Consider the following 138,911-nt stretch of genomic DNA (forward strand, 5'->3'; position numbering starts at 1 on the left):
GGGTCTCTTGTAGACACATATATATGGGTCTTGTTTTGGTATCCATTCAGCAAGGCTGTCTTTTGGTTGGAGCATTTAATCCATTCATGTTTAAGGTAATTATTGATATGTATGTTCCTATGACCATTTTCTTATTTGTTTTGTGTTTGTTTTTGTAGGTCCTTTTCTTCTCTGTGTTTCCCACTTAGAAAAGTTCCTTTAGCATTTGCTGTACAGCTGGTTTGGTGGTGCTGAATTCTCTTTGCTTTTGCTTGTCTGTAAAGCTTTTGATTTCTCCATCAAATCTGAATGAGATCCTTGCCAGGTAGAGTAATCTTGGTTGTAGGTTCTTCCTTTCATCACTTTAAGTATATCATGCCACTCCCTTCTGGCTTGTAGAGTTTCTGCTGAGAAATCAACTGTTGACCTTAAGGGAGTTCCCTTGTATGTTATTTGTCATTTTTCCCTTGCTGCTTTCAATAATTTTTCTTTGTCTTTAATTTTTGCCAACTTGATTACTATGTGTCTTGGCGTGTTTCTCCTTAGGTTTATCCTGTATGGGACTCTCTGCACTTCCTGGACTTGGGTGGCTATTTCCTTTCCCATGTTAGGGAAGTTTTTGACTATAATCTCTTCAAATATTTTCTTGGTTCCTTTCTCTCTCTCTTCTCTTTCTGCGACCCCTATAATGTTTTTGCGAATGTTTTTGCGTTTAATGTTGGCCCAGAGGTCTCTTAGGTTGTCTTCATTTCTTTTCATTCTTTTTTCTTTATTCTATTCCTCAGCCGTGAATTCCACCATTCTGTCTTCCAGGTCACGTATCCGTTCTTCTGCCTCAGTTATTCTGCTATTGATTCCTTCTAGTGTAGTTTTCATTTCAGTTATTGTATTGTTCATCTCTGTTTGTTTGTTCTTTAATTCTTCTAGGTCTTTGTTAAACATTTCTTGCATCTTCTCGATCTTTGCCTCCATTCTTTTTCCAAGGTCCTGGATCATCTTCATTATCATTATTCTGAATTCTTTTTCTGGAAGGTTGCCTATCTCCACTTCATTTAGTTGTTTTTCTGGGGTTTTATCTTGTTCCTTCATCTGGTACATAGCCCTCTGCTTTTTCATCTTGTTTATCTTTCTGTGAATGTGGTTTTTGTTCCACAGGCTGCAGGATTGTAGTTCTTCTTGCTTCTGCTGTCTGCTCTCTGGTGGATGAGTCTCTCTAAGGGGCTTGTCCACGTTTCCTAATGGGAGGGACTGGTGGTGGGTAATGCTGACTGTTGCTCTGGTGGGCAGAGCTCAGTAAAGCTTTAATCCACTTGACTGCTGATGGGTGGGGCTGGTTTCCCTCCCTGTTGGTTGTTTGGCCTGAGGCAACCCAACACTGGAGCCTAGCTGGGCTCTCTGGAGGAGCTAATGGCGGGCTCTGGGAGGGCTCACACCAAGGAGTACTTCCCAGAACTTCTGTTGCCAGTATCCTTGTCCCCATGGTGAGCCACAGCCACCCCCTGCCTCTGCAGCAGACCCTCCAACACTAGCAAGTAGGTCTGGTTCAGTCTCCCCTGGGGTCACTGCTCCTTCCCCAGGGTCCCGATGCGCACACTAATTTGTATGTGCCCTCCAAGAGTGGAGTCTCTTGTTTCTCCTAGTCCTGTCAAAGTCCTGCAGTCAAATCCCACTAGCCTTCTAAGTCTGATTCTCTAGGAATTCCTTCTCCCGTTGTCGGACCCCCAGGTTGGGAAGCCTGACATGTGGCTCAGCACCTTCACTCCAGTGGGTGAACTTCTGTGGTATAAGGGTCCTCCAGTCTGTGAGTCACCCACCCAACAGTTATAGGATTTGATATTACTGTGATTGCGCCCCTCCTTCCATTTCATTGTGGCTTCTCCTTTGTCTTTGGATATGGGGTATCTTCTTTGGTGAGTTCCAGTGTCCTCCTGTCGATCATTGTCCAGCAGCTAGCTGTGATTCTGGTGCTCTCGCAAGAGGGAGTGAGAGCACGTCCTTCTACTCCGCCATCTTGGTTCAGGGCCCTCACTCCCACTGCTTTTAAGACGCATTTTCTCTCTTAAAGAGAAGATGAGGTAAGCATCACTTCTCTCTCCCCTCTGCCTGACTGGCTGTTGGCTGCAGTCTATGCAAATTTAGGAAGGCATTCTTGGAAGGGAGGAGGGGCACAGGCTCTTGCAGAGTCAACAGCCCACCCTGTTGTGAGCCAGCCTCCTCCTTTTAGCCTCAGGACATCGCTCTGGTTACTCCAGGGTACTTTTAACCCCTGCTGTGCCTATACGTGAATCCAGCTGCCTAGCACAGAGTGGACACTGTTGAGTCAACAAATAAATGATGAATGAAGTATAAACACTAAGATCTCAACTTAATGAAATAAGTGTTCTCTCTCTCCCCCTCCCTTGCTATAGGCCTTGCTACTTAAAGGGCCGTCCCTGGATCAGAAACATTGGCAATCACCTGGGAGCAAGTTTTCCGGGATCCCAGGTGATCTAGACCCAGATTCAACTCTGAAAAGTGCTGCTCTGTGGTCCTAAGTGGCGGCAGGATAGTAGACAAGATGACCTCTTAAAGACCCTCATGGCCTTACTTGTGTCTCAAATCAACATGGCCTATATTACATTGCTATGATCATGGAAGGCTTAGCTCTGGGTCATTACAGCTAGAGCACTAGCCTAGGAGGGGGAAGGTGAAATTTCAGCTCTTCCTTTCTGTCTAGCCCGTCCTGCTGTTCTGCTTCTTTGGGGGTCCCAGCTGACAGACCCGAAGCACAGAATGGCTTTGCTCTCACTAATTGCCAACAGTTGGCTCTAGCTACATTGGTTATTCAAAGAGGCTCATTAATCTCCTAATGCCAGTGCAGCTGCGGCTGCTAATGGTGCCTCTCACCTCCCAGCACCCAGTTCCCGGGGGGCATCCTGTCTCCTTCTGGCAGCAGAGCAGTAGGAAACAGCATCCTTCTCAGAAGCCTCAGCTAGTGCTTGGGGACGGGGAGCCAGGCTGATTTGGAACCTGGCTAAGCCCTGCCTCTGGCTAGAGTCGTCCTAGGAGGCCTGACCTAATTCTAGGTCATACATGGGTCACAGAGCCTTGGAATGATTCAGGTGGGCCTAAGAATGGATTATAGCAATACTAGGGGGAGGGGTATCTGCAAACTCTTGGATGAGTTCAGATGCCCTCTCACTGCCATATTAAGGAATCTGTCCCTTTTTCCTTTGGATATAGGGATGAGCTCTACCTTGGAAGACCTCGCAGGATGTTTGGAGGTATGGAGGAGGTGCATTCTCGAAAGCTCATGATGAAGAAGTCCTGAAGATGTTCAGAGCCTCTTTCCAAGGTCTGAGTCCAAGGCTCAAACTTGTGTTTTTCCTGTGGCTCAGAGAACATAATTTAAATGTTCTCCTGCCTTTCTCCTCGAAGTTCTGCTTCTGTGGGTTTGTCTTGCCAAGACTGTAAACTCTTAAGGGAAGGGATCTCTTGTGTCTTTCACATCTACCCCCTTGGTCCCAGTACCTGGCCTTGCTAACTCATCAGCCATCCACCTAGACTCACACCTGGGGTAAAGGAGAGAGTGTGAGGGAGAAAGGAGAGGAAGAGGAAGAAAAGACAGGGAAAGAAAGAGAGCAAGGGAGCTCTTGGGGGCAGGTCTCTGAGCAGCCAGAATATGATGAATATTAAGAATAAGATGCTTAATAAAGATTGATACCAACGCACACATCCAGTGGCTATGGGACTGGTCCAGATGGGTGAGCTACTCACTAGCCCTAGGACTGAGGTGGCACAGCTTAGAGCTTTATCCTCTTTCTTATTCTAACATTTTAATACGAAAATTTTCAGAAAACTTGAATTATATAGGAAATGCTAATCGTCTAATAATATGGTGGGTATATCGGTGTCCTTTTTTTTTTTTTTTTTTTTTTGCTGTTTTTGTTCTTTAAGTGGACCAGACCCTCTGCCCTCTGTCAATTCCATCAGTACTGCCAACCAAAGGATCCTGCTCCCCACAAAGTGGTTGTTGAAACAATACTGCCCTCTGCTGACCACAGGCTCTCACTTCTCTGGGACAGCTCTTCTGCAAAGGGCTCAGAAAGGGCTGGATCAGATTGTCCCTCTTGTGCGTGCCCTTTGCCGAGATGCCTCCTTAGTGCTGTTGGGACCCACCCAGGCACTGGGATGAGTACCAGGACTGAGATGCAGCTGAGCTCAGACAATTAAGCAATGTATTATGCCAGCTAATGTCCTTATACCTTCATTATTCTACAATCATTTGCTGAGTACCTGCTTGCGTGAGGCCAAGCACCAGGTCTGTAGTGCAAAGCTATGGCTCTGTGCCATGGATAAATAACTTGACCACTCGGAGCCTCATTTTCCTCCTAGGTGAAATGGGGACCATCAGACTGTCTTCCCTGGGAAAAAGAGGGGCTATAGAGCAGAGAGTGAGAAAGAGAGCAATAAACCCCTGTGGTTTCAGACACACCTAAAAGAATTAGAAAGCATTCACCTTCTTAAGGCAACCATGAACCCATTTCCAAGTGATTTTTTGACTTCAAGTAAAAACCCTGGGGCTAGATCTGTTCGATGTTAACTATTCTAAGACAGCTGATGCTTAAATATCTCAACCAATGGGAAGGGGTAAAGCAGGATAGATCATCCCAAACTGTGGACACCTGTGGGGTCAAAGTCTCTGGGTAACTGGGAGCTGAGAGAGAAGGATCTCTCCCTGGCCTTTGTCACCTGTTTTATTCAAGATAAGTTAGAGCAGTGGTTCTCAAACTTGACCTGTGTCATATTCACCTGAGGCAGTTATTAAAACCCAGCCTGCTGGTCCCATCCTCAGTCTCTGATTCAGTATGTGTGGGGTGGAACCTGAGAATTTGCATTTCTAACATGGTCCCAGATAAGCAGACCGGACAGAACTCCTGGGCCAGTCTGTGCTGCGGTAATAACTCCTGAATCTCAGTGGCTTCACACCATGAAAGTTTACTTCTTGTTCATGCTGCATATAGAATAAGAATAGTGCATCTCTGTTACATGAGGTCACTGGAGCACCCAGGTCAACAGACGGCCCATCATCTTTCAGCTGCAGTTTCTAGAACATCTGACCTTCTTAAGCTGCTGTGACAAAGGAAAAGATAGTGAAGAATCACGTTTGGGTTTTTAACTGTCTCAGCCCAGAAGTGATGACACTAATCATATCCATTCACATTTCAACTACTCGCACGGCCCTGCCCACGTTCCAGGTAGAAGCCTTCCATGTCCCTAGGAGGGAGAGATGAGCTAGATGTTGAAGCACTTGTACTGTAACCCTGCCACCCAAGCATATCTCTTCTCACTCACAGGAACAGGTGCAACCAAGTCAAAACGGAATGGTGGTTATGGGGGACACACTTTCAGCCTCTTACCTGTTGGTCATAGAGCAGTGATGGTGGTGATGATGATGGTGATGACGATGATGATAGGCAATAACCACTGAGTGCTTACTATGTGCCAGGAACTGTTCTAAGTGTTTTCTGTATATTAACTCATTTATCTCTCATGACAACCCTAATGGTAAGTACCATTTACATTCCCATTTTACAAATGAGGGAACTGAAGCAATGTGTGGTTATGCAGTTTTCCCAGGTCACACAGGTAGTGAGAGACACGGCTGGGACTATAATCCAGCCAGTCCAACACTAGAGTCCATGTTTTCAACCACTGCTCTGCTCCATCATTGTGCAATTAATTTTATTTTTGAAGAGAGAGTAGAGGAGACTGTAGTGGGAAGGCCTGGTTTCTGGATAAGCTGGTAGTTCAGACCTAGTTATCCTAAATATAAACAGTTCTACAGAGAGCAACCCCACACCAGTAACTCTACTGATTTATGAAGGAATTAGCTCAAGCCAGATATTTAAAATGGGATCCAGTTCCAACAGAGAGTCCTTAAGGCCCCTCACTGATGCCCCGCAATGTCCAGAAGGTCACACAGGTAGTGTCCATGCCTCTAAGAGAACACAATCTTCATAGTAGTTGATCAGCAATTGGGAGGATGGGACAAGACATTTCTTGACTTTTCTTATAGAATTGCTTCCCAGATCTTACGGGTCCTCCTTAAATGGGGACCCAGGAATCTCCTTGAGCTCACTCCCTCCATCTGCCCCCCCCAGCCCCTCCCCTTGACCCTACTCCATATGGAGGAACACGTCCAGCTGCAGTGCCTCCACCTGATATCTCGGCACCTCCTCTCACTACTGGTGAGCTACTGCCAGGTTCTTATCTGACAATGTCATAGGAATAGGTTTTAACTCTTAGCGTTACTGAGGGCCCACCCCAGTGAGTAGTGACTAAAACACCTCTTGAGGTTAGGGCACCTACATGAAAAATAAACCTTTCTCCCACTGATAGTAATAGGCTCTCAAAACGTCCGTGGGTGATGGTAATGAAAACTGTTCCTTTACTGTGTCTTATCAAAGATCCACACTCTACAAGAAATTAGGAAAGGAGGAGCTAGAAAAAAATACAGTTGGGAGACGGAAATCCAGCGAGTTTGTTTTTTCCGTCGTCAGCAGGTACGGGCAGGACTTAGCTACAGAAAGGGCCTCTGGCTGATCCAAAATGGCCAGCAGAGGGCGCTAGTCTAGTGCCTTAGAGAGCTTCAAAACATGAGCTTTGGTGTGTATCTCTCTGGTCACTCCGTGATATTTCTGGAGGAATGTTACATCATCAAGAGGGATTTATTTAACCCGAAACACAGGATATTCAATGATCCTTGTTAGCGCATCAAAGGGAGTCAGTCTTTGGCCTCAAAATTTCAGATTTCTTCCCTGGGGTTTTCAATTCTCTCTTTTCCTGTTTTTCTTGATAAAAGTTCAAAATCTCCCTGGCAATGATTTTGAAACACTACAGTTTTCAAGGCAATCTAAAAATGCTGGTTATTTTGTTTAGATAGCTATCAAAGATCCAAGGTCAGTTATTCCATCCATTACTCTCTCTCTCTCTCTCTCTCTCTCTCTCTCTCTCTCTCTCTCTCTCACACACACACACACACACACACAGAGGCAGAGACAGAGAGAAAGATATACACATCCACATATTCACTCAACAGTCACAATTTCTGCTGACAATTCAAACTTTTGTCTGCAACCTGGGGTCTGACGGAGAAGACAAATGACTGGGAATTAACTAAGTGCTCAGATCTGTTATTCTGTATTGAAGGTCTGTATTGTGAAGGGTCTCAGCCTGCCCAGGGGTGTACTTGGCATTCACAAGGCACAGTGCTGTCGAGCAGTGACTAAAGCAATTCTTTCTGACCAAGTCTACAGGTGGACATAGACATGGAAACATGTCTTTCCTTTCTTGCAGGAGTCAGACAGACCAGCAGTGGGAATTGTGCTGTGAAAAACAAGCAATAACCACTCACTTGTCAGCTAATTTTGACCTGTAAAGCATGTTGCATACACAGCTCCTAAAGGACACCCCCTGGGCTCTGACTCCAAACTGAGAATGAAAAAGTTGGAGTTGAGGATTTCACATTTTGACAGAGCAACAAAGGCAGACTTGGGATCTTCCATAGCTCACATTCCAGCCTGTGTGTGTGAGAGGCAAGCTTATCCCAGCACTTCCTTACTGCAGCACTGCCCAGCTGCACAAGGTTCCTATCCACAGTTCAGTCCTATCCATCTCTGTGAAGGTGTATTAATTTGCTAGGGCTGCTGTAACAAACTACCACAAACTGGGGGACTTAAACAACAGGAGTGTACTGTCTCACAGTTCTGGAGGCTATATGTTCAAAATCATGGTGTCGGTAGGGTTGATCCCTTCTGGGAGCCATGAGGGAGAGTCTGTTCCATGCCTTTCTCCTAGTTTCTGCTGGTTTGCCAGCAATCTTTAGTGTTCCTTGTCTTACAAAGGCATCCTCCCAATCTCTGTCTTCATCTTCACTTTCTGTGTGCATATCTGTACCCAAATTTCCCCTTTTTATAAAGGCACCAGTCGTATTGGATTAGTGTCCATCCTAATGACTTCATCTTGACTAGTTACTTGGCAATGACTCTATTTCTGAATAAGATCACATTCTGAGTTACTGGGGGGTTAGGACTTCAACATATGAATTTGAGGGAAATGCAATTCAACCTATAACAGGAGGGTATACCCTCTCACAACCACCAACCCTTCTGACAGGCCAGATGCAGATGCCAATGTCCAGGGTATAAAGAGAAAAAGAAATAATTCATTAATTAGATTCTAGAGTTAATTTCTTCAGCTTTCTAGTCTATCAGTGTAGATTGAAAATCTCAATGAGTAATAACCCTATCTCTTCCACCCCACCCCTTGAATTCACATCAAACCTAGAGCCTTCTGCAAAGTTGCCCCAAGTGTTATTGTAAATCCTCAGGGGCTGGTTCATGTCTTCCCTTGAGCAAGTCTCTCTGCTGCTACTCTGAGATCCCTCGGGATTCTCCACCTGCCACTCTGGTCTCACTTGCTTTTCCCTGGAGCCGTGCAGTTCTTCCCCGATGACCGTCACTGATCCATCATACGCTACCACCAATGTCCTGACCTTCTCACTACCTATACTGTTGCACATGGCCAGTTTGAGAATGAAGTAGAGCCAGGTGGAAATGGCTCTTTCCCCTTCGTGGAACACTGTTAAGAGGCTATTTGTGCCCTCATGCTTTACAGGGTTTCCTGAAGCAACACTTTCTGGTTTTAGTTAGAATCACTTTTTCTTCTGGAGAGGACATATTAGCACTGAGACAAAGGTGATTTCAAGTAACTGCCACCAGGCTATACCCCTCCCATCGGACAAGTAGTGTCTTCCCCAGGAACAGGCTCATCTTGCCTCAGAATGACTTCTCCCACAATGTTCCTTGGCTCTCCTGCACACTGGGTTCTGTAGAACACTCCTGGTTTCCTAAGACTTGGCCTCTTGTATCTAAACCCCATCAGCAGACATATATTGAGGTTCTTTTCCAGAGTCTACTCAACATCCATGCAAATAGACTTCTGGCAGGTCCACCTCCTCAGTTTCCTAGATGAACCCAGAAGAATCATTCTCCCACTCAGCATTTCTTAAGAATCTATTAAGTTCTAATCATGAACTAAGTAAGAATTAAGGCTACAAAGATGGATATGACATGGTCGCTGTTCTCAAAGTGTTTGCAGTCCAACTGGGGAGACAGTCATTAAGAAAATATTTTCAACACAAAATCATGTACTGAGTAATAAAGACACATAAATAGAGTGATAGGGTGTCACAGGACTTCTTTTTTTGCCCAATCCAAAGAAGGCTTCTCAAGCAGTTGAAGTCTGAGATGGCTTTTAAAGGTGAAGAAATACAGGATGGGTATCCTAAGCAAAAGGAGAGCACCAGCACAAAAAAGTCCGTGAAGCATGAAACAACGAGGTGTATGCAGGGAGTTTAGCCAGATCTGTACTGTGCCATGTAACTTGGATTTGATCCTGCAAGCAATGGGGAGCCCTGGGCAGATTTTAAATGAGTGATATGTTCAGATTTGCATTACAGATCAATCATTTTAGCCAGGCTAGTGAAGAATGGGGATGGGAGAGAGACAAAACTAGAGGAAATAAGACCAATTTAGAGCTCTTATTATAATCCAGGCAAGAGATGATGAAGTCAAACCATGAAGGAATGAAGAAGAAGGGGCAAATTCAAGAAATCTTTAGGAAATTAAATCAGCAAGACTAGGAGATTTACTGGATGTGGAAGGGTGAGGGAGGTTGAGGGGTCATGAGGGACTCTGGCTTCCAGGTTGGATGACTGAGAGGATAACACAGGATACAGGTGGAGGATCCAGTATGGGGAGAACATGTCATGTTCAGTTTTCTGGCTCCACCTCCCCCCTGACCCTTCCTACTCCAGACTTCACGTTAGACATGCTGAACTTGAGGGGACTGTAGGATCCCTGGAGGAGGTCTTCATTCCTGTCCTCAAAGAATTCATATTCTAATAGAGAAAATAGACATGCATGATCTACATACGGCTAGACTCGACTACCTACAATTCCACAACCCTTTATCTACAATTCCAAAATCCAAAAAGCCCAGAAAATCCAAAAGAAAAAAATTTTTAATAAACTTGAAATAAGTTCATTTGACAACAAAACGAAACAGAGCTCACCTTTGACCCATCAACTGTGGCCAAGGGTAGGTTCTACATGGACATGATGGCTCCCATTGGAGCCATGTGACAAGAAAATGAGCATTTCCCAGCAGAAAAGGGGTGGAAGGATGTACCCAGAAAGGGGAAAGAGGGCTGTGTAGACCCCACAGGAGTTATCCACTATGCTTTTAAGAACCCAAAGTCAAGATTACTTACTTACAAGATTACTTACAATAATTGCAAAATTATTCCTCCGTCATAGAATTAAAAAAAAACAAAAAACCTGAGCCTCAGATTTATCTGAAGCCACCCCACAAGGACTCAAATCTAGAACGAAAACCTCTTCTATGAGATGAGAATTTGCAAAGGGCTGCTAGGACCTGAACTGTCATTATTCTAAGACCTAAGATTACCTGACTTTTCCACTTCACTTTCTGGTTGTTTTCATGATGATTAAACACCCCCCATAGACGTGTTTATCATACCTGAGCTGTAACCCACCCTTCTCCAATCCATGGGTTAGAAAAAGGATCTCTCCCAGGAGGCTTTTCTGGAGCGAGAAACCATGTGATGCTCCCCAAGGGAAGAGAAAAGCCACAGAACTGTTCTTGAATTTTAAAACTAGAAGTAGGCTCTGTGGAAAACATGGACGGGTAGTACGTGCATGGATGGTGTATCTGCATCTCTGCAAGTTTCATTTCCACATTTTGCACAGAGCATGTCTAATATCTAATGGTGGCATGGGGCTGATTCTCTGGAGATCCCATCAGGTGTGCTATGCTGCCTGCTCTGCCCTTTGTGGAGAAGAGAGGACAAAGCAATGGTCCAGGTCTCTGGCTTGTTGACTTGTTGATACATGGCATCATCAGTCCTCCAACTACAACAGACCCCTTCAACCCAGTGCCCCGAGCTGCAGACTCAGCCCCATTCCAGCATGGACATCAGGACTGCCTTCCATTAAGGAGCCTAGAAGACCCTTTTGTTCAATGCTCCTGAGACTTGGCCAGCATCCAGCCTTTCTCAGGGTGAATATACAGTTCTGTGACTCAGTCCCCACCTTATTCCTGCAATGAATTCTCCTCCCTGAATCCCATTTCCAACCTGGATTCCTCTGCTGGGATCCCTGCATTAAAACTCCACCCAGTCCCCAATTCCTCTGGGACAAGGACACTTCCTAGCCTTTGTTTCTACGCTAACCTTGAGTTTGGGGTTTCACCCTGACATCCCCCCCACCAAATCTCATCCCTCATGCTACCCACCAGCCTGCCTCCCTGAATCTTAATTTATATTTGTTGAATTAATAAATGACTAGCTGCTATATGCGAGGCACTTAAAGACCAAGTATCTACTCTAAGAGCTCAGTATTTCGCAAAATACATTAATTTAATAATTTAAAATTTTGAAAATGATGGCAAAATGAATAAGATGTTGCCAGACACTGTGGAGAGAGTGAATCACCTTGTCATGGAGGATTTCGTAGAGGGGTAAGATGTGAGCTATTTTTAAAGCACAGTGAGTAATCTCATCAGAAAAGGAGAGGACACTCCAGGCAGGGGAGGCAGCCCACGCGAAGGTATATGGCAGGACAGTCTCAGAATACTGCCTTCTCCCGGACCGCCCACTGCGGTTTCCTGCACGGTTGTTGCGATGACCCCATTACTTCTTGCGGGATATGATGTACCAGCTATTACCCATCAGCCCCCTCTCCGGATACTGAGCTCCATCTGGCCCTTAATCCTTCCATTCTCAGCCAGTTACAGGCTCCCATAGAGTCAACCTTAGCTTACAGAGAAATGTCCAGAATGACTGACCTGATACTTCCAAAGCTTCCTAAGGTTGGAAAAGGAACAGGGTCTGCCTTTGGGGCTGCTCTTTCCTTCTGTCCCTGGTATCTGCTATGCCCTCGTCCAGGAGGAGAATAGAAGAAATACCTCCTCCCCCTCGCTCTCCCTTAAACACACCATCTTACAGGTCTGAGCTCCAAACATGACCCTTTCAGTAGTCTCATCTAGGAGCTCTGCACCCCAAGGTCAGTCAATAATTTTCTAGTGCTACCGAGTACACTGGCCTTGCCACCACTGCAAGAAGATAATCTCTGGTTCTCTTGGTAATCTTTTAGCTTGGTTGCTTTCCCCAGGGTTCTGAAAAGCCTCGACAGACCATTTTCTCTCTGCTTCCTCCCACCTGTTGGGGGAGGTAGCAATGCTGAAAGTTGAGATCAAAACAATGCATAACCTGAAGTGTCAATGCCAGCTTGTTTCCCACCCCAGTGCTGCAGACTCGCCTCCAATACAAGGTACAGGAAGTAGCCTTGGACGTGGAGTGTATTGTGTCTGTTCCCAATGCAGGCCATTGTTCTCAGCCCACAGACCTGGCCCTGGAGGCCTCGTGCCTGCCTTCTCTCCCTCCACAAGGTTCTTTCAATGCATCTCCCAAGGTCAAATTTGGACCACAGCACTGCGAACTGTCAGACAGGAGATCTGGTAATTAAATCAAGCAGCTGTTTTCTTTCTCAGGAGTAAATGATTTCTGCTGATTTCTACTTATCATCAGTTCTATTATTTAAATGTTCTATCTCAGGGACAATTGGAGATGAGACCATTTTGGTGGTGATGCTGCCAGCAGCCTCAGGAGCCCTCCTCGCCCTGAAACCTTGGATGGGGGGGAGGGTTTCACCTACCTTCAGCAGGGGTGGAGGGAGGGCCACTGGAAGGAGGGGTGGTGGGAGGGTCACTGTGGCTACTTTCCCCAGGGGCACCAGGGGTGGATATGTCCCCAGAATACTGTCTAGCTCTTAGCTCCTAACATTTCAGTTGTTCAAGAGTCCTGGTTGTCACTCTCCCTAACCCATGATTAAGGAAAGGTTGGGTCTTTTCACTGCCCTCCCCCTACTTGTGACTAAGTCCATAACCAGGGCTTGCGCTGGACTTGCCTGGGTACTGGAGTGCTCTGGAGCTCCGCACTGTTCCTCTTCCTGGAAAGGACAGTTATCCCAAGAGAGGAGAGGACCTGTCACTGCTACACCTTAGGATCTTAAGCTGAGACCTCACTGTACATGGAAATCCTCTATCCCAGACATCACTTGCAGGCGTGCACACACGTACCCACACTCCCTATCCATGTGGGCACTGCCCCTTCCCCGGCCGAATCTGCTGCCTCCACCCCTCCATCCAGCCCTCTGGAGCTGCCTTACTCTCTGTATCGTTCCCTGCCGTGTCTCAAACTGAGTCACACCCCCAAAGGGTCCACTTCCTGAGTGCAGATCGTTTCCCAAGCACTTCACATACATTATCTCATTTAATTCTTAGGACCCTCTTGTTGAGGAAGGTGCTCCCTTAGGCCCATTTTACGTGTGAGGAACAGACTCAGAAATGTTAAGAATCTTGCCTAGGATCACACCGCTAGTAATAGAACACCCAAATTCAATCCTAAGTCTGCTCTCCTGTCTGATTCCTAACCTCTTCACTGTGACTCTCAAAGAGACGTATACATATTACAGAATTTCAGCATCTATCAGGAGAGGCACTTCTGAAGGTCAACTATGCATTCAGTAGACAAATTCTTCAATAGGTGGATCCTTCCAGAATGCCTTTCTGAGCTGGGCACCGTGGGGACAGAGATAATTAGCAGGCTGCCTCTGTGGTCCTGTTGGGTCCTTTCAGTGTTGGGGGGCGAGGGGACAGCGTGGGAGGCTCAGTTATCATCCTTGGAAAGTTTCCAGAAGGTTGACATCCTGCGGACGACTGGTGTGAGATCTTCTCCTCCTGAGACAGATGAGACAGCGGGAGTGGGGAGGAGGGTCACCTCCATGCCTGGCGCACTTCCCACCCACCATAGTAGACCCCTGACAAATATTTGTTAGTTCTTAGAATAGTATAAAAAAGAGTAGCACTCACCACCTATAGCACGAATATGGAGAATTTCGAAGAGAGGCTTTTTCGAGGAAGGGTTAGTTGGTCAGAAACAGTCCTGCCAGAAAGAAGGTCTGTTCTCCCCATCAGCCAGAGGGGTGGACGCAGGCACCAGGTCTGGGCAGAAGGCTGTCACAAGAGGGCAGTGGCAGCTCCCTCTTGGGACTGAGGAAGCCCTGCTAGCCTATCTTCTCTCTGGATAAGCTAAGAACAGCCTTCAGCCTTGTAACTCTGCCCAAGTGGGGGCAGGACCGGGCACCAGACACATGATTTCAACCAGAAATAAATGCAACATTACCGTTCATGTTTCATACACAACCTTTCATGTCATTTGACCCCAATAGACTTGTGGGGTACACTGACATTGTTAGCCCAATTTGACAGAGCAGAACAGGAAGATTCTTGAGGTTTCGACTCAACCCAGTTTGTTTAGATAGAAAAAATGTTATGGGGACAAATGCTAGGGCACCTAAACCCCTGTCTGGGGAGAATATGTTTGTAAACATGGTGATGTGGGCTAAATTCTTTAGTGAAACTCTCACCATCATAATTTTTCCTTTATAGGCCAGTCTCTTTATCTGTTCATTTCCTGGAGGATTAGGATTTCTTCCTAATCCTGGATTAGGATTTCTTCCTAATTTCTTCCTAATCCTGGATTTCTTCCTGGAACATGGCATATACCAAGACGGGGCTCATTTGGGAATGTGACTCAAGGCAACGAAGGTGACAGATTCTTCTAGCCATAGACACACAGCAAACACAAGAGGAGGGGATCAGGTGAAAATCTACTCACCTCGTCGGGCATCCAACCTGCAGGGTCCAGTGCCACCCCCGGTCCCACCCAGAGTAGAGCTGGATATAGCTGAATGCTTGCTGAACCTTGGCAGAGGCTGAGCAGGATAGGAAGATGTGCAGGAAGCACATAGGATGAATCATGGGAAAGAAGAGAAGAAAGAGAAAGTTCGGGTGTCATGGGCTGCGACCTTCCTCCCTAGGTGGAGGGGCCATGGGGAAGCAGCCAGAGATGCTGACTGAATGGCCCACCCAACACCCAACTCTGCAGACTCTAAAGAAGTTGGAAGATGCAGTGCAAACCAGAAGAAGTGAACTCTTTTATATATTCTTCTGGATTCTGTGGGGGAGAGGGGTAGCCCATGGTAGCCTGTTACTAATGGACTGAATTCCTGCTCCTACCGTTAACGGTGTCAAACTCAGGACACACCAGAAAACTCTCCTTTTAGGTTTTATTCAGCATCTTGATTTTGCAAACCTTTGTGGAACATGCTCTCTGCCAGGCAATATGGTGGTTATAGAGGTAATTGAGACATGGTTTGTACCCTTAGAGAACTTGTCACTTCTGGGCAACCTTGACATGCATCAGACCAATTTCCATCTCAGTGGAGCAGGGTGGACGCCATTGTAGAGACGGGCTTTGGGAGAACAGAGAGGGTGGTCCATTTTGCCTGTGGGCCCAGGGAAGGGTGCTTAGGAGAGGAGACATTTTACAGGTTCACTTCAAATAAAAAGATGAGCACATCACAGGCTGCAGGAACAATGCACATCATGCGTATTCCTGGAAGCACTAGAAATCTGCTGCCTGATTTTTAAAACAAATACTAAAGTAACAAGTATTACATTGTGCTAGCCTGTCTCTGCTATCCTGTCATTTCCATTCTCTGCCCCCATCCTCACTCCCTGTGCCCATTCCATTCTCTATTAACCAACTTCAGTGGGAAATGTGTTATGACATCAATGGGATTTGTTCCTTGGTGGCCCCTCCCCCTCTCATTATCTTTCCCATCATACTTTGAAGGCCTTGCGTGATTTTCTCCTTTTCCTGCTTCACCAGCAGCAATTGGGGATCCTCTCTCTCCAGCTTCCACTGCCCAGCCACAATGCACTTCTCTGTCTTTCCAATAGGTATGGCTCCTTTCCACCCCAGGACCTTTACACTTGCTGTTCTTTGGTGTCTCCAACTGTTCTTGTAGCTAATTCTCCTTTCTTCTGATTCCAGTTTGAAAGTCACTTCCTTGGGGCTAGTAAGATCCCCTTATCATATGCTTTCTTAATGCCCTAAACTGTTCATAGTATTTATCACAACTGTAATGATCTGTATTTGTTTAAAATCTGACAATACTGCTAGAGCACAAGGCCCATCAGGACAGAGACTGTGCCTATTGCGTTTACTACTGTATGCTCAGAGCCCAGCTTACTGCCCAGGACAGAGTAGGTGCTCACAAATATTTGTTGCATGAATGAACGAATGGATATAGTTTTCCCTTCCCTTTTCCACCCTGGCACCTCATTATGTCTTGTCATTTCCTATCCAGAAAGCTCAATCTGAGATCTAATTAAATGTAAAAGACAGGGCTTCCAGGCTTCCCTGGTGGCGCAGTGGTTGAGAGTCCGCCTGCCAATGCAGGGGACGCAGGTTCGTGTCCCGGTCCGGGAAGATCCCACATGCCACGGAGCGGCTGGGCCCGTGAGCCATGGCCGCTGAGCCTGCGCGTCTGGAGCCTGTGCTCCGCAACGGGAGAGGCTGCAACAGTGAGAGACCCGAGTACCGCCAAAAAATAAAATAAAATAAAATAAAAGCACAGACCAAGGGGAGGCAAGAATGTGCTCTTCGACAGACAAAGGATTGCTCTGTCCTCATGAGTGCACCTCCCTTTTCTCTCCTTACCCCAACCACAGGAAGACCCCCTTATTTTGTTTATTTGGGGGATAAGTGTGACCACACGGGAGCAGCAGAGGTGAGGACCTGGTGAGTACACTTAGCCACTTCTCCTTTTGCCAGCATCACCTGTGAACTAAATAATAGCTTGATAAGCTCAGACCCACATCAATCATTTTGGGGTGAAAGGAGGAAGCTGATGGGCAATGGCACCCCCTTCAGGCTGCTCCCTTCTTCTCTCTACCCCTGCTCCCTCTTGGTTCCAGCCAGCCCTCACCCCCTCAGGTCTCAGTGACTGCAAGGCTAGTCTGCTGATTTTCCAGTTTCTGATTTTCCCAGCGTCAGGCACATCACCACTGGGTTCCCATCAACATCCTTGCTTAAGAACTTGCAATGACACTCTACTGCCTTGGAGGGTAAGTCCAAAGCCCTCGCTGCTTCAATACTAGACAGTCTAATCTCTCACTGCATTGCAGGTCATCATATCCAGCACACACCTTGTATGTTCCAAGCTCTGTGTTTTTCCTAATCCCATCCCACCCACCACACCTCCCATATCTGGTCCTACTCATCCTTAAGGCTCAGGCTGACTCCCATGAAACTTTTCCATGAAACCTTTCCTGACATCTCCAGCCCACAGCCGGCTCTGCATAGCCTCATCTCTGGTGACAACATGAGTTAACAGCATCCTATTTAGCTATTAATTGATCTCCGATTGTTCTCTGTGTTTTAGTTTCTGTGTAATAAATATTTGGTTGAATTGTTGATTGGAGAAAACATAACGAAACGGCCATTACAAGAATCTGAACCAAGCCAAAATGCAAGCACAGGGGTGTACGTGCGCATGCATGTGTGTGCACGAGTGTGCATGTGTTAACAAGACAAAAGCTCTCTTCCACCTCCTTGGGAAACATTTTCTAGTCACCTGTATCAATACCGGAGCAGCGGATGTGCCCCACTCCGGCCTCTGCTGTCTGGCGTATGACCCAGTCAGTACCTGCAAAAACATCCACCTTCTGAATTCAGCATAAAGAGGCAACACTTTCTCCCATGCCACCCAACATCTGCTGAACCTACTTCTGTGTCCACAGCCGAGAATTCATTCCCGGCACTGTGGCTCGCCAAGACCAGCAGTGTGCCGATGGATGGGAGGGAAGGGGGAGGAGGGAAGAGGATGCTGGTGGGTTGGAGCTCACAGACAGTTCCTTGCCCAATTCAAACTTGTAACAGAATACAAAGTACTCTGCATCACAAAGTAACACATTCTGAGTTACAGAGTACAGAACTGATTTTTTCCTTGCACTTGGACAATAGAAGTTCTCTGAGTGTTGAGTCTGAGCCAGGCTTCTATCCTCAACCCCTAGTACATAGTCAGTGCTTGATAAATATTTAAGGAATGAGTGTACATACACATGTGTTGGGGGCGACTTCAGAGAGGTGGAATTCAACTCCCTATGGAGATAAACTCTCTAACATTTGTTGACGTCCATGGGCCTTACTTGACCTTTTCAGGCTGTGATAAACTCCCCAGTTCCTGCATCTAAACAGGAAGAGAACAGCTGCTTGTCAGGTCAGGGATGCGATACCTAGAGAATCTAAGCAATAAACAAGATGTTAGACCCATAACAATAATATGTTATTATTCTTGTTATCAATACTAATGAGTTAGCATTTATTGAGTACTTACTATGTATACCAGCCATGAGCAAATCATTTCTTATTTATTGGACTCTAAGAGTCCCTTCCACTTCTGGTGGAACCTATCTGGTTCATCACTAAACATTGGCTGAGTGCCTACCTTGTGCTGGACACAGGAGGAAGATTAGGGAAAGGGAGACAAGAGGGCAGGAATAGAGGCGAAAATCATTGCCTTAAGCACTCTCAATTCAAAAAGGGAGACAGCAGTGGAAACACAAACTAGAATTCAAGGCAGAAAAAGATTAAGAACTAAGGAGAGTTGTAGACAGAGAGTTTTGAGAACAGCACAGAGGAAGGAGTGATTATTTCTAACAGAGTGAAGAAATCATGGAAGGCTTCATGGATGAGATGGTATTTGATGTGAACTTTTAAAATCTATAGCATTTCCATAGGCAGAGAATGAGGAAAGGGCATTCTACACTGATAGATCAGCCTAAGCAAAGGTCAGGAGCTTTGGAAATAAGTGGCATGTTGGCAATCAGTGTCTCCTGTGATATGGCTGGAATATCAGCTGGGTGGATGGAGGGACTCAGGGGACGGAGGATACTTTTGTACCAGATCCTGTAATGTCTTCAATGATGGGATGAAGTGTTTGGGTTTTATTCTGTAGGGAATGGATATTTTTGAGGTGGAGGCAATTTTCTTATTGTGATGACTCTAGCAAAAAATGAAAGTTGGAGAGAGAATAATAGTAACTCACATTTACTGACTACCTACCAAGTGCCAGTCATTGTTCTAGGCAATTTGCCTTCCGTCTCGCTCCACCCCACTAGTGTGTGAAATAAATTCAGTGATTATCCCATTGGACAGATTGAGAAAACTGAGGCACAAAGAGGTTAAGCCACTTATCCAAGGCCAGACACCCAGTTAAAAGACAGCCCAGGAGTCCAGCCTAGAAGTCTTCTCCAAAGCCTCACTTAACTATCCCAGGGGACTACCTCACCCAGGAACCAATTAGAGTCTAGTCTAGTCTATTACAATAGTACCCAAGAGAAGAGAAGAGGGGCCTGAATTAAGGTTGTAGAGATGAAAATATAAAAGCGGCAGCATTTACTTACTGTCTTTTGTGTAAGAAAGGGGGCCAGGGAATATATATATTATTTTGTTTGTTTCTGCATGTAATACTGGATACACAAGAAAGTAATAAAAGTGGCCACCTGTAGAGGGCAGGGTAGGGGGAAGGGGTGGGTGGGGAGTGGATGGAGTGAGACACCTCTATGTATGACTTTCAATAGAGTTCTGATTTCTGACCCACATGAATGTGTTGTTTATTCAAAAAAACACAAACGATGAAAAATGGAAAGGCAGGGGCTTCCCTGGTGGCGCAGTTGTTGAGAATCTGCCTGCCAATGCAGGGGACATGGGTTCGAGCCCTGGTCTGGGAAGATCCCACATGCCGCGGAACAACGAGGCCCGTGAGCCACAACTACTGAGCCTGCGCGTCCAGAGCCTGTGCTCCACAACAAGAGAGGCCACAACAGTGAGAGGCCCGCGCACCGCAATGAAGAGTGGCCCCCGCTTGCCACAGCTAGGGAAAACCCTCGCACAGAAAAGAAGACCCAACACAGCCAAAACTAAATAAATAAATAAATAAAATTAAAAAAAAAAAATGGAAAGGCACAATTTAAAAGCTAAGAGCTTCCAGAAGGAGGGGAATGGTCTCCTGGGGTCCAATGGGTTAGAACTGAGAAGAGGATGGTAGATTTGGGGATCAGAATGCTTTGCTTCTAGAAACAGGTGAGAGGGGTGAAACCATGCAGCATTGGGCCCCCCGAGGGATATCCAAGTGCTTCTCCCGTTTTATAAGACACTGAGGGTTCTGTAGTCTCTGCTTTCAGCCAGTATAGTTATCCTATTGCTCAGGAAGGTATTTTAAACAACATACACCAGCAACTGAGTGGTTAAGAGGGAAACGGAGGCAGGCAGTCTCTGATTTTCTATTATCACCCCATTCAGGCCAATGGAAACCTTCAATTTGATGTTTTGTTTTTGCCTTTTATGTTTTCCCTCTCTCCATCACACACCTCCATGCAAATACAATCACACACACACACACACACACACACACACACACACACACACACACACAGCATAAAAGGGCCCCTTTGCAAAAGGATTTTTCTGGATCTGCTCAGAGGGAAGGAAAGGCAGAGGAAAGGAAGGAGAGATGCAAGCCGCCCTAGCTACTTTTCCTCCCCTTTAAGGCTGCCTGGTTACAGTCCTAGGAAAGAAAACCCCTGCATTCCTCCCCTTTAATTCGGTTTATTGTTGAAGCGCTGGAGCAAGCTAATCCTCACAGACCTGTAGGAGCTGGAGTGGGAGGGCCACGGGCACCGTTCTCTCGGATTCCCTGGGTAAGATGAACCTGCTTCTTTATTTGGTTTGAGGAGGTTTCTTTGTTTAGCGGGAGGCTCGTGGCACCAAGAGAGTGGGTTTGAAGAGCCACTCTTGCAAGCAACTTGGGTGTTTATTTCAGCCCCAGTTCCTGTCTTGCCTGACTCTCGAGGTATCAAGGGGAAGTTGTAGCTGCCTTGGAAGATAAGTCTGAATGGGTGTCCGGGTAGGACCTCTGCGGAGATTATCTGGCCATCACTTCAGGGTTGGCTTGAGTGGGAACCTTTCGCACTCCTGGGCAAAGAAAAGGGAGCAAAATATCTGTATGTGACCCTCCTGCCATGCCTGCTTGCATTTAGGGACAGCCCTCTGGGCTCTGTTCCTGGGAGGGGCTGTCCATCTGCAGGGTGTCAGGACCTCCAGCGCCCTTGCACACCTCCCTCCTGCTCAGCCTTCATTTCTTAACCTATCAGACCCCATCTGTCAAATGGGGCAATGCCCTGTTTTGGTTCTCCCTACCTGTCTAGGTTGTTGTGAAGATTAGGAGAGTCAGTGGGCAAAAAGGAGGTTTGTAAGCAGTCAGTGGCTCTGCAGACCCAAGGCAGGCAGACCAGCCTCAGTGCCTCCTGGCAGGGTCTGTGGCCCAGAGCCCGCTCCTGTCCCCCGCTGCGTTAGGATGCAGAACTCAGCAGGGACACCGCTGTCAGTCACCTTCCTCAGGGGCAAGTCTCTCTCCCTTCTGTCTTTAAACTTCCCTAGTTCAGTTCTCAGGTAAAAATGGTAAAAGGAGGTCTGGACTCACCACCACCCCCATCCGCACTGTGGCCCCTTCTTTCCACGTAACTTTGACGCACAAACATTAACCCTGAGGCTCCCGGGGACGGCTGCCGGGGCTCTCGCTGCTGTTCTAGCAGCAGTGCGTGGCTGGCCAGCTGCTTGTTCTGGAGCCAGATCAGTTGTTGAGGAGGAAAATCTCTGAGAAGGGTCAAGAGAGTCAAGCAGGTTCCATCTTGGGTGGGGAGGTGATCTTTCCCAGATCAGAGGCTGGAGACAGCCCGGCCCCTGGCAGTCCTACTGACTTAAGCTTAACTAGGGCCAAAGACAAGACCCAATAGGCCATAATACAAAGTGCTTAGTAATACCTGATATGGGAACCACACTCTACAGTGAGTAATGTGCTTTTAATTAATCATCTTTAAGACAAGCCCATTGGGCTGGTGGGGCAAAGAGTGGTTCCACTGAGACTCTACAAGGCAAAGCTGGGTACTGGTGAAATCCATTTGATGACAATAGCATTTGAACCCAGATCTTCTGACCTAGTCGGTGACCTTTCCATGATATTACAGATAGCTACGGTGCAGGTGTGAGTGTGGGTGTTTTTCTGTGTATTAAGAGCACTCTTCAGAAAGATAGGGCAAAACTTTGGGAAAGAAGCTCAAGGTTAGAGTGAGAAAAGGTTTGAGCTGGAGCCAGAAGCCACTTAGGCAAGAGACAGATGGCCAGCCCCAGAGTCAGTGTTGAGAAATCTGAGTGTTCCCGGGATCCAACCTTCCCCAGATCATCCGAGCCAGCCATGCGTTCCAGGGGGAATCAGTTGGTTGGTGGGATTACAGGAGAGCATCCTAAGGATGAGGGCGGAGGTAAGTGAAATTCCAACAACCACCCGCAGGAAAGAGGCGACAGGTTACGTGGTGGGGGACAGGGAGACTGCTTTTGGGATCTGATGGACTGGGGCTCATGCCCGGCTCTGTCACTTGCTATCTGTTTGATTTGGGGCATTTTTCTTAATATTTCTACCCATCAGTACCTCAACTATAAAATGGGGTTAACGATACCCGATACCTACCTTGAAAGACATTAAATGAGACAATGGCAGGTAAAGCGCCCAGCACGGGGATCACCCAGGTGATCAGTCTGGGGCAGCGAATACCTTAGGGCCTGGGAGCAATTCTGCAATTCTGGCCGCGAGTACAAAGAATCTCCTTCCGAGAGACCAGCGCCTCCCTGACCCCCTGTGCCCCAGTCACGCACGTACACGCGGCCAGGACTAAACTGATATCCCTGAGTGACGGGGCCCAGCCACAGCCTGCCAGAGGCAGCAGAGTGAATGGGCTGCAGCATGAATGGGGGTGGGGGGGGCAGCTCTCTCCAAGCGGGCTGCGTGCCAGCCCTACAAGTGCTGGTGCATGGCCACGGTCGAGGGCGAGGGGACTGGGGGTGAGCAGCTACCCCCGTGGAAAGCAAGCTGGTGATGGTGCCAGGGAGCTGCACGGGTTGTGGATGACCGTCACACCCGTGTCCTGGAGCGGGGGAGGGGGAGGGGGAGGCTGGGAACTCAGAGCTTCTTGTGGCTCTTGCCACAGCCATTCTGAGCTCAGCCCGTCCTTCCTCCTGTTCCGTCCCCCCGGGTGGAGGTCTCTCCTCTCACCTTCCAGGGGGCGCAGTACAGTGAGCCTCTTGCGTGCGAGTGGGTCTTAAAGGCAGCGTGTGGCAGACACACAGTTACACCTATGACTCTCGAACCCTGCTTAGAAAGGTACCCCAGTGGAGACCAGCCCATGGAGAAACCCAACCCAGGCAGTGTTAACTCTGTGCTCCAACAGATCTCTGCCTTCTTGGTTGATAAAGTAGTTGGTTTGCATTTCAGGGCTACATGTATGAAAAATGATACGTCTTCAAACACTTTAGAATCAGAGTGAGATGTGGGTCACACTTGAGAGGCATGTGGGAGCCGAGACCAGCTGAGGAAACAGCAGATTCACGTCTCCTGCTGTGTGCTCACCCCTATTTAAACTGTTTGTTTCCCCTCTCTCTGCTCAGTGTTTAATCCACGTGCCTATAAAGTGGGCTCACTGCACAGCACTTTAGAGGTTACAGAATGCTTTCATGCCTGTTGATGCAGGAATCCTGGGAAATAAACAGAGCAGGGATCATTAGTCCCATTCAGCAGATGAGGAAAATGAGCGCATTAAGAATAAGTAACACACCCAGCTCTCTCCAGTGACTCTTATATGTCAACCCCTCAGCCACCAAACAAAGCAGCACAGAATTCTGGCTTGTCACTGCAGCAGGGTTTGATTAAACTTAAATGTGGGTTTGAGCCTGAAATAAACTGCAGGAGGCAATTGAAAAATGACCTTCCTCAGTGATTTTGGGAACAGAAACTGGCATGCACAGTTGGCCTTGGAGATGTCAGACTAGGGGGAGGGCCGGAGATGGAGCCGGTGTTCCTGGGAGGGTCTGTCCAGCCAGAAGTCTTCAGGAGCTTTTCAGGTCCAGAGCCCGAGCTCTGGCAAGCTGACCAGCCACTTCAGCTGCAGCCTATGAATTGGAAGTAGGTTCTGATGGCACACACAGGCCCAGCCACGTGCCTGTGCACCAGGAGGAGAGCAGGGCTGTGAGTGATGACAGCAGGCTGCTGGAAATTTCATCTATTGCTCATTTATACAATCACAGAACATCAGAGCTGGCCCGGTCCCCACTTTCCCCAGTAGGCTCTGAGCAACCATAGATTCTCTGGATGCTAGTAAGTGTTGCAAAAGGAAAGAATTTACAGTTACAGTCTAGTAAAGTTGAGGGACACTCTAGGTTAAGGAGCATGAAGCAGGTGTCTTTAACAGCCCCCAGAGCCTTTAATAAGCTAACATGGAACATGAATCTCCAAGAAGGGGCAGTTAGCAAATCTGCTTTGCTTACAGAGAGTCTCCTAGGACTAATATTCTAAAAAACAAATGTCAAGGAACCCTAATCTAGTCCATTCTCCTCTTTTTACTAAGGAGAAAGGTGGAAGCCCAGAGATGTACAGTGATCTGCCTGGGGCCGCACACGTCTTGGTGCCGAGCCAAGACTGGAGGCAGAATTTGACCTCTTTCCAGTGTGCCTCTCAACCCAGAGGATGATGAGAAGTCCAATATAGGCCAGAGTCCAGGAAACTGTGTCAGGCCAGACCCAGGAAAGAGAATGTCCCAGCTTTAGTCTTCAGGCCCCTTTATAACCAAACAATTTATATATTGCCATGATTCTGTGTGTCCCAACCTGGAGACAGGGAGCACCTTCTTATGTGCTTATAAGACAACTGATAACCTCCCTCCCAAGACACACAGTCCTTTCGGAGTCATGCTCTCAAGGAATGGAGAACCCCAGAAGTGGTCTTAGGGTAGGCAAATTCCTCTGGGGTCAGTAAAGGAGCCACACTTGGTCCCGCAGGAAGGCTCTGAGGCTTGCCCACCATGCCTCCAAGTCGTTCATGCCTCCTTGCTCAGAAGCCTCAAGTGAGAGCACTGGAGAAGGCTCTTCCCATAGGCAGAGTTGAGAGCCATTATCCGGAGTTGTAGGCTGCAGGGATGCTACTCGAAGATTCTCCGCTTCCATGTGTCCATCTCCTCTAGTTTACTCGTATCCAGCTTAGGAATCTACTGTGGGTTTGGGAAACATACATTGGATCGGACTGAACTGAATGCCTCTGGATTCAAACATGGTGCCCCCGAGACTCTGGGACGTCTCATCAGGTGGGGTGACACTCTGAAGCAATTAGCCCTGTTGATTAATTTTTTAAAAGCACCTCAGAGCAGAGTCTTAAGTGGCTACGACTCAAGATAGTAACCTTTGGCTAAAGAGGCCATGTGGACCAGGGCAGGCAGGAGTGAGTGTCCAGAGAGAGGGTCCTGGGCAGGGTGGGGTCATAACATGACTTGGTACCTACGTAATATGGTGATGGCAACAAGGAGGCCCCTGAAGATAAATGTCACGTGCCTTCGGGATCTGTCTGGGGCTAGTCGCTGCCCCTGTGACCAGCCGGAGCCTGGGAAGGAGAGAAGGACAGCAACGCTCCGTGAAAGAAGCATGTGAAGCGTGCCTGCCTCCTGGGCTCACAGCCTGAGCATCTCTCCGCAGCAACTCATAAATAGGCAGGCTGGATGCCACCCGCCTATTCCCAGAAGCTCAGAAAGCGCCACACTCAGGGGTAGCGTCCACCTCAGGACTGTGCCGCCTGCCCTTTAGGAATAACTTTTCCCTCCGTAGTCTCCTCCCCAGCTATGGAATTTTTTCCCAAGAGATCAGGAAGGTCATCTGTCATATGGAAAACCATACAACAGAGCAGGAACTAGGAGCCTGGTGTTGCCCTGTGGGGGTTACGTTAGAACCAAGTGAGAGCAATATTGGAGTTTCAACCTTCTCGGAATTTTTCTTTTTCTCTGAAAGGGCCTCAATTACAGAAGTCGAGAGAGGAGATGGAGGATTTTCAGGGAAAGAAGCAGGATGCAGCAATAGAACACCCCTGCCCCCCATCTCAGAGCCCACAGTTAGACCCCCAGCACACAGGACACCGGGGCCCTGAGGTTTCTCCAAGGTCAAGGAGGGGTGGGAATGAAGTGGAGTTTCAGATCAGGGTCCCTGAGCTTTCCATGCGTCTCTGAAGATGGAACTAAATTGTTAGGGCTGAGTGTATGGGAGGAGGGGTGGGCGGGAAAGATGTTTTCTTATAGCCAAGCTTAGGCTAAGAATACTATGTTTTTAAGCTATTTAAGAGCAATGGGAAAGAAGGAACAGTGAGTACAGATCTGCTAATGTGGTGGTGATGCTTCCTGGAAAGTGGACCCATCAATCCACGGAGGCTTCAGAAGGGGGAGTGACGCACGCCCCACTGATGGGCCTGTGCTGGAAAGAAGGCCCCTGATTGGCTCTTTCCCGGGAAAAGGGGCATCTACAGCCCAGTTGTTCTGTGGAGAGGGGAGACAGAGAGGGAGTCACACAAACTAATCCTGTTGATAGGCTCCTTTTAAGGTCCAGCCCCTGGCCCTCATCCCCTACATCCTTCAAGACTTCTCAGCTGCCCTGTGTCTATACAGTAAGAAGCAATTGGTCCAAGCACAGCTCTGATAAGTGGAAGCTGCTAGATTTGGGACTAAGAATCTGCAGAATAGTATCTGACTAAAGATAGCTCTCTGTTCCAATATTTCATCTTCCCCAAAGCAATCTCTGCCAGTCAGGGTTCATTTGTCTCCACCTCGTAGACCGTGCCCTCGAAGTTTAAGATCAGCCCGCCATTGTATGCCCGGCGAGTCCTCCTCTGGCCCCTGCCTGTGCCCTGAACTGCTGTGGTCCCTGTGGGCTGCCATCCTGCCAAGAGGAAAAAATCAACAAATGGGCCTGGAGATACAAGGGTACACCAGGTCTACGTTCAGCTGTATCGAATGCTAAAGAATGCTTAACATTTCCCACGTGTGCTTTTCATAATAACAGCCACCAATTATTATATAGCCAGGTTGCACATTTACACCCTAGACTAAAATGTACAAAGAAGATGTAGCTTCTTTATTTCCTATAAAATCTTCCCCATGAATACCCACCCTACCAGGCAGCAAAAACGGTACAAAGGGCAACTTTACATTTGAACTTGTCCATTACAGCATCTCAGGTTTCATAAAGAGTCTCATTTGGTTGATCCAGTATCTTTCAGGAAAACACAGCCTTGAGATGGTCTTTTCTCCTCCTGTTCATTTTCAAGGTAGCCTTTTGTGTTATAAGGTACTTACCTGACCTGTTTGTGGCAGGGGAGAAGAGGGCCCCCTACTTATCAGGGACCTCAGATCCCTGAGAACTCACAGAGGCTGACTAGCCACCTCTGAGGTGTGCCTGGTCCCATCTGGCCCCTGGGGCATCAGGCCGACATCCTCCACTAAAGGCCTGATTCCAGACATTTGCTTCCACGTGAGAAGCCCTGATTGTAGCCGTCTCTTCTTCTGGACCCTGGTTGACAGGAGCCCTAGCAACTCTATATCCCCTCACCAGGGCCATGGGCAGAGGTGAGCCAGTAAACGTTTAACGTCTGATTCTTGGGGGATGGGGCGGGGAGTGAAGGAGAAGCCCTGATGGTAGCGTTTGCCTGTTCCCATGGTGTAAATACTCCCACTGTGGTCAATTCCAAGCTAACAACATGAGGCCACTGAGCATGGAGTTTGGTCAGCCGTGGGTCCAGCCCCGACAGGCCCTGAGGAACTTCTGACCCTGCAGGTCATGTGACACTGACTCACTCACCTCCCCCATCTGGGCCTGTCCCATGATGACTGTTAAATGTGTTGAAGTCAGAGTTCCTCCAAGGCTTAGGGTCTCCCCCCAGCAGAGTCCTGGGGAGCCCCTCCACCCATGTCACCCATCTCCCCCATTCCTAGATGGATGTTTACTACAAGAGGGTGAAAACAAGATGTGTGTTTCTGACAACTACACCGTCTGTCTCCCCATCTCCTTCTCAGGATCCACTTGGGCCAAAATCGTCAGTCTTTCCACACCTCTTCCTCCTAGCGAGGACCATCCTTGTGTCACATTCTTCTTATTCCAGGGTCTTAAGCCTCACAGTTGTCACTTAAAGGCAGAAAAGGTTTCCCCCTGTATCACAGAACCTATTTTATGGCGTGAGTCCTCCCCTGACCTTCATCTAAATAAGACCCTTCCTGATTATCCCTCTAACAAGCTCGGGGTTTGTTCTTTTATGATCTACCCACACTTTGTCACTGTATACATGTTAGCTGACTTGTTCGCTTCCTGACCCCTCCAGCCTCCCGGCCCTAGGAAGGCAGAGCCCTCACCCGTGTTCTTCACCTGACCACCGGGTTATACACTAAGTACCATAAGTAATTTTACCTTGCAATGAAATGTAACAGGAACTCATTTGTCTAAAAACGTATTGAAAAACATTAATTAAGACACTAGAGCTAGGTGTCAGGGGGCTAGAATGCAGTGTGATACAGTGAGGGATGCATAGCTTCTGTTCCTAGTCTTGCCTAAGAAATCTAGACTGTAAACAATTAGCTCTATAACCTTGGCTAGATTATCTGATCTTCAGATAATCATTCTGAATCATCCTTATAAAAGATTTGAGATCTGCTCTATCTACCTCACGAGAAGCTAAGACCACTTCTCTGGTTCTCCATTTCTCATTACATCAGTCAGGGTCCCAACAGGAAACAGATGACGTATATTGATCGACAAGGAGAGTTTACCGAAGGTATTATTTAGAGGGATACAGTCAGGGTACATATACGTACAGCCCCTGGCACATTATAGGTGTTGACTGTTGAATAAATATGGTATTGAGAGAACTCATGTAAGCTCAGGACACAATTCAACTCAGATTTTAATGAATAACTGTTTTTCCAGCACTGTGCTAAATGTGGTGGGAATTGCAGAGGAAACACAATGCTCATTCATCTAATATTCATTCATTTAACCCATAAGTTAAGAACACTAATGACTGGAGGTGGCATCAGAGCTGTGATAATAGAAAGAAGGGCGGCTGACCCGGTAGTCTGAATAAATACTTGGGCGATTACTTGGTATCTTAAGAAACAGCCCAGATGCCTTCAAGGTGGATAGTCCCATGTTAATCATTCGTGTATGTCTTATCACGCTTACGTATGTTTGTACAAAGTGGATTTTCCACTACTAGACTCTAAACTCCATGAGGATGGAGCAAGCACAATGGGCATGCAGTAGACGGTCAATAAAATTTGTCTTGGTAGTTTAAAAAGCAAATGGAGGGCTTCCCTGGTAGCACAGTGGTTGAGAGTCCGCCTGCCGATGCAGGGGACACAGGTTTGTGCCCCGGTCCGGGAAGATCCCACATGCCACAGGAGCGGCTGGGCCCGTGAGCCATGGCCGCTGAGCCTGCGCATCCGGAGTCTGTGCTCCGCAACCGGAGAGGCCACAACAGTGAGAGGCCCGCGTACCGCAAAAAAAAAAAAAATTAAAAAAAAAAGCAAGCGGAGAGAATAAGTCTTATTTTTGCCAATTACCCAGGTTTTGCTTCCAGTCCTTCCTTCCAGTTGTTACATGCAGGATGTATTTTAGATTCTTTTTACAACTTGTTCTCATCCGATTGGAGGAATTATCTGATCAGACCCTTTCTTCCCTTCCTCAAACCAAGCATCCGCAGAAGCTTCAACTCTGGAGGCAATGGGTCGGAAGGAAGAAGATGACTGCAGTTCCTGGAAGAAACAGACCACCAACATCCGGAAAACGTTCATCTTCATGGAAGTGCTGGGATCGTGAGTCCTGGGGCTGAGGATAGGGTGGCCGGGCTGCCTGCTGTGGGGAGTCGGAAAAGAGTCATCCTGGGCCAGCAGAGAATGATAAACTGGGCTGAGGCTGCTGTAACACTATCTCAGTAGCTCTCAGGGAATAGAGTAGGGGCTTCGGGGGGTAGATGAGGGAAAGGCACCTTGGGGAAATACAGAGGACAATCCAGCCCTTTCCCCAGGGTTCTGCCTCCTTCATCCCAGAGGCCCCCGCCCTGCTTCCAGATCTGTGACAACTTGTGAGTCCTGCCCTGGTTGCAGGAAAGAGGAGTTCTGGAGCATCTCTGGAGACTCAGTGACTCTAGAACCTTCCTGGGCCTCCTCACCCAGCTTTCCCATTTCCCCCCTGCAGTGAAGGTCAAACCCACTGTCTGCTATAGACAGAAAAAGGAGCTTGGAGAGGCTTGGAGAGTGGATGGGTTACACACACCTGAATCGGCTCCCACCACCACCATCCTTTCTGCTCCATATTTAAGTACCATGTTGGAAAAATAAAGTCACACTGTAGCCAAACTCCTACCAGCCTCTGGGGTGTCTGTTCCTTCCCCCTTGACAATGATTACATGGCTGGTGGAGCAGAGACAGCCTGTCTGGAACTGACTCTCCACTTAGTCCCACCCCTCCTCCGAGAGGTCACAGCCTCTGACACAGGCTGGCACCCACTCCAGGCCACCGGCTCCCAAGGCCTCAGAACCCAAGCTGGTCAGCCAGTTAGTCTGGGCTAATTGGGCTGGGGACATGAGGGGCCCTTAGTGGGCTGTCCACTCAAGCCAGCTTTCCCTTTAGCCAAATTGGCTAAGTTTAGTCCCCTCCGCCTGGCTAGGAGGCAGTGACCTCAGGCAGCGACAGCTGCCTACACTCTCTCTGCAGCCGTAAAGGAGTCAGCTCGGCCCTGAGAGAAGGCCTCTGAGCCCTCCCATCCCAGGCAAGGGTGACACTCCGCACACAGGAGGATCTCAGCGGCCGCCATGGTCATCAGAGCCTCCACCCTCCATGGAGGGCCATTGTAAAGTTGCGGGTGGCTAGAGAGGGGATTTGGGGCAGGAGAGAGAGACAACGCTCATGAGTGAATCTGAAATGATTTGCTAAGCAGCCCAAAAATCCAGAGAAGGAGAGAGAAATAAGCCCAGGTTGACAAGAGCGTACTCACCAAGTGCTCAGATTTGTGCTATAGGATTCTGAGAGGCAGCACATGCCACCCTTACAGAGTTCAGTGAGGGCTGCCAAGCAGCTTCTAAACCCAGGAGGACATTGGAGCCACCTGGGGAGCTTATGCCTCTAACTTTTAACTGTGAAAATGTTTAAGTAAAGAAAAGGTGAGGGCTTCCCTGGGGGCGCAGTGGTTGAGAGTCCGCCTGCCGATGCAGGGGACATGGGTTTGTGCCCTGGTCCGGGAAGTTCCCACATGCCGCGGAGCGGCTGGGCCCGTGAGCCATGGCCGCTGAGCCTGCGCATCCGGAGCCTGTGCTCGGCAACGGGGAGAGGCCACAGCAGTGAGAGGCCTGCGTACCACAAAAAAAAAAGGAAAGGTGAAATAATAGTACAGTGAACTCCGATATACCCACCACCTAAATTCAATAGTGGTTAACATTTTACTAATTTGTTTTACATACACACAAACACACACTCACACACACTGCATTGAACTATTTGTAAACGGCTTGCAAACATCATGACACATCACCTCTGAGTCCTCTGTCGGCCCTGCCTAAGAATGAGGGCATTTTCTTCTATGTTCACAAATATCATTGTCACACTAAAGAAAATGAATAATTCCCTAAAATCATTTTAGTCTAGGGAATTTTTGAAAAATACAACTTCCTGGTCCCAGACTACTAAGCTGAGATTTAAGGGGCTAGGACCCAGTGGCCAGGCATCTATAAATATATATATATTTATTTATTTATTTATTTATTTATTTATGGCTGTGTTGTGTCTTCATTACTGCATGCAGGCTTTCTCTAGTTGCGGTGAGCAGGGGCTACTCTTGGTTGCAGTGCGCATGCTTCTTATTACAGTGGCTTCTCTTATTGCGGAGCACGGGCTCTAGGCGTGTGGGCTTCAGTAGTTGTGGCACGTGGGTTCAGTAGTTGTGGCTTGTGGGCTCTAGAGCACAGGTTCAGTAGTTGTGGCGCACGGGTTTAGTTGCTCCGCAGCATGTGGGATCTTCCTGGACCAGGGATCGAATCTGTATCCCCTGCATTGGCAGGCGGATTCTTAACCACTGCGCCACCAGGGAAGTCCCAGGCATCTGTATTTTAAGTGTTGCTGGTGGCTCTAATGTACCCAGCCCAGCACTAATTTGAGGGAAGCAGTTGGACAAGACAGGGCAAGTCACAGCTGTTGCAGCAGCTAAGGCTGAACAAAAGCTAAGAAGAAGTCACCTCTGTGGTGCTCAGGGTGGGGACAGGCAGCCCCAGGCTGCAGACCCCACAAAGTTACCCAGGTGAGGTGCTCTCCACAGAGGGGGCAGCTAGACAGAGCTGATTCCCCTGTTCAGGAAGCGCCAGAATCCCATGACAAAGGCCCCTTTCCTCTAGTCCTCAGCTCCTCTGGAACAACCTACCAGGGAAAACAGGCTTTTGTGAAATCTGCCCAGATACCACCCACAATTCCGGGGCCCTGGTTAGCTGTAGGGACACTGGGCAAAACTTGTCCATTACAGAAGGTACATCACCCAAGTCCCAGGCCTCCTCCTTTCACTGCCAAGGAAGAGATTTTTCTTCTTGGTTCCTCCCTTCCTCTCCATCACCCAGGCTCCCAGCAAGAGCAGAGAGCTATTCGGAGCAGGAAACGCAAATCAAGATCTATTGCAGCAAGCGTTTGCTCCTGGCTCTGAAGCCTCTGCCCATCTCTCCTTCTGACCCAAGCAAACTTGGCCACTCAAAACTAGCTCTCTGCTCCCCAGTCTGACAAATGGCACAATTAAGTCTTCTAATCCCTCTCCCCTGCCCCCGCCACACACACACACACACACACACACACACGCACACACACCACACCTCCCACCCCCGCACACACGCACAATGCAAGGCTGCCTGAGCCCAAAGGGCAGTAATTACCACAACATTGCACAACCCTAGGAGATACCACAAACTGCAGGATCTCCCAGGAAGGTTTGATCTCATTTTACAAGTGGACCCAGAGTGGGTATCAGCTTTGAAATCAGGGGACCATCCATGTGTGGTTCTAAAGATACAGGTGAAAGGGGAGAAATCTGAAGGTGGACCCAAGAACATCACAGGTGGAAGGAATCTTTAAGGCCATGTGGTTCAACTCTCCTTTTACAATAAGGAAAGTGGGGTCTCAAGATGAGTAGAACACACAGATAATCCCAGTCCAAACTTCCTACCCACCCATCCACCCATCCACCCATCCATCCATCTGTCCATCACACAAACACTGACTATCTTCCATATGCTGCCAGGCACAGGACCAGGTGCCTATCCACATTTGTCTCCCCTCATTCCCCGCCTCACACTCTAGCAAAAGAGGCTGGATTACCCGAGGCAGCCCTGCCTCTCCCTGCTGTTTTGCACCTCTAGGCTTTTTCTCATGCTTCTTCCCCACCCCCACCTGAAACATCACTTCCAACTTGTTTTTTCCCTAGGCTAACTCTCACTGATCCCTTAAAACTGAGCTCAGTGTGTTCTTAAGTCAGAGGGCCACAAATGATGTGCTTCTCCGCCATCCCAAGTGGTCAGTTTGGGCACATTAGGGAAAAGCGCCCTTTTCTCTAGCTTGCTGTCCAGAGCGAAAATGTTCTTCTAATTATAGTATGAAAAGGTACAGTGGCTCCAAGGTGATGGCATCTGCTGGAATTATACAGTGTGTAACCGCCCAACCATAGCAGAGGACCTGTCTTAAGTGTGCATTTTCTGTGGTCTCATAATACTTCCCGCTGATCTGTGTCTCTCACGCTAGATTCTAAGCTAGACCAATACGAATCCCAGTGCCTAACACGGAGAGGTTCTGTCAGCTCAACAAGTATTCATGTAATGCCTAATAACATTTTTCAAAGTGAATGTTAATTGCTCATTTGTCTGTGCTCTTCACTAATTTACAGGCTCCTTGAGAGCAGAAACACTTCCCTTTTTGTCTCTAGTGTCTAAGATTCAGTAGGTGCTCAATAAATCTTGATTAGAGGGATGAGTGAATGAATGAATGAATGAATAGAGCAAGCTCTGAAGGCTCTAATTAACTCAGTTCCAAGTGCAGCTGGGGGAAACAGGAAACACCAAGTATTTTCTAATGCAGATTGTGAATGTCCTTACACAAGCCTGATTGCTATCGGGGCTTCATGCTAGAATCCCCAGATGGCAGGGGAGAGGATGGCTCAGCTATTTCCTCACCTAAACTCTATCGCCTCTTGTGACAATCAGGTGTTCTCCCTACTGGTATTCAAATAATAATCGTACTAATAAGAATAATAGTATCTAGCACAGGTAGTTTACTAGATCTCAGGAAAACTTTTATGCACTTATGTCTATAACTCAGGTACTCTTCTAAACAACCGTATGAATCAGATACTATTGACATTCTCAGTTTTCAGATGAAGAAACTGTGCATACGCAAGTTAAGTGACTTGTTACCCAAAAAGCTGAGGTTCTAACGTGGGCCATCAGGCTCCAGCATCCACTATTTGCTAACTGCTGTTATGGCCTTGTCTCCAGAGGACCCCCTTGAACCAAGAAGCCTGCAATTTGGAATCCTACCCTGTGTTTCCATTGGGTTCCATCGTTTCTGTCTTCAGACAGCCTGCCCAGAGCTGCTGAGTTCCATTTTGTCCTCACAGATCCTACTGAGCGAGAGGATGCTCACCTCCCTTGCCGCTAATCATTGGTTCAGGGCAATCATCGGTATCCAAAACAGATACAAGAGTCTTTTTTCTCTCACTGTCAGAGCCCTGTCTCCCAGTGCTACTTCCAACTGCCACACAGTGACCACACAGCACACCACATTGGGAGAAGCCAAGTAAATTGACTCTGCAGTGGCCTCTCTTTTCTTTTGAATTAATAAAATTTTATTTTTCAAAGTGTACACTTGGTGGGACCTGTTCATGCATCTTCACCAGCAGCTGGGGCATCTCAACCCTTGGTGTTTCTAGTGTAAATTACTTGAGCTCTATGTTTGAAAGCAGCTTAAAAATCCTTTACTAAGGAGCTCCTGAAGGGCTACCCTGGCCAGGGAACCAGGAAGCTTCAGTCTCTCAGAGACTGCAGCTGGGGTTTATAAGCTTCCAGTTGGGAACTTCTTTATGGAGTTTCTCATATGTCGCTTTGTCAAACAAGACTAGTTATCGAGCTTGTCCCGAACTTTGCCTTTGGACCACTTCTTCTTTTTGGACTTGTCCCCAGATTTGTTCACTGGGCCTCTGTCTTTCTTGGCCGACTTTCCAGCATCTTTCTTCTTCTTGCCGTCCTTGGGCAGCATAGTGAAGCCGGGAGAGCAAGAGCTATCACTGCCGCCTCGCTAAGATCAGCAGTGACCTCTCTTTAATGGGTTTGCCAAGTGGAGGGGAACCATTATCAAATTATGGAACTAGGCAAGGGTAGCCGCCTAGTCCCTGAGTCTGTAATAGAATCTTTTCTTTCCCACGTGACAGGTGAAAGAAAGAACACAAGGCCATGTCAGATGGGGTCTGCCATGGATATGGCTCCTCGGGGTGCCCACGATGACAATGAAATGACTTACCAGTCCCACCTTCTTTCATCTACCCATTTTGCCTCCAGCAATGCTCTCTACCGGCCAGTAATAATTTTTATCTCTTGGTGTCTTCTACTCAGAGGAGCTTTTTCAGAAGTTTTCCTGGTGAAGCAAAGGGTAACTGGGAAGCTCTTTGCCCTGAAGTGCATCAAAAAGTCGCCTGCCTTCCGGGACAGCAGCCTGGAGAATGAGATCGCTGTGTTGAAAAAGTGAGTGGGTCCTAGGGTTGGTCGAGTGCAACCGTGGGATCACAACATTTCCTTCACAAATTACCTTCGAGAAGGACTGGGGCTGAATTTCCACACCCAAAGGTATTACTCCCTTCGATTGAGCTAATGGGTCAGTTTGATCCATCAGCTATATTAGCCAGACAGCTGATTTTCTTTTTTTTTTTTTTTCAGCAAATTAACTAGTGATCAACTGATAGCAGAGTTGGTTTGTGTACATAAACCCCAGGGTAGTTAGCTCAAATGACCAAAAATCAGTTGAAGGCCAACACCAGGAAGAATCAATAATTAAGGAAGCAGCACAAGATTTGGAAATGAGCCTCAGTTTCTTCCAAAGCAAATGCAGGTTCAGCACCCCGACTATCATGAGGGAGCTGACACTAACATATCGTCAACTGTTTAGAGTGGGACTCATGAAATAAGCCCTTGTGGAACCCCTATGGTGAACCAAAAGTTTACTCGGCATCAAGACCACAAGGATGAAACCAACAACATTCCTTACCCTCAGGAGCTCGCATTTTGTGAACAGAGTCAAAGGTGCCCATGAGTAGCACCAGTCCCGTTGGATGTGAGCCACACAGCAAAAGGCATAGTTCAGAGGAGACAGAGATGCAGGTTGCCTATATGTGTGTTTTCACGAGTATGTGTTTCAGGTACATTTTCAAAGAAGACAGACCTTGATGGATGAGTAGAATTTTGTGGAGGCAGGAGGGGCAGTACAGAAAGGGAAGTCTGGCCAAGAGTAGTGTCAACTTTAACACAGAATCATGGACGGGCAAGGGATGTTAGGGGAGAGTTAGAACTGGAAGCCCCTGAACTGAGAGTGAGTACCGTCAAGGGACAGGAGATGAAACTAAAGTGGTCAAGTGGAATCTGATAATAAAGGGTCTTAGATGCCGTGATAAAGAATGTTGACTTTATTCTGTGGGCAAAGAAAAGTCATCAAAGGATTTTAAGTCAAAAGTCCCATGATCGGATTTATATTTTAGAGCCATCCCTCTTAAGCATGGTGGTGGAGGATGGATTGGAGGATGCCAGTCTAGAGGACAGGAGACCAATTGCCAGACTTTCTCAATAATCAAGGCAAGGGATGAGGACGCAAGCAAAGGTAGTGGCAAGATCACGTGGTGGCAAGAAGACTGGGTTCAAGAAATTTTTCAGAGAGAGAGGTGATTAGGTTTGGGGGTTGGCTGGTAGGAGTGTAAAAAAGAAAAGCATTAAAAAGGCCCTGAGAAAGTAGGATCTCAAAGAGATATTTGTACACCCACGTTCATAGCAGCATTATTCTTAATAACTAAACCATGGAAGCAACTCAAGTGTCCATCAGTGGATGGACGGATAAGCAAAATGTGGATATACATGCAATGGAATATTGTTCAGTCTTAAAAAGGAAGGAGATTCTGCAGATTGTTTGCAACATGGATGAACTTTGGGGACATTATGTTAAATGAAATTAGCCAGTCAGAAAAAGATACATACTGTATGATCCCACTTATATGAGGTACTTAGAATAATCAAAATCATAAAGACAGAAAGTAGACAGGTGGTTACCAGGGGCTGGGGGCAAGGAATAACAGGGAGTTATTGTTTAATGGGCATAGAGCTTCAGTTTCACAAGACGATAACAGTTATGGGGATGGACAGAGGTAATTTTTGCACAACGATGTGAACGTATTTGATACCGCTGAACTGTACACTTAAAAAATGGTTAAGACGGAAAAAAAATTGTTTATCATGAAACATATTAAAGTGTAAATAAAATATATATGTATAATTTAAGAAAAAAAAAGACCCTGAGATTGAGCTGTTATGTGGACAGTCATATCATTACTTGGGATAGCAAATGAAAAGGATGTGTAGGCTGAGAGGAAATAGAAATTGGTTGCAATATATTGAATAGAAATAAATATCCACCTATCTCTACATAGAGGTAGGTGTCTGGTAGGATGTTAGAGATGTAAGTCTGGGCTTCAGGGAGATTAGGGTAGAGACTGTAAACTCATTGAGAGCAAGGACTAAGGTGGTCTTTCTTATCATTGCATTGTATCACCAGTCCCTAATGGCACAGGTGCTCAATAAATATTTGTTCAGTGAGTGAATCATCGATAAATTACTGTTAGCATCGTCAGATTATAAATGTAGTTGAATCCATCATGTAGCCACTGCATGGGGTCTGTATTTTTTTTAATATCTTAAAGATGCTAGCTACTATTGATTATGTGTTTTCTATTTCCCCAGGCACTGTACTAAGCATATTACACGTCTTATCTCTTTTCATCCTGATATAATTCTATGGGAAAGATGTACTTTACAGACAAGGAAAGTGAGGCTTAGAAGATCTGAGTAAACCAGCCAAGGTTACCCAGCTAGTAAGTGCCTGAGTCAGACCTGAACTCAGGTCCAGCTGACTCCGAGTCTAAGTTAACCCTTGTGCTGCACAGCCTTGAGTAAAACTTCTTAGAGACTTTCCTCCTGGATGGGCATGCACAGAGATGCTGCCTAGAAACCAGCCCCGCAGCTAATATGATAATTCTGCTTGCCTCAGCCTCTGAGTAATCCCAGACAAAGGTAATCTAGGGCAAGGTTTCTTGACCTCAGTGCTATTGACATTTTATTTTTTTTTAATATCTTTATTGGGGTATAACTGTTTTTCAATGTTGGTTAGTTTCCTCTGTACAACAAAGTGAATTAGCTATACGTATACATGTATCCCCATATCTCCTCCCTCTTGTGTCTCCCTCCCACCCTCCCTATCCCACCCCTCTAGGTGGTCACAAAGCACCGAGCTGATCTCCCTGTGCTATGCGGCTCCTTTCCACTAGCTATCTATTTTACATTCGGTAGATATGTCAGTGCTACTCTCTTACTTTGCTCTTGACATGTTAAACCAGCTAATTCTTTGTTGTGTTGAGGGCTCTCCTGAGCATTGTAGGATGTTTAGCAACATTCCTGTCTCTACCCACTAAATGCCAGGAGCACTTCCCCCCTCCCCAATCGTGACAGTCAAAAATGTCACTAGATATTGTCAAAGATCCCCTCAGGGACAAAAGAGCCCCTGCTTAAGAATCACTGATCTAAGGCATCCCACCGAACTGACCCTCAAAATGAGCATCTGTCTTACTTCTCACAATATCCTGGAACAATAATTTTGCAGCACGTCCTCCGTGGTTACCCATGAGGAGGCTTAGCTAACCAAAATCCCACCTGTTGAGGGATCACACTTCATGCGATGTTTCTGAAGGAGACCTGGATACCCATTTTGTAGAATAACCTAGTGATCGATGCTCCCCTAGCCTCCCTCAGTTCTTTTAACTTTCTCTTTTGGTAAAGTTTAAAGAGATTCCTGGAGTAACAATGAAGTATTTGTTCCCTGAAGGCACGAGGATCAATTACCCATTCAAAAATATGAACTGAACACCATTCTGGGAATCTTTTCTCTGGAATTTCTTTGTGACTGCCTACTTATTAGGAAGGCTTCACAAGGACCCTATCTTCCTAAACATTGTCAACAATAGTCTCTGAAAGAAATTAAAGTCCAGCTGGGCTAGATCTGCGTTCTTTGTCTGGACAACCTGAACCATATGTCTTTCTCCATTACCCTTACTCTTCCTTAGGATCAAGCATGAAAACATCGTGACCTTGGAGGACATCTATGAGAGCACCACTCACTACTACCTGGTCATGCAGCTGTAAGTAGAAGGTGACCTGCTTCTCCACACATGTCTTGCGGGGCCTTAGAGGACTAGAAGAGGTTGGTCGGTGATGAGGGAAAGATGGTGATTAAAAGACAAATCAAGAATTAGTGCAAGAGACCCTGAAATGCCAAGAGTTCCTTCTGGTCATGTATTTGTCCTGAGTGGACCGAGGGGTAAAACTAGGGCTGATGATGGAGCTGGTATGTACCAGTGTAACCTTACCACTTGTTAAAATATTTCCTACCGGTCAGCAAATAGCTGTGGCCCTAACCTGTCCATCCTCCTCTGCTTCCCTATACCCCCAACTTTCTGGACCTCCCCACAACCCTACAATTGAAGGGGTAATGCCTGACATAGCAGGAGGCCTCCAGAACCCTTCTCTGGCACCATAGCTTGAGTCCATTTTGACCAGTCAGTCCATGTCCTCTTAACCGGGCATTAAATATTTTAACATCCTCCAGGGTGAAATTACCGTGAGAGTAGAAGCCACAGGTAGAGAGATATCAATTCAATAGAAAGAATGACTTTCTCAAAAGAGAGGCACCCAGTGTTAACAATAAGCTGGTATTGTGCGTGTGCCCATGGATAGGACAGAAATGGTACCTCATCAGAAAGGTGTCCATGTCACTGTCATATCCAAATAAGAGCTATGCCTGAGCGTGACTGCTATAGGGCGGGTCAGTGCTCCTGAAGGCTCAGGCTTAGGCTCAGAGATGCTTCTGTGTATAAAGTACACACTCACACTCACACACACATCACCCGACAATCTCAGCACAGCTGGATGCCATGTTTTTGACTGATAGGTTAATTCCTCAGAAATTTTAATGAGCTGACTCAGGCTGTTCACTCCTGGGCTCACCTGAGGCCCAGTGAACAGTGGTAGCAAGCAGTCAAGGGAGTGAGCTTGGAGGGGCCCAGAGCAGCACTCACAGGTAAGCAGGGACCATGTGGCACCTTCATGAGGCCAAGTCAACAGAATCAGCACACAGTCATCCAGGTAGGAAGGTGGGCAGGTTTAGATGTCACCAAAGTACGTCAAGCCTCCTAGAGCACAAGCTCCAGGACCCAGACCAGTCTGAGTCAGGAATTCATACCTGTGTACAAAGAGTATCTTTCTCATGGGCCCCTAGCTCCCATAGCAGAGCCCAGAGCTTCAGGACAGAAACAAAAGGAGTAGGATGGTGTGCCTTTTGATTAGAGAAATTCTACTTCCTTATTGCTGCATGGTGCTGTCACGTGTGTATATTCACAACCAGTGTCACTTGCAGCAATTACAGGGAATCAGGTTGCATCATAATATATAGAAATAGTAAGAAAGTGACAAAAAATAAAACAGTCTGTCTTAGGAGGGAGTGAGTTCTCTGCCACTGATGTGTTCCAGTACTGTCTAGAAAACTTGGCAAAAATAGTGGACAGAACGTTCAAGACATGGGGGTTGGACCTGACCTTAAAGCTCCTCTGAATCCTCAGATACCATACCATGTGAGCCTAAAAACACTATTACTATTAGAGTCACTATATGACTCTACCTCATAATTTCAACTTTAGGTAGCTCAACTTTCCAAAATGAAGAAAGAAATCCTGGCATAAGCCCAGTTAGCCTCATCTGCACTTCTCTTTTCTACTTAGTCTGATTTCAGCTTCATCTCTCCCTTGCATCATGGCTTCCTGTGTCCTAGGCCAGGAAAGAAGGCAGCTAAGAAACGTGTCCACAGGAAGCAATTATTGGCTTCCTTTTTTTTTTTTTTTTTTTGACGTATAGTTGATTTACAATGTTGTGTTAGTTGATTATTGGTTTCTTGCAAAACCCTAACCAGAGGCATTTTGCACTTAAAAAACAACTTTCCAGGGAGAGGTCAATGGTTGACCCAAATAAATGACTCCCTAGTGATATCATTCCAGGTACCCAAAGAATGTGTTCTGAGGTTGGAGTAGTTCTCCCTGCACCCCTCAAATCATAGTCTGTGGGTACTTGCCTGTTCCACCACAGCTGTGTCACCAGGGCTACAGAACAAATGAATTCATGTCCCTTTGACCTGAAATAAGTACTGGATTCCTGCACTTGCCCCTGTGCCCACAGTGTTTCTGGTGGGGAGCTCTTTGACCGGATTCTGGAACGGGGTGTCTACACAGAGAAGGATGCCAGCCTGGTGATCCAGCAGGTGTTGTCAGCAGTGAAATACCTCCACGAGAATGGCATCGTCCACAGAGACTTAAAGGTGCCAAGGCGGGGCCCTCAATGGGAAACAGGGAATGACCCTTTAGGAAGCTACATGAGTCATGGGAAGTCTAAGCTCTGTAAAATGAGAGGGCTAGACTAGCTCATCCCTCAGATTCTAAAACAAATCTTGAGTGACAGCAATCATTGTCCATTTGCACCTCAGCCTTTTCCTGAACTTTTCACTAGGCCTCACCCTACTAGGTTACCAAAATAATCCATACATTTCTTGAATTTAATAAATACTTATTGAAAGTCAACATTGCAACAGACACCTACCAGACTTTAGAGAGATCAGAGAAAATAAACTAAGGGTTGGTTTCCTCAACAAGCAAAACAGTCTTAGGGTAGTTAGAGATGAGAAGAGGGAAGAGTTAGTACATTAATAGTTATAAAGCTAAGCAAAGTCAGGGCCCAAACCAAAACTCAAGGTGCTGGGTTGGAGGGGTTGAAGGTCCGGTAGGAAGAAGGAAGGAAGAATGGAGGGAGATTAGTCTGGCTTTGAAGTCAGAAGCACAGGATGCAGCTCCCTAAGAAATTTCCTTCCCTCAGGGGAAGGAAGGTGATGCTTGTTTCATGTGATTATATCCTGCATTACATGATATTTCTCTTCTCCCATAGCCTGAAAACCTGCTGTACCTCACCCCTGAGGAGAATTCTAAGATCATGATCACAGACTTTGGCCTCTCCAAGATGGAGCAGAATGGTGTCATGTCCACTGCCTGTGGGACCCCAGGCTACGTGGGTGAGTCTAGGAACAGAAGGGAGGTTGACCAGTTGGCTACACTCCACCACATGGATGTTATTCATGAAGAAGGATTGTTGTAAGGAGACAGGGTTCAATTTCAGGGGTGATCCTGGTAGTACAGTCACTTATGAGGTTTAGGGCCAGCCAATCCATCTGGACCCTCCTGCTCACAAATCCTACATCTTCAAAGGCATCCTACCCCTGAGCCTTCCCACTCCTTCTGTCTATACTTTTGCTCTCACTTTTGCAGACAGACTCCCTGCCTTTATCTAGACCAGGGACAGAGAAAAGATCACAAACACAGAGATCAGTAAATTGCTGAGAGGTTGGCCACTAGACCTCCTTCTACTTTCTCCCAGTCTGGAGAAGACCTCAACCCCCCAACTGGTGGTATCCTGGAGGCACAGTGTTGTGTTTGAATCTGAGGAACTCAAATATGGGTCCCCAAATATACACCCAAGAAAATACCCTAGGAATCTGGCAGAAGTGGGGCCTCCTGCCTAACAGCCCTGTAGGCTTCCAGGGCCCCCCAAAAGGTGAGAGCAGGCAGGGTACCAGGAGATAGCATTCATGGGATCTAGGAGGGAGAAAGCCAAAACTCAGAGCATCCACTACTGCCCCTTCCCTCTTAACCACTCATCACCTGATTGGGGCTGGGAGTGGGAAGAAGAACCCTGACTCAACAGAGGGAAGCTTCTCTCTCCCTAAAAGAGAGGTTGGTCACTTACCAGCACATATTGAGTCCATTGGATACAAATCCCTGGTATCTGGGATAAATGCAGACAGCAGCTCACTACTGCCTTAGAGCTCCCAATCAGGGGAAGACATGGCCCATTCCCTCATGGAGCTCTTGATCTGATGGGGTAGACTAAGCCCTGCCCTCAGAAGGTAACAGAGACTGATGGAAGAGTTACTACTCAATGGAAGTCCTCAATTAATGGAACTTCTGCTTTCAGGGAGATCCCAATCTAGTGGGAGAGACAGCCTTTACCTTGCAGATTTCCCTGTCTGCAAGGAGACACAAGGTCCCTGTACTGGGGGGTCCCCCATCTGAGTGGGGAGATATAAGCCCTGCCTCCAGCGAGTACTCAGTCTAATGGGGAAAACATAGCCCTGGAGATCCCCAGTCTGATGGGGGAGTCATAGGCCCTGTCATGGGAACTTTCAGTCTGACGGAGGAAGATTTAGTCTGCTGGGAAAGACACAATCCCTGCCCTAGGGGAATTTTCAGTCTTAAAAAACAACACTATCCCAGGCGCTACCCTAGTCCTCTTCGCTAAGCTGCGTCCTGACACTTGTCCCTCACCCCTCAGCCTTCTCTCTTGCCCCTGCTCAGCTTTGACTCTGCCTTTGGTTTGCTGCAGCTCCGGAAGTGTTGGCCCAGAAACCCTACAGCAAGGCTGTGGATTGCTGGTCCATTGGAGTCATCACTTACATATTGTGAGTAGAAGCTGGCATTGGCTCAGTTCCTGAGGAATCTCAGAGCCTGCTCACCCTTTCTTCTCTCCTCTCCATCTCAGCTCCTTGAGTAGCATCCACCTCCAAAGCACGTGCATGTACACACGCACGCACACATGCGCACACACACACACACACTTACGCACACAGCTCCAAAGGCTCTTGTCCTGATCTCCACCAGGTTATAAAAACAGAGCTCAGTGTGAACCCACCGTTCAGCCACATGGCACTCCCTCTTTAAGCACCCCACCCCCATTTACTGTATATAAATGCATTGAGTCCCACTCTGTGGAATGAGCAATAAAAGAGGGAGAAGCCAAGCTAAGCTTAGAAGCCAAGTGGGCAAAATGTTCACATCTCAGATTTGTCTCCTGGCAACGTCAGCCCAAGGCAAAATGATGGCCTGGATGAACCCGAACCCGGTCACTGCTCCTCTCCACACGTTCTCAGGCTCTCCCTTCCAGACCTGCTCACCACCTCTTCCCCAGCATCCCTTCTCACCTATAGCAAACTCTGCTCTTAGGAAAATAACCTGTGATTAGTCATTTACTCCTTAGTGTGGATGCATTTCTCTATTTCCTCAGCTTATGTTGAATAATGCTTCTCGTCATTCATTTACTCAACAAATATTCACTGACTGTCTGCTCTGTGCCAATCAGTGGTTTAATTACTGAAGAATGGCGAACAAAGGAGCCTAAAAAATCCCTCATGAAACTTACATTCAAGTGGACATTTCTACCATCCTTCTTAAAAATAGTTTATATATCATCTGAGAGTCAGGGGAAGTATGTGGAGAGGTGGTGAGGGTTTGGGGGATACAATGTTCAAAGAGGCCTTCCAGGGTGGCCTGTTCCAAGCTTTGACTCCTGCATAAACACTTGACAGAACCTGCATCATTCCTGAATCAGAGGCAGACCCATGTCCTGGTCACACTGCTGGTGGGGACCTTTATGTTGCCTGCCTGTGTATATAGTGGGAGGATGGACAGAGGGGAGAGGTTGGCCCAGGGAGGATGGGGTCGTTCAGCAGCATGTACCCTCCTATTCCACTGCAGGCTGTGTGGGTATCCCCCCTTCTATGAAGACACTGAGTCTAAGCTTTTTGAGAAAATCAAGGAGGGCTACTATGAGTTTGAGTCTCCGTTCTGGGATGACATTTCTGAGTCAGGTAAGACCAGCCAGTGTGAAGGACAAAATAACAGGCTCAAGGCAGAGGCTGCCAAGAGACAAGAGCTGAACAAAGGATGCCAGTCCTGGCTCTTGACGGTCCCTGGGGAATCTAACAGAACAGCCTCCAAGGAAAGTGGAGAAATCTTCATCTGGGTCAAAGGCCAAGTAAGTGATTCGCATCTCAGGTTAATGCTTTTGTTTTCCTGGAGGCAGAACCGCAGTATGTCTGGTAACCGTGGAGGAGGTGGTTCAGATGAGGGGCCAGGAGGGCAGAGCCAGGCACAAGGGAGTGTTCCAGGCAGGAGTGGCAAAAGCAATGCCAAGTTTTGCCTTTCACGTATCAAGATCAGGCGTCTGCAATGTCTGTGTGTGGGAAGGTTATCAGTGTTTGTTGTTGGGTCCGTTAAGTGGGGATCAGAGCTGGGATAAGCTAGCATTCACACGTGTACCCATGTGCGGTGCTGGCCCCTGACTGGTGCAAACGTGCACCCGCATGGCATCAGGCACGTTGGTGCCTCGTGCCCAGAGATGTACCTCCAGTGTTGGGTGGGTGACACGGCTGCATAGAGCCTTTCTGGGGGTTTGTGGTGGGTTGTTGTTAGGTGGTTTGGTTTTTTCTCTCTTTCAAGACTCTTAAAATTGCCTCTTTGGAAGATGAGCTAAAGCTTTCAGTGCCACCCACCAGCCTGGAAGTGAATTTCCATCAGTCATGAAATCTGGTCCTTATCTGTTGTATCTTTGATTGCTCCCCCAGCCAAGGATTTTATTTGCCACTTGCTGGAGAAGGACCCGAATGAGCGGTACACCTGTGAGAAGGCCTTGAGGCACCCCTGGTGAGTGAGGAACGGGGGATGGGCTCTAGACCCTCACCTGTCCTTCCACAAATGCTGACTCGTTCACAGCGTGTTTCCCTGGAGTCCGCTTGCCTTAGCTGTTTACTGTTTGACATCCAAAGGGCACATACCAGGTCCAGCTAGAGAAGAAAATAGCATTTAAGTAAGTGGATTCTGACCCAATGGTGGCAGCTGGGTCGTCTAGTCAAGTTCAGGAGGCAGATACAGCTAGACAGGTAACTTTGCCCTGTCCTTAAGAGCATCATTTTACTCTGGGATCAAAGTCTGTTCCATGCAAGGTGCGCTGAGAACAATCACAAAACAACCAATTGGTAAAGCAGGTAAATAAAGTCTTGAAACACTTCTTTTTTCATGCTACACCCCTGCTGGAAAATTTACAAGCTCCCCAACTGCCACCACAGCAAGCCTAGGTTTTCCCTAATCTGGCCTGACCCGTTACCTCCAACTTCATTTCTCAGGATTCCCAGCCTACCTTCTGTATTCCAGAAAGGCCTAATAGCTATATTGCTCTCCCTGCCCTCCCCCGCCTTCCAAACCAAGTTTTCCCAAATTACACCTTGGATCATACCATTCTCACCACATCGAATGCCCTGCAATCGATGTAGCATTCTTCAGGCTCCAGAGCAGTTTTTGTCCTTCTCTAAAGCCCTGTCTCCTGCAATCTGGACAGACCTCCCGTCTTTCCTTATCCATTACACAGCTCACCATGAATTACTCTAGTTCGTGGCATGAAACAAGGCTTCAAACCTACACTGTAAGCCCCTAGCGATCAGGGCCACGTCTGTTACTTCTCTGGGTCCCTAAGTACCTAGAAAGTATTATGTACGTGGCAAGTGTCTGAGGGACACTTAGAGATGGATGAATAACAGGCTGAGGGGACAAGAAAAGGGCAGCCTGTATTGGGTGGCTTTACTGAGGAACGTTTGCAGGAGAAGGTGGTTTCTGAGCAAAGTTTTGAGCCAAAGGATGGTGACAGCCCAAACGCCCTCTGACATGGGGTGGGGGGATGGGGTCAGTAAACTCTTTTTCTATAAAGTGCCAGATAGGAAATATTTTAGGCTTTGCTGGCCGTATCATCTCCATGGCAACCACTCAATCTGCCTGTTGCAGCTCGGAAGCAGCATAGCCCACAGCTGAATGAACGGGCGCGTCTGTGTCCCAGCAAGATCTTATTTACAAAAGCAGGCAATGAGTAGATTTGGCCCACAGGCTATAGGTTGCCCACCCAGCTCTAAAGCAAGTTTCTAAAGCATAGGCCCCCTATGGCCCGCCCGGCAGAGAGAGGAGCCCTGCCTCCAGCCCCTTCGTAGCTCCGGCTGCCCTTGTCCTGAGGCAGTCCACTCAGTTTACCCTGGACCTGCATGCCCAGCCCCCTGCCCAACCCCTGGCTGAGTCCCTGTAACCACCACTAGCCAGGGGTCCCCTCCACGTCCACAGGATTAACGGAAACACAGCTCTCCACCGGGACATCTACCCGTCAGTCAGCCTCCAGATCCAGAAGAACTTTGCCAAGAGCAAGTGGAGGGTGAGTGGTCCTCTCCAGGAGGCGGGCAGGCCGTCTAGGCCCTGGAGGCTGGGCTGGGGCAGCTGGGGGAGGGGCTTTCCTTGGGGTCTCCCGGCAGACCCTGGAGTTCCCTGAGCCCTCTCTGAAATGAGAAGTGCACACATCGGTTTCAAGAGGTCCCAGGGCAAAGGGAAAGCTTAAGCCTCACGGTCCTCTGAGGATGGAGATGGCCAGAGACTGGTCTCGTATCTCCTCAGCAAGCCTTCAACGCAGCAGCCGTGGTCCACCACATGAGGAAGCTGCACATGAACCTGCACAGCCCAGGTGTCCGCCCGGAGGTGGAGCACGGGCCACCCATCGCTCAAGCGTCTGAAGCCTCAAGACCCAGCTCCCCTGAGTTCACCATCACCGAGGCACCCGCCCTGGACCAGAGTGTGGCCCTCCCTGCCCTGACCCGGCTGCCCTGCCAACATGGCCCCCAGCCCACCGCCCCTGGGGGCAAGTCCCTCAACTGCCTGATCCACGGCTCCCTCCGCATCAGCAGCAGCCTTGTGCCCATGCAGCAGGGGCCCCTGGCCGTCGGGCCCTGCGGTTGCTGCTCCAGCTGCCTGAGCGTCGGGACCAAAGGGAAGTCCTCCTACTGCTCTGAGCCCACGCTCCTCAAAAAGGCCAACAGAAAACAGTACGTATTTTCAGCCAAAGCCCAAGGCCTAGCCCTGCTCAGCCTGGGTCTGAAAGAACTCAGGCAATGGAGCTGAAAGAAATTGACCAAAGAGCCTCTCCCATTTGGGGGCAGCTCTGTAGGGTGGAAGAGCTCTGGATGGGGAGGGAGGAGGGGGTCAAGGGAAATGCCTCCAGTCCTGTCCGCACCCCTCACCAGCTGTGTGGCCACTGTCTTTTCAATCCATATCTCTGTTTCTAGTTTGCTCATCTGTAAAATGGGTTGATTGGATCATACCTGCTCAGCCTGCCCCACAGAGGTACTGTCAAAGTTTAGTGAGGCAACAGGGATTATAAATGCCTGCAGAAAGCTGGGTAGATGTGAGTGGTGGGCGTTAGATTCCTTGAGTTTCCAGGGCCTCTGTGTTTTGGGGGGGACATTGGGGGCTTGGTTATCTCATTCATCTTTTCTATAAAGGCTCGTACTTTCTGAACCTCATAAAGGGAGGGCTGAGTGGCAGCCACAGGCACAGAGAGTTATCCCGGCTCTCCTTCCTCCTCAAATGCTCCATCATAGCCGGCCGCTCCATTTCCTTTCCAGGAACTTCAAATCAGAGGTCATGGTGCCAGTTAAAGCCAGCGGCAGCTCCCACTGCCGGGTGGGGCAGACTGGAGTCTGTCTCATTATGTGATCCCAGGGGCCTGTGTCTATGTCACTACAATTTTCAGGTGAGGGAACTAGAGGGAGGAGGGCCAGGGCCGTGGGCTCAGGGGGAAATCGCAGTCACAGAGTCTCAGTGATGGGGTCCAAGGGGTACCAGAGGCGACAGCACCCCCCCCACCCTGAACCCCCTTCTTCTGCAGGAGAGATAGCTATTCACCTCTTCTCTGCCTTTCCAAACCTGGAGTCTACGCTGCAGTGGGAAGAAGGGAGAGCAAGCCGAGCAAGGCCTGATCAGAAGCAGCAGACAGCTGCCACCTGGGACAGACCCTCACAGAAGGCCCAGGAGTGAGTCCCCAAGCGTGGAGGCCTCACCGAAGCTGTGGGCGGGCGGAGCGGCACCCGAGGCTTCCAGGTCCCCCTGGCCTGCCTGCTCCGTGCCCCCAACCCTACGTGCCGTGGCTCTGCAGAGTGTCCGTAGATAGCTCTCACCCAGGTCTGTGTCGTTTGTCCTGAAAAGCTTAATGGGCTGGCCAAGCTGTGTCACCATCTCCGAGCAAAGCCATATGGAGCATCGACCCAGACTCCCCGCTCAGCACACCCTGGATCTTGCCTCTCCAGCCTCCGTCCTCGTAGCCAGAATGGGCTCGTTAATGGAGTGGCCTGCGCATCTGCATGAATGACAGGCAGCTTCGTGGTCTGCTTGTGAGCTCTCCAGGTTCAAATCCTAACTCCAGGATTAGCTCCAAACCTGGCCAGCCTACGCCCAGCACTCTTCTGATCCACCTCTCTCCCTGCCCCCATCCAAAAGCAGGACCACACCCTCCAAGATGAAAAAGAAAGAAACCCAAGGCAAGGTACCGTCAGGAATTATTATCCTGGCCAGATGCCCTCTACACACACACTCAATGAAGTGAAAACTGGAAGTTGACTGTTTTTTCAGCGAGTAATTCAAATCCTGGCTCTGCTCCCCTCTCTCTCCCTGAAAATCAGACACATTGTTCTTGTCCCTTCCCAGTTTTCTGGTCTCCCGCTCCCTCCAGCTTCAGGCTCTGTGTTGTGCTGAATAAAATGAACATATTTTTTTCTATGAGGCTTCTTTTGGTTCCTCTCTAAGTCAGAAGCAGCTCGGGGGCTTCTGGGCCTCCTGGAGTGGAAAATGCACAGAGAGCTTGAGGTCAGGTAGGATCTAGCGACGGTAGGAGTGGTCGGGGGACACACGGTGGGCCAGGCACCTAGTGACATGAGCTACACGCATCAACTCATTTCCTTCTCAGAACAACCCCTTGGCGGAGGTGCCACCGGAACCCAGACTGTCCAGCCCGAGCAGCCATCCTCCTAATGCCTGTAATAGATGAACTTGGGTTTGAGGCCTAGCTCTGCCCTGCCTGCCACATCTGTGACCTTGGGGGAGTCACTGAACCTTTTGTGCCTTGGTTTCCTCACTTGGGGACAACAGTGCCACCTACATCATGAGATAGTGCAGATGATGTATCTAGCATAGAGCTCAATAAGTAATTACTCTGATCAATAAAGACCAAGAAGTTCATGTAGATAAAATGCTAGCACAGCGTCCGGGCCACAGTTAGCACACAAACGTTCGTGCCATTTCCATATTTTCAGCACACACACACACACACACACACACACATCCATTTACAGCTTCTTTCTGAGATCTCTAGAGACACAGGGTCTGGTCTTAGTTCTGCCTCTAGGAGCTGTGTGATTCTGAACAGCTTGCTTCCCGTCTCTGGATTTCTACATTTTCTTCTGTAAACGAGAAACTGTATAGTTGTTCAGAGGTGAAAACACCTCCTCTGGTCTCTCAAGTATAGAATCCATCAGTTGCTGGAGCAAAGGGGCCCCGTCTCCCTAAGTCTGGGTGATGAGTCGCTAGACTGAGCAGAGTGGGGGCAGCCTATTCTTCACCCACCACCAGGCCTCGGGCTTGAACAGAGGAGTACCCAGGAACCCCAGATGGGAGACAGAAACAAATGAGAAGTGTTTACTTCACAGGGAGACAGACTACTTCCCCTCTTTGAAACTCCAGGCTCCTTTCTATAGATTTTTATTGGGCTTTTCACTTGTACATCATTTTTAGTTATGTTTCTGTGTTGGTCCAGGATTCAGCCTCAACGGAGAATGAAGGGCAAGGACACTGCCCAGCCAAGCGCCCTCCACTTGAGAGCTCCTGGTTACAATGATGTGGCCCGCCTCCACCATGTCTGTCCCTCAGCGGTAGTTGTCCCATCAGCCCAGGCTCAGCTGCAGCCCAGAGTAATCCTAACAACTGCACACCAGGGTGGTCCAGGCTGTGCTTTAGGTTGCATAAAATCTTCCTGCAGCTGGACAGTATTCCAAGCCAGCCTGGCCCCCAGAAGCAAAGAGGGCAGATGAGCAGGGCCACAGGCTGGACGCTGGCGCATCACTTGCAGGTGGCGTAGTAGAGCACGCGCCCATTGATGTGGTTCCGGATCTGCTCCACGTGCTTCTCCAGCCCCGTCAGGTCCGCCGAGCGAAGCGTGATGGCCTGGCTCCCCCGAAGCAGCTCCGACTCCATGTCTGAGGGCAGATGGAACACCAGGGGGAGGAAGACGAGCTGGTGAGACACCTGAAGACTCCCAACCCTTCCTTCTCCTCCCACCCACTGGGCGCAGCATCTGCGGGAGAAATCACCTCCACCTTGAGGGAGTCTGGCCCCTAAGGCAGCTCTCTCCAGCCTCAGGCCTCTCCAGCCCCCATCCCACTCTTAGAGAAACATGGCGGGGGCCAGACCCAGGAAGCCCTTACCCCAAGGATCCTCTGCCCCTACTCTTCTCCTCTGCTCTAGGCAGAGTTGTCCCAGGCTGATGAGGGAGGCCACTGGCACCAAGATAAGAAACCCGCTATGTTGGACCCAGACGGCTGCCATCCCACCCATGATTCCTCAGGTGGGCACCAGGGCAAAAGAGCTGGGTGACCAGAATTCCTCCCCATTGTCTCTCCCCAAAAATGCCACTTCAGATAAATGTAGTCCTCCCCCTTCAGTCCATTCCACATACCACCACCAGATTATGTGTGGAGGAGATGAAGGACTCCAAATTGATCGAGTCCAGCCTGTCCCCCCTGTCATCCTAGGCAGGAGCCCCCTGTACCACATTCATGAGAGCTGGTACCCAGCCTCAGCCTGAACTTTCCAGGAACAGGGCCAGGGGGCACTGTCTCACAAGGCTCCAACCTTAGGCAGTTCTGCTTGTTAAAAAGTCTTCTCGTTAAGCCAGAATCTGAGCACATCGTGCTGCCACCCAATTGTCCCAGGTCTGTCTCCTGGGGTGTAGGAATCTATTCTTTCTGTTTCCTACATGGCAGTCCTCCACATGTCTGAGGCCCCATCTTCCCCAGATTAAACCTCCCTAGCTCCTTCATCCACTCCCCATCTGATATAATCACCAGGCCTTCCCTACATCCCAACCCTGGCCACCCTTCCTCTCAAGTGTGTGGGTTCGTCAATATCCCTTTGGAAGCTGTAGTAGCCTCCATTGAACTCGATCTCACCTGGGAGATCAGCAGAGTGTAACAGGGTTATCAACAGACTGACATTCAGCCAGTGGGTACCCACATGGACCTATGGGTTAATAAAACACTGAAATTTTTACAGTTGCTGTTCTGTTCCCCGACCCCCATCCCCAAAGGCTCCTTAAGCATGGTCCTCCCCATAACCCTGCAATTAAAGGTAAATTCCTGCAAGCAGGTAAATGCTTGCTCCAGTGCTACAACCTGAGCCTTTCTGGCTGGTAAGTGCAGGACACACCAGTTACTAAATATTCTTAATATCATCCTTGAGCCATTACTCCCTTTGTCTTGGCTGCTTTGAATTTATTAGCTCTTTTGGCAGGAGCAAAGGCACTTCTGACTTATATCAAGCTTACAGTTACTCAAAACTCTTGGGTCTTTTTCGGGTGAGTAACAATTCATACGTGTTTATCACTAACCAGTTATAAAGTGTTTAGCTACATTATCCACTGAGAAGCCAGACCTCACCTGAGCTATACTTGTGAGTTTAGGTCCAAACAAGGCCAGAGTGAGAGGGAATTTTTCTCCTTACTTAATTTTATCCTGTTAGTTTCAGCCCATTCTTTTAGACTTCTGAGACTGCCTTAGAATGCTGGTTCTGTTATCTAGTGCATTAACTACCTGTCATCCTCAGATCTGATTAGCAAATTCTTTATCTTCATACAAGACACTGAGGGACAGGGCCAGGGCGTGCACTGACCCAGCCCTGGACTCCTCCATCTAGGTCAGCTCCTCTCGCCTCCCCCTTCAGTTTTGACCGGCCACAGCCACTGTCAACTTGCCAGCCTGCCTTTCTCCATAGTGTCCATCTAGCTAGCCAAACAGATTTTTGTCCAAAGCTTTCTCTAAAATTCAAAGAGGCTCTGGTTTTGTCATTCACAGGGCAGTGACCCCATCATCACATCTCAGAGACTGAGCCTGAAAATCTCTGTTCTCCTTTCCGAGGAACCTCAGAACCCTTTCGAAAGCTTCTTTCATTATGGTTTGCCGTATTCAAAACCCTTGGATGGTTTCCTACTGCCTCCAGGGCTGAGTCTACCCACCTCCTCCTGGCATCGGGGCTGGCCACGTGGACCAGCCACACTGGCTCCATGCTACTTCTCTCCCACCTGTTCTCTCCTCATCAACCCTCCTCTCCAGTTGGGTGATCCCGCCTCCATCCTCAGAACATGTCTTGATGTCCCTTCTCCTCCTCACAGCCTCTTCCAGGCTTATACATCCTCCCAGGCCCACCTCAAATCTTATCTTTTTTGAACATTACCTTCCCTGAACATTTCTCTCTGACGTTATTTATCCTCTGAGCCCCTAGAGCTTCTATTATTCGGGCTTTTATCACAGTCCTCTTTGTGCTATTAAATAGTTTCATGAAGCTGGTGGCCAATAGGAAAAAATGGAGCCTCTTGAGGGCAGGCCTAGTCTTTGTGAACATGTCCACACGCCTCAAAGCCACATTATATGCCTTGTACTTACTAGGTGCTCAGGAAATCCCTATTGATCTCACTGCCTTAGCACTGCTAGTTCCAAACATTAGGCCTCAGAAACCCTGGGTTGGGAGCAGCCTTCAGGGATGCCCTGAAGTCAAAGCCCCTGGACCACTCCCTCACCTTTCATCTTGTCCATCATCTCCATGGTTTCCCCAAACAGTTCCTCCGCCTCCATCTTGATGCTTAAGATCCGGCTGCCCTGCTCTCCCAGCGTGGGGCTCCGACCCAGCCGGTCCTTCAACTCAGCATACTTTTGCTTTATTCTCTCAAATCCCTGAAAAAGGAAGAACAGTCTCCACATCATCATCATCCCAAGTCCTAAAGACCTTTGGCTAAAGGACCTGATGTAACCCAAATCAGCACACAGAGATGAGGTGCCTCCTAATATCCCCAATGGGTTGATTCTGCCCATAAAAGCCCCTGGGCCACAAGCCATACCTTAACTTCTGTATTTCCCCTCCCTTCATCTACAGTGCCAGCACAGGGCCAGGTACACAGTCGTCACTTAATAGTATGCTTGGCAGCTTGGCCATTGTACCGGGACCACCGGTACCCTGGAGACACTGAAACTGGCTCTTCGACTTTCTCTCTGACCTAATTCTGACAGTGATGGGGCTCAGGTTGGGCTAAGTCAAGAGTTTCTGTCTGGGCTGGATAACCATGACAGGGGACAAGCTCTGGATCAGGTGTCAAGAGACCTCCTTTGTAGATGAGCTTTAGGTCTGGACAGAGTCACCACTTCATCTGTGAGAGGAGAGGGATCGGACTGGCTGTTTCCAGCATCCCTGAACCAGCTCCACCAAAGGCATCCAGAGGGAGAATTCAGGTGCCTGGCCAGGTGCCCCTTAATCCTGAAGCCCCTGCTGGATATTTCAGAATAACTGGTACTCGAAGTGCTTTGGAGCCCATGGTCTTATGAAGTGTACAGAGTCCTGTCCTGCTCCCGCCGGCCATGCTTGCTTGGGCTAACTCTGCCTCTAGGTACCTCCTGGGCACTCAGTGCCTGCTTGCTGGCCTCCTCTGCCAGCTGCTGGGCCTGGGCGGCCTGTGCCCGCTGCTGCCTGGCCTGGCGGCCGAGCTCCTCCATCCGTGCTCGGAAGCCACCCAGCTGCTCCATCAGGCTGGTCACCAGTCTTTCCGCTGGCCCCAGCACCTGCTGAACCTTTGTGGAAAAAGAGACCCAGAGTTTGGGGTGGATCTCATAGGCAGTGACCTTCATTCTTCTCTCCTCCAACTCATCAGGCCACAAAAACTCTCTAAAAGCAGGACATCACTATCGCCACCATCCCAATCCTCTATGTGCCCCCGGCATCCAGGTCTCCCAGTTCTCCAGCTCAGCTGACCAACCCCACCCACTCCTGCAGCAGCCACGAGAGCAGAAAACCAAAGGCTCGAAGCCAGGCTCAAGGCTCATAGGCTCCCTTCTTCAGGGCCCCAGCTCAGTTTCCACCCGGGTCACTTCCTGGCATCGTCTATGCCTTGCACCGGAGTCTGAATGTTCATTCCCACAATTGGGGGGAGGAAGCCATAATGCCTACCTCAGCAACCCTGTCTTGGATAAGCTGAAGGGAGCGGCGGGTGCCTTGCATGGTGTCCTGGGCCTCCTGCAGTGCCAGCGTGCCCTGTCGCAGGTTCCCCAGCACATCCTCCACCTGGCCCTCCACTGTGTGGGCTCGGCTCCTGGGGCCGGGGGAATGGAAAAGGGGGGAGGGTGGAATGGGTGCACAGTGAATGAAGAGACGTGGGATCCAACTCACTCCCCAGTCCAGAGAATATCATTTCCAGCCATGATAAGAAGCCAAGTATTAACTCAGTAGCTTTTCCACCCCAGGACCCCACCAAGCAGGTTGTCTGAGGCAGCCTCTGGGGACGGTTTCCAATAAGGAAGACGGGGCTGTGCCGAATGAAGTTTCGGCTGGATGCTGTATATCACGTCACCATCCCCTACTACAGGAAGCACCTTCTCCCGTCTCCCAGCCCTCGGCACCCCTCTGGCTTGCAGACGTTCCTCTCTTGCTTCCAGCAACAGAGTTGAGGGGCAAAGCCCCAGCCCGATCCTGGGAGAAGTTCAGGGCCCAGGGCCACACCTGGCCTGCTCAGCCTCCGCCTGGAGCCTGCGAGCCCGAGCGATGTCCTGCTTGGTCTGAGAAAGCACCAGGTCCACGTTGGGGAGCCTGGCTGCGATGGCCTGGATCTCATTCATCTTCCGCAGGACTGTGGCGGAGTCTGTGGGCAGCCACAGGGCCAGCACGGCCTCACTGACCTCCTGGATGGTGGCTATGTCAGTGTCAGGGTCTGGAAGACAAACCATCCATTGGAATGGGGGAGCTCAGCCACCTCCCCAAAGATCAGAGGCCTCTCCAGGCTGACAACACCCGTGGGCAGCACCTCCATGCCATCTCTGCCTGGGCTGCCCAAGGAGCTGCGGCTCCCTCCCAGGCACACTCAGGCGCCCTGCTCTGAGGATTTCCGGGCTCGCTGCCGCGGGAGGATGGCTGTCGGCACAGCTGTGGCAACTGAGTGGCACCACAAGAAGCTGCAGGCTGGGGAGAAGGAGGTGGTACCAGGCAGCTGGTACTGAACAATGCCTGGAGCACAGATATAATCAGCCCTGAAGTGGGGAGACCAGCCAGGCACTGGAACTGCTTCCTTGGCAATAAGAACCCTTCCACGTGCCCCTCCTCTGGGGCAGAGTGCTCGCTTTTGCAAAGGCAGATCAAGATTACCTGGGCTTTGCTCACATGTCACCTTCTGAGAGGGGCCAGCCCAGGCCATCCAATCTAGGATCGCAACCTCTACCCTCTGCCAACACTCCTTACCCTCCTTCTCAGCTTTATCTTCCTCCCTAACATTTATCGCCACCCACGTGCTGGACGCTTAACTCATTTATTAGGTTTTCTGTCATTTCCCCACTAGAATGTAAATGACGTGAGGACGGGGACTGGCTTTCACCCACAGCTATAGCCCAGCCCCTAGCACAGTGCATGGCACTTGGAGGCACTCTGTTTGTACATTGAACGAATGATTGAAGGGGCTCTAGTCTCAGGCCTCCTCTTTACTATTCAAGCAAACCGGGACAAGTCAACTGGCTTCATTGAGCTCAGTTTCCTGATCTGTGAAATGGGAATCACGATGCCCAACCTCAAGGGATGATATGAAAAAATCAATTTAGCAGGAATTTCACAATCCAACTCTGGGTCAGAGAGTAAGGTCAGAAGTACAGAGATGGCATCTCCTCCCCATGGTCATTTTTACAGATTCCACTGGTACTGACACGGTAGGGAAGGGGGCACCCGCCCACGCAGATAGTTTGCCCTAGGACTTAACTCCTCTGGGGCCCACCCAGCCTTACTCTGCAATCAAAGGTTTCCTCACCAGCTGGCTACAGAGGTCCTAGACCCAGTCCCCTCCTCATGCCAGGTGGAAGGACATTCCTGGAAGGTGGAAACCATGCCTCTTTATTGCTATGTCCTTTTGGGGCCAGGGCAGCACACCGCAGGAGCTCAAGGCATAATTGTGGCTGAGTTTAATGAAGTGGGCTTTTCCCCAATTATGAGCTTTCACAGGGACCTCCCCATAGAGACCACCAACCTCTCACCTAACCCAGAGTCCTACCCTCAACGCGGCTTATATGTGCCTTCCCTAGAAAGCCTCTTACGGCAAGCACACCCTCACCTAGCGCCTGCCCTTCCTTTGTTCTGCCTCACTTCAGCTGCACCCGTGGGCTTGGTCTGAGTTACATTCAGTTTCATGGGTTTCTGAGTCTCAGGGTGGGCTCAGCAAACACTCACTGCTCCGAGCTGCAGGATGTGGGGAGCTGAGACTGCAGGTCAGATTGGCCTTGGGCCTTGCCCTCATGGAGCTTGAAATCTAGTGGGGCAAGGAAGCACAACCCTGAGTGACGGGGGTAAGCTCAGGGTGCTAGGACGGCTGTTACAGGGACTCCTGACCCAGTCTGACAGGTCCAGGAAAGCTTCCTGGAGAATGAGATACCCAGGGGATCCTTAGAGGGTGTGTAGGAATTAGCCAGGTCGGGAGGGGTGGGGCAGGGCAGGGGAGACAATGCAGGGAGAGGACAAACATTAGAGAAGGCAAAGAAGCAAGGTGGGTGGTGGGGCGCTGGGAGGTGGTCCATCTCATAACGCAATAATCTAGAGTGTGGACTCCGGAGTGAGGTGAACCCTACCCGTACTCCCTCTAAGCTGGATGCTTCTAGGCAGGTTTCTTAACCTCCCTGTATCTGGAGTCCTCACATGCAAAGTGGTAGGCAGTCGGGATTAAATAATGTGAAGCACTTAGAACAGTGCCCAGCACTTAGTGAGAACTCAGTAAACCTGACCTATTATCTTTGTCACTTCCTTTGATGACCTGAGAAAGATGATGTCCCCTCCCTCCTCCACTGGCCTTCCAGTCTCCCGCCCTCGCTGTGACCCTGTGCGCCCACAGCAGCTGGTACCCATGCTTCCTGCAGCGGGACTCTGGACCTTAGAATACACAGCCATGGAGACTGTAAGAATTGTCCCAGGTCCCTCCCAGGGACCAGGCCTCTCTCAGGCCCTGCTCCTTCTCTCTGCCCCTCATCCTGTCCAAGGACTCAACCTGAGATACAAGACACAAACTGAGGGGACAGCAGGGACCCCGCAGCCCGGCCACTCCCTGCCCATTCATTGGAGCCCAGACTGCACCCCAAGGACAGGCTTCCCATCCCACCACCCCCTAGCTGGGGTTAATGCAGGATGGGGGGCCACCTAGGCTGCCTTACGCAGCTTCACTCAGGGAAGGTCTTCCTTATTTGTGAGTCCCATCCCCAAACTCTGGCCTGTCCCTGCTTCTCTCCAACCCGCCACCTGCACCCCAGAGGGGGCTCTGGCCTCTTGAACCAGAAGCACTGCAATAGTAGCAGGAAGAACGACTGTCATTACACCAGGCCGTCAGCTCCTGTTAACTGGGCTCCCAGCCAAGCACATTCCCTGGCAGGGACCAGAAATTTAATAATATCAGTTCATACTCCTAGGGCATCTTTAATTTGTCAAAACACATTTTATGTCGTTGCTTGACACCCGGAATAAACTTGTAAAATACTATCATCCCCGTTGGCAGAAGCGAAAAGATGAGGCAAAGAGGAAAACAACTTGCCCAAAGTCCCACAGATTCCCTGAGTCCTGTCCAGGGACCTTCCCACTCCCCAGGTGGCAAGGGAGGAGATCGGGTTCACTTATTCAATCAATCAACATTGGGTGCTTTTCTGGGCCTGGACTTATGCTAAGTGCCAGGGACACAGTGAATAAGACAGACAGCCATCCCTGCCCTCTCGGAGTTTAGAGTCCAGTTGGGAGACAAACATTACACTTGTAGACAGGTGAGCTCAACAACCACAGGCTCGGAGTACAGCAGTGAAGGTCAGACTCCAGAGGGGAATATGGGGGAGGGGGATGACCAGAGGGGGTGGTCAGAAAAGGCCCCCCGAGGGAGATATTTAAACTCAGACCTCGAGGGCAAGAATCAGCAGCCTTAGAGAGAGCATCCCAGGCAGAGGAACAGCAAGAGCCTCCGAGGCTGGCAAGAGCCTGGCCTGTTCAAAGACGGTTAGTGAGCAAAGCGGAGAGGATACAGGCCATACCCAGGAGGTAACAGAGGCCATGGTAAGGAGCTGAGAGTTTATCCCAAGAACAAGGGAAAGCCAGCGAAGGATTTTAGACATGAGTGGGATGTGACCCCGCTTACACAGGCTGTTCTGCTGAGAACGGGCTATGAGGGAGCAGGAAGGAGGTGGGGGGTCACCTAGGGGCCCTGCAGCCATCCAGGTGAGTGATGGGGGCTGGTCCAGGGGCATGGAGACCAGGGAAGGAAGTAGCTGACTGACAAATGAGATGAGGGACAGGGAATGGGGCACTGAGGACAGGCGGAAGTCGAAACATCAGCCTGGGGAAAGGTGAAGACCAGCTCACCTGAGAGGAAGTCCCGGACCTGCTGAATGAGGAGCCGCGTGCGTGTGACGTCTTCCTCCATCTGGGAGCGGCTGGTGCTCACCTGCATCTCCAGGCTCTGAGCATCTGACTGCACCTGCAAGGTGGCTTCCTCGGCTGCCCTGATCTGCTGACACACGCTATGGGTCAGCAGTGGTTAAAGCCCCAAGAGGGCCTCTGGGCAGCCCCCGAGGATTCTGGCGGCACCTGCTACCCAAGATCTCCCTAGGAAACTTTTGTAACTAGCTCAGTTTGGCCCCAGAAGAGATGATGTAAAAACACTGGCCTCAAATTCTCTCTCTCACTTGCTGTAGGGCCACGGGAAAGTCACCCGACATCTCTGGGCTTTCGACTCCTGGCTGCAGAATGGGAGCTCTGACTCGCTTAGGGGCTCTGTCCCCTCTGCCTCCTCCACCACGGGCCCACCCCACCTCAGCCACACCTACCATCTGCCTGGTCTGCTGGAGCTGGGCGTTGAAGCCCCGCAGCTGCTCGGCCACCTGCCCTGCCGTCCGGAAGGCCCCACCTGCCCTGGGGAGAGCACCCCTGCAGTGGGAGCCACAGGCCGTGCCGTTGTCTCGGGGACACAGCTCCCCAGGGCATGCTCCCGGGGTGCAAGTCATCTCCCTGGGGCCCCCACAGAGCTGTGGAGAGATGGGGGGGCATCAGAGGGGGTCCCCAAGCCTCCTCAGTGATCACTCCCCTCCCACACCTGGGAAACAAGCAGCCAGACATCTCCACGGCAACTTGGGCACCAGAAACGTGTTTCCTTGGTAACTGCTGAACACACTATGCGGGGTCAAGGGTCGGGATGGGGGGGTGTGGGAGGTCCACGTGGCCCCAGGGGGGAATGCGGAGCAACAGTCGGTGAGTGACAAGCTGGGGCGGGGGGCCTCTGGAAGTGGGGCTCCATGACAGGAGTCACCTTGTTGGCGGCGGGTGTCAGATCAGGCAAGGAAGCCATCTGCAGCCTCAGGGCCGCGAGCTGGGGGCCGCCGGCCCCTCCTGCTCCTCCCAGCTGCTGCTCCAGCCTCTCCGCCTCTCTCCGGCTGTCCCTGAGCTGCAGCAGCCAGCGGGAGCTATCCGCGACCTGCTGAGCAGCCTGGGATGACCGCTGGTGGGCCGCGGTCAGCATCCGGAAGGCTCCTGTGGGAAGAAGAGAGGGGACCAAGCTGGCCCTGGACCCGGAGGCCTGGAGACGGGGATGAAGCCTGGCCCGGTGTGGCGTCTGTGTGCCCCTCCTCACCTGAAGGATCGGCACTGCTTATTTTTTCAAACTGCTCCCTCTTGCTCTGATACATAACGAGGAGGCGATTGAAGCTTCTGTCCAGATTCTCCAGGTCTCCCGAGAGGGACAAGGTCTCCTCCTCTAGGGGCAGATCCACCTGCAGGCCCTGGAGAGTCTGCCTGAAGTGGGAGAGAAGCTTCCACTAAAATACAGGAAGGGGGCTTCCTCCCTAGAGCCAGCCATCCCCTCGGAGAAATCGCTACTGAGTCAGGAAAAAGAGACGCCGTCGGTAAAAGCCACAGAAGGGAGGCTCCGCAGGCTGGAGAGGATCCTGCTGGGCAAAAGCTAGCACAACCTCCCTCCACCCCTGTGCGGGCAGATCCCTCCTTGGCGTGTGTGACCCTAACAGTCCCCGCTTTCCTCCGCCTCCCAACGTCGGCTTCCACGAGGAGCACCCCCCGAGCCCCTCCCCCTCCTCTGCTGCCTACAGGCCGACATCAGCCACCACCTGTACCCCAGGCTCCCGAGTCTCTCTTCTGCAGCCCACACCTCCCCACAGAGCTCCCGTAGCTGCAGCCCACTGGTGGTCTCCACCTGAAGGGGGTCACCTGCCCTGACCCACCATGGCTGAGCTTCCAGACGTTCCTCCCTCCCAGGGCCTCTGCAGCTCCACCCACCACCATTCCCTCCACCAGCCTCGCGTACTCCATGGCCGGGCTTTGCTCAGCACGGACCGTCCTTCTGGAAAGCCCCACCAGGCCTGCACACCCAGCCCACCAACCGCCTGCGGACTCCCTACTCAGTGCTGAGACCAAGGTCGATGGAACACCTAGATGGCTCAGGCCCTCACAGTCAGCAAGTGCTCAGGCAAAGCAAACTCATGAAAACTTCAGAAGGAAACCTCACTGAGAAGGCACCTCGGCTGGTGGGAGGAGACCGTGGGTGGGACTGCTCCCATTCCAAAGGCAAACGCAAGTTATTTTTAGAGCCCTGCCTCTCAGATGCCCTCCACAAGGCTGACTAATGCAGAGCTGACTCTCCCACGGGCGGCACCGGGCACTTGAAAGAACTCAGGACTTGGGCTCGTGCCTGTGCTCCCGGTGCCCCGCTCTGCCCCTCGGTGGCCACGTGACTCTATCATGTCACCTATCTGTGCCTGTTTCCTCATCTGCAAAATGCAAGGAATAACACCCACCACGCCAACCTCCCAGGACTGTCGTGACAGTGAAAAGAGAGGCGCCTGTGAGAAGACTCGGTAGACGGTAAAGGGCTGTAACCGATGTAAGGAAGGACCAGTGTGCCCCTATGTGGACCCACGTGGCTCGGCAGGGAGAGGGAATGACCTGATGGAGACGATGGCATTGGCCACCTGGGCCACCTCCTGCTCCGTGACCGAGGCGCCGCCGAGGATGGCTTGGATCTGCTCCAGCTTGTTCTTCGTGTCCAGCATCCGGGACGCCAGGCCGCGGTCCTCCAGGCCCGGCCCAGGCCACAGGCTGGTGGTGGCATTACGGAGGCTGCTGAGGCGGAGGGCCCGCTCCCGGAGGCCGGCGTCGTAGGTCTGGAAGCAGGGGTGGCAGGCCACACACACCGGGTAGCGGTCACAGTAGCCTCGCTGGCACTGGTCGCAGCGTGGCCCGGTCGAGCCAGGGCGGCAGAGACAGCGGCCCGAGGCCTTATCGCAGCCTGGTCCCTCCGTTCCCCGGAAGTCACAGTCACAGGCTAAGGGGGGAGAAATGATGGTCAGAGGCCTGGGGGTCAGGAAGATCAGGTGTTTGTGGGGAAAGCCCGAAGAGGAGGTCTGACCTCAGGGTCTTTCACACTTAGAATGAGACAGTCAAGGCCAGAATGAAATCATGGTAATGACAGCAAGCCCTTATGTAGCACCTCCGACGTGGCAGGCCCTGTTCTGAGCCTCACCAGGCACACGCTAACGCTTCTGACCCTCACCACACACTCTGTGGCAGAGTTAACACGCTCATTTTCCCATTCGCACAGATGAAGCATCTGAGGCAGTGTGCCCCTTGCCCAGATGAGGAAACTGAGGCCTGAAGAGGGGGAGCAACTCCTCCCGAGGTCACAGAGCCGAGAACAGACTCGGGTCTGCGTGCCCTTGTCACTACTTGTCAAACTGACTCCCCCTCAGGACTCACTTTCTCCATCTATGAAGAGGGAGAGGAGGACGTTTCCTGCAGATGGCTTCTGGGAAATGGTTTCTCAGGGAAGCGGGAAGCAAAGCAGCCCTCCTGTCATGCGCACATAGGGACATGGGGACGGCCTGGTGTCAGCCCCGGGGCAGCGGTGGGGAGCGAGCGCTCCTATGGGTTGCCAGGGCCCACCCCGCGTGGACCAGTACGGGATGCCCTCCCCCACCACAGACCCACGTGTCCCCACCACGAGCCCACCCGAGCACACCCCCCCATGTCCTCCGCGTCCCCACTCAGTGAGCACACCTCGGCATCCCATAGCTGCATCTCCGTAGGTCTTGTCAGGACACTGGCGGATGGCTGCAGCGTTGCAGGTCAGGCCACCAAAACCTTCCTGACAGGGGCACTGCCCTGTGAACTGTGCGGGGAGAGACCGGTCAGGGGGCAGAACTCCCCAGCGCACCCCAAAGCAAGGGCTCCCACGAGGACACAAGCTCTGAAGTCAAAGCCCAGGAAGGCCCTGCAGAAGGTGTGCGAATGTGGCATTGCCAAAGGCTGAGAGCCACGGACGGAGGGACATTTGGTGGCCTCCCCAGGGGAAGGCGGACAGAAGCAGCCCAGTCTGACTTTGGAAAGACCCAGAAGGGCAGTGCGGAGGGGAGACAGAGGCTGGTGGGCGGGAGCCCTCCCTTGCTGAGGGGCCCATGCTCTACCCCGCCATGTACCTGGTTACACTGGGGGCTGAGGGAGTTGTGCGGGTCGCAGGCACATGGCTCGCAGCCCCGGCCGCTGGCCAGCTTCCAGTGGTAGCGAGCGCACTGGTCACATTTGGGGCCCACCACGTGGGGCAGACACAGGCAGCGTCCACTCTCCTCATCACACGGCATGTCCTGCCGGGCACCCAGGACGCTGCAGTCACAGCCTGCACGGGAGGGAGGGCTGCTGAGCTCGGGGGCCAGGCCACCAAAATCTTACCCCCAGAGGACGTGCACCAGGGAGGGGCACAGCCTGGGAAAAGAACGAGGTAGGGCCGTTCCCTCCAGATAACCTGGCTGACTCATAAGGCCCCCTCACTTTCCCACCAGTCCCCACACCTGGCTGCTTGGCCACCTGCCTGCCCTCCCTCGGGAGGACTCTGTCCCACCTTCCACCTCAGGCCTGTGCTGTCACCTGCTGGAAGCCAGTGGCAAAGCACCCGGCACGCAGCTCAGTGAGTAGGACCGGTCACAGATCTGGTGGCCCCAGGCGCCTGCCCCACGCCGCGGCAGGCTGGGCCCCCTACTCACGGTGGCAGCCCTGCGGGTTGGCATAGGTGAGTCCTGTAAATCCCGGCTTGCACAGGTCACAGCGTTCCCCCTGCACTTGCTCCTTGCACACACACTGCCCGGTCACTGGGTCACAGGGCGCTCCTGGCACTGCCCCATCCGGATCACACTCGCAGGCTGAGAGACAAAGGCAGCCACGGCAGGAGGGACAAAGAAGAAGAGCAGAGAGCACATTCGAGAAGCCAGGCTTCCTGGTTCAAATCCTTGTTCCACCACTTCCTGACTTACAACCTTACCACCTTAGTTGAGTTATTGAATCCCTCTGTGCCTCAGCTTTCTCACCTATAAAATGGGGGTAATTATACAACACTCATAGGCTTCTTATGAGGAATCAATGAGTAAGTGTAAAGCAGACGGAACAGTGCTTGGCACATGTTAAGCACTATAAAAGTTGTGGTTGGCATTATTGACTGAATGGCTACTCTGTGGCCAGCATGGAGCTGGGCACTCTTGCCTGTCACCTTATGTCATCCTCACGATAATCCTGAGAGGTGAGGATGCTCATCCCCATTGCACAGATGAGGAGACTGAGGCTCAGAGATGTTCAAAGAACATACGCAAGGTCACACAGCAAGCATGTGCTGGAAACAGAAGTCAAACTCAAGACTTTCTCACTCTTTCCATAAATAGATAAATATCAACAGGAAGTGAACCAACTTTCTCCCACCCCAAAACCCAAGCCCCTTTCATGGCTTTCAAAACGAAGACTCTTCCTTCACCTAGGAAGTCTTACCTGATGAACCCCACCCGGATCGGAGTGCTTCTATCTCTTTGCTCTCTCCCATATGAACTCACTGGCCCTTGTGATGTGTTAAGTCACTCCTGGGTGACTTACATGTTCATTGAATAAACATTCCTGGAGCATCAGTTATTTGTCTGTCCTTGTGCTAGGGCCCAAGGATATAAGAATAACCCCTGCCATGGAGGGGTCCTTAATGTTGGAGGAAGCAGAAAAATAAGGAGCAAACCACACTGACTTGCTTAGAAGGGCACAGCTAAGTTAAAAACAATTACCCACAAGTCCTGACACACAACCAAGTCTTCACGCTTCCTGAGGGCCTGTATGTCCTTAGGAACGTGTGCTCTGTTGAGCCCAGAACAGATGGGGATTAACTGACCTATGCTGCCTTGGGTCCCTGGAGCCCCTACTCACGGATGCAGGTCTCCTGAATGGGAGCACCAGGACGCCGGTTCCGGAAATAGTGCAGCTGACACCGCTCACAGTTCTTGCCCTCAGTGTGGTGTTGGCAGTTGTCACACACACCTCCATGTGTCCCCTGGCTGGCGGCAAACACGGCTGGGTCGAAGTGACATGTCTCTGAGTGTCCGTTGCAGTCACACCCTGCAAAAGGGATTACTAGGGCTGACATTTGAGCAGCATCGTTGCCGTGTACAAAGCACGTTCCACACTGACTCACTGGCATCCCCAGCAACTCTGCAAGATGCTCAGGTCTGGGAAACAGGGGAGGCCCAGGGAGGCTTTTGTAGTTTATTTCAGGTTATATAGCCAGTAAGAAAGGAAAACAGAGAACTCAGGCCTCTTGACTCCCATTGTGGGGACTGACCCAAGAATAATACCCATGTTGAGCCAAAGAGAGAGCCCTTTGAATGGTCCCATGTCAACCCTCCCCCACTGCCACCTGCTGGGTCTCCTCCTGGGTCACTGCCCTTCTCTGGACTGGGAATCTTTGTTGCCCTCATTTATGCAGGGAAGGGCTGGCCTCCAGGAATCTAATTCCATGGATTTCAACTCTGGAGGCACATCTGAAGTAGAAAGAATGACAACAGGGAACCACGTATGTCCTACACTGGATAGGCCAGAAGTAGGAAGACCTGTGGTTAGCACGAAAGGCACGTGGCATCAGAAGCATGGACCAAATCGTGGTCCCTCCAGGCCTGGCTGAGGAGGAGGGCCAGGAGCGGCGGGAAGATGCAACTCAAACACTTTCTCAAATACCCTCTCTTTCCCCAAAGAGCAAGGAGAGCGTAAATTTCAGAATGCAATTAGGTTTAGATTTAAATAATAAAGACTAGATTCTCCTTGTGTCCCCGATGGGCCAGCACCCCAACCAGCTGCTGCAGGGGAGGTGGGTGATCCCAGGCTCATACTTTGGCATTCATGGGGGTCCTGGTCATCTGCGGGTTTCCAGGGCTTGTCGTTGTAGAAGGGTGCACAGTGTTCACAGTTGGGGCCGGCGGTGTTGTGCTGGCAGACGCAGACCCCATGGACCTAGGAAAGGGGCCATAGGTTACCATGAATAATTATCACAGGAGCGTCCCAGCGATGGACTTGCCCTCTCCGCTCTGTCCCCAGGGCCCAGCTCAGACCCCAGCTCCTCCAGCCTTCACTCAGCTCCTATGACACTCCCAGATGCCGGCTTGTGTGGTCTGTGTGTGTGTGTGTGTGTGTGTGTGTGTGTGTGTGTGTGTGTGTGCGCATGCATGCACACCCGCACTGCTCCTCCATTTAGGTTTTTAAAAGCTCAGCCCTTGCATTTGGCCATCCCCATGCTGCCCAGTCCAAGGCAGCACCTGTAAAGTGCTTAGACAGCCTTGTTGGTAAACTGTGATTCTAGAAGCTTGTGGGCCCTCTGGAGATGTACATTCCAACAATCTATGACTGCAGTTGTTTGGCTAATAAGACTGCAATGATGAATTGTTCCTAGACTCAATAAGGTATAAAAATAGAGTAGCAATTGCGTGCTAATTGTCTTCCATATTAAGCTCACCACCGGCAGGCTGGCATCTAGGACTTATATTGTGTTTGCTCCATCCTCATCCCCTACTCACTCCTAACAGCACAGCTGAGCTGAACTAGCGGCTCCCAGGACAAGCCCTACTTTTCTCCACCTTTTGGCCTGTACTGACGTTTTTCTTCCGGACTAGAAGTCCCCTCACTCTCTATTCACCAGCAAAATCCTGCCAGCTAGAACGGCATGTCCTTCACCTGGCTTGCCTTGTCTCTCTAATTCCACGGATTTCAACTCTGAATGCACTTCAGAATTATCTGGGGAGCTTTTTAAAACACACCAATGCCCAGGCCCAATTCAATCCAATCTCAGGGACGAGGCCCAGCCATCGGTACTTTATAAAGCGGTGATTCCATTGTGCAGCCAGATTTGAGAACCACCGGGGCTGGGCAGGCCGTTGCCCTCCTCTACATCCTCATAGGCCAGCGATCCTGCTCAGCCTGTGTTCTGGTCTTTTGTTTATGGACCCTAATGGATGACACATCTCTGGCACTGGTCTCCCTCTGCCTTCCTCTGTAGCCTAGGGCAAGCGCTGGCCCAGAAGTGGAAAGGATAAAGCTGCCCGACGCTCATGTCACCTGTATTTCCCTCAAGGGTCGCTTTACGTGATTTCATCGTGCGCCTCTATCACTGGGGCAAATATCATAGTCCCATCTGTTAACAGAAGAACCGAAACCCCAGAAAAGTGAAATGACAGCTCCCTCTGCTTCTTGGTCCTCGACTCTCTCTCCTCTACTGATGGTTCTCAAGTTTGGTTTCACAGAAAAATCCCCTGGGTTGCTTCTTAAGCTGGAGTTTCTCTCTTCCGTGCCTGATGCATCTGACTCAACAGCTCTGGGGTGGACTTAGCATCTGTGTTAGACTCTGTCCTCTCACCCTGCCCCATATCTCACCCCTACATGGGACTTTACAGTCCCCAAACCAGTGGCTCTATGGCAGGATGTCAGAACCACCCTGGCAGGATGCTAGAATCACCCGGGGCTTTAAATAACAATAATAAAATCAGAGTGTATGAAGGTGTGGGTCTGGGTGATGTTTTTTAGCTCCCCGGGAAATTACAATGTGCAGCCAGTGCTGAAAATCAATGCCTTAAGCTCCCCCACGAACACCCATGCTTATACTTCTACTTATATGTATGCTTATACTTACATATACTTCTATGTTACTGAATAAAAATAACTTCAAACCATAAAGCAGGTCCAAAGAAGTGCTGCAAAATCTGACCTTTGAAATGATAATCATTTAGAATCATTTTCACCATTGCTAAAATATTAAGTACTCGAGTCTTAAATTTAGTGCCCTCCCTCCTTTATAGAAGCCAAAGACGTCAGTCTGCCCGGGTCTTGCCCCTCCCCTCTCCTTTCCCCCTCCCTGGGCTGTCACCTGCACAGTGGTGGAGGGGCTGGCAGGGGCTCTGGAATTGGGGGCACAGCGGTCAGCATGGCCGTGACAGAAACAGCTCCCCTGCAGACGCAGCTGGGAAACGGCATAGTAGGCACTGGGAGGGTGATAGCCCCTCTGGGGCACAGGGGCCAGCCTGGTGAAGTTGACTCTCAAGTTTGTGATCGCCCCCAGCTCTGAGGGGCACAAACAACAAGGAGGGAGGGGGTAGAGATGGGAAAATAAAGAACAGGAAGTTAGAGGCAAATAGAGACTCCTAGGGCAGGATGAGAAGGAAAGGAATTCTGGTCGCACCATTCCATCTTCCTCAACCTTCCCACGACAGAAAAGACCCAGTCCACCCTGGTTCAGGCCTTTTGAGCCTCTGGGGCCACCACAATACCCCTATGGGCTGAGCAGGGCAAGTGTTCAATCCAACCATGTTGACAGAGGTAGGAAAGACAAGGAAATGTCCATGATCTGGGTTGCAACCATGTTTTGTTCCCCATCCACAGTCCCACAGGCTAGAGGAGTAGCCACACTGACCTTGAATTTTTTGACTTTGAGTTGCTGGGATCCCAGAGGCTAAATCCATAAGGTTAAGTTGGACCTGCAGAGAGAGGGGAAATGGAAGACCTGAGGAAGAGGTGAACTGTGGCCCAAGCCCAGAGGTCCTCCTTTCCATTCAATGCCCTGACCGTCTCATACTAAGGTCTTTCTTACCTGGAGCCTGAGATGACCATGGATGTGAGGTCTGCCAATCACTCTGGGGGAGGGAGATGATCACTGGGCCTTAGATGAGTGTGTGTGTGTGTGTGTGTGTGTGTGTGTGTGTGTGTGTGTACAACCTCTCCTCTCCAGTTGAAAATAGAGCTATCCCAAGAATTTCCTGATTTCCTTGGGTCAGAAGTTACAGTAAGATATATAATAGACATTATGAGGGTTTAGGGGATACTAATTTTCCAAAGACCCAGGATGAGTGAGAGGGTCCAGAGCCAAGGATGCATGGACGTGCTGACCGCCACACTCTAGACAACCCCAATCTCAACTATGCCGTTCTTACTTGATTAAAAAAAAACACTCATTGGATGTGACTTCAGCTGCATATCCCAGGAAGAGTTTTCACATCAACCTCCCACAAATCAGGGAAAAGTCCTGTGTTCTGACGTGTGGTCTGGGGCATGTGGTTACGTGGATCTAGATACGGCAATAACCAAGGAGGAGTTGTTGCAGGGAAGGAAAGAGACGCACTGCCTACAGGAAAGGCAGCGCTCTGAGCAGCTCTGAGGGCTCCCCTGAGCCTCAGCCAGAGAAAGGAGACAAAATACAGCCCCTGAGGGTGGGAGCGAGGGAGCAGTGATGAAAGAAATGAAAGGATTTGACCCCAGGTGGGAGGATTCAAGGAGAGAGCTGGGTTGGGTTATGCAATACACTCAGTGTGTTTCTGAAATATCCTTCCTGGGCAGCAAAGCAGATGTGCAGCAAAGATGTGCCCAGAGGGATCATTATTGGGGAGCTCAGGAAAGACAGCAAGGCTCACTGCCTGGGGAAGGGGGTGGTTCTCATAGATTCTCCAAAGCCTGGTGACCATGTAGCGATGGGATGGGAGAGACCTCTCCCCGTGCCTACATTTTCAGGGTCCCTCTGCCTACCTTGGCCCCATCCAGGCGCCTGTTAGGCCTCTGGGGCAGAGGCTGGCACCGAGCATCCTGCCAGCTCTGAGGCTGGCCCTGGCGGACCTGGGGGAAGGCAGACGTGCAGTCGGCAGCTAGGTATTGGTACACCTGCCAGGTCTTGCCGAAGTCCGAGGAGCGCTCGATCAGCATGCCAGCAGGCATGGGCCCCTGCAGAGACACACACAGGGTTGGGGCCTGAGTGACACCGCAGTGGGGACGCGATAACAGAAAGAGGCTCTTAAAGAGGTGCTGGTGGCCCCTGAGAACCACAGTGAGGAGGCAGAAAGGGGGCTGCATGGGACAAGTGGGCTCAGGGGTACTCGGGTCCAATTCTCCTAACAAACCACAGGCCCCAGCGGGTTTTCCCCAGGGGAGCCGTGGAAAGTGATAGAAGGCAGATCTGCATTCCAGGAGGCATGATCCCTAGCTCAGCCCACCACCCAGGTGGCCAGGCCAGAAAATTCTCCCACTGCACTTCCCACAGCCAACCATTTTTTATCACCTCTAGCTCCCAATTCTGTCCCTCCTCTTTTTCCTCGCGTGGCCGTGGCCATAGTTCAGGTCCCAGTTGCACTGAGCCTGGGTTCCTACAACAGCCTGGAACTCAAGCCCAGCTTTCGTCCAGGCTCTCCAAGCCACGCTCCCCACTTCACCCACAGGGTTATCTGATCACTTCACTCCCTGCATGAGACCCTTCCACGGGTCTGCGCTGGCCTAAAGATAAAATGCAAGCCCCTTAGCATGACATACTGTCATGTCCCTACTTCCTCTCTCAGTGATTTCATCCATTTCTCATGGCTTTAAATGTTGTTTTCATGCTGACAGGTCCCAGCCTGGAACACTTCCTTGGGTTCATAAGCCAACCTCCACACAGAGAGAACTTTCTTTCTAAAATGTAAAGTGAGCCATGACTCCCCTCCCTCCACTAAAAACCTTCCAGTGGCTTTCCACTATTTTTTTTCCCCCAGCTTTACTGAGATATTATGAACATATCACATATGTAAGTTTAAGGGGTATCAAATGTGATGACTTGATACACATATATATTACAAAATGATTACTGCAATAAGGTTAGCTAACACTTCTATCCGCTTACATAATGACCTTTCTGTGTGTCATTTAACAGCTTTCAGGTGTCTAGTACAGTATTATTAATTATAGTCACCACGCCATACATTAGATCTGTAGAACTTATTCATCTTATAAACCTGGAAGTTTATATCCTTTGATCAACATCCGCCCATTTCCCCCTCCCTCCAGCCCCTGGCAACCACCATCCTTTTCTCTATGTTGATGAGTTCAGCTTTTTAAGATTGTGTATATAAGTGAAGACATGCAGTATTTGTCTTTCTGTCTCATTTCACTTAGCAGAATGCCCTCAAAGTCCATTCATGTTGTCCCAAGAGGCAGGATTTCCTTCTTTTTTCATGACTGAATATTCCTCTGTGTGTGTGTGTGTGTGTGTGTGTGTGACATCTTCTTTATCCATTCATCCACTGACTGACACTTACATTGTTTTCATGTCTTGGCTATTGTGAATAACATTGCAATGAACACGGGAGTTACAGATATCTCTTTGAAAAAGTGATTCCATTTCCTTCCAATATATACCCAGAAGTAGGATTGCTGGATCATATGGTAGATTTATTTTTTTAACTTTCTGAGGAAACTTCATACTGGTTTCCATAGTGGCTGCACCAATTTACATTCCCTCTAATGGTGCACAAGTATTCTCTTTTCTCCACACCTTCACCAACACTTATCTCATCTTTTTTTCTTTGGCCGCACCATGGGACTTGCAGGATGTTCCCCAACCAGGGACTGAAACCAGGCCACAGCAGTGAAAGCCCAGAAGCCTAACCACTAGGCTACCAGGGAATTCCTTATCTTTTTGATGATGGCTATTCTGACAGGTGTGAAATGACATCTCATTGTGGTTTTGACTTGCATTTCCCTGATGGTTAATGATGTTGAGCATCTGTCCATGTACCTGTTGGCCCTTTGTATGTCTTCTTTAGAGAATTACCTATTCAAGTCCTCTGCCCACTATTTTTTTTTTAATAGATCTTTACTGGAGTATAATTGCTTCACAATACTGTGTTAGTTTCTATTGTACACCAAGGTGAATCAGCCATATATATACATATGTCCCCATATCCCCTCCCTCTTGAACCTCCCTCCCATCCTCCCTAACCTACCCCTCTAGGTCACCACAAAGCACCAAGCTGATCTCCCTGTGCTATGCTGCTGCATCCCACGAGCTGTTTTACATTCGATAGTGTATATATGTCGATGCTACTCTCACTTCACCCCAGCTTCCTTCCCCCTCCCACCCTGGGTCCTCAAGTCCATTCTCTATGTCTACATCATTATTTCTGCCCTGCAACTAGGTTCATCAGTACTGTTTTATTAGATTCCATATATATGCATTAGCATACAGTATTTTTTTTTTCTCTTTCTGACTTACTTCACTCTGTATGACACTCTCCAGGTCCATCCATCTCACTACAAATAACTCAGTTTCATTTCTTTTTATGGCAGAGTAATATTCCATTGTATATATGCGCTACATCTTCTTTATCCATTCATCTGTCGATGGACACTTAGGTTGCTTCCATGTCCTGGCAATTGTAAATAATGCTGCTATGAACATTGTGGTACATGTCTCTTTTGGAATTATGGTTTTCTCAGAGTATATGCCCAGTAGTGGGATTGCTGGGTCATATGGTAGTTTTATTTTTAGTTTTCTAAGGAACCTCCATACTGTTTTTCCATAGTGGCTGTATCAATTTACATTCTCACCAACAGTGCAGGAGGTTTCCCTTTTCACTACACCCTTTGCAGCATTTATTGTTTCTAGATTTTTTGCTAATGGCCTTTCTGAGCAGCGTGAGGTGATACCTCATTGTACTTTTGATTTGCATTTCTCTAATGATTAGTGATGTTGAGCATCCTTTCATGTGTTTGTTGGCAATCTGTATATCTTCTTTGGAAAAATGTCTTTTTAGGCCTTCCACCAATTTTTTAATTAGATTGTTTATTTTTTGATATTGAGCACCATGAGCTGTTTATATATTTTGGAGATTAATCCTTTGCCTGTTGTTTCATTTGCAAATATTTTCTCCCATTCTGAGGGTTGTCTTTTTGTCCTATTTATGGTCTCCTTTGCTGTGCAAAAGCTTTTAAGTTTAATTAAGTCCTATTTATTTATTTTTGTTTTTATTTCCATTACTCTAGGAGGTGGGTCAAAAAGGATCTTGCTGTAGTTTATGTCAGAGTGTTTTTCCTATGTTTTCCTCTAAGAGTTATATAGTGTCTGGTCTTACATTTAGGTCTTTAATCCATTTGGAGTTTGTTTTTGTGTATGGTGTTAGGTAGTGTTCTAATTCCATTCTTTTACATGTAGCTGTCCAGTTTTCCCAGCACCACTTATTGAAGAGGCTGTCTTTTCTCTATTGTATGTTCTTGCCTCCTTTGTCGTAAATTAGGTGACTATATGTACGTGGGTTTATCTCTGGGCATTCCATCCTGTACCATTGATCTATATTTCTGTTTTTGTACCATACTGTCTTGATTACTGTAGCTTTGTGGTATAGTTTGAAGTTGGGGAGCCTGATTCTTCCAACTCCGTTTTTCTTTCTCAAGATTGTTTTGGCTATTAGGGGTCTTTTGTGTTTCCATACGAACTGTAAGACTTTTTGTTCTAATTCTGTGAAAAATGCCATTGGTAGTTTGATAGGGATTGCACTGAATCTGTAGATTGCTTTGGGTAGTACAGTCATTTTCACAATACTGATTCTTCCAATCCAAGAACATGGTTTATTTCTCCATCTGTTTGTGTCATCTTTGATTTCTTTCATCAGTGTTTTATAGGTTTCTGAGCACAAGTCTTTCACCTCCTTAGGCAGGTTTATTCCTAGGTATTTTATTCTTTTTGTTGCAATGGTAAATGGGAGTATTTCCTCAATAGATGTAGAAAAAGCTTTTGACAAAATTCAACACCCATTTATGATAAACACTCTAAAGAAAATAGGCACAGAGGGAACCTGCCTCAACATAATAAAGGCCATATATGACAAACCCACTGCAAGCATCATACTCAATGGTGACAAGCTGAAAGCATTTCCTCTAAGATCAGGAACAAGACAAGGATGTCAACTCACACAACTCTTATTCAACATAGTTTTGGAAGTCTTAGCCACAACAATCAGAGAAGAAAAAGAAATAAAGGAATGCAAATTGGAAAAGAAGAAGTAAAACTGTCATTGTTTGCAGATGACATGATACTATATGTAGATAAGCTTAAAGATGCCACCAGAAAACTACTAGAACTAATCAATGAATTTGGTAAGGTTGAAGGATACAAAATTTCTGCCCACTGTTCTTGAATAAATCTGAATTCCTGACCATGGCTGAAGAGGGCCCTGCTCCCTCACCCCGTCTCATGCCACTGTGCACCTCCATCTCCTCAAGCCCTCAGTCACATTCCCTCTTCAGAGCCTTTGTTCATATTGTTTCTTCTGCTTGGAATACTCCTCCCCCTCATGGGTTCCTCCACATCTTTTCTTCTCAGCTTAAATGTCACTTCCTCACAGAGATCATTTTATACCTATCTAACGTGCATTCTTCTGCCCACACTCTGCCCACCCCACCCCATCATTTCCTATTCCAGGATCTCATTTGTTTCCTTCGTAAATGTCACACAATTTCCAATTATTTATTTGTTGGTTTCCTGCTTTTTATTTTCCTCCTACCAGACCAGGGTTTCCCAAACTTGACACTGTTAATATTTGAAGGTGAATAATTCCTTGCCATGGGGTCAGTGCTTGTCATTTTAGGATGTTACGCGGCATCCCTGACCTCTTCTCACTAAATGTCAATAGCATACTGACAGCTGTGACAACCAAAATTTTTTCTATAAACTGCGAAATATCCCCTGCTTGAGAACCACTACAGTAAACCATAGACCCCCTTGTCTATCTGTTTTTTTTTTTCTTGGCCACACTGCACGGCTTGCGGGATCTTAGTTCCCCAACCAGAGATTGAACAGGTGCCCTCTGCAGTGGTGCAGCGGAAGCACAGAGTCCTAACCACTGGACCACCAGGGAATTCCCCCACCTTGTCTATCTTGTTCACAGTGTACCTCCAGCATCTAGCACATAGTAGGCAGTAGTACATCTGTTGAATGAATAGATGAATCTTTCACCTACTTTCCTCCCTCCCCATTTACATCTGTAAACTCATCTCTCCTCAGTTTGTAGCCTTCCACATCCCTACCTCTCACTACTGTATACATATTTGCCCCACCAGACCCTACATGTGTTCCTTTGTCCCCTTCCCCCAATTATATACCTTCTTGCCTCTTGCCTCCTGGCCCTTGCACTTTGCTGTTCTCTTTGCCTGGAATGAACTTACCCTTCACCTGGATATTACTGGCCTAGGAAGTTTCATCTTCCCCTGGGTGTATTCTCTGATCCACTCCCCCAAAGACAGATCAAGCTGGAGGTCCCCCTCCTGGGCTCTCTAGCACCTCTTCTTACCAACATCAGAGCACACATCCCACTGTCTTGCTACTGGTTCTTTATCTTCCCTACATAAACCAAAGTAACTAGAGGATCGTGATCTAGTTTTAGTCATCTTTTATAACAGCATATAATCAGTGTTCAATATGTGTGTAGCAAGAATGGACAAATAAATGAATGGGTGAGTGATGACAAAGCAATGAGACTACCAGTATCCATCCAAATGAATATTTCCCTTAGAAGTTGTCACTGTTAGAGATTGAGCATTTGTTCAAATGGCACTAGAATGTCTCAAAATACTTTTGACCTATTCTTGAGGCAATGTTCTTAGAGCAACTTCCTCAGTCACATAGGATATTAGGAAAAGGAAAAGGAAAAAAAAAAAAAGTCCTGTCGGTAATGAATGAAAATGTTCCCTCCAAAAGGCACATCTCCAAAGGCTAGTCTAAAAGCAGAGTCTGAAAAGTGATAGCACTGAATGAGCAGATTGCTCCAAAAGCACATCTTACATGAGGATGGGCCAGTTCTTGGCTGTCTGTTAAACTCAATCTCATCAGCAAAGTTATTAAAACAGAGTATACCAAGAAAACACAACTGTATAATACGTGGCCAGGCTTTGTACAATTGGTCTTGGCAGAGCTGAATACATTAGATGGGCTAAGGGTGGGGGATGCAAAGAGGGAGAGGATATATAAGCACTACACAGCCAAGACAGGGAAGGTGGAGGCGTCACTGTTCTCCCAGAAGGGGTACCTCTGCTGTCACCATGACACAGGCTCAGGGTAAGTGTCACCTCAGCCTGGGGAAGGGAGGCCCACCCAGCATGTGGTACCATCACCTCCCACCTGAGGAGACAAGGACCCTGTGCTCCCCATGAGTCCACGCCCACACAGCCCAGAGTCCCCCTCTCCTAACCACTGCCATGCCCAGGAAGCACACCTTAAAATCCATCATGATGTCTTGAAGCTGGAATTTCCTGTCTAGGTCCAGCTGCAGAGAGACAGGGCTCACATCTGGAAAGACAAAATGTAGAAACTTTAGAGCAGAGGATTTCTACCTTCCCAGGCTCTAGGAAATCAGAAACTCTCTAACCTTGATTTTCCAATTTCCCTCTCAGAGAAGAGGGGTACCAGTATGTTTCTACTTACTATCACCTATTCAAGATCCTATCTCTTCTTGGCCAAATTTCCTTCCCACCATCACTTGATGCCCTTAAAACCTTGAGGAGTTTCAACTCCTCTGTTCGACACAAATCTGTTCGCAAAGCTCAGTTCCATCAGCAAGCCCACTGTGACTAAGTAGAATGAAATTAAGGCATTTCTCTCTCTTCTGACCCTTTCATTAACCTCCAATAAATTATTCTACCTACAGCATCTGAAAGACCTCAAATACAAAGAGAGAAGGTTCTACTTGTCAACCACCCACGTCCCACTACAATAAGAAAGCCCTGGGAACCCCAAAGGGCTCCCGGGCACCCTCCCCATCCTGTGGGAGCCTCCACATGTTTGGGCCCCTGGAGGCTGTGGCAGGTCCTTACCATTCTGTGACTGCCACCAGCGCATGGGGCCCGAGGACGAGACCACATTCTCCACTCGGTGACTGTTGTAATTGTGAGGCAACCTGGAGTCACACTTGCAGCATTTCATCTGCCACTGTGGGACAAAGAGATGCCAGAGACTAAGAGGTAGGGCCAGTGAGAATTCCTCACTTGTATCCTGAGAGCCCAGAACATTCTCTCCATGGAAATACTACCCTTGGGGATCCATTGATTTCATTAATACACTTGGAAGGATCAACCTCTCAAAACAAGGCTACTGTTCACCTTTTCATTTACGTCCTTTGGGTCCCCCCCAACACATAGCTAAGTAAATAGTAAATAGAGGTTGTAATTGGGAAAGTGGTATGAGGTGGTAGAGAAAAAATAATTTTCGTATGTGACATTGCCCCAAAGAGAAATTTGAAAAGGGTGCTAAGAGCAAAAAGAAGAAAGAAAGAAAAGCTCACATTAATTTAACATCTGCTATGTGCTATGTGTAGGCTAGAGAGTTTTATAGCTCATCTCACTTAATTCTGGCAGCCTGGGGAAAGTCAAGTTTCTAAGGATTAGGAAGAGGGGACAGGAAAAAAGAACAAGGGAAAAAACTGAACCCCACGGGCTCCAGAGCAGGGCAGAGATGACCAAGAAGAAGAATACAGCCAGAGAACATGGCCCTTGTTCTTTCAGTTTGTACATACGTGCACAAATGTGTGTGCACGTGCACACCTCACAGAGACACCATGACCTTACCCCAGGTCCCTCATGCAACATACATCAAACCTATTTTCCCTGAGTAACCATGGTCCCAAACCTTGTGCCCAGGAGAAAGAATACTGTTCAGAGGGCTCCCAATTGACCCACATGTAAAAGCAAGGCTTGGACGAAAACCTCCCTGACCTGTGAGTTCCTTTGGGTAAGGACCAGTGTACCTCCCCACACTTCCTGCCTCTGCGTTCCCCTAAGCCTCCACCCACCAGAACCAGGGGAAAGCTCAGGCAGCCTTCTCTGAGGCCTTCTAGCCCCTGAACCTCTGCGCTGTCCAGGGAAGGCACTAAGCTAAGGAAGCCGACGTTCAGAACGAGTGATGTCTGCCGAACTGGTGAAGCTGACAGCTCAGTCCCAGAGGGATTGAGTTAACAGGCTGAGTCTGTGCCTTGAGTTATAGAAACTCCTCACCCGACACCACTCTTCCCCCTGCGCTGTTGACAAACCCTGGAACAGTGGAGGATGCAGGAGGGGAGGCAGGAGTCCTGGCTCTGTGAGCCTCTGCTTCCCACCCCACTTTCCAGCTCCCACCTCCAATCTGCAAAACAAGTACCCTTCCTGGTACTTGGAGGTGTCCTCGTCATGTCCCAAAGTGCTTTATTAAACAGTAATTTTTGGTATGATACAAATGAACTTACTTACGAAACAGAAACAGACTCAGACATAGAAAACAGATTTATGGTTACCAGAGGGGAAGGAGGGGAAGGGATAAATTAGGAGTTTGGGATTAGCAGATACAAACTACTCTATATAAACTAGATAAACAACAAGGTCCTGCTGTACAGCACAGGGAACTATAGTCAATCTCTTGTAATAAACTATAATGGAAAATAATGTGAAATAGAATTAAAAATGATTACGAAATATAAAAAAACAATATTGGGGGAATGTTCAATGTTCTTATAATGGCTGGCACATATGCCTTATATAAAACAGCACCCACTGTCCATCCCTTGCCCTGCTACATTTTTCTCCATAGTACTATCCCCACTTGACGTATTGTTCTTTTACTGTCAATTTATTTGCCCACAGTGTTTGTTTACTGTCTGCCTCCCCCTGTTAGAATGTAGACTCCATGAGGGCAGAACTTACTTTCCTTTATGCTGTATCCCAGTGCTTAGCAAAGTGCCCAGCACTTAGTAGGCCCTCTACAAATACTTTTTGAATGAATAGTAAATGCTCAGTAAAAGCTGGCATTTTCATTTACATTATTGCTAGACTCTCCCTTCCTGGGAGTTTAAAAGGAGGGGCAAGGGAGTGAGGAGGTGACAAATATCAGTATTAAGTGATTGGCGCACTTACCATGTGCCAGGTACTGTATCAGGAGTTTCAGTGCAATAACCTATTTAAGCCTCACAACCACCCTACGTGGTAATATTATTCCCATTTCACATGTGAGAAAGCTGAGGTTCCAAGAGGCTATGTGACTTTCCTGTTGATTGATAGCCAGCGCCAGCACCAGACAGGATCCCTCCTTACATCTTTCTCTTCTTCTCCTCCTCCCTTCCCATCCCCACCCCTTCCTTGCTCTTCTCTTTCTCTCTCCCTCCCTCCTTCTCTGTCATCCTCTCATTTCCACTAGGAAACCACCTGGATGCACAGACATTGTGGGAAACACGGTAAAGGGTGACAATTTCTGTCTCACCCAAAGGGCTTGGTCTGACCCTGAGGCTGACCATGGCAGAGCCTCAGACAGAGAAAGCACTCTGGGAAGAAAGCTGGCCTGTCAGGCTAACCTAGTTCAGTTAACTCGGAGACTGCAGATGTGTCAGTGGCTAAAATAAATACCTGAGCACTTAAAATAATCCTGTCTGGGCAAAAGACACCTCTTGCTGGAATCTGAGTCTCCTCTAGCATCCTATTTTGGTCCCTGGCAGCAAGCATGCCCTTCTCCCCATTCTGGCCAGCCTCTCAGAGGCAAACTTTTCCACTGCCCATCCTCCATCTGCACTCAGCACGTCCTGCAGAGAGACGAGGGCCAGCTGCCTTCCGGCGACCTGTCACCAGAGACCCCCCTGCTCTGTTGGGAACTGATCCCAGCCTGTTCCCTGGCCAAAAGAATGCCAGAAACGAGGCCCAGTTTCTTCCCTTGGGCCATGGGACACAGGAGCTAGAACAGCTCAACATGGGACTGGGGAAATGCCGTTGATATTCCCAAATGGTGCAATATTACGTACCATTAAAAAGACTGTTGAGAGAAAGGTTTTCATTGCATGGGGGAAATGTTTACATTATAATGTTTTATGAAAAAAAAATATCATGTTCTCTGAAAAAAATTTGGGCATAAGCTTGTATACATGTCATGATCACAAATATATATTCTTGAAGGAATAGAAAATATGTGGAAGGAAATACACCAATATATTAGGTTGAACCAAATGAAATGGCTGACATTCAGCCATCTTGACCAACAAAAATGGCAACTGCATACAGTTTTAACCTAATATCTCTGGGAAATGGCATTATGGGTAACTTTTTTTCTTTGTTCTTTTTTTAATAATTTTAAACTTTGATGCCTTGGATATATATTAACTTTTATATTCAGGCATTATTGTAAAGCAAAACAAACTAAAAAGGCCCAGGGTACTCAGCGTGGGCTTGTTACCCTGCCTGCACCTTGTCTTCACAGCCAGTCTGGGGTATCCCACGCCTTCTCCACCTGCCTTCCACGTGCTCAGACAATGATGGAGGGATCAGATGGCCTCATGAGCTTAACATCTACGTGCCGCTTATCACAGTAACATAGCTAAAGAAGGGATTATCTCAACCCTCAGAAACAGGCTAAGCCATAAGGCTTGGGACAGGTATTTTAAGGAGCTCTGCGTGTCAACCAGCTAGAGGGATGGAGGCCTGAAATAGGGTGGCTTATGGGAGAAGCCCACATGAAGGCAAGCTGCCAATTTCTTCCCTCTCTTCTCTGGGCCTCAGTTTCCCTTCCTTTTTATTCTTGTATGTCTATAGGTAGTATGTGTATAAGAGTGTGTGTGTGTGTGTGTGTGTGTGTGTGGTTCTCAACATGAGGCTCCTCCTTTCATATGTGTTACATTCCTCTGTCTCTCCCAGCTGCAGCTGCTTCTCTCTCTGGGGTCACTTGGCCAGCATCCCCCTGGCTGTGCTACTTCAGAGACACAGCACTGTTATCAATTCAGCCTGTCAGGCTTCCAGCCAGTTTGGCTCCTGTTCCCCTCAGTCTGGAAAGACTGGGTCTTTTCCCTTATCCTGGAGCTTTCTAGAAGCTCAGCCGTCTGGCCGGAAGACAAACCCTCCCAGAGAGCTATGGCGGGGGCAAAGGAGAGAGCAAGAGCCAGTGGGAGCCCGAATCACAATGGAGAGGGTGGAAAAGGGAAAGCAATGCAAATCAAAGCTCTGTGCTTTTGCAGAACATGGAGCTAATTCCGGGGGAAGATAGGAAAACAGGCTCTGGTTATACGTGGTCCAACTCCCTCCCACAAGCAAGTCAGAGACTGCCTGTGTCTATCTAAGGAGCTGTAGTCAGGGTCATGGCTGCCAGCCAGGGCCAAAAGAAAGCCAGCGCCAAAAAAAAAAAAAAAATGCAGCTGCCTACAAGAAGGGCATTCCCTCCGCTTCACCTTCCTCATTGGTAAAATGCAGGGGGGGGATGAGATAACGAAGCTCCTTCTTGTTTTAACATGCTATTACAATTCTCCCCCACTCCAGCTTATCTGCTCCGAGGTTAAACACACTCCAAACAAGAATGCAAAAGAAGCAAGAGAAAAATAAGACATTGGCCCAACACTGTACTAGAGAAACACTCTTCCCAGCAAAGTGGGCAGGGGAAGAGGGGACCCTCAGACCTTGGTCAGCAAGGCCTCCATTAGACCCCACTATGATCCACAGGCCTTACCATTCCTATGTCAGTGGATATTGCCAGGGAATTTTAAAAATCGAGACCTGTTATGGTGCCAGGTGGGAGGAGGCACTGTCCTGAAGTAACATCTTGACCAAAGCCTTAACTCAACAGAGCCCTCATCTCCATCTGAACTAAATTTAGATAGCTCAATTCTAAAGTTGATGACAGAGATGATGAATGCCACACACCCCAAAATTACACTGCACCAGGCTCTGTCCTGAGCACTATACATACATTATCTCATTTTATGCTTCTAAAACCTCTGAGGTTCGTATATTACATTAAATGGTGGGTAACCTCATCTGACAGATTAGGAAAGCAAGTCTTAGAGAAGCTGAGAAATGTGTCCAAATCCACAGGGCTAGGAAGAGAAGAAGGAGGGATTCCTCTCCCAGGCTCTCTGCCTCCAAACCTTCTCATCGTATTCCGCTTCAAGAGACACAGAGGTCACGTGGCAACCATGGGAAATTGCAGGGACTAGAGTTTGTTTTCAGGATGTTCCCTCTCTTCTCCCCTAGTAAGGGCAGCCTCAACCTCAGCCCAGACTTCTACAGAAACAGAATTATCCCCCTAGACCTGATTGCAGAGAGATGGTTTGCATTCCTGGACCTCTGAAAGCTCTACCAGTGACAATGATTCCTATAGCCCCTGAGAGCAAAGAAGCAAGGTAGGTCTGCAAGACACTACCCAGAGAGCTTCTAGGAAATTGACCCAAGGAGCAAGGGGGTGAGAAGCCAGGCCAGCAAAGTCATGAGACCATTCACATTTGTGTGCAGGTTTCCATCTCACTTTTCCACTCTCTTCCCTCTTTTAACCCCACAAGCCACAATCTCCAACCCATAACAACCAGGACCCAAAAATCTCACATTTCACAGCCCAAGTTTTGCTTCCCTCTGATCCAACTCTTTCTCTAAGTGTCCCTTTTCTTCTATCCCCTCAAAACTTACTCATTCTGGGTCTTATTCTCTTAGGGCCCTTTGCAAAAGCCACAGCTAATTTTCTGATCAGCAAACCCTTCCTGAAATATAAATGATGATAGATTAACAAGATGCCTTCCCCAAGGGTGTCTGCATTTTAAACAAAGAGCTCAACGATGCTTCATCCAAAAGAATAAATCCCCAATGGTAGGAGCTTTGAAAGTTTCATACATGCTAAGAACTTCCGGGAAATAGGAGGGCAGATATTCTGGTCAGAGACAGGCTCAAAGTCCTCTGTGAGCGGAGGACAAGGACCTCAGGATGGATATAAACACATCCTCACATCGTCACATCCTCTGCCTACACATTAGCCATGCTAAACGTCAAGAAAACAGATGACTTTCAAACACAGAAAGGCAGTGGTTGTCGGGGTGTGTGCCTGTGGGTGTGAGTGTGCTTCTGTGCATGTCTGTGTGTGTGTGTGTGCATGTGCGTGTGTGTGTGTGTGTGTGCATGTGCGTGTGTGTGTGTGTGTGGAGGAGGGGACGTCAACTGGCTACTGCTCCTTAGCTTGTTTCCAAGAGATAAAAATGACAGCTGTTTGGTTTACACAGCTAATTAACCTGAGGAATGCACTGTGTAAGACTGTTATGAAGGCAGCTGGGTAATTAAGTTTTTCCCCAGAAAGGGAGGGAGTGGGAGATAAATAAAGCATTTAAGGGAACAGACACAACATTGGAGAAGACATTGTCAGGAGCAGAAATCAGGGCTGGAAAACTTCCTGGCGAAACCCACTGGTTCCCAGGGAGCGTGCACCAGCCCAGAGATGACTGAAGGTCATGGCTCAGCCTCTGCCAGCACCCACCTGACAGAGACAATGGCCAACCCTCAGGGTCACATACAGCCCAGCCAGAAGTTGGCAGAGATGTTAGAGCTGAACAAACAAAGGCTGACTAACCCAACTCCTTCATTTCATGAATGGGGAAATGGTGGTCTAGACAGAAACCATGACCTTCTTGAGGTCACGTTCCTATTTTAAGTGTCAGAGCCAGGACCAGACCTAGAGAGTCTTTACCCCCAGTCGGGTGACTTCATTAACCACGACCACTTCCAGATTTCCCAGCAGCCCACCGCAAATCAGATGGGCAGCGGTCACCTTGGAAGCAGAAAGTGGGCTGGCCCAAGGGCAGTTTGATTTCAATAAGTATGCGAGGGCTTCCCTGGTGGCACAGTGGTTGAGAGTCCGCCTGCCGATGCAGAGGACACGGGTTCGTGCCCCAGTCCGGGAAGATCCCACATGCCGCGGAGTGGCTGGGCCGGTGAGCCATGGCCGCTGAGCCTGCGCGTCAGAGCCTGTGCTCCGCAACAGGAGAGGCCACAGCAGTGAGAGGCCCGCGTACCACAAAAAACAAAAACAAAAAATCAATAAGTATGCGAGTGTGTGTCCTGATCCAGGAAGAAGATCCAGGAAGAAGAGCTCAGGAGCATGATTCACAGATGCGGAGGCCCCTGCAGGCGGACACAGGTCCCCGGGAGGTGGGGAGAGGGGGATGGGACATTTAGCATCTTCCAGACACCAGCCCAGTGGTCACTTGGCTTCTTCCTTTATACAGTCCTCACAACAACTGTTTGAGGTGGGTGCTGTCATTATTCCTATTTTTCAAATGAAGAACTAAGGCTCAGAGGAAGCACAGACGAGAATGAGGGTAGGGAGACATCACAGACATTTTCATTCATGCCTTGGGTTTTAGGGAAAAACGGTGCAGTGAGTTTACTCAGAGGTTACCTAGGAGCTGGAAGAGAGAGAGCCAGGGGACAGGGTGGGACTGCAGCCTCGGGCCATTTTGATAAAGTCCAGCCTGGGTTCAAGCCTGGACAGTTAACGGGTAGTCAAGGCAGGTAGGCCCAGAAGGGCAAAGCTGGGTTGGGGTGGGCACACAAGGCAAAGCTGGCCGCGTCGTATGTCCATTGTCAAGGCTGCAATATGGACCCAAAACCCATAGAAGCCGGCCCTCAAGGCCAATAGGATTGAGCCAGTGAGACAAAATTAGGCAGAAGAGGTGACATACTAACAGGCTAAGATTGACCCACGAGAAAGGAGCCACACTCTGAGATCAGGAGCTGGGAGAGACAATTTTGGAACAGGAAGGAGTCCCCACTGCTCCTGAGTTTCTTCAGGGTTGGCAGGGGGCAGCGAGCAAGGCTAAAATGTCCAAGAGTCATAAATCCCTAATGCACTTACATTCATGCCATACCAGTAGGCAGGCAGGCAACAGGTGCTGGGTGATTTTTACTGGGCTCAGGGCTCACCATGTCACCCCTGCATGAAAATAGAACAGAGGCAGTAACCAGAGGCTATGACTTAAGGAAGGTATGTATGTGGAGGTGGGAGCTGGTAGACAGGGATGCAGGGGGACTGAAGGGGCAGGCCCTAGGAATGCAGCTCTGCACCATGCCACCTTCCCTTCCAGCTGAGGCTGGCCACTGCACCCCCATCTCTAACTACTGAGAAAACTCAATACCTATGTGTTTCCATCAGAAGTTTGGGGGTCCCAGCACACACCCAAACTTTCCCAATAGCTCACAGGGATAATAAGAGCCACCTGATGGAGTATTGTGAAAATTAATTGAGATAATTTATATAAAACTCTTAGTATAGTGCCTGAGACATATAATATGTGCTTAATAAGTTATAGTTACTATAATATCATTTAATAATAAAATAAACTTAAAAACTGAAATTGGAACTCATCAGAGTTAAATCTGGATTCCTAATTTTCATCACACAGCTGCCCCTGCACCAAGTGAGGGTTCAGGGTACACCTGTACAGAGGGGTATCTGTGCCTTTAGCGTGTGTCTTCACTGTTGGCAACCAGTGGCCTCTAGGTGGTTAGGTGGGGAAGGGAGAAGGAAAGAGAAATCAGAAAAGGCAGAGAGGAGACAGGTGGGGGAGAGAAGTTGGGTCTCAGCAGGCAGCTCATTCCCAAAGAAAATTGGAGCAAAGAGCGACCCTAAAGACCATTTCTCTAACACTCATTCATGGAAGAGGAAAGCAAGACTTAGAGAGGGGTAATATTTTGCCCAAGATCGCACCACAAGTTAGTGGTAGACCTGGGGCTACACACTGCACTCAAGATGCCCTATCCTCCACTCTTCCAAGAGGTTACATGGATTTATTCCCCCTCATAGAAAAAGGAAGAAAAGAACCAATGCTTCTCAACTTTCACAGCACCAAAATAGCTGAGATTTATCCATCCCCATGGTTTCAAAAGTCTAGACTTCTCTTTTGCAAGCACCCAGTTTTTCTCTCAAGGGGCTGCTTAAGAGCAAGGGAAGCAGTTGGCTCCCTGGGGCATTTGAGAGAGGCAGAGGGCAGGTCAGGATGAAGCCAAAAGCCCAGCCTAGAGGGAAAGAGGCTGTCCAGACAGGGCTGTGGCCGAGGAACATCCCAACACAGGGGATGTGTATGATCTCTCCTTGCTTCCCATCCCAGAAGACGGATCAGCCCAAGGAAGGGAATCAGCAGAGGACTCCCTGAAAATTTTAGACATGGCTCAGTGGCACAAGATTGGAGAATGTGTGGGAAGGCAGCAACTAAAACCATTCTGTTGCCTAGAAATTCAATACTGCCAGGTCTCCTGATGCTTGTGGAGTAATCTGGGCTCACAGGGAGGACTCGCCTGATGCTGGCCATCTTACCCAACACTGTCAAATGGGCTTTCCCACATCCAAGTGGGTGAGATGCAGAAACCACAGCCATCTCTGCTCAGCACCTCCAAAGCCACTATGCAGTACCACCTATGATTAAAAAGTGACCAAAAGAACACTGGGGACTGGAAGGACAGTGAGGCCAGAGATGGGATCAGATACCATCTCCATGGTCCTGAGGACAAGGACCCAGAAGGAAGAAACCACAGACAACCCAAGCCTCCTTCATGGCCATTAATCTCTCTCACTCCCTTTCTCTCTCTGTCTTTTTACCCCAAGAGAAGCAGAGGCTCAAGGGAAAACCACTCCCTCACTCTTCCCTTTGTCCAAACCTGTGTTTTGAGGGCAGAAAAATGGCCAAATGAGACAGGCAGCTGGGAAACAAGAAAACACTGAGTGATTTCCACCTTGGTAAACACAAGGAGCAAGGAAAGACCCCAACCTTGTTGAAGGGAAAAGAAAAGAAAATCAAAGTTCCTACCAGAAAGGTCCAGAGGCAAAGTAGAAGAAGAATCACAATGGATCTTTGAAAAAAATCAGTTGCCTAAACGGGTGATAATAATTGACGTAGGTCAAAGAGTTCCAGTGCCTGGATTTGCTCAACTCGTTTCCTATCAGCTGAGCCACTGAACCTCCTTGCTAGCCTCAAGTCACTTCCTTGTTTGTCTCACTGATCTGTGCCCTTTAATTTGAATATTTCCCCAGCGCAGGGCGGGGAGGGATAAATTAGGAGGTTGGGATTAACAGATACACACTGCTATATATAAAACAGATAACCAACAAGGACCTACTGTATAACACAGGGAACTATGTTCAATGTCTTATAATAACCTATAATGGAAAAGAATGTAACTCAATCACTTTGCTATACACATGAAACTAATACAACATTGTAAGTCAACTATACTTCAAAAAACATTTTTTTAATTAAAAAAAATTCTACAAAAAAAAGTCTCCCATTTCTCCCGGAGTGGTGAAACATGTGGACCAAACATGCAGAGGCTGAGAGGTAAGTCATACGTGATGACTGCAAAACATAGAAGGATAAACTCCAGCCTATAATCATTCGGTAGCTCCAGCCACACCCTTTCCCCAACACTAGCCAAAGAGATGGCAGCAAGGGAGGGGCCATGGCACAGCTCGGTTCCCCCTTCAGCAAGAACACAAGCCTTGCACACATCCCAGCCTCTGTGCTCCAGCCTTGACGCTGTCCACCAAAGATGGCGCCTTACACTCCACACACCTAAAGGATCCCCATCTATCTGATTGCTTATTCCCGAGACTTGGAAAACTGTCCTGCCCAGGCCCAAGGGCTGAGAAAAACTCCAGCTTTATCAAGCAAAAGAGAGAAAGGAGCTATTCCGCTAGTTCTGAGTACATTTTCTCTTGCCCAACAAAGGTGAAAATTCCTTAGAGGCAGAGATCCGGTCTTAATGCTTTTCTTGCACTCCCCACAGCGCGTGGATCTAAGCTGATAGCAAGTCCACTCTAAGTATTCAGTGAACAGATGGCAGGCTTCCCCACCCCCGCCCCAGCTCACCTTCTTCCAGCCCCCGGAAGCCATGGAGGAAGAGCCTACCTCTCCATACTGGGTGCAGTAGGTCTCAGGCTTGGCCAGACCACAGGTAGATGAAGCTCGGAGAAACCGGGTCCTCCCAATGAGCAGGTCCCCAACGGGTGGATAGCAGGCCCCACGGGAGCAGGCTTGCTGGGCACACAGGACGCTGGGCAAGACTGAAATCACAGGGGGTACAGGGGTGCAGCCTAGAGAGAAGAGGGTCTAGCCGGCCACCCCAGTGTGCCTCCGGGAAGCCGACGTCGATCGGCAAGAATAGACCCTCTTCTCCACCTTCTTCATGCTCCCACCTGCTGGTTGTGGGAATAATCGCAATCCTGATGCTGTTTGCTAAAAAAGGTGATTTTATAGCCTGTAGCCCCCAATCTAAATAGAAAGGAGAAACACTGACAACTAAAAAGCCCAGATCATCCTGAAATGTAGCATCCACATGTGGCTTTCTAGAACAGAGCTGCAGTCACACGCTCAGCCACCAGGATATGGCCCACAACTCTTCTCACCTGCAGCGTGGCCTCTGTCAACAGCCCAGAGTAGCGCTGGCTGCTGGCTGTTTGTGGAGCACTGGGAGATACCTGCGTTCTGTCTGCTCCTTTATCTGTAAAGGTGACCCTGCCATGCTTTGGGAGTACCCAGCTGCAATTCACTGAGCATCAAGAACTCAAGCCATGATGGCTCTGGGACCAGCTTGAGAGTGACAGGATGGGAAATAAACCATGCAGGGCACTGGGGGAGCCACAAACCACCCTCAGGTAGCAAGAAGACATTTGGGAGCCTCTCAAATCATCTTCTTCAAAGGCCCCCAGGACAGAGAAACCTCATGGACATCCCGGTAGACAAGTGTCCCAAACCCAAAGGCCCCAGGGTGACCGGTGATGCTCACACTGTGGTAGACCGTCCTCCTACCCATGGCTGTCCCCTCCCTGGTATATGAAAGCACCTGGAAGGATGGGAAGGGATACTTACCAAAATACAGGAGAAGGAGCGGCCTCATCTTCAGTCAATGGGATGATCCCCACCCAGGACCTCACCTGGAACAGAGCAAAGGAGCCTGGGTGAAACCATGCACATCCCTAGGGTGCACCAGCCCTTTTCTGTTTCTGGACTCATGTTTTCTCAGAAGCCTTTACCTAGGGTCTTGACCTAGGACACTTCTGAGCAGCAGGTGCATCTGTAGCCAAAAACTTGGAAAATGCCAGAGACCTGGCCCCCGTCCCAGCTGGCATGTGACTCCCAGGGTGCCCTGGGATAACGCCACCCCCTCCCTGACTCCAGCTTCCCCCTCTGAAATAGAGAGGAGGAGGATTGACACTGCCCTACCCCACATGGTCAGAAGGACAACGTGGGGAGCAGGAAAGAGCTGGACCCTTTGCAGGAGAAGTCCGGGGCCTTGATGCCTCCCCAGGAAAGAGAAGTGTCCTTTCTCAGGGCCTGGCCCACCTACAGGCACAACGATGAGTGGGTCAAAGAGGCTGAGGACCTGGAGCTGAGCCCTCTCCTGCTATTGGCATGGTCTTTGGTACCACACAGAGCCACCCCAAGAGTGAGGCCGTGGTGGCCACATCTCTGGGCTGAGCATGATGGAAATGATGGAAAGGCAGGCCTAGCAGTCTTTAAAATTGAGTAAGCAGAGGAATGGATAAAGAAGATGTGGCACATATACACAATGGAATATTACTCAGCCACAAAAAGGAACAAAATTGGGTCATTTGTAGAGACGTGGCTGGACCTAGAGACTGTCATACAGAGTGAAGTAAGTCAGAAAGAGAAAAACAAATATCACGTATTAACGCATATATGTGCAATCTGAAAACACTGGTATAGACGATTTATTTACAAAGCAGAAATAGAGACACAGATGTAGAGAACAAACGTATGGATACCAAGGGGAAAGGGGTGCGGTGGGATGAACTGGGAGATTGGGATTGACATATATACACATATATACACTATTGAGACTATGTATAAAATAGATAACTAATAGCACAGGGAACTCTACTCAGTGCTCTGTGGTGACCTAAATGGGAAGGAAATCCAAAAATGAGGTGATATATGTATACGGATAGCTGATTCACTTTGCTCTACAGTAGAAACTAACACAACATTATAAAGCAACTATACTCTAATAAAAACTTTAAAAAAGAAAATTAAAAAAAAAAAGTGAGTGAGGATTTCATCTGAACTGGAAGCAACCCAAAATGTCTCCAGTGATGGGCTGGGGTTGTACAGGAGACATGGGGGTTGGGAGGCCACAGAACAAGGATTCTGAAGGAGGCTAGGGGTGGATACTCAAAGGGTCCTAGAGGCAAATGCCCCACCCTGTTCATGCAGCGCCCACCTCTACCTTGCATCAGATGCTCACTCTGCTCCAATGACGCCCCAAAACTCCTCTGGCTGGGATGGAAGGATGGGGGGTTGGAAAGGCAGGGGCAAGGGGGGACCAGGGACACTCCTACATCTTTAAATCCTATATCCTAACACTTCAAAATCTTTCCTTCCAATCCCCTACCAGAGGAGTCAGGGGCCCAGGAAAGAGACAGGTGGCCTGAGGTCACACAGCCAATTGGGGCCTAAGAGGGAGACCCATCTTCTGGCTTCCTCCAGCGCTATCTCTGCTCTCCCATCCAGGGGCTGGAACCACACCCACACCCAGAACTAGGCATTCTGGGCAGACCTTAGAAGAGCTCTAGTGGGGCCAGCCCACCCTCTCCTTGTCTCTTTGTGTTCAGCCCCAGCTCTGAACCTGCTTTCTTCTAAGTCACTGAGATGCTTATCAGTTGTGAAAAAGAAATCCAAACAGTGGCAGACATTAAACCTAGCCTTTGGGTCTTAGCTGGCTCAGCTGAGTTCCCAGGAAGAGGAATGAATCAGGCCCTGCAACCAGGCCCCAGACACCCAGATACACAACGCTTGTCCCGCATCCGGCCCCCACCAGGCAGGTGAAGGCAGGTAACGTACCTCACTCCGTGCTGCCGTGGTTCTTTCTCCAGATCGCCTCTCTGAGAGCGCGCCTTGAATGTGGGAGTCCCCTCTCCTGGCTCCTAGGTTTTAAACAACTGGCCTCACCTCTGGAGACGTCCTGGCTGGGCGTCACCAACTGCAGGGCGGGACTCAGGAATCCGGCAGCTGGCACGCCCATCTGTAGTCATGCACCCTCACCCTCACCCCCAGACAGGACTGGGCAGGTGGGTCGGTCCCAGAGGCCTAACAGCAAGCTCGGCAGCACCCGCCTGCCTGTGGGTGCCTTGTGGGGGGAATGTTAGTGATCTTTGGAGACCAGGATTCCTGGCAGAGGGGTGGGGGGTGGGGGAAGGACACTGGCATTTGTGACAGGCACTGCACTTGGTACTTTCCCAAGGCCCGTAGAGGTCAGCCTCCTCTGGTGTCCTGGACCACCCTGGACAGAAGACCAAGCAGAGAACACAACAATCAGGGCTTCTATATAAGGTGTTATAGCCCCAGACCGGTCACTGAGCTGGAAGGGAAGAAGATGCAAACATCCAGGACCCTGGAAAGCACCAGACCCCTCCCAAGGGAAAACAAAAAAATGGAAAATCCCTGCTTCTTGGGGGATTAAAACGCTATGGTTCATCAGGAAGGGGTCAAAGCCCAACTCACCCAAGAAAAGCTTAAGAGGAATAAACAGGAATGAACTCTAAATATCTCCCTTCAGGCTCCCTCGCAGCCTTGGCAGGGAGCCCAAGGACAGGTAACTACCTGTGAGTCATGGCTCTCAGCTCAGGAAGGGCTGCTCTCCTAGCCCCTCCCACCCTGGGCAAGAATGCCTGCCTGGAGGGCCAGAAAACAGACCTGACCCTCCTAAGGGATGGAAAGGAAGGCTGAGGTATAATTGGACCAACTTCCCCTGACCTCCTGCCAGGCCTGAGAACACAGCTTCCTTTGTAGGACCCTGGGCGTGCTCCTGGCTTACGGCTTTGGGCTGAGAGCTTCTGTAAATGGCCCATATCAAGGGGTTGGTCTTGGAGGACAGTCTTCCCCCCAGGTTAGGGTCAGAGGGCTTTTAGAGACATCTGGAAGGTCACCCAGTTCAGATCTTGGCCCCAGAGAGCCTACACTGGCCTTGTTTGGACATTATTGCCTCAAAGTTTCCATTTAAAGGAGACTCTTAACGAGCCAGTCCAGCCTGTCAGTGTCTCCTCAGCAGGAAATTCTCTACAATTGAAGGGTTAAGTCCAAGAAACTGGTTTGAGAACGCTTAAGGGGGGAACGTAGGATTTTGTGGATTAAACGGTAACCTGGGCATTTCTAACCCTCAGATTCTAATGTAGCCCAAGAAGTTTAGATGGGCAGGAAAAATACTATAATTAGCAAATGGGCAATAAGTTGTTTGGATGCAAACGGACATTCCATTAAATGTTCGTGTCTTGACCCTTGTAAACATTCCAGTGAAATGTGGCTTAATGAGCCAGGATCAGTAGCTGGCCCTCCTGGGCCCTGCTTCTGCAGTAAGAACACAGACACACACCCCTCCAGTCCCCCACAGGGAAAGGTTACTGCTCACACCCTCGAGCTTTGAGCCCACCCATCTATTCTCTTTCTCTCCAACTCTCCAACTCCCTGAACGCAAGGCTTCCAGGAAGCTTGCCCCTCATGGGGCTGTCCATCCTCTGCCCACCACCAGGAAGAGGATGTGACAAAGAACTCATGAATAGTTAACTCAGTAGAAGCAAAAGCCGTTGCGATGCCATATCCTCAGACAGGTGGGGCAGGAGTGCGATGGGAGGCTGGGCCCTTTAAACCCCCCTCCTCCTCTCCCATTATGAGGCCAGGAGCCCAGGTAAATAGCTATCTCAGACTTCACAGGCTGGGGCAGGTCCCAGAGCAGTTTGGCTTCGCAGAGGGAAAGGCAATTGCTCTGTGTGGGCTCGTCACCCCACCCCCGCGTTCCCGGCCAAGTCCAGGACTTTGTTTCTGCAGACCTCAGGGAGGGCCCAGCCAGCCCACTCCTCAGGACACTTAGCACTCCCCAGTGGGAATCTAGTCCCCCCAGGACTGCAGGGCCCCAGGCACAGGGTTTGAACTTCAGAGACAAGAAGCCTAATCTAGAGACAGAGCTAGAGTAGGACCTGGCCAGGGCTAAAGGCAAGATGGGAGCATTGCTCCAACACCATCCCCTGCGTGCCCCCTTCCTCTCCCACTGCCCGCCATCCTGCTCCAGAGCTCTGCACTCTCATTTCTCTCCGAGCCTTGGCTTGTTAGAACAAGGAAAGTGGTGCTCAGGAATGTGGCCCTCCTTGACCCTCGTTCCTCTCGTACCTACATCAATCCATCTGGCAATTCTGTTAGCTCCCCTTTCCAAAGGCAACCTGAATCCACTTCCATCCTCCTGGCCTGAGCCCGTCTACCCCAGGCTTCTGCAACAGCCCCCTAACTCCTAACTGTCTAGTCACACAACCAGGTCTTGTCACTCCCCTGCTCAGAACCCTGCACCAGCTCCCATTTCAGTCAGAGTCTTGAGGCCCCATGTGATCTGACACTGCCCGTTTCTTCACCTCTACCACTACTCTCCCCCCCAAATCCTCTCCCTCCAGCCACATGGCCTCCTTGTTCTGCCTCCAAATTACCAGGTTGCTTCTGAGTTAAGCCTTTTGCCCCAGCTGCTCTCTCTGCCTGGAACGCTCTTCCCCCACATTGGCAAGCCTACTTCTCTTACCTCTTTGAACTCTTTTTTCAAATGCTACCCTCTCAAGGAGGCCCACTCTGACCACCCTATTTAAAATGACAACAAACTTCCCTGCCCCTCCCTGTCCCCCACCCCTAGCATTCCCAACCCCACCTACCCTACATTATGGATGAGTTGTTTTGTTTTGCAATACTTACCAATTTCTAACCAACTATACAATCTATCTATTTATCATGTTTATTTTCTCTCCCCCCACTGGAATGTAATGCCCAAGAAGGCAGAGATTTTTGTCCATTTTGTTCACTACTATTTTCCGAGTACCTAGAAATAGTGTCCGGCTCATAGGAGGTGCTCAATACTTGTGGAATGAATGGATTCACACACTGTGGAAATCATTGATATAATTTAAAGAGTTCCTCATGCTGTGTAGGTACAGTTGCATTCTCAAAGGGGACAGTCTGGGCTTTTGCTCACCAGAATGGATGACTAATAGTGGAAATTCCTGCATCAGTCAACTGCAGAGGGCGGGGTGGGGAAGGTCTCTTTGGAGACACCTACCCCCAGATTACAGAAATGTACCATGTCAGTGCAGGCAGTCTCCCTCTCTGCCTGCTTGTCCGTTGTCCCTCACAATATCTCTGACGGGGGCGGGGGGGGGGGGGGGGCCTGAGAAGCTACCATCTCCATTTCCCATCTCTCAGGCTCAAACCATCCATGTTGCCAGGGAAATCAGCCAAGATCTGATCAACGAGAGATCAAGAGATAGGGAGAAAAGAAAGGAGGGAAGGAGGGTGGAAAGGAGGAGAGAGGTTGAGAAGTTAGGATAAGAGAACCTGGTCCAGGCTGCGGATGCCAAATCCCAGGTGTTGGAGGAAGGGGCGCCGGGTGACTAAGGCTTGGGCATCACCCGGATCCAGTGAGTCATGGCTGAGTCCTTGTCTGTGGGACTGGGTGGGCTCCAGGAAGGGTTCTGGGGATTTGTCACGTGACTAAAGCTGGCGTGTCTCCCCTTCTGCACAACCGCTCGGCTGCCCAGACAAGCGGTCACTCTTTGTGCACCTCTCCGAGCACCAGAGAGAGAAGGTGGGGCTTTATGAGCTCAGGCGGGAGCCCAGCCTCGGGTGGGGGCCAGGAGAAAGACAACGGGAGCCTGGGCTGCCATCATGGGATGACTCTATTCCATAGAGTCTGTCTCCCCCGACCCTCCCCTTCCCATCCTGAATGTCCATCCAACTGACAGCGGTGCACATCAGGCTGGGTCTGAGGTCTGGGAGAAAATCAGGCAGTCAGCCTAAACTAAGCACAGCTAACATTCTCTGGAGAGCTCGCAGTGTGCCAGGCACTGTTCTAAGACCTTTATACGTATTACCTCATTTAATACTCACTACATCTCTGTGCAGTAGACGCTTAGTTATCCTTCCTTTGCAGATTAGGAAAATGAGGCACACTTTCAAGAACTTGGTCCCAGCTAATACGTGGTCATTTGAACCCAGACCAGTTTGCTTGGCACTTATGTTCTTAACCATTACTTTGGGCCTAAGATGGCCTAAACTCCCTGCCTCCACCCTTGGTAATCCTTGACCAGAGTCCACTAGACTCTGAATTTTATGTTTCCCAAACCTAATCAAGACCCAGTAACTGTAAAAGGGTGTTTTTGGAGCACGAATGTCGACTGGAGACTCCTGGGGAGACACTGATGCTATAGAAACATGCAGAACAGACACCATTCGGTGCCTTCCTGTTTGTTTTCCATGTAGACAACCTCTTTTGTGTTGGAGATGGAGATGGATGGAGACGGTGCTGGCCTCCAGATGCCCCTTCTCAGAGACTCCAGCACATACATACCAGCAGGGTTTCCCCCTCATACCAACAGGAAGCTGCTCTGAGTGAGGACGTGAGCAACCTACAAGGGGTGGGAAGACAGGGGAGGTGACCAGAAAAACATCACGGAGAGCTGACAAGATTAAACAAAAAAGATTGAACATGATGACAGGATGACACAACTTCCCCTTCACCGAAGGAAGGGGATCCCCTCCCCAGAGGTCAGGCTTCTGGGTCAGGGGCCCCAGTTTCTTCTATCTCTTAGGTCCTAGGGTGCACCTCCAAATGTCACCTCCCTCCTGAGGGGAACTAACGCTGGCTCATGGCTCCCCAGAAAAGAGGGAGGAATATGTTGACTATTCTGCCACTTTCACTGCCCTCCCAAATCCCCGACCTTCCTGGGGGGACAGGCTGGCTCAGACCACACCCCCTCTCTACCATTGCCTCTGGGAACTAGCTTCTTGGGACCCAAGTCCAACCTCTGTAACCTTTGGCCACAGATTTGCCATGTGGAGCTGGCCATGTGGCCTGAGAGGAGAGAGACACACACCTGAAGGGGGCAACTTGTGGCCACAGGTGAGGTCAGGAGCATCTGGGAATGCCTGAGAGGGACCTGGCAGCAGAGGTCGGGGGGTGGGTGGTCTGCTCCCCGTGCTAGCAGAGGGCTGCCTCACAGGACTTTAAACTTCCAAATATCATCCCTAAAAGGGCCACTCAATTTCCTAATGTTCAAATTGGCATTTGAGGGCTGAGTATGGAGAAATGAGCCTCCTGTGGTTTGAGGGAGAAGCATGGGTGAGTCTGGCTTCTTGCCTGGAATCAACCCCACCTAACAGCTTTGAAGCAGCACCTCCCTGCAATGTGTGTGGCCACATCGGGTCTCTATGGACTTGAACAGCTCTGAAATCCAAGACCTAGCTCCAGCTCTGTTTCTCAATAGAAGCATAAACTTGGGAGAACCCCCCACTGAGCCGCAGTTACATCATTTGTAAATAAAGGTGCTGGATTTTACTGGTTCTCAACCCAAGCTGCCCTCAGAATTACTTGCAGAACTTACAATATCTTAGGCCAGGCCCCAGCCAGAGATTTAATTGGATGGCAGAGGGACAGGGATGTTGAAAATGCTTTTAAACCTCCCCTGAAGCCCCCTCCAGCTTTAAGATGCTCTGCTCTCAGGGGTGGTAGTTTAGGACAGCAGTTAAAAGCCTAGACTTTAGAGTGAGGGAGATGAAGGTGCAAGTCTTGGCTCTGTACTCACCAGCCACATGACTTAGCACAGCCAAAGCTGCTTGCGTTGCTACTACTCCAATGGGAGTAATAACAGTCTACCTCATGGATCTGTGTAAATATCAAAGGGGACAATGCATAGGTAACTCTCAGCCAGGTACCTGGATAGAAACGTGCTCTATAAAATGTCCGTCACCACGTGTGCATCACACACACAGGCGTTGGGGCGTGAGCAGCAGTCTTTGCAGCTGTGCTTAACAGAAAGCAAATACCGTTCCATCCAGATGTCTCACAACTCACTTACCAGGCAGTGGGCCAACCTGGGCTGCCCCCCTCCATCTCCCCCAGGGAGGCCCCAGGTCCCACATTCCAATCAGCTCCTTAGGGCTGTAAATTCCTGAAGAGCAGTGATCTGGACGAGAAGGGAAGAGGGGGCACTCGGCGGGCCAGACGAGCTAAGCTCCTTGAGAGCAGCGTGGTGCTTCCGGCCTACCTAGACAGGGAAAGACAGGATGTGGGGTGTTTACGGAGGACAGAGGGCAGAGGAGCAAGCTGAAGCATGACAGACGTATTGTTTTATGGCCTCCAAGAGTTAACAAAACCAAGAGTCCAACCCCTGATAAAGAGAGGAGTCAAAGCTGGTCTGGACAGCAGTTTGTTACTTACCTCGGGGCAATTGCCCAGCAAGTCTGATGGCTATAGAGAAAAGGCGCTTTCTTTCCCAGGGGCTTCTCCTTACACGGATTAAATTCTGGTCTATGTTCTATCAGACAAGGGTGATGAGACCTTATCTAATCTAATTCCTTCCCTTTAAAACGTCATTCAAAATTGACCCTTTTCTGATCTAAAATACTGATAAAGAGGTTTTAATAGCCTGGGCAAATGTTTACGAGATATGGTTTTCTGGGGGAAAAAAATAAGAAAACAAACGTGCATAAAATCTACTTAACTCTAAAGACAAAATAATACTCGTGTCCATCAACAAATGAATGGATAAAGAAGATGTCATATGTATATACAATGGAATATTACTCAGCCATAAAAAATAATGAAATATTGCCATTTGCAGCAACGTGGATGGACTCGGAGATTATCATACAAAGTGAAGTAAGTCAGACAGAGAAAGACAAATATTATATGATGTCACTCATATGTGGAATCTAAAAAATAGTACAAATGAATTTATTTACCAAACAGAAACAGACTCACAGACATAGAAAACAAACTTATGGTTACCAAAGGGGAAGGAAGGGGGAGTGATAATTTGAGAGTATGGGATTAACAGATGCACACTACTATATATAAAATAGAAAAACAACAAGAATTTACTTAATAGCACAGGGAACTATATTTGATATCTTGTAATAAACTATAGTGGAAAAGAGTCAAAAACAGAATATAAATATATATGTATATATATAGGTATGTATATATGTGTATATACACTTTGCTGTACGCCAGAAACTTAACACAATATTGTAAATCAATTATACTTCAATTTAAAGAAAAAGAAAAAATAATAGAGAGAGGACAGGGAGAGAATATCCAAAATGCTACATTTCCCATCTCTTTATATTCCTCTGTGTGCTCTCATCTTCCACAATGAGGATATTTTGCTAGAATAATCAGTACAAATAAAGCAAAAAGTTTCAGGAGGAGGAGAGTGATTTTTGTCCACCTACAAATGATTAATCTTTCTTCTCTTTGCTCCCTCCTTTGTCCTGAACCTGTCCACTAAACCCACAGACTGCCCCAGAGTTCTACAAGTTTTCTACATCATTGTAGATTTTGTAAGGTGTGGTTTCCCCTCTTAAGAAGTATTGCTTATTGGGGCTGTTAGGTTTATGTCAAGAAAGCACTTAACACAGTTCCTCTGTAAACGTGTAAGAAAGTAAGGCATCACTCTAAACACCACATCTACAATATCTCATTTAAGCATCACAGCAGCCCTTTAAGGTGGCTCTTTGAAAGGACTTATTATTATAACTTTTTTGCAGCCTCAGCGTTATTTGATAACTTGTTCAAGGTTTCCTGAGTGTTATTGACTGAATATGGACCCTCAGAAATTCATATGCTGAAACTCTAACACCTAATGTGATGGTCTTAGGAGGTGGGGGCCTTGGGAGGTAATCAGGTTTAGATGAGGTCATGTAGGTAGAACCCTCATAATGGAATTAGTGCCCTTATAAGAAGAGGAAGAGACACCAGGACTCTGTCTCCACCATGTTGAGAACGCAGTCAGAAGGCAGTGATCTGCAAGTCAAGAAGCCAGTTCTCACCAGGAACCCAAACTACTGGAACCTTGATCTTGGAATTCTAGCCTTCAGAGCTGTGAAAATGAATGTCTTGTTGCTTAAGCCACCCAACCATGGTATTTTGTTAGAGCAGCCTGAAGTGATGAAGACACAGAACTAGCGTTTTAGTCAAGTTAGGCTAGGCTATGCTGCAGTAATAAACTAACCGCAAAATCTCAGCAGCTTAACACAACTGACAAATGATTATTTGTTGCTTGCACAGAGTATGATGCAGAACAATGGTGAGGGAAGAGGTCCTCTGTTCCACACAGTCACTCAGGGACTTCCGCCATCCTGCATCTGCAGGACACATGGTCTTAGTGGCCTCTGCAGCAAGGTTATAGGGGCACGGAGGAACTCTCCCCAGTTACTCCAGGGTTCACAGTCATGCTGCTTACAACCTACTGGGCAGATCTACTCAGAGGGCTCCTGAGTGACCTTCCGACATGCCCAAAAGAGGAAAATGAAGTAGGACTTTGTGAACACAGAGCATTGTCCACCACAACTAGTATATGGTGAAACCAGAATTCAACAGCAGATCTTTAAGCTTCCAAAATCCATGCTCTTTCCACTACAACATTTGGCCTCCCAAAATTGAGAGAATTTGTTTTTCATTTAAAAAAAAATTTCATGATAGGATAATGTGTAGAATATGACTGCTCAAGGATACTCGTAGGAAAAATGCCCATAGTGAATGTTTTAGATTTGCAAAGCCTAAAGCATCCCAAGATTGCCTCATGGAAAACCTTAAACACAGTGAGATCTCTGTAGGTTGTACCCAGACGGTAAATATCTATGAGACATATACACCACTCCAGTCTTTAAGAGAAAAACCACTGGTGGTGAGAGCAAATCTTCAATGAGAAGATTCTGGTATGTTGTAAGGTGACAAACCAGCCTAGTTCACTAGGGCTCTTCCCGCTTTAGCCCTGAAAGTTCCACTTCCCAGGACACTCTTCAGTCCCAGACAAATACTTGGTCACCTGGTTGTACATCGATACTTTTTCACCCTGACAACTTTTGAAGGTGTCATCTCAAGTGGCTCAGTAAACTTTGAGCGCAGATGCACAGTGATCTGAGAAAGTGAAGTTGGCCCTGAGCCCAAGAAAAACCTGGGTGGAAATAGCACATGAGAATAAAACTCTCTCACAGGAAAGAGCTCAGGAAGCTCCTGTGTGGATATTGGCTCACCTCAGCACAGTAGTCCTCTTCGAGGACTTGGGGGAAGAAAAGAGTATGACTCTGCTCCTACTGCTGCAGCCTGATGTGCAGGAGGCTTTTGCCAGCCAGATCACATCAAGGACTCATACTGAGTTTATAGATACATTAATACCTCTATCTTTTTCAAGTCAAATGCCATTAAAATAGGTCGGTGGCGTCCTGAATTTGTGCTATTCTTGACATGCGTGTACTCACAAATGCACACACACAGGACACACAAGCCTTTGCACTTTTTCCTATTGCGTTTCGTCTTGTAAATTTTGGCTAAGCACTCCATTTACAAAGTTGGATTTGGCAAGTACTTTGACCTATACACTCTCCGTCATCTCTGGGTTAAAGTCCAGAGTCCACAGCCAGGCTCTTGGAGTTCTGCTGAAAAAAAAGCTGTCTTTTTGGCCCTAATTCACCCAGCCCCGCTTCGCACAAGTGCTCTGATCCTGCCGTTTCATTCCCTTGACCACACTTAGGCTTCATTCATCTGGCTCTGACTGTCTACACCGCCCTTTCCACCCTTGCGTACTTGGCCAAATGCTAAATCCAAGACTCAGATCAGGTTACTGGATAGGTGATGGCTTCTCTGTTATTTTCTGTAAATTCTTCCCAAACTCCATCAGCAGACCTCACCGATACAATTCAAGTAGCAACCAGTTCTGTTCTGTCTTGTAGATCCCTTCTACCTCAAATTTACATACTTACAGCTATTCAACATTTAGTTATTTTGTGATTTGCTCCCAAACCTGGATTGCAAACTCCTTGAGGACAGGGGCAACCCTTGGCCACTCTTTTTATCTGCTAATGAGTGCATCACCCACTGTCTGCACATCGTTAAGTGCTCAATGAACACATATTGATTTATTAGTATGAATCCTTGGGGCAAGGAGAAATCTACCAAAAAGTGTTCAAAGTATATGACGCCGTGAGTTGACACTGCACAACCATGAGTTGATACCTATAACTCCCTCTCAAGACAACATAGACAGAAAATCATCCAGAAAAAGAAATACCTTTTTTTCCCTTAAGAATTAGAACCTGAGAAAATTCATGAGGAGTTGATCCACTGATGAGCAGACTTCCAAGGCTGTGCTCCCAGTCGCATCCACAATGGCTGGTACTTGGGGACAGAAAGGCCAGGAATCAAACTGTCTGTACTTCTGGTGTTTGGAACTGAAATACTTCTGGGATCAGTCACGGATCCAGGTCCTCAAGATGTTCAAGCCCCAGCTTTTAGAAGCCTGAGAGGTGAGGAAAGGTGTAAATGTGGGTCCAGGGGAGAGGAGGGCACAAATGGAGAGAGAGTCTTGGGAAGCAAGAATTCCTAAACATGACTCAAGGATTCTTGGTCACTCCCAGATAATCGGGAGATGTGTAGCAAAAGGTCTGTCGGTCCTTGCCTGTCCTTATGCTGCCAATGAAAATGTGTCCTGCTAGGAGTTTCAGGCCCATCCCAACCCTTGGCCAATGAGGGCCAAGTCTGGTACACTAAGAACTCTGTCCCGCAGCCAAATGGGTCTAGGTGTATCTGCTTGTCTAAGTCCATTTATTGGGCATCAGCAGTGTCCCAGGAGCTGGCATGAGCACTGAGAGGGGCTTCTCTCATTTACACCCCTCTGTGTATCTGGTCTGCTGCTTTTCTGGCCTTTCTTCCTGGGTCTCTGACAGGACCTGTTCTCCCTCCAGTTGTCCTTGAGGCCCGAGCTTAGGTCTGAATCCTCCCAGCAAATCAACCTGCACATTGACACCCCTCCACCCACAGCTTCTGCCCGGTCGTCATCCTCAGAGCCTGGGCTTTTCTTCCAGTTTCCCCTCACATCTCAGCAAACCCTTCTGACTTCTGACCAAGAAACTCAAAAACATCCTGAACCATTCATTCACAAAATAAATATTTACTGAGCACCCACTCAATGCCAGGCATCCACTGACCTAGTAGTAAACAAGTCAGACACATACATCCCTGTCCAGAGGGAGACTACTGTCTCATGGAACACAGACATTAAACACATAATTGCCAAATAATTCATTAATTATGCAACCAGAGTGACCTCATGTTCTTTAGCCATCCAAGTCACTCTTTCCTCTATTATGTGAATAACCCTAATTCTGAGGATTCTAAGGAGATGCTAACAGATAATGCAAATTCATTCCAGTAATTGCTTGTCCTTATACAACCCTAGCTCCCTTTTTACCATTTCTCCATGCTGCCCCGATCTCTCCAGCCTATTTTGGCCCCAAACACAAATGTATGATCCTTTCTCCATTCTCCTAAGAACAAAAGACATAACTGCTGAGCTTGAGAAATTTTACTGAAAGTTTGAAGGTGACACAGGGAAATTACAACCTAACAATAAATACTAGCTCTCGCTGTCTCCAGAATCCATCCAGCATCATAGCCCGTTCCTGCTGCCATCTCCCTCCTTAGCTCTAAGCCTTCCCCAGGTTGCTGGAACCAGGGTCCTCCCTCCTGGGGAGCAACCAGTCAGGAGAACTCCCTTTCTGTGAACTCACTTCTCCCATCTCACCCCATGATGATAGCCGTATACAGGGTAACAACCCAAGCTGGCCCATCTACCTTACACTTAATCTACTCACTGCTACTTGTCATACATCAGCCTGCATTCATTCACTCTTTCATTTCAGAAATAATTACTGAACATATATTTTATACCAGGCATTGTGCTAGGTTAGGACAAAAATATACAGCAGCAAACAAAACAGACTAGATAGACCCTGCCTTTATGGAGGAGACAAACAATAAAGAAGTAAACTAGAAACTAACTCTGACAATTACAGCTTTCAATGATTTTTATGAAATATTTTTAAAAACCAGGATGACATGATAGATGGGGGTCTCAGGATGTTGGGAGTACCACTTCAGAAAGGATGGGTAAGAGAATTCTCTCTGAGGAGGTGACCCTTGGGATAAGCCTGAGAGATTTAGGGCTGAACATTACAAGGCAGCCTAAACATGTATTTAAGGCACCACCAAGGAGAGGCAACAAAATTTCTTCTGAAAAATTTTATATCTAATATATTTTTAAAGACATTGCAATAGACACCTTGGGCAGAATTAGAATACTGTATGTCTCCCTTACACATATTTTATTTTATTTTATTTATTTATTTATTTTTTGCGGTACGCGGGCCTCTCACTGTTGTGGCCTCTCCCGTTGCGTAGCACAGACTCCGGACATGCAGGCTCAGCAGCCATGGCTCACGGGCCCAGCCGCTCCGCGGCATGTGGGACCTTCCCGGACCGGGATACGAACTCGTCTCCCCTGCATTCGCAGGCGGACTCTCAACCACTGCGCCACCAGGGAAACCCTCCCTTACACATATTTTAAAGTTTAATACCGTTTTTATTTTGATTTACTAGGGCAGATTAGAGCATTCAATCTTTTTTTTTTAATTAACTTCTACTGAGTATGGTTGCTTTACAATTCTGTGTTAGCCTCCATTGCACAATAAAATGAATCAGCCATACACATACAGATATCCCCTCCCTTTTGGACTTCCCTCCCATTTAGGTTACCACAGGGCACTAGGTGAGTTCCCTGTGCTATACAGCATGATGCCATCAGTGGGATCCCATCATTTTATACATAGTATCAATAATATATATGTGTCAATCCCAGTCTCCCAAATTCTCCCACCCCACCCCTTTCCCCCTTGGTATCCATACATTTGCTCTCTACGTCTGTGTCTCTATTTCTGCTTTGCAACTAAGATCATCTATACCATTTTTCTAGATTCCACATATATGCGTTATTATATGATATTTGCTTTTTTCTTTCTGACTTACTTCACTCTGTATGACACTCTCTAGGTCCATCCACGTCTCGAAAAATGATCCAATTTCATTCCTTTTTATGGTTGAGTAATATTCCATTGTGTATATACATATATATATATATATATATATATATATATCACATCTTCTTTATCCATTCCTCTGTCAATGGACATTTAGGTTGCTTCCATGTCCTGGCTATTGTAAATAATGCTGCTATGAACATTGGGGTGCATGTGTTTTTTTGAATTATGGTTTTGCCCAGTAATGGGGTTGCTGGGTCATATGGTAGTTCTATTTTTAGTTTTTTAAGGAACCTCCATACTGTTCTCCATAGTGGCTGCTCAATTTACATTCTTACCTAGAGTGCAAGAGGGTTCCCTTTTCTCCACACCCTCTCCAGCATTTATTGTTTGTAGATTTTTTGATGATGGCCATTCTGACCGGTGTGAGGTGGCACGTCATTATAGTTTTGATTTGCATTTCTCTAATAATTAGTGATATTGAGCATCTTTTTATGTGTTTGTTGGCCATCTGTACATCTTCTTTGGAGAAATGTCTATTTAGGTTTTCTGCCCATTTTTGGATTGGGTTGTTTGTTTTTTCTGATATTGAGCTGTATGAGCTGCTTGTATATTTTGGAGTTTAATCCTTTGTCAGTTGCTTCATTTGCAAATATTTTCTCACATTCTGAGGGTTGTCTTTTCGTCTTATGGTCTCCTTTGCTGTGCAAAAGCTTTTAAGTTTAATTAGGTCCCATTTGTTTATTTTTGTTTTTGTTTCCATTACTCTAGGAGGTGGGTCAAAAAAGATGTTGCTGTGGTTTATGTCAAAGAGTGTTCTGCCTATGTTTTCCTCTGAGAGTTTTATAGTGTCTGGTCTTACATTTAGGTCTTTAATCCATTTTGAGTTTATTTTTGTGTATGGTATTAGGGAGTGTTCTAATTTCATTCTTTTACATGTAGCTGTCCAGTTTTCCCAGCATCACTTATTGAAGAGGCTGTCTTTTCTCCATTGTATATTTTTGCCTCCTTTGTCATAGATTAGGTGACCATAGGTATGTGGGTTTATCTCTGGGCTTTCTATTCTGTTCCATTTATCTATATTTCTGTTTTTTGTGCCAGTACCATACTGTCTTGATTACTGTCACTTTGTAGTATAGTCTGAAGTCAAGGAGCCTGATTCCTCCAGCTCTGTTTTTCTTTCTCAAGATTGCTTTGGCTATTTGGGGTCTTTTGTGTCTCCACACAAATTGTAAAAATTTTGTTCTAATTCTGTGCAAAATGCCATTGGTAGTTTGATAGGGATTGCACTGAATCTGTAGATTGCTTTGGGTAGTACAGTCATTTTCACAATATTGATTCTTCCAATCCAAGAACATGGTATATCTCTCCATCTGTTTATGTCATCTTTGATTTCTTTCATCAGTGTTTTATAGTTTTCTGAGTACAGGTCTTTTGCCTCCTTAGATAGGTTTATTCCTAGGTATTTTATTCTTTTTGTTGCAATGGTAAGTGGGATTTTTTCCTTAATTTCTCTTTCTGCCCTTTCTTTATTAATATATAGGAATGCAAGAGATTTCTGTGTATTAATTTTGTATCCTGCAACTTTACCAAATTCATTTATTAGCTCTAGTAGTTTTCTGGTGGCGTCTTTAGGATTCTCTATGTATAGTATCATGTCATCTGCAAACAGTGACAGTTTTACTTCTTCTTTTCCAATTTGGATTCCTTTTATTTTTCTTCTCTAATTGCCATGGCTAGGACTTCTAAAACTATGTTGAATAACAGTGTGAGAGTGGACACCCTTGTCTTGTTCCTGATCTTAGAGGAAATGCTTTCAGTTATTCACCACTGAGAATAATGCGTGCTGTGGGTTTGTCATATATGGCCTTTATTATGCTGAGGTAAGTTCCCTCTATGCCCACTTTCTGGAGAGTTTTTATCATAAATGGGTGTTGAATTTTGTCAAAAGCTTTTTCTGCATCTACTGAGATGATCAGATGGTTTTTATTCTTTATTAGTATGGTGTATCACATTGATTGGTTTGCGTATATTGAAGAATCCTTGCATCCCTGGAATAAATCCCACTTGATCATGGTGTATGATCCTTTTAATGTGTTGTTAGATTCTGTTTGCCAGTATTTTGTTGAGGATTTTTGCGTCTATGTTCATCAGTGATATTGGCCTGTAATTTTCTTTTTTTGTGATATCTTTGTCTGGTTTTGGTATCATGGTGATGGTAACCTCGTAGAATGAGTCTGGGAGTGTTCCACCCTCTGCAATTTTTTGGAAGAGTTTGAGAAGGTGTTTGCTTTTCTCTAAATGTTTGATAGAATTCACCTATGAAACCATCTGGTCATGGACTTTTGTTTGTTGGAAGATTTTTAATCACAGTTTCAATTTCATTACTTGTGATTGGTCTGTTCATATTTTCTATTTCTTCTTTGTTCAGTCTTGGAAGGTTGTACTTTTCTAAGAATTTGTCCATTTCATCCAGGTTGCCCATTTTATTGGCATATAGTTGCTGGTAGTAGTCTCTTATGATCTTTTGTATTTCTATGATGTCAGTTGTAACTTCTCTGTTCTAATTTCTAATTTTACTGATTTGAGTCCTCTCCCTTTTTTTCTTGATGAGCCTGGCTAAAGGTTTATCAATTTTGTTTATCTTCTCTAGGAATCAGCTTTTAGTTTTATTGATCTTTGCTATTGTTTTCTTCATTTCTACTTCATTTATTTCTGCTCTGATCTTTATGATTTACAGCATTCAATATTTTCAGGGATTAGAACCTCTGAAGGCTTACTCAAGTCCTAGGAGATACCTGAAAAGGGGGTTCCAGGCAAAGAATGAGCAAGTGCAAAGGTCCTGTGGCAGGAAAGAGCTTAGCTTCTTCTACAGGTAGGAAGAAGGGACAGGAACAGTATGATTGAGGTGGGAGCTGAAATGGGTGGGACATGTGGGCAGGGGCCTGGTCTCAGACAGGGAGTGGTTTTAAACACTGGTTATGTAGGATTCCCTGATTTTTTTTTTTAAATTTCTGATGCCCAGGTCTGACCCCAAGAGAATTAACTGGTCTGAGGTGGGGTTGTGAAACTGGTATTTTTTAAAGTTCCTTGGATGATTCCAACTTGCAGCCAGGATGAAAAACCACTGACATGGGGCCTTATAGACAGTCAGAGAGACAGAAAAGTGAACGGTGAAGAATATGGACCCTAGAATCAGACAATCTAGTTTTGAATCCCATTTCTGCCACTGACTAGCTGTGCGATCCAAAGCACATTACTTAAGCAAAATGGGGACAGTAGTTTACCTACTCTGCAGAGTTATTTGTAGGATTAACAAGCTAATACATACAACGGTCTTAGAAAGCATGTATTAAGGATGCAATGACTTCTAGCTTTGGCTGCTCTATGTGAGCGATAATGGCAGCTTGGCCCAGGTTGGAGGTGCTGGAGGTGAAAAGACAGAGTCAAATTGTATATTTGGAAGTAGAACAAATGGGACTTGCTGAAAATTGGCTAACAAAGATGAGGAAAGAAGGGAATATAGGATGGTTTCCATGTTTGGGACTTTAGCAATTGAAGTGGTAACATTTTACCAAGATTGGGAAGACTAGGAGAGGAACAAATTTTGAAGAAGAAAATCAGGAATTTCATTTTTATGTATTAACTTAAAGACACTCTATTAGATATCCAAGAAGAGATACCTATTAGACAGCTTAATATGTAATCCTGGAGCTCAGGAGAGAGGAATAAATTTCAGAGTCATTAACATATAGTGCTGTGCTGTCCAATATGCTAGACATTAGCCACACTTATAAGGTTATTTAATTTAAATTTAGATTAATTAAATAAAAGTACACATTCAGTTTATTAGACACTCTAGTCACATTTCAAGTGCTCAACAGCCACAAGAAGCTAGTGGCTACCATCTTGGACAGCGCAGATACAGAACATTTCCATCATTGCAGAAAGTTCTATAGGAAAGTACTGAGTCTCAATCCATGGAACTATAGGAAATCATCTATGAAGTGGTTCACAATTCTGGCTACACATTAGAATCAACCCAGGGATTCAGAATCAATTCATCTTGGGGAACTCCCAGGCAACGGTAGTTTTTTAAAGTTCCCAGGATGATTCTAAAGTGGAGCCAGAGCTGAGAACCACTGATCTAAGAAAATAATGTTGGTAGGGCTCTAGGGTACCCCAATATTAAGGGCAATGATTCTCAATCTTGGCTGAACATTGGAATCACCTTTAGAGCTTTAAATATTACTAATGCCTGGGTCCTGCTTGGAGAGATTTCTGATTTAATTGGTCTAGAGTGCAGCCTGGTCTTCAGAAACTTTAAAAGCTCCCCAGTTATTCTAATGGACATTCAAGGCTGAGAACCACTGATTGATAGAGGAGAAAGGTGTAATGAAGAAGAGCTTAGAAGAATAAAATAATGCAGTACAATGAAAAACAAGAGAGTGCAGTGTCCCTGAAGCAAAAAGAAAAAAAGTGTTTCTAGAAGGAAGAAATGGTTCTATCTGTTGAATACTAAAATTCAGTTCATTTAATAAGCATCCCATTGGATTTTGTTGGGGTGGTGCTAATGGGAGCCAGATGGGAGTGGGTAAAAGAATGAATGGTTGATGAAGAAATAAATACAGTGATTGTAGACAACTGTTAATACACAGTTTCAGTTATGAAGAGGAGCAAAGAATGCTGGCAGCAGCAGGATAGTGATTTGGGGTCATGGACTAGGTTTTTTAAGACACAGATATTAGAGTATGCTTGTATGCTGAGGGATACTATAATAAAGGAGAAAATGATTATTCAGGAAAGAGGAAGGATCTGGCAGGAAGTTGACTTCCTATCCAAAATCCCTACCCTCCTTCCTCCTTGCTTAAAGATCCCCAGTGTTTCTCAAGTCTTCAGGGCTGTTGTCCTTTCCCCAGTTCAAAGATTAGCCTTAGCCAGTGGTTCTCAAACTTTAGCATGTGTCAGAATGACCTACAGCACTTTTAAAAACACAACTAGTCCTGCATCCAGAATTTCTGATTCAGTAGGCTTGGAGTAGGGCTCAAGAATTTGCCTTTCTCACAAGTTCTCAGGTAATGTTACTGCTCTGGTCCCAGGAAGAATCTTTGAGAACCACTGGTCCAAGTTCATGAAAGTTATCCTTTCCTTCCTAAGTAGTCTTAGGGATGGGAATTTAATGCACTTCTGGCCAATGAAAGGAAGTCTCTAGGAAGATTCTAAGAAAGGTTTCTTTGCTGATAAAAGAAAAAAAGAAAAACAGTCTCTCTCCTTTCACCAGATGTTATCATATTGAATGCAATGCCTAGAACAGTGGCAGCTATCTTAGAAACATCATGTGAGCCAGACTGTGGCAATCTCCACAAGATGCTGAAGATATCAGACTAGAAAGATGGAAAGAACCAGGTTTGTTTGCTTTTTAATAATGTTACACTACTGAATTAATCCTGGAAACCCTGTCTTGTGAAATAATATACTTGTCTTATTGTTAAATCATTTTGAATTAGATTCTTACTTGCAACCCAAAGCAACCTAAGTTTTGTGTACATTCCCAAGACCTTAAATAGAGGAGTCAGGATGAGATTTAGGGGCACCTCTATATAGAAAGAACGGAGGATGCTTCCTCCCTGGTAACGTGACAGAAGGTAGAGAGTGTGGGTACTGATGCAGATAGATTTGGTGGTTGAAAAATGAAGTAGCTCCCGGCTGATTCCTTCTATCTTACCAGGGCAGGAGGTATCAGGGAAGAAGAGGATACAGCCTGTTTAAGAGGTGGGGAGAAAGTGTGGAAAAGTCTTTTTAGAGAATAATAAAAATAACTGACTGGGAAAACATAAGTTATAGCTAACTGTTCATTTGAGATTTGTGATCTTAAATTTATAGAAAATAAGCAGGCAGCCTAGTTTGACAAATTTCTCCAATTTCTTGGGTGTTGATTGATATAGAGCAGACAGCTGACTCTACCACAGTTAAGTCTTTCTGGGTAAACATGAAAGAAACAGAGAAGGACAAGGAAGGACAAGGTGTCTTCAGAGAAGTGCTTATGAGGATGGACCACAGAATCAAAGCCAGATTCTCCTCATCCCGGGGAGTCTTCCCCAATCCTCATCAAGTTTTGATTGGGTTTTCTCCTGGCATCCCAGCAGGAGCTCCAAGCATACTGCTTGTATTAGTTGTCTATTATTGCATAGCAAATTACCACAAACTTAGTAGCTTAAAACAATATTCAATTATAGGCTTTCACTTCTGTAAGTCAGAAGTCTGGGCACAGCAGCTCAGGGTCTCCCAAGGCTAATATCCAGCGGGCTACAATCTCATCTGGAGCTCAGGGTCTTCTTTCAAGTTGACGTAGTTGCAGGATAATTTAGTTCCTCATGGTTGTAGGACAGACAACCCATTTTCTCACTGGTTGTTAGCTGGGAGCCACTCTGGGAGGCCACCCACATTTCTTGCCACATTGCCTCCTCCATCTTCAAAGTTAACAAGGGAGATTCTCCCTCACTTTGAATCCCTCTCACACTTTGAATTTCTTCTTCAAGAACAGCCCAATTCCTTTTAAGGGCTCACATGATAGATCAGGTCCACCTGGATAATCTCCCTTTCTTAAAATTAGCTGTGCCATGTAACATAACCGAATCATGGGAGTGCCTATCCAATCATATTCACAGGTCCTGGGGATTTTACAGGGCTTGTTCACCAGGGGCAGGAATCTTTGGGCCATCTTAGAATTCTGCCTACCACACTAGAAAAGAGTCCTTTTAAATGGGGGAGAATAGACAAACCTGACAGAAGAATCCCAAATAATGTAGATACTCTCCCCTCCAGGAGATGGAACATAACTCTCTGCCCCCGAAATGTGAGCCATACACAGTGACTTCCTTTTAAGGAGTACACTGGAGAAACCTGACAATCACTACCTGAGCCTGAAGGTCAATGTCAACAGTGATAAGTCACATTGATGTCATGTACCCTTGATATGCTGTGATGGGAATGTCATCTTACCTTTGTGATCTTCCTCCCCCAAACCCGTAACCCCAGTCTAGCCATGAGAAAAACATCAGACAAACCCAAATTGAAGGACATTCTACAAAATACCTGCCCAGTACTCTCAACACTGTCAAGGTCAGTGGAAACAAGGAAAGTTTGAGGAACTGTCGCGGTTTAGAGGAGCCTGAAGACATATAATGACTAAATGTATTGTGATATTCTCATGGGACCCTGGAACAGAAAAATGAAATTAGGCAAAAACTAAGGAAATGTGAATAAAGTATTGGCTTTACCAAAAAAAAAAAAAAAGAAAAAAGAAAGAAAAAATGAAGGGAGGAAGAAGGAAGGAAGGAAGAGAAAGAAAGATAGAAAGAAAGAAAGAAGAAAGAAAGGAAAGAAAAGAGTACCTTATCACAAGAGGGCTTCTGACCTAGATTCTGGATATGAAGGGAGAAAATCAGATTTTGTGATACATACCCCTAGAACTGAACTACTCTGGAAGCTGATTTAGGAAATAAGACCTATTGCTCTGTTTCACTACCAGCCTTATGCAAGCATCAAAGTTTCCTCAATCTCCAGACTTTCAACCTTTCCCTCTTCTCTCTGTCCCTTCATGGGGTGATCTCTCCCATTCCCAAGATCTCATCCATCCCCAACTCACTGAAACCTCTCAAATCTTCAACTCCAGACCTACCCTCTCTCCAGAGCTCCAGATTCATGGTTTACATACAACTCTCTGCTGACCATCATTGCCTGTATGTCCCATAAACAGCCCAAACTTAATACATTCAAAATGGAACTCATTCTCTTCCTCACCAAATGTGTTTTTCCTCTTCTCTTCTCCAAGCCTGGGAGTTACCTCCAACTCCTCTCTCTTCCACAGTCTGCCAGTTTCACCTATAATTTATCACTCAGATCTTTCCCTCTGTCCCCACTGCCTCTGTCTTGGTCCACTCCCTCACCGCTTCCTGCCTGAATTATTCTAACAATACCCCACTCGCTGCCTCTAGCTTGCTCCATTCTCATGTATTCTTCACTCTACCATAGTTATCTACTTAAAATGGTAACCTTGTTGAACTCTTTTGCTGCCTAAAATTCATCAGTGTTTCCCATTGCCTACAGGATAATCAATTCAATATAAGACAAATTGATAGTTAGGATTAAACACCTGCCTCCTGCATACTATTTCCTGCCATTTCCCCAAACCCATCCTTTATGCTCTAACACCAATCTTGCCTAACTTCTCTTGGACCATGCAGTGTACTCTCATGCATCCTCCCCTTTTCGTGTGAAGTCCTCTCTCATTCCTGAATCCCCAACCCTGAACCCCTCCTTTCCCTCCCAGAATCAGTGAACACTATCCATCCTTTAATACCCTAAGCTGCTCAGACATCCACTCTTAGGCCTTCTTTGACCACCTCCTCCCCAAATTGAATCAATACACTTCTCATTCTATTTGTTTACCTGGTATACAGTTCTATGATTGTGCTTATCCTAGTATTCAATATATTGTCATAACTTATTTAATGTTCGTGTCCTCTATTTGACTATGAGCTACTTGAGGGCAAGGAGAACTTTGTATTCTGCTTTTTTTATAGCTATACATGACACAGTATCAGACACACAGCTGGCTTCAACAAAGGCTCTGGACCTTATTGCTGCCTATACCACCTAGGGAATGCAAATGTCTCGGGCTAGGATAAAGGACCACGGGAATTGCTGACATGGAGCAGAAAGCAAAGACAACTGAAGCATAACCAAATAATAACTGAACCAACTGCTTCATTGGTGCCAGACCACTAAGCCCTTCATAGTGCCCTAGCTCAGTATTCACCACACCCCTTAGTTGGTGTTAGCATCATCCTCACTTTACAGATAAGGAAATGGAGGCTAGAGAAGTTAAGTCACTCGTCCAAGGTCAGACCCCGGCAAGAAGAACCAGGACTTGAAGGAACCCAAGTGTGTTTGACTCCAGAGCCCCATACTCTTAAGTCCAGCTAGCACTTGAGCTTGAAGGAAGTTCCTTGCACTGATTCAAACCTGTGAAGGACAGTACTGGGCTTGTGCTATGTGGGCAGCAGGGTGCCACTGCTCCCAGCTCATGCTGCCTGCTCCAGCAGCTAGTGTCTCTGCTTGGCCAGAAGCTGTGAGGGACAAAAGCAAAATGTCTGTGAAGGGTCTATCCCTTGATATTGATTTGTCAAGGCCCTGGGGTCCCGGGGGCAGGTAGGAGGGATTCCAAAGGGTAAGCCAGTCACTGCAATGTCAGACACGAAGTTGGGAATGGAAGTAAAAGGTGAGGGAGCCAGAGTGGAGAGGATCGAGCCAAGTTGCCAGGTCTTGGGCAATTTCAAGCCCAAGGCTCTGAGCCAAGGACAAGCCACTGTGCCTAAAATAACCTCCCAAGAGAGTCTTAACTGACCATTTTGTAATCATTATCCCAGTTCTGACTTTTAGGTCAATGTCATTCGCATTGACTGGACCCCTATTATACGTTAGCACCGTGAAAGGTACAAAGACCTGGTCTTCTGCAGAGACAGGGCAAGCGCACAGGACACAATGAGAGCGCTGTATAAAACAATACATAATGCAGTGCCAACCTGTGCAGTCCCAGCCACAAAGCCAGCTGGAATTCGCAGAAAGGAAAGAGCAGAGTGTGCTGGCACAGGCAGTGGGGGCTTCTTGGAGCACAGGACCTGAAAGGAGGAAGACAGAGTAGAAGAGAAGAACTTTTCGGGTAGGAGGAAGAGGGGGAGCAAAGGTGAGGCGGCAGCAATGAGAAGGAATTGTTTCTTGGGCTGTATGAAACCCATCTGTGGAACAAAGGATTCTTGTTGGAGAAGAATAGTATCTGAAGTTAGATGAGTAGGGAAGATCAGATGATAGAGGTCTCGGATCCAAGAATATTGATCAAGTAAATTTAACGTGCAGAATCCAAAAGTTTGTCACGTGGGCAATGAGAAATCATCCGGGCTTTGAAAAAGGCAATTAAGAATAAAAGTTTAGGGCTTCCCTGGTGGCGCAGTGGTTGAGAGTCCGCCTGCCGATGCAGGGGACACGGGTTCGTACCCCGGTCCGGGAAGATTCCACATGCCACGGAGCGGCCGGGGCCGTGAGCCATGGCCGCTGAGCCTGCGCGTCCAGAGCCTGTGCTCTGCAACGGGAGAGGCCACAACAGTGAGAGGCCCGCATACCACAAAAAAAAAAAAGAATAAAAATTTAATTTTAGGGAGATTTATTTGCTGGTAGTGTTTGAGATGGATTAGAGACGAAAGGACTAAAGGCAAAAACAAAAAATACTGTCAAAAAAAAACAAAAACAAATAAACCCTGAATGCTTCTTGAGTATCCACTGAAAGTCTGACTGCATGCAAACTTAATAAACATAGTCTATCCCCTGCCAGTCCAATGGGGAAGACATTCATTAATCCCATAGTTATCTATTAAGGACCTGCTATGTGCCAAGGATTATACTGGGTCCTGGGAACACAGTGAAGAATAAAACAAAACTCTGGCCCTCATAAAGGTTAGCTTCACGTGGGTGTGGAAGACAACACAAAAGCCAACCAATAATTACATCAATGTAAAGCCAGGTACGAAGTGCTAGGAAGGAAAATAAAGCAGGGCATTGGGCAGGGAATGGTGTGATAAACAGGTCAGGGAAGACCTCTAAAAGAAAATGTCACAATATTTCAAACCCAGAGAACAGGCAAAATGGAGATGCCACCGCTAGAAATAAGAATATTGAGAAGGTGACTCAGTTTGGAAGAGTACAGAGAAAGTGGGGAGTCTTGTTTCAAGCGCGGCAGGCTTGTGTTAAAAGCAGGATATCCACACAGAAATGTCAGGACACTAGAACTCCAATGCACAAGATCAGAGGAAGATAAATTAGGTTAGCCATGTAGATTTTAAAATCATCCATTGATATTTCAGAGATAAGAACCTTCTCTCCAAAACTAATTTACATGAAATGAAAGTAACTCAAGGACTGAAAAAACTGGAGTATAAGATACACAAATAGTTTTATCATATCTCCTGTGATGATCCCCATGCTCTAGCCTCCTGGAACCTCAGGAATTGGGCAGTGACTTTGATAGGCAGCAAGCTAGTAACAAAATAATAATACTATAATTGAGGCTCATACACAACCAACCATCCAAAAGACGTCTGTCCCCTGTTCCTTCAAACCCCTAAGCACGGTTGTTGGGATAGCTCTACCCCTCTTCTGAACTGACTCCTTGGACCATACGTTGCCCCTTTGTGATTGCTTCTTCTGCTGATACTTCTGAATGTTTTAATGTTTGGGAGAAAGGGATTTGGCAAGCAAAATAAACAAATTTTAAACTGACCAATCCTGCTTTCCTAGAAATGGCAGGAATTAACGTTGGGATAGACTCAGGCTCCAGTTTGCCCGGAACAGTTCCAGTTTCGGCACTGTAAGTCCGTATCTTGGAGAAACCCCTCAGCCCTAGGCAAACTGGGACGGTTGGTCACCCTACAACTGGTATGACCTTGACCGCTATACCCTATGTCTGACACACATGATGCAACACAAGGCTTTACATCTCTAAAGAGACAACAGTGCAGTCAAATCACGTGCTTAGTTTCCCAAGCCCTCGCCAAACTGCTACCCTAGGAACTGGGTACTCTTTCCTACCCAGACAGAGGAGCTGTGTCAAAAATTTCTAGGCATGTGGCGACCCTGGATTCCTCAGCCTTCTATTCCCACCATCTCACACTCAGCTCCAGCTACCACCTAAACAAGGAACACCAAATCCACCAGTGACCCCAACCCATGGCACTGGCCACCCTCTCTGCCCGGCCCTGGCCAGCAAGCTGGTAGGGCCTGGGGCGGTGGTCAGAGTCGGATTATCAGAGAGGGAAAGAGGAGAACCCATCTGAGATGGTGACGTGCTGTCCCGCAGCAAATCACAAGAAAGGGGAACCCCATATACGTTACAGTCTGCTGACGTTGGGAGGCGTGCAGTGTGCGTCTTTGAGTTACAGAAATACTAGAAATGCTCACTGAACAGTCCATTTGGGTCCAAAGCTCCAAAGGGCTGACTCACCGTCAGAGCAGAAATCACGTGAAAGCCCTGGTATTAAGGTGTACAGCATACGCTCATTCAGAAGCCGTAGTATTTGAAACTCATACAGATCTTGGGTAAGCTCACAGATCATTTCCGCCGGTTATTAGAGGCTTCTCCAAAATTATAAGGAAGGTTCAAAGAAAATGCCAAGACTGATATTCATCCCCCCTTGTTACAGAATTTTCCTGCCTCACGAGGTGAAAAGAATAAATAAGCAGGGGACACAAGCCTCCAGGAATCATCCCTCTTTGGCCCTTTGTCACCTTGACTGCTTGTGTACATATTAAAATGTAGAATTTCAAATAAGTTGTTTAGGTATTCTTGCCCAATCTGCACACACAAATCCTACTAACTGAACTACTAATAGCCAAGGTGAAGGGTAGACGTAACTGTTGCCTTTTTAAAATGAATTGTCTAGGAAATTGCCTCAGACCCCAAAGAAAGATTACTGTTAAAATTTCCAAGGACCCAATACGTGAGCCCTGCAACAGCCGTTCCTGGTCCCTCCCCGCAAGGCTCAGCCTGACCAACTTTGCTGTTGCAAGATTGCATCACTGACTTTTGCAATTTTCTGGCCAGTCCAATTTCCCCCTCCTCTCTTTGCCCTCTCCCTTTCTCTGCTTGAAGCGCTTTTAGCCCAAGGTCTCTCCTTTCCCCTACTTGCTAACTAACTCTTGTGTATGGATAACCAAAGCTAAACCAGAACACCCGCCGCAAAGGTGATGAAGTTTAATCCTAGTTGAAATCAACCCTACCCTCCTCATGCTTCCTAGAGTACTCTCTACTCTTCAGCTTCTTACCCAAGCTGCCTACTCTCACTCTTCTGTCCCTAAACTGTTTCTATGCTAAGTGGAGCTGGTACGGTGGCGTTGCCCCCCCAGATCCAGGGAAGTGGCATATAATTATTGAGGAAAGTAATGAAATATTTGCAGTTCAGACCAGCAGACAAACTTTTACCAACGGCCCCCCCTTCCATGTTCACCTCTCCCTAGCCCCCAACTTCACTTCTCAAGTGGGAGTGGGGACAATTTGGATTTAACGGCAGTTGCCTGATACACAAAAGTACAGATACAAACACCTACAGGCACAGAGACTGACATCACACACACACACACACACACACACACACACACACACACGCCCCATCTGTGCATAAAGGGCGCCCTCAATGAATAGTTATCTATCAAGTGACCCTAGCGATGCAAGCACCTATGAATAAAACCAGTCAGACCAGAAATAAACAGTATAAGCACAAAGTGCATTATGCAGAGCCTGGAGACCCGTTCTGATCATTACCCGGATCCCTCCCCCTTGCCTTCTACCTCGGATCCCTATACGTGTGGGAAGACGACAAACCTCCTGAATAAAAACTAATTTTTCAGTTTGGTAGAACCCCAGGTGTCCTTATAAGGGGTCCTTCCAGGCTGCCCCGGACGAGGGAAGCACCCACCCACACGATTAGGAAAGAGGTCAGGGGCTTCCCTGGTGGCGCAGTGGTTGAGAGTCCGCCTGCCGATGCAGGGGACACGGATTCGTGCCCCGGTCTGGGAAGATCCCACATGCCGCAGAGCGGCTGGGCGCGTGAGCCATGGCCGCTGAGCCTGCGCGTCCGGAGCCTGTGCTCCGCAACGGGAGAGGCCACAACAGTGAGAGGCCAGCGTACCAAAAAAAAAAAGAAAAAGAAAGAAAGAGGTCAGAAATGGACGTGGATACCTCCCTGGGCTCTGGGTCCTCACCCTTGTACATCCAGGCCCGCCCTCCCCCGCACCCCGGGCTCACACAGCCGGCGCGACGTGCACGTCTCGTGGCTGACTCCCCCAGGGTCCTTGCCCCGCTCCTCCTCCACCCTCCTCTTCCCGCCCCCTCCACTCTCTGGCCGGTGCAGCACTGGCACCAGCCCAAAGCGCCCAGGAGGCGGGGCTCGGAGAAAAACATATAAGTGGCCCCGGGGCGCTGACCAGGTGTCAGTTGCGGAATCTCCATCCGGAAGACTCGCGGCTACCGAGGAAGGGGAGAAGGAGGCGGAGGAGGAGGAGGAGAACGCAGAGCCGCGGGACCCACGCACACCGTGACCGCCCACCCGGCTTGCGCTGCCTGCTGCTCGCTCGACGCCCCTAGGTGAGTCCGGCGGGGAAGAGCGCGGCGGGGCGCGGAGTCCCGGGTTGACTCCCCTCTCTGCAGGCCTACCCCGAGAGAGCCGAGTGAGGGCTGCTCGGGAGGATGCATCCGTCTTTCGGTGGCTTAAAAGCCCCCTTTTCTGTTCCGCTTCTCCCGCAGATCACTCCCACCCCGAGAGCCCGGAGCCGAGATGGAAACTGTCCAGGAGCTGATTCCTCTGGCCAAGGAGCTGATGGCGCAGAAGCCCAGACGGAGTCTAGTGAGGCTGTACGTGCTGGGCGGCGTGCTGGCTCTCTTCGGCGCCGTGCTCGGCCTGATGGAGACCTTGTGCAGCCCCTTCACGGCCGCCGAGCGGGAGCGGGAGCGGGAGGCAGCGGTGGCCGAGCTGCAGGCCGCCCGGGAGCGAAAGGCCCTCCGGGCGCGGGTCCTGCTGGAGAAAAGCAAGCAGCTGGAGGCCGTCCAGGGCTGCCGGGCCACGACCAACCGGCTGCACGCCTCGTAGGAACCTTGGGGGCCGGCGGAGGGAGGGGGAGAGAGACACACAGGGAGAGGAGAGTGAGGCAGAGCGCGAGGGTCGGGCTCGAGTGGGCGTCTCGTGCTGTTTGGACTGACGAGAAGCTACTGATTTTAGAACTGAACTACCACGTGGATCCACCAAAAGGCGTTTGGGATTGAGTTTTGCTGCTGTGCAGCACTGCAGAAAGATGACATGTCCAAAACCTTCCAGCTATCTGACTGCATCCAGCATTTTGCACTAGGGTGAACGGAGGAGAAATGCTTTTTATATTATTATTGTTGTTATTGTTATTATTATTACAGTGACCACCATTTTGCATTTTGAAATAAAAAACGTTTTGTAATTATATCTCAGCATCTGATTCCTGAGGGGCACGGTTTTCTGGGGTGGGCAGCAGGGAGGGCGGGCATTTTGGCGGAGGGGGTCTTCTTAACGTGAGCCCAGTGGAGAGAGCAGTTTCCTGAAGGTCAGGCAACACTTGCTTCAGGGTTCTGGACTCATATTGATGTTACATGCTTATAAGTCTGTTAAGGATTTGTTTTTGCTTTGTGTGAGGAGTGGCAAGAGAGAAACTTTTCTAAGTCCCACCAGACTCAGCATTTTAAGATCAGACGATAAATCAACTTCTGGGCTAGAGTAAGTGAATGAGCGATACTGATTAATTCCAGGGCGCAAAGCCTATTTGCCATCTCAGACCTGTGCACCAGAGGGTCTCGTGGTTGATACCTCTTTCTTCCTAACTGTATTTTAGTGGACGGGGGTGGGGACAGTGAGGGGGAAGGAGGGGTGGAGGGAGGGAGGAAACTAGCTAGCTGGTAGGAAAAGAGGGAAGGCAATCTCCCAAGAACATTTAATTGGATGTCTAGCTCTACCAAGCCCTTCTCCTCACAAACTGAATCACAGTAAGAAGTTCTAGGTTAGGAGGGGAAAAGACCGGTTGTCACAGTCCTGAGTCATCTTCCTCCAGGGACAGAACTTGCTCTGTGGTAATAGCTAGTCCAGTGGCTCTATGGGGCTCAGCATAGGGAATTTTAAACAATGGCTCTTAAAGAAGTAGTTAGGGGCATAGGCCTGATGCCACTCCCCTAGTGATTTTAATACGTCTCCTGCCCTAACCGGGTACAGACATTTCCCTCTCTCCATCCATGGCTATGCATTTTTGCCAAACATAGCAAGGCTCGTGCCATCGCCTCTGACCAGACTCGCTCTCCACCACCACCCTCTTCCCTCACACACGCCCTTCCATTTTATTTCTGCCAACTCAAATCCTACCCAGTGTTCCTGGCCCTGATCTAGTGCCATCTCTGTCTGATATCTATCCTTATCACTCCAGACAAGAGAGCCGTCGGAATGGGGTGAGATTAATCAAGGGAAAAGACACGTATTTAAAGGAAAAGAAGAATATCAGTGGAACCACTGATCTCGCAGTTTCCAAAATGGGAAACTCGACCCTATATTAAGGTGACATAACCTCACCTTAAATGACCAAAAAACTTCTCAGGAATCCACCCCATCTTATTCTTCAGTTGTCCTTCCCAAGTGCCTCTCCTATTATGTCTATTATTCTTCCACCTATGCAGCCACCCTCTGATCCAGCTGTCAGCATCTCAAACCGCCTCCTGCACTCTCTAGCACATTCACCCCAAAACATCCCTGCCAGACTGGGGACTGTGACCTTCTTTCATCCTGCTGCTCCTCCCTCAAAAATGTCAGCGCCTAAGACCCCTGTCCAGATTTTCCAGTGTCTCCATGATCTGCTTGCATCTCAGCCCTCCCACCTGATGTTCCGCATGAACCCAGGACCTTCCTAGTCCCTTCTGGTCTTTCACACCTTTTTTCACATTACTCTTCCCACCTGAATGCCCGTCCATCCACAATCGCCACACCTTCTGAAGCCATAGACCTCAGATTCTCCAAGAGAGGGATAATTTCAAATATTCTGCCTCTTGTCAAACTGTATATCAAATCATGTACTCCAATTTTTGGTTTAGAAGGTAATGCCTATATTTTTTGGTTTGCCTATATGTAAAACTACATATATTTTACATATTTGCCTAAATATATAGGAAATGCCTGTGTATTTTTAGTTTCGAAGGGTATGCCTCTTACCTATACGTGTACAAACTACCCAACCCAATCAAATCCAAGCTATAGAAATCTTTTCTGTCCTCACTGATCTTTTCACTTCTCTGAATTCCTACAGGACATTCAGTCTGGGTCTCATACTGGATCACGCAGTAATGGACATTTTTGTCCCAGTTGTTTTATGGAGGTGATCAGATGTGAACTTGTACTACTTTCTAGTGAAAACAGATACTAGGTATCAACTGTGAGAACATTTAAAAGTTTCACACTTTCTTAGGAAAAGTTTGATTGTTGTGTAATCATGGTAACCAGAACCAGTTTTAAACCCATTGGCTCAATCAATCACAACTCTCCTCAGGTAACACACTTTTACAAGCCAACCAATCAGTAACATTCCCTCACTTCTAAGGGTCATTTAACCATGAAGTGACTCAACCCCATAAATATATTTCAGAGTGCCAACCAATCAACAAATAAATATGCTTCTACAGATATCAGCCCACCTACGACCAGGAAAGTACACCAAACTCTGAACTTCCTGCTTTCCCAAAACCAAAAGATATACTTACCGGGTTCCTTGTGTTCAGACTCTATTTGTCCTTCAGATCTGCTGCCAGATAAGTCAGTCTCAACTATAGTCTGAATCTGATGAGTTTCACTGAGTTCTTATGGCTTCTAAAATTTCTAACCAAGTACGTCTTTGTATAAAATCATTAGATCTCAGTCTTTGTGTAAAGTAAATAGAAATTTTAGTTTACAGATGTACATTCTGGTAAATAATTATACCTAGGCCTTTGTATATGGCCATTAGACATTTTGTCTGGGAGGTATACTATTGAGTAATTAGACATAGGTCTTGTATAAGTTCATTAGACTCTTATTGGAGGCATACCATTTGATAACTGCATTTGCCATTAAACTGCTAATCCCCTGCTGCTCACTTTGCTTTTGCTTTTGTTTATCTATATTGTAAAGTTTTATTTTATGTGTTTCTGTTTTGTACTGAAAAGCCTTATTTCTGATACACAGATAAAGAAGTGTTCCATATGGAATGGCCCAATAAGTCAACAATCCAATCCAAGCTGGTCCTAGGGGACAACAGTTGGAGCTCCATTAGATTGTGACCAATTCAGGAAAAGGTAAATGATCAAACTTGGCTTTGGGTCTCCTTAAAACTTTGTTGAGAGCCGCTCTCTATCTATCTCACCAAGGTGTAAAAGAAGGTCACTTTTAGTCTGTATTCTGAGGTCAAAGATTGTCAGGTCATTGATTACATGGCCCCTTCCTAACTTTTGCATAAAAAGGGAACCCAAGATACCATTCACAGGCACACATTCTTACTAAGTAGCCTTTCTTGTCTTTCTTGGGTTCTTCTAATCTGCAAACTCCTCTTGGAAGAACTCCTGCTTCCTGTTGCACTATAATCCCAGTTCTTGCACTTACTTCGATAAAGTGCAAAAACTGAGTTTAGAATAACGATCGTCAACATGGGGGAACTTTTGACATATCAAAATCAATAAATTAATTCATTTGAGGAACCCCCAAATAAATTAATACATTTAAGAGGAACCCCAGAAATCTAAAGAGTCAGTAGTTAGCTTCTTTGATTGGTATGCTGAGGTCTAAAAAACAAAATTCTAATTCCAACATGGTCTCCCGCAAAGACTCTAGTACCTTCTGAGCTCCACCCTAATTTCATTTCTCTCTCTTCCACCCACCTTTCTCCGACCTTCTATATGAAACACCCTTTTTTTCAGAGTTTTCTTTAGAAAAGATGCAATTACATTGTAAATCTGCTAAACCAGAAGGCATCCCTAAAGAAGTTAAATTTAAACCCTGATCTGGAGCCATATTAAGAGTTAAAATTAAGGATCTTCCTAAATCTCAGGAAGCCAGGTAAAAAATTTTGACATAATTTAGGATTCTATTTGGTACTTATTCTTCTGGACTAGATCTTTACCAACTGGTTCAGTGAATTGTTAATCCTCCAGCTGGAGAAAAATATTTAAAAGCAGCAGGGTTAGAAAGGAAAATTTTAAATAAGTCAGCTGTGTAAAACAAAAAAAAAGTGTTTTAAGGGGGGCAAGAAAAAAAAACAGAAAACACAGTACAAAAGACAATTCTAGGGCTTCCCTGGTGGCACAGTGGTTGAGAGTCCGCCTGCTGATGCAGGGGACACGGGTTCATGCCCCGGTCCAGAAAGATCCCACATGCCGCGGAGCGGCTGGGCCCGTGAGCCATGGCCGCTGAGCCTGCGTGTCCGGAGCCTGTGCTCCGCAACGGGAGAGGCCACAACAGTGAGAGGCCCACGTACCTCAAAAAAAAAAAAAAAAAAGACAATTCTAGAAGCCTTTCTTTTAAAGATACAGTGGACAAAAATTCAAAATTATAAGTTAAAAATGAAAACAGACTTTGGGAAACTTTCAAAGAGCATTCTGGAGTAAACCCAGCAGTTGAAGTATTAACCCAGGACCTGGCAAGGAGCAGGTGTTCATTAAATATTTGTTGAATATAGAATAAGTAAATGGATGAAGAAAGTAAACTTTTTGATGACCTATTGTTATCCGTGCCTTTAGTCCAAAAGAATGGAAACCTCTGAATTGGGATGTGACCCTCCATCATTAGTTGGTGTGAATCAGGCTGGCATTACTGTCCCTACCTGTGGAGACCCTACCCCATGTGGATCCGTCTCCCCACTGCCGTCCACTCCACACTCCCGCTGATGTGATCACCGTAATGGTCTATAAGTCATCTCGATGATTCCTAAGCAGTTTATAACTAAGAAACGCGTAGACACGCAGCCTCACAGAGTACATTAGGTTGCTGGTCTCTCTGGGTGGGAAAGGAAAATCTGCCCAAACCCAGTTCTTGTTTTAATTATTTCCTTTGAGGCAAAGCCAGGAATCTGAGAGTGAGCGCTTGCTAAGGGTGGAACAGGGGTTCTGCCTGGTGTGCCTCTGGCATGTTCAGAGCTAGCAATAGTAATGGACAAGTCTCCAGGGCAACCAGGACCACTTCCAAGCATTCCCACCGTGGGCCGCTGCAGGGGCCCTCTATTCTTTGGGGAGCCCTGAACTGGGCTCATCTCCCAGTGCCTCCTGGCTGCAAGCTCAGTCCTAGTATGAGGGCTTTCTTCCTTGGCCCTTCCTTCACCTTCTTGTATCAGGTGGCAGACCAGCTGGTTCCAGTCCCGAATCAGATCTTCTGACTCCTCCCAGAAACCAACCACCTTCTGAGCAGGAAACCCTGCCCTTCCCCAAAGAGTGGGAAACCGCAGAGGAAGAGAGAGATGAAACAGAAGGGAAGGCAGAGGAGGAGGGAGAAAAGAAGCAAGAGAAAAAAGGAGATCAATAAAAAGAAGTCAAATCTGGTTGAAACCCCAAGGTAAGACTTTTTTAAATCACAATAATATGTAATAGCATCACCATTTGTGTCAGGGCCTAGTCCATCGTAGGTCCTCAAAAAACCGCTATTGAAATAATGCATCTATTTGGAATAAACTGGAGGGCTGGGCTGAAAGAGATTTCAATGTCAAATGCTGGTCAAAACAAGAAACCAAAAGAAATGCCCGATGAGCTTTGCATTTTTTTTTTTTTTTGGAGCTTTGCATTCTGTAGGAGGGAAGATGTGGTAAAACACAGATGGAACCAGATGTCTGTTACTGGCACTGAGCACATTCTGATCATTTTGGGACAGAAAGTTAACTTGAAACCAAAAATTGCAAAAATAGTTTCAAAAATGTCTGCATGTTCTTTTGAAATCATACAAAGATTGCAGGTCTTAAGCATTTTTATAAAGCGGCTTTAAAGTAATGACAGAGCACAAACACTATGCTGTATCTTGGGAACTGCTAAGAGTGCAGATATCTGCCTTTTGCATCCAATCATCAGCTAGTTTCATATTTTTAATATTGAGATCTAGAGCTTTGAAGAAGGCATGTTTTATCTCAAGGAGTCTTATTCAAAGGACCAAGGGAGGCCTATAGTTGTCATTCAAAATTCTTCCTGTGCTGTTCATCTATTCCTTAATCCCAGCCCAGACTGCTGCTTAGGCTACTGGCATTCTGAGCCTTAGAAGGGTCTAATCAGATTTCAAAGCCCCTGGTTTCAGGGCCATTAGAGGAAACCTAACAGGAGCAAGAAATAGCATTCCCCACGTTCTACACCCCCATTTGCCCAAACGTTCCCTTGCCATCGATAGCTAGTACCATCCAGAAGGTTGCAGTTTACTGATCCAGTCACTTGGGGGAATTAAAATAGTTAAACTCACACTTTGGAAAATGCCTGTAGACCATGATGGTGTGCTTTCACAACACTTGGCTTTGAAGAGTCCTGCTCCCGCAACTTTTCCAACAGAGCTTACCAATTCAAAGGGACACACTTGAAGTGTTTATTTTTCTTTTAGTGCCAGTATTTTCCTTTGGGTTTTCTGTGAGTGCATCACAGACGGAAGCTGAAAGGAAGGCGGGAGAGGTAAGGAGAGATGGAAGAATCTCACTTCTGCTTGCTTGCCAAAATTTGGAAGGAATTGCCTTTCCCTCTTATGTATGATATGAAAATAAAATCCAAAAATCCTAGCTCTTTCTTGATGCTGATTTCAGTACAGCTAAAAAGCTCCATGCATCCAATTTCTGAGCTGGAACAAATCTTAAAGGTAATCTAATTCCCCTTGTTTGCCAGGTGAGGGAATTGAAGCCAAGACAGGGGCAGGGTCTTGCCCAAGGTCACATATATGTCAGTGGAGGAAGGGAGACTGGAACTCAAATATCTGGGTCCCACCCAGGCGCCTTGCAAGAAACTTTATACAAAAGAGCCCCAGATACCCAAGGACACATAAACACGGCAACTCCTGATTAAATAAAATAAAATATTCAGTTAAAGATGCTCAACTAATCCTTACTTGGCAGAAATGGAAAATGGGAAAAGATTTTCCTAATAGTTAAGCTTTTCTAGATCTGTTTTGTAACTGTTAGGAAACTGGAGAGTAGAAGGATTCAAGACAGATTTGTCATGAAAGAGCCAGAATATTTTACATTCCTACCATTGATCCAGCATTTTACATATCTTACCTCTTTATATAATCGCATAGTATCCTCCTTTTACAAGTAATATTTTTTTTTAATTTGCTCAAATTCACAGAGAGAATAAGATATTATTATTTCTGCATCTTTCGTTAGTAGGCCCAGCATCACGCCGTGGACTAACGTGAATATTTACTAACGTTGCATTCTTACTCAGGCCATTCCCTGACATGGACCCCTGCTCCAGCCACTTCAAACTACTTGAGGTCGCTCTGAGGTATCAAGCTATTTCTAGACTCCTTACCTAAACACATACAGCTCCCTCTGCTTGGTATGGCCTTCCCCCAATTTCTTCATCTCCATAACTTGTACTTATTTCTTCAAAACTTAGCCCCAGGGTCACCTCCTCTCTGAAGGCTTTCCCACTGCCCTGGGATGACTTGGCTGCCCTACTCTGTACTCCGTTAGCACCCTATGCACGTTAGTATTACACTACTGTGAGCTTTGACTTACTTACCTACCCTCCTTATAGTTAACTAGAATCTCCTTGAAGGAAAGCATCAGATATCGATCAGCTTTTACAATACATTCCTGGCACCAGGCACAGTTTTGGACATTTATTAGTGCTCCATAAACATTTGGGGGAAATGGATGAATGAACAAATGAAAGATTTCCCCTCCTTTTCTTCCACGTAAATGATTTAATAAAAAGTCTCACTCCCACACTCTTGAATTTTGGGTATCTTGGGAGGAATAGAAAATGGCACTACTATAGGCTTCTTCTCCTTTCAAACCTGACAGCCTGCTCAAAAGCACTCTCTAGGGTTATACGTGCCAGTTGAACAAACATTCATTTCTGCTCCCTTACAAAATGCACTGATCACAGTACAGCAGAAGAATGTGCATGCTATAAATCACAAGGACAGAGGACCAGGATGGAGACAACAACAGATGAGAAATGTCAATACCCTTTCAGAAGATGGAAAGTGGATGGACGAGGGATAAGTGACTTAGCAAACTGGAGACTGCTGAAGCCCAACAGCCCATGGAGGCCAACAAGAAGCCACAGAGCCCAGGAGAGTCCCAGGGATCAGGCCACCAGAAACCTCAATTCAGAGAGAGAGATGGGAGCAAAAATAGGAAGAGATGCTCCAAATCCCCTTTCTTTCCCTCCAAGAAGAAGGAAAGTTTATTTTCTGGAGAAATCGGCCAAAGAGATGCCAGGCTCAGGGACATCAGGCACAGCAAAGGGTGGGCTTAGGCAGGGAGCTAGAAACAGAGGATTAGAGGAAGACGCCATCCTGAAAGATGAGACTCCTCAGCCCCTATCCTGACTCAGATCCCAGAACACGCACAGCCCTCTGCATTCTCCTTATTCCAGCCCACCCCAGGCAGAAGAATGAAGCATTCCTCCTTGTAGAAAGTATACAACTAAAGAAAAAATGATTACAGACACTGATATTTGGGGGTCCCCCAATGATACTGCCGACTTCCCTCTGGGTTATCCTGCAGTGCATTCCCATAGTTGACAAGCCTTGCCCTTACACACAAAGCTTCCAACAGCCAAGGAGTTGACTCCAAAGGTCACCAAGCATAAAATGAAAGCCCCTGACATTGCCGTTGGAGATCCCAACGTAGGTAATCCAGGGAGCAGAAGAAATCATTAACAACAGCCCTGGCAACGTCAATATCCCCCCCAGAGATAAAGGAAGGCAGTGTATACATCAATGAAGATCAGGAAGTCAGTGTTTCTAAAAATAGTGGAGAACAGAAAGGAGCTTTTTAAAATAAAAATACAGCTAGAAATTTAAAAATTAAAAAGAAATACTGGAAGATAAAATTGACAAAATCTCCCAGAAATTAGGACAGATAGGTTAAGAGATGAAAAATAGGACAAAAACAATAAGAAACTTACAGGATCCATCCAGGAGCTCTGACATCTTCTAATAAGAATTCCAGGGCTTCCCTGGTGGCGCAGTGGTTGAGAGTCCGCCTGCCGATGCAGGGCACACGGGTTCGTGCCCCGGTCTGGGAGGATCCCGCATGCCGCGGAGCGGCTGGGCCGGTGAGCCATGGCCGCTGAGCCTGCGCGTCGGAGCCTGTGCTCCGCAACAGGAGAGGCCACAGCAGTGAGAGGCCCGCGTACCACAAAAAAAAAAAAAAAAAAAAAAACAAGGATCAGGAGTCCAGACAGAAATTGACCTTCTCAGTATCAATACTGGAAGCTAGAAACCGAAAGGCAATGCAGCAATGTCTTCCAATTCCAGGAGAAGATAATCTCCAATCTTGAAATCCTTACCCAGCCAAACAATGAATCAGGGAGAGGGTAAAGTAAGGACAAGCAGGCAGGGCTGACACACTAGGCTGTATGTGGCCAGGGTCTGATGGACTAAAGCCCATGTAAAGATGTTCAATGTAAAATAGCACTCCTGCATCCAAGGTCTCAAAAAAAGTTCCCTACCATCATGAAGAAATAAACCAAGAAAAAGTCTGGGTTGCCAGGTGGATGGCAAAGGGAGGTCCCATCTACCAGCCTATCAGGCTCCTAGTCCAGATTGGAACAGGAAGAATGGGGCTCCCAGATGGATGTCTCCAAGGGAAAAAATAGAGAGCTTATCCAATTAATTTGACCACTTTATTTGAGTTGTATTGCCCTTACTGGAGGATTTGGAGAACATGACAACTGAGTAAGCAAACAAACAAAAATGAGGTGATTATTGACTCCCGGGTCGGGGGTGGGGAATAGAAGAAAAGAAATGCAATCATAATACATTATATTGCTGAGCTGCAAAAAATCCATCATAATAATATGAATACTGACTATTGATTTAATTAAAATTGTAATTTAATAGTGTTAGGAATCTAGAAGGAAGGGAATGAGTATCTGTGTGTGCTGTTTAAAAAAAAAAAGGAAAAGTCCTAATATTCCTTAGTGGAAAATCAGTACATAATCTCTAAAACTGCAAAATCAAGAAATAGCAGTAAATGTTTTTAAATATGCAGTTAATTCCCAGAGGAAAGAAAGAAGATTTTAAAACGTGGTTGCCTCTGAATGGGACTAGGGCATGGGGAAGGGAGAAACAAGGATTGCTGTTATCATCATAAGCCTTTTGATATCATGTGACTTTGTAACACCTCTCATGTATTATATTAATAAGTACAAAAAAAGAAAGAAAGAAAGAAAGAAAGAAAGAAAGAAAGAAAGAAAGAAAGAAGGAAAGAAAGAAAGGAAGGAAGAAAGAAAGAAAGGAAGGAAGGAAGGAGAGAAAGAAAGAAAAAGAAAGAAAGAAAGAAAGAAAAGAAAGAAAGAGAGAGGGAGGGAAGAAGAAAGAAAGAAAAGAAGAAAGAGAGGAAATGGCTCAGTTATAACAACATTCATGGATTACATTCTACTTACCACTCAACATGTTGATGGCTGGAGCCATTAAATTCAGTCTCAAACAAGCTATATTTAAAGTATTTACCTAATTACCCAGAAGAGTTTCCCAGTCCGTCTACCTAAAGGTTACTTCAGAATCACCTGGGGAGCTGTGCAAAAATACAGATTGCTGGGTCCCACCCTGGATGGTTCTGATTCAACAGGCCTTGGTGGGGCTTAAGGATCTGCCCTTAGTTCCCCCAGATTATTCAATTGCACAGCAAGTTTTAGGAATCACTGGACTAAAGCAGAAATTGTGAGTGAGTGTAGGGAGGAGTGAGGGAGGGGGGATTATGTGATTTGTGTGTGTGTAACTGTTTCTGTATATATGTCGGTGTATTGCGAGTCTGTCTTCCTCCCTCCTTCCCTCTTTCATCTTCTTTTATCTTAACCCATAAACCCCTGTGGACTGCTGAAAACAATACCAGAAACAAAGACCCCATCCCCATGATTTTAAACCCCAGCAGTCTGTGCTTTCTCTCTCAGCCCTGGGGCTCCCTCTTCTGGCAGAAACCTGTTAAAACTCGTAGCATCCTAAACCTAGAAATTCTCCCTCCGTTCCTGTAAGGCCATTTTCCTGGGTGATTTCCAAGCCCTCAAACTTCGTGAACCTCCCATCAGACAGAAAAGGAAAAATTCAACCACCCTGGGAAAGACTTTCCTGCCTTACAGGTGTGAATGCACGAAGATCAGGAACGGCGCGGGATGAGGCAGGTATGAGAATAGAAGTTACCTACTGTGGCCAAATGCGAGGAAAAGGAGACCTTAAGGAGTTCAACTCCCCGCCTGCTTCCTCGCCCTCCTCCAAGAGAGATGGACACATGGGGAAGCCTTAGCCATCTGCCTCTCAAAAATCGAAGGAAGGACACACGCTAGGCTAAAAAGCTCACGGAATTTCGAAGCAAACCGCAGGAGTTCAACAGCCACCCTCACCTTCCTTCCTTGAGTCTCCTTTTCTGGAGCCACGTGCCAGATCGTCAGACCCTGTAAATCCGGCGATTCCGCCTATGGACGCTGTTGGATCTTTCCCATACGCTGAAAATCTGCTCAGCCCAGCACAGTGTCTGGCACAGAGAAAATGCTCCGAAACATTTGAATGAAACCTTAACTCACCGCTATCCTAAAAATCAGAGCCCTCCTTCAGATCTGCGTGCCTCCCAAGCTCCTCGAATGTCCCCCTTCTCCACACTCACACGAAACATGTCCTTTCCTTCTGTACATCACTCCTCAACCCTTAGCATCCTGGCTTTAGTGCCTTCACGACTCTGACAGGTCTCCAACGATTCCCATTCCCAGACCCGATGTATTCTGGTCGCTTCTCATCCTCCTTGACCTCTCAGAAGCTGTGACCTCTCGCATCTCGTAGAGACCACCCTCCGCCCACCCCCCCTCCTCCCCCAGGTTACCTGTTGCCTCAGGTCCTCCCGCTGCCTGTTCCTCCTTTGCTCCACTCCACCAGTTCTCGTCTTCTGTGATATCCCACTGTGCCCTTCACCCTCTCCCTGGGGTGTCATCTGTCTGCTTTTAACTTTAACTTATATGATTTCATTCTCCCAGATCAATATCTCTAGCCTAGAGATTTCTCCTGACCTTCAAATACCTAGCAGACCTATTTATTTGTATGTATAGGAGTCTGTTTCCATTAAGCACTCAGAAAATGCTTTCTAGCACTTGCACCACGTGCAAGCACCGTGCTAAGCACGGGAGATACACTGGTGAGACAGATCAAGCCTCTGCCCTCTCAGACCTGTGTGTAATGGGAAAAACAGACAAATGAGCAACTGTGAGTACAAAGGGATGGGAGCTATGATAAGAGAAATACCCAGTGTTTGGTGATACGTTACATGTCCAAGGGAGGGCAGGGAGGGTGACTTCAATGGGTAGAACCTGAAGGATAAGAAGGAATGGGGGTAGAGTGGTGAGAGGTTCCTGGGAAAGTATTTCAAAGCTTACAAAGAGCTTGTTAAAGCTAAAATAACGTGTTTGGACTGTATTCTAAGAACAATAAGGAGTCATTGAAGAAGAACTGGGTGCACTGAAGCCCACAGGGCACTTCCACAGTGTTGGCAACAGTCAGGTCTTAAGGTGGTTGGTAGGCCAGCAAGGCTTTTGCCTTATTATCATGCCCCCTAAATTGTTCATGTCTTCATCTCTTGTTTTGTGCATATCAAATGTTTCACAAACTTTTTAAAAAATAAATCAATGGATTGGTGAAGGTGGGATAGGCAGAGAGAAGAGTGAGGATAGTCACAGCGAGGGTGAGGATGGAATGACATGGGTCTAGAGATATCCAGGAGGTAGAATTGCCTGGGCTTGGTAAGTAATGGGATGTGGGGAGATGGGGAAGCAGGAGTAAAGAAGGACTTCCAAGGTTCTGGAGCATTCACTGGATGGATGCTAAAGCCCTTGATTGAAATAAATCACAAAGTCATTAGAGAACAGTTTAGCAGTTTCTTTAAAAGTTAAATATAGGGCTTCCCTGGTGGCGCAGTGGTTGAGAGTCCGCCTGCCGATGCAGGGGACATGGGTTCGTGCCCTGGTCCAGGAAGATCCCACATGCCGCGGAGCAGCTGGGCCCGTGAGCCATGGCCGCTGAGCCTGCGCGTCCGGAGCCTGTGCTCCGCAATGGGAGAGGCCACAACAGTGAGAGGCCCACATAACGCAAAAAAAAAAAAAAAAAAAAAAGTTAAATATAGATTTACCTCACAACCCAGCAAGACCACATAAAGACTTTCACACCAATGTTCATACAAGCACTATTTGTAATAGCCAAAAAGTGGGAAATTCTAAATGTCTGTGAATTAGTGAATGGATAAACAAAACGTAGTATATCCGTACAGCGGACTAGGATTTGGCAATAAAAAGGAACAAAGTACTGATACATGCTACAATGTGGATGAACCTCAAAAACGTGATAAGTCAAAGAAGTCAGGCTCAGAAGATCACATATTATGTGATTCCACTAAAATGAGAGACAGAAACTTAGATTATTGGTTGCCCAAGCCTGGGGATGGGGACTTGTAAATGGGTAAAGATGAACCTCTGGGGGGTGACGGAAATGTAAAATTGGATGGTGGTGATGGTTTCCCAACGTCGCAAATTTATCAAAAACCATTGAACTGTACACTTACCACGAGATACTTTTCTGGTATAAAAACGGTACTGGGCTTCCCTGGTGGCGCAGTGGTTGAGAGTTTGCCTGCCGATGCGGGGGACACGGGTTCGTGCCCTGGTCCGGGAAGATCCCATGTGTCGCGGAGCGGCTGGGCCCGAGAGCCATGGCCGCTGGGCCTGCGCGTCTGGAGCCTGTGCTCCGCAACGGGAGAGGCCACAACAGTGAGAGGCCCGCGTACCGCAAAAAAAATAAAAAAAAAAAAAACCAACAACAAGAAAAACGGTACCTCACAAAAGCTGTTAAAAAAGTAATCAGGGCAGTTTCAGCATGTTGAGTTTGAGGTGTTTAGAAGGCATTAAGAGGGAGAGGTGGAGTAAACAGGTGGTTATGCTGCCTGAAATTTAGGATATAATGCGGCACAGGAAATAGAGATTTTTAATACTCATCAACTGAAAGATAGCAATTGGAACCATGAGAATGAGAGAAATCGCCCAAAGATAGAAAGGAGGAAAGAGTGAGGACAGAATCTAAAGAACACCAAGGGGAAGTAGTCTGAGGAGTAAGAAGAAAGCCCAGAGGCTATATATGGACAGAATCCAAGGGAAGAAGATGCTTGGGAGCAGAGGAGAGAGGCAAGAGCAGAAAGGGCTCCTGAGACATCAGATAAGTAAACAGAACCAAAAAGCGGAAGACGTGGTAGGAAAATCTACCTGCGTGTGGGTTGGGGAGCCCAGGAACATCGCTCAGCAGAGCTCCAGAGCTGTAAGCCAGAGGACGAGGCCAGGCCCAGTGTGGCCCTGGGAGAGCGAAGTGTTGATGGAGGGAGGGGGGCTGGATTGATGAGCCCGAGGTGGGCAGGGGATCCTGAATTTTCAGCATAAGGCTGTGAGGGATGCAAAAGGCCCGTGAACAGGCAGAGTGCTGGGAAGGGAGTAGGGTGCCGAGGCTTCATGTCTGGCTGTAAACGCCAGAACAACAGATTCCAGCAGTAAATGTGTATGGCCCTCAAGGATGCGGTTCTGCTTACTTCTCCCGGCTGATTTCGCCCCACGTAACCCCACCCCTTGAAATTCAGTGATCCTGCCACGTGGAATTGTTTGCAGTTTCCCAAACACTCCATTCTCTTCCACACCTCCTTCTATTTTCTCACACAGCTTCCTCTGCATGGAATGTGCTACGGACCAACCCTCCTCTCTCTCCCACACACTCTGGAACCCTAGCAATGCTCCCTCCTACCCTTCCTCACTTGCCTGGAGTATTCCTGCTCCTGCTTCAATACGGATCAGGGTTGACCTCTCCTCTGAAGCCTGCCCTACTTGCCCATTCCCCACTTTGAGAGAGCTATTTCCTTCTTTACTCCCCACCGTAGACTTCCATCACAGCACTGGCAATACTTTACACATTTCATTTATTGCCATGTCTAGTGCCTTCTAGGACTTGGAAGGCTTTTGTTCTTTCATAGGTCATAGGATCTGATCGGTCGTACAACCTAAATAAATGAAGTCACTCAGCCAACATGCGGCATGTACCCTTTTCCTCCTTTGCTACTTATAGCCCTTTGGGAGCTGTCTGTGGCCGGGCAGCTGGATTCCATTGCGGGGAAGGTACACAAGGTGTTCTCACCTCTGCTGTCACTAGCCATGGTCAAGGATGCTTTGTCCACACCTAAGGTACAGTTTCTCCCAGCGTTCCCAAAGTTCTGTGCCAATTCCAGGGTTGCCAGATAAAACTCAGGGTACCCAGTTAAATCTGAATTGCAGATAAACAATGAATAATGTTTTAGTATTCGTATAATCCCGTGCAACAGTTGAGATTATATAAATCCTCAAAAAGCATTTGTGGTTCATCTGCAATTCAAATTTAACTGGGTGTCCTGTCTTTCTATTTGCTGAATGTGGCAACCCTACTTCGCCCCTAAGGGAAGTGGCCTCCCTCTAATGCTGTAGTCACTGGCACCCTAAGAATCCCACCTGGTGGAGGCTGCTATGCCAACCTGATGTGCTTCCTGAAAGCTGGGCTGAACAACCAAGAAAAAGCACCGGGTGGCCGAAGCCGTGCGGTAGCTTTGCCGGAGTCAGTCCTCTCCTCCCCGCTGTGTGGGCCTCTCCCATGGAGCCCTGGTGCTGCCCCTGTTTCACCAAACTTTCTGGGGAGTAACTTTACAGTTACTGTGCATGGCTACTCGGAGCTCCAGGGCAAGTTCACGTGCCATAGACCAGAGGAAAATCTTGAAAAACTGCATGCAAGTACATATTTAGAATTGTCTCTGCCCTACCCACACTGAGAGGGCAGGGATCGGGCCAAACTCTGGGCCTCATTAGGGTACTTGCTCTTTCCCAGGAGGCTCTCAACTCTCCCAGGCAAACACATTCCAGGTAGTCTGCCTCATCAGTCCCCCTGCCATGGACTACATGTGACTGGTAGGGACAGGATGGCAGACACAGGGCAGGTTATCCCATCATTTTCCTGCATCTGAGCTTCCATTAGTTGGAAAAAATGAGTAAATCTGTGCATTAGGAGTAGGGTCCTACAAAAGGGTTGACAAATAGAACTTCCCCTCTTGTTAGGTATACAGGGGAGGGAGAAGAAGGGGACAGGGTAGGGGAGGAAGGGAATCCATGTTATCAGACAAAATGACGTAAAATGATAGTTGTGTCGACAAAAAATGAATCAGTGGATTTAAGAAAGAAAAGGAAATTTTTATTTGAGTCAAATTTGAGGGTTACAACCCAGGAAAATCATCTCAGAAAGTTCTGAGAATTGTTCTGCCCGTTAGAAGTCAAGCCACAGTTATATAAGTTTTCTGAGACAGAGGGCTGTATTATTGACGTATAATGACGGATTATTGACAATTTACATAATCCACATCTAAGCACCATGAAGGACTGTTATCTTTAAGGAATTGTCTTATTGGTGCTAGGAGAACATCGCTCTTATGGTTGAGCAGGTATTTCTGTCGATGGGGAAGGTTTGGGCCATGCATAATACAGATATACAATGCACAGTGGGAGGAGAAAGGAGGCCAAAGGGCAGCGAAGATTTTTTGTTTAAATTTTTCTTGTCTTGCCTTAAAATGAATTTAATGAATTTCATTTTACAGCTGTTTCCATGGCTAGAAACAGATTTTGGCAGCCATGGCACAGACTGAGGAGTCCTTAAAACCATCGGACCAGAGGAACTGGATTGGGGTGGGGAACAGGGTGGGAGGATGGAGGAAAGGGGAGAATTTTATGCGTTCTAACATTATGCTAAGATCCTTTCCTGTCTCAACCTGTTGGTGCTACTTTCCCAGAGAAGGCAGAACCTCGGAACAGAGAGGGTTCACCCACCTTTTACTCCAAGGTCTGCCCACTGTTCCACTGGCAGGATCAGTTTTCACAAGGAAGAGACCACTTTCTTAACAAAGCTACCAAACAGTCCCAGAAAGCCCTCCAGATGCTGCTGCTTCAGAAATGACAGGTGCTCCTTGCACGATCTACATTTTATGCCAAATGCACAGGAATTCCCCTGTGGCCGCCCCCCCTCACGTGTTTGCCACTTCCTGTGAGTCCTCCCAGATCTGGCCCATCCCTCCGAGGCCCTTTCCCATTCAACAACCCTGCACGTCTTCTCACCATCTCGCTTTTCTTGACCCCATTTATTTAGGTGGGGCTGATCAAGTCGGAGAGAATTCCTGGCTGGGCTCAGCCATGCACCTCCAGCTGAGAGTGACCCATGCTACGTGGGTTTTTGAAAATGACCAGGTCATGGTGAGGGCATTTCACTGAAACCCTGCTCTAAAATGTAGGTGGTCAATGCCTTACAAAGGAGGAGCAGCGTGAAGGAACGAACAGCTCAGTTCGTTGCTATGGCAGTGAAAGAAACTTTACTTGATTGGTGAAAATTTGTCCAAACAAATGCTAGGTGAAGTGTTCATATTTCCTTTGTCTTTTTTTCTTTCTTTTTTTTTTTTTTTTTTTTAAATTTGTTGAGCACCGCCAGAAGAGGATTAGGGGGGCGGGGGTTGATCAGCTCTGGCCAGAATGCTAAATCTCAGTGACTTCCCTGGATTAAATCAGGCTCCAGAAAGACAGCCATTTTCTCATCGCTGCAGTGCCTCGGAAACACTAAAACAGCAAAAGTTCACTGAATGCCCATTTTGGAGCAAAGCTAGACGGAGATGGAGAGAGGTAAAGATGAAAAAGACATAGTCCGTGTCCGAGTTGACAAGCTAATGAGAGAACCAGACATGTAACTCTAGACATACAGTGGATCCATGTGTATTACATAATGTGGTCCAAGTGTGGTTCCCCGGGTCCCTGAGACCCTCTTGGGAGTTTGAAAAGTCAAAGCTGCTTTCATAATCATACTAAAACATTATTTGTCCTTTTTCCTTCTCCTTCTCTCATGAGTTTCCCCAGCCTACAGGATGTGTAATAACACAGAGCTTAATACGTGGATGCTCATGCATTCTTGAGCTAAAAAAGAAATTCTCAGTCAATTTCTAATACATCCATGTCAATAGGTAAAACCACATACGCGAAAATTCTTTGAGATCCTCAATGATTTTTAACATTGTTAAAGGGATCCTGAGACCAAAACTTCTGAGAGCCTCTAAGATTGAATGTCATCAACCATTACGCAGTGTCCTCATTCTCACTGGTGCATTTTATTGATTAAAAATTATGTCAGGACTTCCCTGGTGGCGCAGTGGTTGAGAGTCCGCCTGCTGATGCAGGGGACGCGGGTTCGTGCCCCGGTCCGGGAGGATGCCACATGCCGCGGAGCGGCTGCGCCCCTGAGCCATGGCCGCTGAGCCTGCGCGTCCGGAGCCTGTGCTCCGCAACGGGAGAGGCCACAACAGTGAGAGGCCCGCGTACCGGGGGGAAAAAAAAAAAAAAATTATGTCATCAGGGACTTCCCTGGTGGTCCAGGGTTTAAGACTCCGCACTCCACTGCAGGGGGCACCGATTCGGGTTCGATCCCTAGTCGGGGAACTAAGATCCCGCATGCCACGCAGCCACAAAAAAAAAAGATATAAAAAAAATTATTTCATCAAAGTCCATGAAAATTATTTTCTTGGATGCTCTCTCTGTATCCCTATTTTCCAACATGATAGCTCTTTGGCCATCTAATTATTAATCTGTTTGCAGCGTTTTTTATGTGTCTGCATTTAAATGTCTTTGGGGGCAGCACAACATTGGACTTCATTTTTTTTTTTTTTTTTTTTTTTGTGTTACGCGGGCCTCTCACTGCTGTGGCCTCTCCCGTTGCGGAGCACAGGCTCCGGATGCGCAGGCTCAGCGGCCATGGCTCACGGGCCCAGCCGCTCCACGGCATGTGGGATCTTCCCGGACAGGGGCACGAACCCGCGTCCCCTGCATCGGCAGGCGGGCTCTCAACCACTGCGCCACCAAGGAAGCCCTGGACTTCATTTTTTAATTCAGCTAACAATGAGCAATAGTTGACTTGTTTTATGTTGTCACCTACAGTTCCTCCTGCTCGTTGCTATTTTTGCTTTCTTTAAATTTATATTTTCTGTAGTGCACTTTAAAATTCTTTTTTTGTGTGTGTCAGGCAATAAACTTCCCTAATCTGTTCATCTTTCTATCATTTTAGCATCATCAGATTTGAAAGTCATTTTTCATTGTTTCCTATATTTTTGCTATTAATAGTATAGTATTAAGAAAATAAAACTTAAATTCCTTTTCCTGTAGAGATGAAAATGGAGTCTAGTGTGTAACATATCTTGGTGGCATAAAGTCCTTTATAAAACTATGCCTATAGGTCTTGTAGTTCTGACACTATGTAATGTAATTTTCCACTTGATTTTTAAACAACATGTTTTCTGGGCTTCCCTGGTGGAGCAGTGGTTGAGAGTCCGCCTGCCGATGCAGGGGACGCAGGTTCGTGCCCCAGTCTGGGAGAATCCCACGTGCCGCAGACCGGCTGGGTCCGTGGGCCACGGCCGCTGAGCCTGCGCGTCCGGAGCCTGTGCTCCGCAGCAGGAGGGGCCACGGCAGTGAGAGGCCCACGTACCGCAAAAAAAAAAAAAAAAAAAAAAGTATTTAAAAAACATGTTTTCTATTTTGTCCTCCATGAACCTTGAGCTCTATGTAGCCCTCAACTGTTCTCAAATCTGCATTGTTTTCTGGAAGTGAACTTCACAGCTGTGGGCCTTTGTTGACAAATTATTTCATCTCCTCTGGGTCTTAACTTATTTTCCCTTGCTCTGAAGTGAAAATTCAGTGAGTGTTTCCAGATACTGTGCTTGGGGTCATAATTCAATTTCTCTTAATCTTGTGTGAATCCTCCAACCCCCGCCCTCAACCCACATTCCTCCTCCAAAGCACAGGTACCTATTCTTATTGCCATATTTAAATGATTTTCTTGGCTACGCTGGTAACTTGCAGAATTCTGGATTTGCTCTGTGATAGGGTAATGTGTATGGTTTGGTTAGTTGTTTTTAAGTTGAAAAACTTAACAATACTATATCTT

General features: G+C 47.7%; 3 protein-coding genes across 3 annotated transcripts; 2 read left to right on the forward strand and 1 right to left on the reverse strand.

Moving 5' to 3' along the window:
* The first annotated feature begins 20,638 nt into the window (after nt 1-20,638).
* CAMK1G (calcium/calmodulin dependent protein kinase IG) lies at nt 20,639-49,759 on the forward strand. Its single transcript, XM_027082886.1, has 13 exons — nt 20,639-20,715; nt 29,619-29,739; nt 35,556-35,684; nt 39,317-39,391; nt 41,478-41,616; nt 42,237-42,360; nt 43,728-43,803; nt 44,876-44,988; nt 45,745-45,823; nt 47,282-47,369; nt 47,606-48,030; nt 48,610-48,737; nt 48,873-49,759. Exons 2-12 carry the CDS (start codon nt 29,648-29,650, stop codon nt 48,698-48,700), a joined length of 1,431 nt encoding a protein of 476 aa, XP_026938687.1. The 5' UTR covers nt 20,639-20,715; nt 29,619-29,647; the 3' UTR covers nt 48,701-48,737; nt 48,873-49,759.
* Nucleotides 49,760-50,714: 955 nt separating this feature from the next.
* LAMB3 (laminin subunit beta 3) lies at nt 50,715-91,128 on the reverse strand. Its single transcript, XM_027082885.1, has 23 exons — nt 91,030-91,128; nt 89,038-89,102; nt 88,078-88,232; nt 77,237-77,351; nt 76,639-76,712; nt 70,154-70,345; nt 69,048-69,111; nt 68,505-68,698; nt 66,481-66,601; nt 65,525-65,713; nt 64,333-64,488; nt 63,772-63,968; nt 63,353-63,464; nt 62,243-62,621; nt 60,918-61,078; nt 60,597-60,817; nt 60,118-60,315; nt 59,654-59,798; nt 55,793-56,000; nt 55,244-55,385; nt 54,691-54,867; nt 53,826-53,979; nt 50,715-51,231 (listed from the first exon to the last, which is right to left on the reverse strand). Exons 2-23 carry the CDS (start codon nt 89,063-89,065, stop codon nt 51,095-51,097), a joined length of 3,519 nt encoding a protein of 1,172 aa, XP_026938686.1. The 5' UTR covers nt 89,066-89,102; nt 91,030-91,128; the 3' UTR covers nt 50,715-51,094.
* A 26,975-nt stretch (nt 91,129-118,103) lies between these two features.
* On the forward strand, nt 118,104-119,142 carry G0S2 (G0/G1 switch 2). The gene is made up of 2 exons (XM_027082637.1): nt 118,104-118,279; nt 118,439-119,142. Exon 2 carries the CDS (start codon nt 118,470-118,472, stop codon nt 118,779-118,781), a length of 312 nt encoding a protein of 103 aa, XP_026938438.1. The 5' UTR covers nt 118,104-118,279; nt 118,439-118,469; the 3' UTR covers nt 118,782-119,142.
* Nucleotides 119,143-138,911: the final 19,769 nt, after the last annotated feature.

Source organism: Aethalodelphis obliquidens, unplaced genomic scaffold, assembly GCF_003676395.1.
Source record: "Aethalodelphis obliquidens isolate GAN/ISIS:26980383/991018 unplaced genomic scaffold, ASM367639v1 scaffold48, whole genome shotgun sequence".
In the NCBI taxonomy this organism is placed as follows: Eukaryota; Metazoa; Chordata; class Mammalia; order Artiodactyla; family Delphinidae; genus Aethalodelphis; species Aethalodelphis obliquidens.

Bases quoted from the DNA above. Each gene is read 5' to 3' on its own strand.
- LAMB3 (XM_027082885.1), bottom strand. From the start codon at position 89,065: ATGAGGCCGCTCCTTCTCCTGTATTTTG. The intron at 63,465-63,771 runs GTACATGGCGGG...CTCCCCGCACAG, and splicing joins TCAGCCCCCAGTGTAACCAG to TTCACAGGGCAGTGCCCCTG. The intron at 62,622-63,352 runs GTGTGCTCACTG...CTCCCCCCTTAG, and splicing joins TGCAGCTATGGGATGCCGAG to CCTGTGACTGTGACTTCCGG.
- G0S2 (XM_027082637.1), top strand. From the start codon at position 118,470: ATGGAAACTGTCCAGGAGCTGATTCCTCTGGCCAAGGAGCTGATGGCG.
- CAMK1G (XM_027082886.1), top strand. From the start codon at position 29,648: ATGGGTCGGAAGGAAGAAGATGACTGCAGTTCCTGGAAGAAACAGACC. The intron at 39,392-41,477 runs GTAAGTAGAAGG...CTGTGCCCACAG, and splicing joins TACTACCTGGTCATGCAGCT to TGTTTCTGGTGGGGAGCTCT. The intron at 43,804-44,875 runs GTGAGTAGAAGC...ATTCCACTGCAG, and splicing joins GGAGTCATCACTTACATATT to GCTGTGTGGGTATCCCCCCT.